The sequence below is a fragment of the Callorhinchus milii genome, unplaced genomic scaffold (genome assembly GCF_018977255.1).
Source record: "Callorhinchus milii isolate IMCB2004 unplaced genomic scaffold, IMCB_Cmil_1.0 Scaffold9, whole genome shotgun sequence".
Taxonomy (NCBI): Eukaryota; Metazoa; Chordata; class Chondrichthyes; order Chimaeriformes; family Callorhinchidae; genus Callorhinchus; species Callorhinchus milii.
Window position 1 is genome coordinate 5,394,331 of NW_024704750.1, and position 138,497 is coordinate 5,532,827.

The 138,497-nt window shown below is 40.2% G+C and overlaps 5 protein-coding genes and 1 non-coding gene across 7 annotated transcripts; 4 read left to right on the top strand and 2 right to left on the bottom strand.

Moving 5' to 3' along the window:
* Window positions 1-42,767: 42,767 nt before the first annotated feature.
* On the bottom strand, window positions 42,768-48,732 carry LOC103175384 (extracellular tyrosine-protein kinase PKDCC-like). Its single transcript, XM_042338107.1, has 7 exons — window positions 48,142-48,732; window positions 47,179-47,301; window positions 45,793-46,064; window positions 45,508-45,587; window positions 45,231-45,338; window positions 44,635-44,811; window positions 42,768-43,384 (listed from the first exon to the last, which is right to left on the bottom strand). The coding sequence occupies exons 1-7, from the start codon at window positions 48,730-48,732 to the stop codon at window positions 43,287-43,289; spliced, it is 1,449 nt and encodes a 482-aa protein (XP_042194041.1). The 3' UTR covers window positions 42,768-43,286.
* Window positions 48,733-51,284: 2,552 nt separating this feature from the next.
* Window positions 51,285-51,357, top strand: trnak-cuu. The gene has a single exon. It is a non-coding gene; the product is annotated as a tRNA-Lys (tRNA).
* A 603-nt stretch (window positions 51,358-51,960) lies between these two features.
* Window positions 51,961-66,869, top strand: znf839 (zinc finger protein 839). The gene is made up of 8 exons (XM_042338108.1): window positions 51,961-53,044; window positions 55,161-56,114; window positions 58,552-58,680; window positions 59,168-59,260; window positions 60,436-60,591; window positions 61,333-61,470; window positions 62,476-62,608; window positions 63,339-66,869. Exons 1-8 carry the CDS (start codon window positions 52,037-52,039, stop codon window positions 64,469-64,471), a joined length of 3,744 nt encoding a protein of 1,247 aa, XP_042194042.1. The 5' UTR covers window positions 51,961-52,036; the 3' UTR covers window positions 64,472-66,869.
* An 8-nt stretch (window positions 66,870-66,877) lies between these two features.
* LOC103175328 (cyclin-dependent kinase 2 interacting protein) lies at window positions 66,878-70,243 on the bottom strand. Its single transcript, XM_007888313.1, has 5 exons — window positions 70,130-70,243; window positions 69,330-69,504; window positions 68,930-69,062; window positions 67,775-67,904; window positions 66,878-67,325 (listed from the first exon to the last, which is right to left on the bottom strand). Exons 1-5 carry the CDS (start codon window positions 70,134-70,136, stop codon window positions 67,123-67,125), a joined length of 648 nt encoding a protein of 215 aa, XP_007886504.1. The 5' UTR covers window positions 70,137-70,243; the 3' UTR covers window positions 66,878-67,122.
* A 445-nt stretch (window positions 70,244-70,688) lies between these two features.
* Window positions 70,689-104,828, top strand: tecpr2 (tectonin beta-propeller repeat containing 2). 2 transcript variants are annotated; one of them, XM_007888311.2, is made up of 20 exons: window positions 70,689-70,732; window positions 73,019-73,253; window positions 73,828-73,956; window positions 74,610-74,741; window positions 75,250-75,407; window positions 75,790-76,108; window positions 76,235-76,376; window positions 77,107-77,583; window positions 78,173-79,239; window positions 80,309-80,495; window positions 80,861-81,034; window positions 84,394-84,574; window positions 86,749-86,890; window positions 89,724-89,964; window positions 90,597-90,686; window positions 92,169-92,402; window positions 96,003-96,151; window positions 100,257-100,398; window positions 100,659-100,808; window positions 101,598-104,828. In XM_007888311.2, exons 2-20 carry the CDS (start codon window positions 73,035-73,037, stop codon window positions 101,753-101,755), a joined length of 4,491 nt encoding a protein of 1,496 aa, XP_007886502.1. In that variant the 5' UTR covers window positions 70,689-70,732; window positions 73,019-73,034; the 3' UTR covers window positions 101,756-104,828. The 2 variants fall into 2 exon arrangements, with proteins under 2 accessions (XP_007886502.1, XP_042193986.1); XM_042338052.1 differs by having other exon boundaries at window positions 76,235-76,352.
* A 3,502-nt stretch (window positions 104,829-108,330) lies between these two features.
* Window positions 108,331-110,187, top strand: ankrd9 (ankyrin repeat domain 9). Its single transcript, XM_042338353.1, has 2 exons — window positions 108,331-109,303; window positions 109,790-110,187. The coding sequence occupies exons 1-2, from the start codon at window positions 108,705-108,707 to the stop codon at window positions 110,052-110,054; spliced, it is 864 nt and encodes a 287-aa protein (XP_042194287.1). The 5' UTR covers window positions 108,331-108,704; the 3' UTR covers window positions 110,055-110,187.
* Window positions 110,188-138,497: the final 28,310 nt, after the last annotated feature.

A 138,497-nucleotide genomic window follows, 5' to 3' on the forward strand; every position in this document is an offset into this window, starting at 1 on the left:
GCTATCACGGCTGTTTTAAGGTGTCTGCAAGATGTCTCTTTTGGACTTCAGTGTACATTTCAGCGTATTGTCTGACTAACGCACCACAAGAAATGCAGAGCTCCTCAAAAACATCTGTCTGTTCTATTCTAAATGTTTTATTTTGGTGGTTCAACCATCACAGTGAGTGTGAAATGAGATTGGCATCGTAGTAGTGGAGGCAGTGGTATCCTCTTGTATTAAACAGAAAGGACAGAGAGAGCTGGAATTGAAATGGTGAAGCTTGACGGACATGACTGCTGTCTTCCCTGGGCCATTCCAATTCTAGATCAGGAAGATAGGGATGCACAAGACTCCAGACAAACAATTTTGTGGCTGGTCACAAAATAAATAAATGAAATATGACCCCATCTCACACAGCCCCAATCAATGCCTTCACCAAATAACTATCCAATAATGTGCAATTTATATTGCGGCAAGCAAATCAACTGCATTTTTAGCAATAGATCAATGTGCATAGGAGAACTTTAATGATATCACTCATCCACATCACATTGGGATTGTTTAAAACAATGGCCCAATTTCATTGGAAGAAAACTATAGCCAAATGCAACTGTGTGCATATAGAAAAAGAAACCCTGTTTATTTTGGACCTGTCATTTGTAATGGGTTGTCGAGAAGCCTGTATTAGGAAGGGTTTAATGCAGCAAAGCACTCCATGGGAAAAATTTTGCTACTTGAATGAACAGAGAGAGCATTGTGTAATTGATTTAATTAGTCATTTTTTGGTTCAGCTCTTAAACCAAAATGCATCTTCAGGTGATCATTAAAGATCCAATGATACTATTTGAAAAGGGAAGAAAGATTCTTCCAGTATATCCTGGCCAACAATCCTCCAGATTAATTATTCTTCTGTAAATTATTCTGTAAATGACTAGTTATTTACTTCATGGCTGTTTGAGGGACCATACTGGCCCAGTGGCTCGCTCATTTGCTGACAAAAACAATCACCACAATTGACAACAATTATCTCTAAAGCATATTGAGACATTGACTGGATATAGGGTTATAAAAATATTTGGGGGGCTTCTGTCTTGAATTAAAATGTCCCATCCTCCTTTATTAGCAAACCAAACAAAGCGTAAGAAAGATGAAAGACTAATTATTAATTTGAAACTGTTAAAAGGATACTCCAGTAATAATAATAATCCTTGCATTTGATATAGAGCCTTATCACATCCTTGAGATGTCTCAAAGGGCTTCACATAAAATACTGTATATTTACTTATGGGCGAAACGCACAAAAAGCAAACCATGCGGAAAAGAAAACATTAAATCTACCATCTGAAGCCCTACCATCATGAATGTAAAATAAAAGTTCCCTGGCATTCGACCACAGAATCAAACTTCTCATCCTTACCAGCAATGGTCTGCTCCGTGCTAGAAACGTACACATTACAAGTAATTGGCGTGCAATTTAATTCGTGTCAGTCCTCACAATTACCTAGCTCTGCCATGTCAAACAGAAGTCTTGCTCCCGATCCCACACGTGCAATGCTGAATCACAGCCATTGTTTGTGTCTCTTTCCCTCCTTACATACCATCAGAAACAGCAGCCGCCTACATGGACCATCACCCTGTGCAACGCATGAAAGGAAATGATTCAGAAGATTCTCCCCTGTAGATCTAATTACTTCATGGTTTTTTTTAAATGCACTGCAATTCAATCAAAGCTGTAATGTTGGTTGTCTGGAATTTTCCCTTCAGAGCTATTCCCAGGAAGAATATAAATTCTGAACACTACTTACCCTTACTTTTTTTTGTAAATTATTATGAGCGTATTATTTTTCCCATGACTGCTAATCAATGTCATTCCTGAAGCCTGCCTGCCCTGATTTGTAGCTCAGCACTTAGGAACAAATTAAATCAACCTGTGAAGATGCCCCTCTTTCCACCAGCTTCATTATCCAGCACCTTGGGACGTCCTCTCGACGTGAAAGGCGCTGTACAAATGTAATCTTGTTGTTGTTATTGCTGCTTCTTTTATGATTTAATAATAATATAATAATCCTGGCATTCAATATTGTGCTTTATCACTGAGCGTTTAACAGGATTTCCATGAATGACTGTATATTATGGGCAAATGTGACAGCTACTTTGAACGGAACAATGTCCCACAAACAGTGATAAAGTAAATGATCAATTTTATCTGGGGGACTGTTGGCCAGAACAACATGATGGGACTCACATAGTGGGAGAGTGGGGTGGGGACATGTGGTATGTGGTAAGTATGAGTAGTATTGTATCATATCACATCTCTCCCCCCCCATTCCACCTCATTAAATCGAACTGTAACTTTTTGTTTCTTCTGATGTTAGACTTTGTCCTGTTACTGGAGATTGTAAAAGTGCCAAAGGGAGACAATAACTGAACAACCAAAAAGGTTTAAGACCGTACACCTTAACGAGGTAGATTGTTTGCATATAGCTTCTGGTAAACTATGATTACCTACAGATAAGTTAGCCCTGTATCATGCAGAGAGTAAGCCTTTGCTAACAACCACCTCGCCCCCTCCTTGCCTCCTTCAAGACCCGTCTCAAGACCCTCCTCTTCGAGCGTGCCTTCGATCACCCTCCTTCCCCCTCTTGCCCTCCACCCTGCCCGATCCTGACCCCCCAACTCGGATCCGAAACACCAATTGTCCAGCGCCTTGGGACGTCCTCTCGACGTGAAAGGCATTATACAAATGTAATTTTGTTGCTGTTGCTGCTGCTAGGTGGTAATCAACTTGTTCTGCAGATTGCTGTTTGAAAAGGCAATGTCTTTTTGTGCATAAATAAGCTGCTGAAGCGATTGCATTTACCCTTGCCTGATACACTCAGATCTCTGTCAAGCGTAAATAAGCTATGTGGCAGGAGCATCCCTCCTCACTATTTATAGCCTTTTTATATAAAGCCGAAGCTGCAATGACACGTGAATATATTTGCTGTTAGCATTTTGGTTTCTGGCACAATATCATATTCAGGAAACAACAGTAAACGTGAAGTTCAGCCACACTTTGAGGATTAACAGTGTGTCTAGCTGACCTCTCCAGAAAAGGAGAGAGGATAATTGTGGAAATGCCGAGAGGAGGCCTGAAGATCTCCGCATTCTTGAGAGAAAAGCAGAATTGATCATCTAAATACAGGATACAGTCTTCACTCAGCTGGTGCCCAGTAAAACAACATCAGATTCTGCTTCTGAGCTGATAAAGAAAATAATTTTGCTTCACATGGCCCTTGAACAAAGATAGTGGTCAAACTTGTTTCAAAAGCACCTACAAAGCAAACCGTTGTGCCAAGCTACGGGAGTGTTCAGTCCCCAAACCAGTCGATAATTATTGACTGAAGGTTAGCAGGTTCATAACAGATTTGATGTAATAATTATCACACTGAATGTGTTATGAAATGTCATACAGTTGCCCTTTTGTATGAATTAAGTGACTGCCATTCATTTGTAACTTGGTTGTTTATTACAGTGCAATGCTACCTGACTGATGGATTATGAGCGTTCACTCCAGGGGCAGAGAGTACCACAAAAGGCCAAAGTGCAACCATCCTTGGGTTCTTTTGGGGAATACAGGACCTCAAAGTAATAAAGCGCCCCGAGTTTTCAACCTTTACATTGATGCACCACGTCCACAATATAAATGCATAATCTTATGAACTGAAGCTCATACGTAAAATGGCCTTATGGCACATTTATTAGCTGTTCCTTTTGAACCCACATAATTAGCAAAAGTAGGTTAACGCATGCTTTCTCCTTTGAGATCACCAGTGATTTAAAGTGTTCGTAGTAGGATCAAACGCAATAGCTCACATCCTAGCATCAAAGAACATTTCTACAGGAAAGGCTTATTTGAGTATCACTGAGTAAAGCCCACTGTGGAGGAACATTAATAAGCATCCCCTGCACCTAAGATCTTCAAATGTTAAAGCTAAGAGATGATAAGTGTAAAATTTCTAATGAATCAAATGGATACATCACCACTCAGGACGATGCTCAGGACAACAGGGACACTATTGCGTCTTCTTTGGAGAAATTTGGAGGAATATGATAAAAATCCTTGCATTTGATATAGCAACATATATATATGTATATATATATATATTGCTTTATGTCACTCTCCCATCACGTAATGAAACTCCACAAGTCAGACTATTTCCTGAACAATGTTCAGGATTAAAATGAGCAGTTCTAGCATGTTGAACAATTCCCATTTTACTATAGAGTACTTCCCTATCCATGGAAAAATCCAGGAAAACATTCCTGCATTCCACTATTCTCATGCCAATGAGTCCAATCTGAGTGCCCAGAGATAATTTCTTCCATCCACTGCAAATCAGTTCTGGCAGATTTTAGTTTTCCTTCAAGGTATAAACTGTGTTAGGTCATCAACAAGAACTGATGATAAAAAATGAAAGATTCACTCTTGTAGAAAAGTGTTTGGCCATTTCACTTTTTTTTGGTCAATCCCTTAACGAAGGGGAATAGAAATTATATTGTCATGAAGCAAATTGGAATTTAACAATGGGGACAAAAACGTTCGGAAAAGACCCCTACAGACTTTAATTATTTAGATATTGACTATTTCCGTGAGGATTCTGTAGAATTTCCTGTAAAGGGTTAAATTTCTCATATTCAACCAAAATCCAAGATACAACCAGTCTTATGACAACTAATTCGCTGGAGGAACATTGAAGAATGGAGCTGTGTTGAGAATGTGGAACTCACTGCCAGAAAAAACACACTCTTCATAGGAAAACCACAGTTAACAGTAGATAGCTGGAGTCTTTAAAAAATTGTACCTGGCAGGAATGTTCCAATAATGATAAATGATAATTCTGAACACATTTTTCCTTGCAAAGCATATTATTTTGTAATAACTTCAGTGAAGGGTGCAGTGAAGGCTGGAGAAAATTCACCCACAAAATACACAGTCAATCCACTTTACAATATATTCTGTGAAGCACTTTGAGGTGTCTCAATGACGTGAGAAGGCATTATATCAAATGCATGGATTATATTGTTATTATGATGACCATCCATCAACCTTAAACCCAAACTGCACAACCGCAAGTGGACATTTGTTTAATCTACAAAAATACAGCACAAGGAAATATCCCAGCAATTACCATTTACAACACACTTCATCCCCACCCAAGTCAACACATGTTTTTGTTTCAGAAGAATGCTGTGGTCTTGCTGATAGTGCAATGTTCCCTGCAGTTATCTTTGTGTTTATGTTTCCTTTCAGTTATCCATGGCAATACCGTTCCATAGTAAAATTTGGGGAGTTCTGCAGGGTATAAGAAAAAAAACTATTGCCATGGATACATCTACAACAAACTCAGTGCTGAGAGCACGTTGAACAGAAACCCCAGCAGCTTGTGATTTCCCGTGTGCGACTCTAAATTTGGAACAATCCTAAATGCACAGTTTCTGAGTTCACAGCGTGACCGCAGAGTGGCTTAAGGTGACTTAAAATAGCCGTACTGACTACTATAGCACCTCTTCCATCTCCAGCAGAAACCCCAGGTTTGAAACACAGCACCACCCCAAATAAGGCGTAAATATTTGACTGTGTTTGAAGTACAGTGGCTCAGAAGGTCATTATGACCCTAACTCCTGTGCGGAATTGCAACCTATGTTTGATTACTGCCTGTAATCATAAGACAAAGAACCAATGCTGCTGAGGTGTAGAGTTGACCTAGACTAGCACTTCCATTCCTGAGGCTAATTATGCAACATGCCCAGAAATGTTTGCAAACAGCATGCAATTCATCAGCTTCTTTTAACCCACAGCAAACAACTCTCTTCTAAATCTAGCTTTGTGCCTTGTGACATTCCAGTCCTCTCAATTGATTACCACATTTCTGCCATGGGGCCATGTTGTTCTTTATTGCATTTAACTTCTTTACGCAGAGTGCTGCGTGAATGTGGAACTCACTGCCGGAAGATAAAAGTAGTTGAAGCAAAAAGCATCAACGTATTGAAGAGGAAACTTAATGAATATATGAAGTAGAAGGGAATAGGGGTGTAAAGGAGGGAGTATTGGGATGGGTAGAGTCAGGTATGGAGTATAAACACTGGCATGGACGAGTTGGGCTGAATAACCTGCTTCCATGCAGTATTATTTTATGTAATTCTATAGAATTTGAGGGTAAGTTTTTGGTTAAATGTTATGTTGAACATCAATGAGGTAACTTCACTCCATTGCCATCTCTATTCTCATTCTCTTTCCTTTCTCCTTGACTGCCCCCCAAGCCAGAGGTGAGGTAGTCCATGCACACTGACCTCCCTGGGCTATGTAATGGATGACAGGAGCTTTGCTTTGGGCGATGACATCTTTTTACCCATTTCCCTCTCCACCAGATATAAAACAGGCAGCTGAGAGCTGCTGCATCCAGCAGATGAGTCCATGGTTAACAAAATCTCCCCATGACAGATACCCAAATCTGGCTTCCATTTGATGAAAAACTTTAGTAAAGCAGAAGCACAAAATAATCACACTAATGTTACGCTGCAAAGTAGCACGCACATGTTAATCATGCTGGATGACTGACCAGCCAAAGAAAAAACATGTCCATTACCTCGGCCAAGCTAGGTTGTGTTAAATATGGTCAGGGACTGATAATACCCAAATTAAACGTCATTTAAACCTGGAGTCCCAGACAGCCTAAAACAGGAGCTGCAAGGCCACCCAATACATTTGTTCTCCAGTTAAAGCAATGTTTATTAATAAACAGGATTTAATAGAATTCAGCACATCTGTTCCATTAAATAATTGCCTTTGATTGTGGAGCTGAGACACTCAGCAACAAAGAACCATGTCTATAAGGGACTATTCTTCCTATAAATAAGCATTTCCAAAGATGTATTAGACTACAACAAAGCTGTGTTGGGACGAGAGCGCATCTGTTTCTGTCCTATTACAGTACTTTCATTTAGCGTATTTCAAGAGTCAGTCTTTTTATATTTATCATAAAATGCTTTCTCAAAAGGCCTGCATTTTTTTTTGAACATTTGCCTGAACAGCAGAAATAAGTCAATATGAAGTGAGCCAATTACTTACTGCTTACATTTGCATGACATGGGTGACTGCTAATTCATTTGGTTAAAATCCAGATGCCAATTATTTCTATCTGCTTTGCCCATTGTTTGGAAGTTGGCCTACTTTGGGGAGTTACAGAAAGCACAACCCAGCCACTGCTTCCGACTGAGACCTAAATAACTGCAAATGGCTGAACAGAAACTGAGGTTTGGTCCTGAATAATTGGTTTTTCACTACTGTGTATACATGAGAGACGTTAATCTGGTCTCTATGGAATTGTCTGAAGTAGTTCATAGTCTTCCAAACCTCCAATTATACTTGTAGTGCAATTGGAATCCCATCCAGATCAATGCTGTGTGATATAAGCGAATGCATTCTTCCAGTCCGTCCTTGACACCACTTGTGTATTAATAAGCTGACTGACACATCCGCTGACTCTGTAATCACCACAAAACAGTGAGAGATTTTGCACCAGGTGTTTCCAACAGTCTGAACGGTCTGACGCAAATCTCCTACTTCATAGCCTTAAGCTTCCTCCGGGTTCAAGGGGCAGGAGGTTTTAATCTGATTTAACACTGATTTGAACATTTGCTATGTTTCAGATGTAAATTCCCAATAAACGATAGATTTGCAATTCTAGTATTGACGAACCTCAGAAGCTACACGATTAAACTGCACCATGATGCAATATCAGAACCAAAGGAATATGGATCAAGAAAAGACATTTCAATCCATCAGCCCTACTCTTTCCAAAGGCCTGCCTAGGTCCATCCTGTTGTGAACTTCACCCCAACTCTCCCCCCGCCCCCAACCCATTCTATCTCCTGGGGGAAAAGTTCCACGTGGATGCTCCCGGCATCTCGAAGGAAATGAAGCAAAACTTCCAGACAGCATAATCCCCCATCACAGAGGCACCAACATCATTGTGTCTAATAGAGTATTTGTTCCCTTCAGTCTGCACATCTCCCAGATCCTCTAATACTGTTCTCGAGCAGAAACGTAATCAGTTCTTTTATTGAAGGAGATAATCGATGGGATTCTGCTCCACACATCGATCAGATCTGATTAATATTCAATATAGTTCTGAATTTTAAACAAAACCGACTTCAAAACGTGCACGGTTCAGTACAGTAAACAAGATGATCAGCTTGCATTAAAGCAATTTAAACATAGCAGGACAGTGGCAGCCGTGCCAATCCCTATTTATGAACATCAGTTAAAGCACTAATAGGATTACAACCTGCTCCAGATTTACACTATTATCTTTCAAACACATAATGCCAGCGCTTGGAGATTGCATTGAGGGGTGGGAAAAAATACACTTAAAAAGAGACAATCTAGTTTTTCTTAAGCTCGTAGAAATATTTTTGCATTTGAAATATTAAATAGTTTATGGATTTTAAGAAATATTTAATTTTGCCATTAATTTGACACTACATGATCAACGACTGAGTGAAAGTGATTTCACTTGTTCTTCAGTGTATGAAAGCTGAACACTGTCGAAACTACTTTACTTAGTTAGACCAACATTTTCATTCCTCCTCCAGTGGGAGCAAATGATTGAAACTTTAAAGCTTGCAAATCGGAATTGAGTGATAAGTGAATTGGTCAAATAAGAAGAGCCCATCTATTAAGTCACCAGTTATTATCTTTTGTTTTAGTGCACTGAATGTGATTACAATGGACAATTCTTCCAAAGCTTACATACAGAAAACAATCCCAAGATGTACGTTACGAAGTACCACAAATTTTAACCCCAGCATTTCTATAGATCTTACTTGGAGTTCAAAATCTGACTCACTCCGCTAGGACTTGGTAGACTAATAGAACATCAATGCTTTCAGCAGCCCAGCAGAAGATCCAAGCCTCGTTTTCTTGTTCCTTTTTTCGACACTTCAATATACTGTATATTTATCTACATTACATCACAAAAGCACAAAGTAGAGCTAAGTAATGGTAACCTGGGTTTGGCTCCTGAGCTGTCGAAGGATCAGCTTGAATCAGTTCTTCTGGTATAGGCTTCATATTCACCGCACCTTCATCAAGACCTGAAGGAGCTAAACTCATGGAATCTACCAAACTCTGCATAGGATTCCTTTCTGTCCACAATCTGTTTCAATCAACAGCCGGCTGCAGTGATGGTGCGCAATGCAATAACAGCACGCTCCCCATGTAATCTTCCTTTAAGCTACAGTATTAACATCTTGGTGATGTCATTAAGACCGGACTTAAGACATCTACAAATGAAACCTGTTCTGAAATCCAGTCTTTAAATCAATTCTACGGCTTAAGAGTCCTGGTAAGGCTAATGTCAAAGGCATTAAACGTCTTTTGATCACAGAAGGCAAAAATTGTATTTGTGGAATTGTTCCACTGTAAAACTTATCAAAAAGGGAAACAATGTCTTGAGTTGAGATAGCTACAAGACCAAAGCTAATAATGTGAACTGGTTTCTTGCTGTGTACTTACCGCCTGCTAGCAAAAACTGCTCTGCAATCAGCAAGGTCAAGGCTTTTAATTGGAAACGTATCAAAGAATCCGCACAATATGCCATTGTTTTTCTCTGTAATATTGAAACAGGGAGGTATTGTATTGTGTGTGCTTTATCTTCCTAGATCCTGCTGTCAGCTCAGCAGCTACAGCTCTGTCAATCGTATCCTGATACCCAATGTTCCTGTTTTTGTTGTTTTGCCACCAGCAAACAGAAAGTGATGCAACGGGGCTTGGATTAATTTGGACAAGATTTTGTTGGTGTGTTTGAGTGGATCTGCATGGGGGGAAACAACAACTTCATCAACAACTTGCATTTATATAGCGTACCTCACGTCCCAGAGCGCTGTTGTTTAGCAAGGTACCAGAGCAATGCAATGTGCTGCACTGTCCCTTAAATAATTCACATCAGATATTACTTCATGTATGGTATTTTGTGGACTTTTGTCAGCTTTGTAATTGAGATCAATACACAGACAGTCTGACAGCAGAAGGTTTGAATCTGATACATATGTACGTTTTTCATTTGGGTTCAATTTCATTTCCATTTTAATCAGCCTAACCAGTGGTACTAATACGTTTTATCTTATTTTATATACCATTGTATAATGACAGATGGAAATGCCGCATTAAATGTCTACTAACAAGCAGACGGCTGGGACAGTGTTTATATACAAGGCCATGAAGTTCAACTTTTTCATCTAAACCAATATTACAAAACCCTTTTATAATTCATGGCTGAATATTATTCTAAGTGTAACCTTCAGTACTCTATGTTCTTAGTTTCTTTATCTGTATCATTGGTTGACAAACGCTTAGGCTTTCTCCCAACTTTGACATTTGTCAAGAGTGTTCTAAAGTTGCTTCAAATAAGGACATACATTTAAAATAGAGTTAGTCACTTCATAGCTGTTTATGGGACATTGCTGTGCAGACACTTGCTGCTGCGTTCGGCTACAAGTTACTCAGTCACCACACTTTAGAGTATATCTGTGAAGCATTTTGAGACATTCTCCTGATGTGAAAGGCTCTACACTTATAATAAAATAATAATCCTTGCACTTGATATAGCGCCTTATCACGTCTTCGAGACGCTCTATACAAATGTAATTTTGTTGTCGTCTCAAAGCGCTTCAAAGAATATACTGTAAAGTGAATTGATTTTTTTTGTGGGCGAATTATACAGTCAATTTGCCAACAATTGCCAGAAAATGCCAAAGCAAAGCTTGTGCTGGCCTTTGAATGATGGAATAGAAGCCATTAATACAGTTCTGTACTATATCATTGCAATATCAATTCAGAGCAGTTGCTTCCTCAAGAGAAGTGCACTTGGGAATCCAGATAAATGGATGACTGCAGCCTATTACCCAGGTTCCCACCTCACAGAGCTCACTTTACACTAGGATTCTCAAAGTGAGGAACTGCTTTCAAAATAATTTTTGTGCTGCAATATTTATTTTGCTTTTTTTATTGATGCAATAGCCTGGTGAGGAACCTTATTCTGAGCCGCTGATATTCTGTTCAGCATATTGAATGTTTTACAATACCATCATTGAGAGAGAAGCAAACAGAAGGTTATGAGGGATGAATTAGGATATGTGGAGGGTTGTGTGCAGTATATACACTGGCACAGACTCGGTGAGCTGAATTGCCTGTTTCAATGCCTTAGATTTTGTTCAGACACTCGCTGCTGCATTCGGCTACAAGTTACTCAGTCACCACACTTCACTGCTCTATCCAGGCAAATGGTACTGGATTCCTGGGTCCAATTAATAATAATAATATACTTAATGAAATGTTAGCTGTGTTCTCTAATGACATACAGAATATTTACTTCAGTCACAGTTCAAAGTGAGCAATCTACAGCTTTATGTTCTGACTCTTTACTCTGCCTAATAGATTGCAGGTGTTTTCTGCACTCAAAAGATCTCAAATAAGCCCAAAAAGCATCTGGGAGGTTTCTGAACATGATGGCTGTCTCTCCCCACGTGTATGAATTTGCATGTGTAATTTTAAAAGGAACATCGATCAGCGTAAGGTTCAATTCAGAAAGAATTCAGTGTGAATTGCTGCTCGGGCAAAAAACAGTTATCCCAGCCCGGTGAGCGAGGCTGGGTGATATGCTGTGTTCATTGGGAACCTTCAATCACCCAAAGCCCAGGAATTCTCTGTAACATTTCCTTGAGAGTGAATGTGCATGTACTGTACTGCAACCCAGAGTGAAAGCATTTTCAGCAGATGTACTCATCTGCCCAATCCACACCACTGAGCTCGCTATCATTAATTACAGTAAACACCTGATAACTCGTCGCTACAAGGAAAAAGAACTCAGTGACTCAGTTATACGAAGTGGTGAGTTAGACCCATGTGTAGATACATAAATAAATGCGGTCGGGATATTGACGGCAATCGTGCCTTAAGTGGGAGTGATAAGCTAAGCCAGGGTCGAGTTATCAGGAGTTTACTGAAGCCCTGTCAACAGATGCCAAAGCACACACACAAAAAAAATCACTGTTTGCAGGCAAGAAAACTGCTCAGTTTCCTTAATGCCTTTCACTTGTACAAATCTCATGGTGACAGCTACAACATATCTGCAAACAAGTCGGTTGCATATGTATCATCTGAAGAGCTTATTTCACACTGTAAGTGGGCAGGCTGGCACTCTTGTTTGGATATAGCTTGATCAGGATTAAGACAGGAACACAGAGTAGATGTAAATATCACTGGAGATGCCTCACCAACAGCACGACATTGGTTAAACATTTTTTTCAGCTAAATACCTTTGCTCTGAAAATGAAAGTCCTCCTTTTTTTCCCCCCCAAAAGGTTCAGGCATCCTTATTTAAACACTTCCCTCAAGGCTAGACATGATATCATGGTGCAGGCACACATTTAAGACCTTATCTCATTGACTGTAAGTATTCCAAAACAGTAGACAGCGATTAAAACAAGTACAAGCCATGATTACCATTTATGTTCAAGAGCAGACATGAAGCACAGTCTTCGGGAGTGAATTAGGAACTCCACATCTGTGCAGATTGACTGAAATAATTACCAATAGATTTATCATATTACAAATAAATTTATCATAGTGGCTGCTGTCTTCTTTGGAGGAAAACTAGCAAAGGACAGTCTCTCTCTCTCTCTCTCTCTCCCCCCCCCCCCCCCCCCATAGTCCTTCATGGGAGGCTGACAGCAAATATGAGGATTCGCCACGCAATACTTCATGAGTCTGAAAACAGAGCTTCTTCCAGAAATTTCTGTAAAATCAAAAAATGTTCACACTCAATTTATTCGTTTGCTATATTTTGTGCAGGACTGGGCTATTTATGTTGTAAATGGCCTAATTTACACAATCAGGATTGCAAACACTGTGCAGTGGCTACTTATTGATATGCACAAACCAGGCTGAGGCCATTAATATAGTGTCAATCTACAGCAACGGGGAATACATAAATACAGAGCATTGGGAATCTGATCTCTCAGTCTTGAGAGTTTGATGAGACTGTGATTGCAGAATATGGCAGGAATCCATCAAAATGTAGTAACGTTCTATTTAAAGCGACACCACCCCACAGTAACAGTGACCAAGAACTCCAATGGTCACTTACTGTACTGTACAGTATTCTGTACTGCTGTTTGATTGTCTGCCTAACCACATGAGTAGGAATGGTACACAGGAGTTTACAGTTTTGCATGGCGTCTCCTCAAAATTCATTACGCACAACAGAACTGGCAGCCTCCGGTTATATAATAATAATAATCCTTGCATTTGATATAGCGCCTTAACATGTCTTTGAGACATCTCAAAGCGCTTCACAGAATATATTGTAAAGTGAATTGATTGTATGTTTTATGGGCGAAACCTGGTAGCCAATTGCGCACAGCAGTGTCCCACAAACAGTCATGGATTGAAATATTATGTATGCAAAATATTAGTTAATACAAAAATGTAAGTTCCATTCTACCATGTGATACAGTGGATTAAAAAAACGCTGCAGCCTCACCAAGGGATTCACTAACAGAGACTGAGAATCACTTAAAGGGAAACATGTCAATAACTAGGAAAACATTATGGCTAATTCACATGGGAACTCTGCCAGTTGTACAACCCCAATAAAAGCCAATTACCCAGATTGTGCATACATGGCTCACATAAATACATGCTGTAATGTATTAGAAACTCCACCATCCACAGCATCATTTCGTGCTCACCCACACAATATACAGTCCATTCACTTGCAGTATATTCTGTGAAGCGCTTTGTGCGCTGTATAATCGCGCTGTAGTTTCAGTGTTAGCTCTGTGATGCAGAGACAGATACTGATGGGTGTTATATAATAATAAATACCCCCTCATCGCGTAGATTTTTTAATTCATTAGGATCCTTTAGAAACAAGCTACAATAGAGCAGTGATATTATATACCAAGTCACAAAAAAACAACTCCACCATTGCAGTAATGAGCCCTTCTGCCCTGCGTGTGCCTACAAAACTATGCAACAAGCGAGGATTTCTGAAGCTCTATTGATAATCACACTGTGCAACTGTACTAATAAAAAGTTAAGCAGTGAAAGACCCACACCTACTCTGAAGACAAAAATACTTCTGATTTGTTCCATATGCACAAGGATGGATAATGCCACAGTCTATCACAATGGACTTCCTTCATAAGTCTCGGAACAGTAATTTGTTGTCATAGCACCAAAACTCCCAATGTTGACTACCATTGTTTAACCGATTGAAGAGACCTTTTAGGTTGTATTGTTTAGCCACCTGTGAGTCTCACCAGCTCAGTCAGGCATGTTAAGAAGCTGTTTTATTGCTACAGGAGTCTGCTATAAACTTCTTTAAATATAAGTGAGCTGCATTTTCCCAATCTAGTTTCAGGGTTGCTATTGAGACTATTCACACATGGATTTCCCAATCCCACTATTGTTATAAATGATCAGAAAGTAAAGCTCGATTCAAAGCTTGTACATGTTGTGACATTTTCTTAGGAGGTTAAGTTCTCAAAGGGATCTATATGGGAACCAACCTGTTGCACATATCACAAGAACACAAGGCTGGTCTGGATGAAGAAAGCTTTTCGGCCCATCTGATCTCATCCCTCCAGAACACCCATCCATCCTACCGTTTCCCCATCATTGCATCTAGCTGTTATTTCAATGAGTCTTGTGTCCTGGCCGCTACCACCTTTTCTGGCAACATGTTCCAGTCATTGATTACCCTCCGCTTAAAGAAATGAATAACTTGAAAACTGTTCAAATGCATCAGTAATGTTCTGCTGCACTGCACACAATGGGTCACCCCGACTCTATATGAAATGATTGAAGAGCATTATTTTAGGTGTTACTATGTAAAGCTTTTGTTCAAATCCGGTTTAGGTTTGTTCCATGTTTCTTTTTTTTTCACATGTGATTTTATAACAAACACACAAACAAAATAGGCATATTTACGCATAAACATGGAACAGAGTGTGAAATACATCCCTACAAAAGCAAATGCAGTCATAAATTAACCACGTGTTATGTTTCATGTTTCTGTCATGACTGCTGATAACTAAATCAATAATGGATTTGTGTTCACTCTTCCTCAACAATATGGACATGTTATTTCATTATAACGTAAATCATACTTATAATAAATGCAATCATAAAGATTGAAGAACAGCAAAGAACATGCTCTGTTTTAGTCTTTGAATAAAGTGCAACTTTTATTCCTTCTCTATAATATATCACATGATGAAAATGCTGCCCAGATCTTAAAAAAATATTTTTCATTTGATTTTGTTATCCTTCACACCCTCCTCCACTTTTCTCTCTTCTTCTCCTGACTCTTACTGGACTATAGTTCCAATAGAGCTTAAAGAGAGCCTAAGTAAATGTCTTTGCTTCACAGCATCCAAAATAAATTCGCAGCACAAGGATGAAAAGAGTAAACAGAGTGCAGCAAGATTCATAGGCCACCACTGCTGTGGTCACAGAGCAATATGTGAAAGTATTTACCTTGACAGGAAATAGTGCTCAGATATTGACTGACGGCCTAGTAGGTAAGTACACCGTGCGGTATGGCTCTGAGCCATACGGATCAGATAGGTTCCTATACAACACAATACAAAATAACATTTGTATAGCGGCTTTCATGTCGAGAGGACGTCCCACGGCCCTGGACAATCGGGGATACATTTGATTGCTGACATATATCTGTGATTGTGCTGTAATTGTCCCCAGCGCTCCTGAGCTAGGACTATGACACAATGGGATGCAAGAAGGAGAGGGGAGAAGAAAACAACTTAGCTGGAATCTTGCTCTTAATTGATAACTTGTAAAGATCCTCCCCTCCACTCGCTGGAAAATTGGAAGACTGTTTGCTTACTGGAACAAATAGTGTACGGATGGAAGATATAAATATAAAAGGCAGAGCGAAAAGTACTATAATGATGTAATTCCTTTTAGAACAACATAAAAAAGACATGCTCAGAACTATTTTTGATTTGTGTTGACCTGATCCATGTAATTACAGCAATGTGTACATTTGTACCAAATATATGCAGGACATCCAAAACTGTTCATAAAAGAAACACTGATTTTATAAACAAGTTGACAAAGATTACTGATATGGGACTGACTTGTTATCATACATTTCAGTTCAGCCTCTTATAAATCTCACCTGAACTCAGCTCTGCAGTTATTAAGATTTGCAACTCACTTGATATCTAGGTATTTTGCAAATGTTCTGCAGACCTATACACTCCAAAAAGCATCAGATGGAACCATTTACTATACATCTAAGTACGTATTTCAGAGGACTAAAATAAAACTGATCTTAACCCTAATGAGATGTGTTCCTGCTTTATGACAGGCCAGTACTGAAAACCTTTGCCGCAGACTGTAGTGCTGTTAAATCTGAACTGCGCTCTGCAATCTGAGAACTCAGGACATAGCAGTGAACTGAAGCTGGCACTTACCCAGAGCTATTCCCTCGCAGTCAGACATTGTACAGTGAAAAAGGTTTGTTTTCCACCCCTTTCCTTCTCACGTTGATTCCCGAACCACTGGAAAGCCTAAAGTTCAGGGATTTCTCTGCCACTATGTATGTGTGTGTGTGCGCTGTGGACAGTAATCGTCTCCAGCTGCAACTTCAGAGAGCTGGCCACTTCTGCTCATGGAAACAAACAGTCCAGCTTCTCATTATGGGACGTAAAGAATGCAATTCAGTGCCAGAACTCTCTGCTGCTATTGGTAGGTAAAATTATCTTTTTCCCACCCACTTCAGAACTCCCGCCCCAAGGTCACAAAGTCGGATGAGGTTGTTAAGTAGCCATTGAAATATTAATGCGGTATGAAAGTGGGCATCGTGCTCCTAGGGAAGAGCTTAAAAAGTCATATTTTTCAAAAATGGTGCTCTTTATCACCGCAGTTGATATCCTGACCGACAAAGGGATGGAGCTCCATTTGCTGTGGTTTACAGTCCAGTATATAAACACAGGCATCAGTGCGTCAGGCTGTAGGCGTGCACCAGGAAGAGACACAGCATTAAAAAGAAAAAGCTGTCATCTGAAACGAGAATGTGAATAGCACTCAATGTGCAATGGGAGGGGAACACTCCTTAAGGTTAAACTGACACAGTAATCCAGGATAGACATTGTTAATCGATAATCCTCCTGTCTGGCCCATCACTGAGACACGGCAATGTAGGCAGGTCCGCATCCTTGAGAGCTAAGGCCCCAATAGATAGGGTGAATTGACTGGATCTAGTATGTGAAACTTGTTAAGTCAGATGGTTACAGTTTCCTTCAATAATGAGTAAGAATGACTAAGCAATTCAAGTGGAGGAAGGAATGGAGGTCTGTAAGGACACAAGGCTCAGAATTTACATTGGTAGTTAACCAGAGAGCTGTCCTGCTATCTGGACACATCAGATGAAGTGACTGAGACTCACCTCATCAGGGAGGTTGGTCAAAGAGATTTGTTACCTGGCTCCCAAAGGCCTACTGAGACAGTCCACTAATTGGACCCATTGCACTTAATATTGCTAGCACTAGAACCTTCCAGAAAATTGCTGTTGTTGCAGTAGAATTAGCCTTTGGTCTTGCAGAATGCAAACTGTGACCATTGTGAATTATTTTACAGAAACTGGGGAATTCCATTGATTTACATCAGGTTCTAATGTTTCTAAAGACTGAAATATATCCAATTCCAATCTTCACTGAGTGGTCAAGGTAATGTTCCCAGGAGTCCCAGGAACACCATGCAGAAAGCCGGTGAAAGGACTAATTGCTGAAACAGGAACAGTTCCACTCTTTACACACAGGCTCGTTCAGTTAGTATACTTTCCACATCCATATAAAAGCTAATGAAAGATAAACCAGCAAATGGACAAGATTACCCTGCAAGCCAGTGACCCACTCAAGACAATAATACTGGATTCATCATTTGAATCAAGGGTATTGCACATTTCCGCAAGCTGTGATTATATTTTGATAAATGCATTGTGGATCAATGCCAATAAGTGCTTTCTTTATCTGTAGCATGCATTTCATCTGATAATCCAATTCTTTTGCAATTGACATGGCCTCTATTCTCCCCAGGTTTCTCATTATAAAAGGATTTTGGGGCGATTTATAATCAGAACTGTACAATATTTTGCTGGACGTTCTATGGTCATAGGACATTGCATGTTAACAACACACAATCCAGTGCAAATGTACCTTTCACGTCAGGCCGACGTCTCAATGTGCTTCACAGCAGCTTGATGGGGGACCCAAGCTGGGGAGAGTGAAGCCGTGAAAAGCGCTATATCAAATGCAAGGATTTTTAGTATTTTATTCTTTATGGTGCAAGATGTAATAGTCAACTAAGCTTCCCCTCCTTAATCTTTGTTTGTTCTTTTCAACATAAGGCACAAGGTTAGCGTTAGCACACCATATTTTCGTGGAGGGAAATTTAGAGGGGGGTTGGTTTTCATACATTTGTGGGATCAATCCATGTACAGCTACACTGACTGTCTTTTTAGTGTGACCTTCAACACAAGAAGCATTTTGGGAAAGATGCCAAATAATTGAAATATTACACCTGATTGCAGCCTCATCCTTTGACTTACCTATTTAAGTCTGTTTCCATGTCACTCTTTAACATTTACTCAGCAATCCCGGCATTTGTCATTGTAACTATGAATAAGATTATGGAGTCCAATTGCTAGCCTAGAAGAAGAATGGTTACTGTGCAGCTTACAAGTATTAGAGAAGAGTGAGGTATGTTTCATAGTAATTGCCCATCGGGGCTTTGACTTGTGCGGTTGAGGTTGCATTTACACTTCAAAGGCAAATTGACAGGTTTGTTAATCATCATCTCCCTTAGAGGTGTGTCTCTTCAGAAGTTCCACCTTGGAAATTTTCCTTCCCCAAAGAGGACATTCTTTTGCATCCTAAAACATGTGACAGTCAAAGGACCAAGCAGGACTTCTGTTGAGCTTAAATGCTGCAAAATAAAATAACTCAAGAAAGAGTTGAACGAAAGCAGGAAATTAACAAACAGCTTTAAATTTGGAATCAAGCACAGGTGTTCTGAAAAGCACCATAATGAAAGATTAACTAAACCTACCTGAACCGAGGTTACAAAGAGAGAGAGAGAGAGACAAAACATTAAGAAACGCTGTTTGGTTTATTATTAGAGTCTCATTGAAAATTAATTAAGTTACAAAGCGAGTGAATAATTCATTATTAGTGTAAGTGAGCTCAGAGCTGAGCTGTGAAACTTTGCTCCTGCCTATTTTATAGATCCTGGAGACACAATTAAGGTTTACTACTGTAGTTTCCTGAATGAATATCTTTGCTCTCGCGCATTTTGCAGACGCTTTCATCTCTAAGTGGTTTACTGATATGAGAGCATTGAGGTTTTACACTTTACACTAACTATTGGGGGGAGCCTCTCCTGGTCTTGCTGCATAGTGAAGAGAAATGAGAGAGCGAATAAGGAGTATCATTAACACCAGAGTGATCAAATGTTCTGTATCTTGGTTGGAACTGTTAACATCACTTTTTTGTTGCTCCAGTGAGGATTGAGCCACCAATGAAGCTAGGGCAAAGGTTTTGAGTGGCCAATAGTTCTCTTTTCCCAGATTTCTGACATGGTGATAAATATGTGGAGTTAGTTTAGCCCAGCTCCTGTGGTTGTGTGTTAGAGAGGATAGCTCATTGACTGTAATAACTGTGTCAGTTGTGTATTAACTCTCAATGTTTTTTATTGAGCTCCGATGCCAGTTCCCTTGTGTACAGGCCATTCACTCCACTGTGATGTAAGCATAATACTGACACGGACCCAAAACTCCTTCAAATATCATTGTTGCCCCATCAATGTTATTCCCTCACTGACTACAATACTGAGACCCTCTTGGAATGAACCACCAATGTGCTCTTTTTCTTCACCACCAGTAACTGCAATCAAACATGGGAAAGTACAATAGCCCCAAAACAGTTCTGAATTCTCTGGCTCCCATCAGTGTTTTAATTCCATTGATTTTCTTCCTTGCTTCTGTAAATTGCTGGATCGGGGAAAACTATGATATTGTCTACACTCAGCTTACTTGGTGCCATCATTATTCCATTGCAGAAAGTGAAGCAATTTCGCCTACTGTTGACCTGAGCTACCAGCTCAATACTTTTACAGTTTCAAAGAGTAGTGAGGGAGCAACAGCACCTAATGGTACGTAGACGGTAAGTTCAATCATTATATTCTTGCCTGCTTTTCAAGTTATTCTTGCATTTTCTGTTCTCTGGTTTGTCCCTTGCTTCTGAAATTGGATAATCGCACTTGTGACTGAATGCATTTTAGGGCCTTGTAAAGCTCTGTTACAGACTGGTAAACGTCTGGATCCATAATGCTATTCATAGTCCCTTTTAACCCATTTCACAGAGGTCCAGTCTCTCCTTATGTTAATCAATATGTTTGTTAATGGACAGTGTGATATTGGTTGTCAAGCATAATCCAGGCTCTCTTCCAAAGTTGTAGATAACAGATATTGCTATTACAGCAGATGCAGCCCGACTCTGCATTTAACTATCCCCCACATAGCAAAATTAAATGACTCCTGAAAAAATACCTGTCTACAGTATTTTAGATGCTGAATAATTAGAAATCAAAAGTTTGCAATCATTGGGAGCAAAATGCAACTGTTTGAGGTTAAACATTCACGTGACCCTCTACATTTTTTGCTCTACTCTCTGCCTGTCTTCAGGTGCACAATGCTATACAATAAGAGAAGTTAGTTTCCAGAAGCCATCAAGCCAACAATGAAAGTTTGTCCTTTCTCTCTCTCTTTAAACACTTACAGTCTTCAGAATGACCTGTGGCCATTGGTCTCGCATCTTTGAATCCTTGAAAGAACAGTAACTTCTCATTTCCCAGAGGAATGCAATAAAAACACTCCCCTAGCGAGCTATACAAATGTTAATAAAAATAAAACCATCATCAAAGTAACAGGGGTTTCCAATGTCAATTGCTCTGTATACTATAATAACCTCCTTGAACAGGACTGGAGATGAAAGAAAACACACAAAATACAGTTCGAGGACAAAGTGAAGTCAGCGATGACTCAAAGATTGATTTTTTTTCAAACTCAAAATTTCAAATTAACTTTTCATTTGAGACTCAAAAATATGCTGTAAAACTGCATCCTATTATTTTCCTAAGTTGCTTCCCCTCATATTTTTAAATCTCTTTTTCTCACTGAAACTATTGTGTCCTGTCCATCCCCGACCGTCCCCAAGACCAACACAAATGTTAACGATCCCATAGCAATATTCATAAAAGGGAAGACTCCTTGAGGCAAATTGGTCATTCATCCCACGAGTGTTTGTGGAACTCCGTTGTTTGCAAAATGCCTCCTGGGTTTGACTACAAAATATAGTACTACACTTGACAGTAATTACTGTGAAGCGCTTTGACATTATAGCGCTGTAAAAATGCAAGCTCTTGTTCTTCATTAGTAGTAGGTAATTTTCCTTCTGCCAGAGAGTAATTGGTTGGAGGGTCCCTCTGATGTAGCAAAGCTCGCCTGTAGAAAGAGATTGCTTAAGAATCCTAACACTCCTATGGGACCGCATCATTATAATTGTTAATGAATTGTGATACTTCTGTGAATCTCTTCCTTTTCATATGTAGCTTAATACAGGTGGAATATTTTTGACAAATCAGCCTTTTTACAGGGGAGGGAGACATAATGAAGCCCACTTCAAAATAGGTTCAATTTTACAGGCGTTTGTGATTTTAAAAAAATCCAAGATCATTACTGAGCTTAATTTACTTTGTTACGTCCCTAATGATCGGTTCTAATTAGTGATCTTCAACATGGCCAGTGTTTGGAAAAATGGTAATCCAAATTAAAGCAATTTAAGAATCTTCAACAATTCTGCACTGTCTTACATTTTTAAACAAAATGTCCTTACAGACTGAGGCTAGGTGGGAGTAGGAGCCTCAGTTGAGAGAGAGTAATGGAGCCTCCCGTGGTCGAATAGTCTGCAAATACTCATCGTCTAGGGTCACACGTGAAAATGGTAACTTAGTGTAGAGCATGTGGAGCTGTGGTACTTTCCCGGCACCTTGAGAAGAGGAGAGAAAATTGGAGAAGAATTAAAACAAAATGGCATCCAACTCTCATCTGAATACATGAAATCCACCAGGATAATTTACTCACATTTGTTTGTTCTGCTTCACCAATATGATTTTGCACAATATAATTTTAAAAGAGAGGGCAGGATTCTGTGATAAAGGTATTGGACTCCCACAGGTTTATGATCACTAAAGTGCAGTGTGAAATTGAATTTCTTCTCCAACAGCTCTTCACTGTGATGTGCAACACACCTTGCTTCCAGCTTACATACAGATAGAGAAACTTAGATGGAATCCTGTGTTTGTAAGAGCACTCGCGAGAGGACCCAGGTTCGATTCCTGGGTAGGGTGAAACTTGAGGCAAGTTTCCTTACTCCACAGAACTTCTGTTTACCAAGCAGGAAGAAGGAACCCGGTTGTTAATCAATTGGTAGAGCGAGTTGTAATCCTGTAAATGTAACTTTGCTAGGCTGTGTTCTTTATGACTCCACAAGCAGAAGGTCTGTTTTATTATAGTGCTGGAAGCTGAAGCAATCACGACTGGCCCGTCCGCTATGATTAAGCCGCTCTGCTTACAATCCCTCACTCAGCTGTTCTGCTCCTAGAATACACTGGGACATTGATGCGTCAAGACAGTTAGACACTGAACTACAGTTCGTTCCTTCTCTCTCCCCAACCACATCAACACCCCCTCCTTCCCCACACACACATACATATTTTAATACATTTATTTTAGTCTTTAATCATTTTCAGATGTTTGACACATTTCTTGTATCAAAACATCGTTCATCTGAGGGCGAGGGATTTTGATCAAAATCTCTAATTCTGTAACTATTTAAGCACCGACACACTATTAGAAATCCAGTCCAGGTTGTGAAGTAAATTGACTGCCAGTGGTTTCACTCGTGAATTTGGAATTTTTGTGCAGATGTTCAGGATTGCGCAGCATTGAGTAACATAAAATAACTTCTCTCACTTACATTTTCAATTCTTCCTGGGGTAGAGCTCTGCTGTTTTTTACTGACATTTAGAAAACCCATCCACGTTATGTAAAATTTACTTGTGTCCTGAGCAAAGCATAATGTTGTACCAGCATCGTAACAAAAAAAGTGTGAAGAGAACTGCTGCTGAGGACATTACCGTAAGGCTGATAGGTCTGAACTACATGCGAATCTTAGTGAAGTGTAACACACTAGTTCCCATTACAATAGATTTTCCCCAGTAAGACATTAGGAAAAATGGGTAATAGTGTATTTTTAGTTATTTTAGTAAATTATTGCAGTAACATTTTTAAAAGAAATCTTGTCTCAACTTGTAAAGATAACAAGTCTATAACATTTCAGCAGCTTCGAGGTTTACAGGGATTAAAATCATTCAGTATTTTGATATTGCTCGGTTCATTTTTCAAGGAAAATAAGCGTTGACATTTTATTCCTTCCCATAAGAAGTTACCATACTTTGTGTAATTTAACACAAGTATCTAACAGGATTCCTGACCATGATCCCAAGCTGGTTTGAAAGAATCAGATGATGACTACCTCTCTCGCTGGCTCGGCTGACAAATCCACTGTTGGTATGGAACTGAGGTCTGAGTCACGACCCTACGTGGGGTGCAATAATAATAATAATCCTTGCATTTGATATAGCGCTTTTCACGTCGGGAGGACGTCCCAAAGCGCTTCACAGAACACACTATAAAGTGAATTGACTGTATATTTGTGGGCGAACGCGGCAGCCATTTGCGCACAGCAATGTCCCACAAACAGTCGTAGATTGAAAATGCAACATATAAGTGCAAGTTGTCGTTGTTGAGCTATGCAGATCAAGAAGCTCCAAGGTCTGATCTGATGTCAGATCGGTGCTGAGTTAACATCCCTCTTCCTTCCCTTGGCTGTACTTCTTCAAGAATAAGGGAGAAATTAGTATCGCTAAAACAAACCAGATGTTCTGAACCATAGTTCCAAATCATTATATCAGGGTTTTGCTACAAATCCATTTTTTACAAGGATTAAGAGGTGTACTTGCTGCTTGTTAAGTTTTGAAACTGCACTGCTTGTCCACGCGTTTGCTATCATTCGCTTGACAAATCAAATCTTACACGAAAGGCCAGAAAAAATAACACGTAGAAGCTCAGTCCCATTGTTGTAGACAAGGAGACTTTTCTGTTTATGGGGGTGGGGGTTGCATTGTGTAAGGGGATAATTCTCTCCTCCCTTCATAATTATAACAATCCTTCCATTTGGTATTGGTTCTCATCATATCTTTGAGATGTCTCAAAGCGCTTCACAGAATATACTGTAAATTGTGTATTATGCCTCACCTGGTAGTGCTTCACAAAAGTTCACTGCCAAACAACAACATGTTACAATTCTCCAAATCCATTTTCTAAAATGGAGCATTTCTCTTCTCCACTGAATTAATTTTTTAACTGAATTTTCTGCTTAAACATTAAATAATTCAGCGTGTTGCAGAAATAGAACACTGCTGAGGCAGTCTGCACTACAGTTCCTCCCTATGAAATGAACGTATGGCACATACAGCATCACGAGAACATTTTGTGTTCCCTGCATCAAACTTCTGCCTTGATTCAATAATAATCCTTGCGTTTGATATTGCGCCTTATCGTGTTGTTGTGGCGTCTCAAAGTGCTTCACACAATATACTGCAAAGTGATTTGACTGTGTATTTTGTAGGCAGAACTTGGCAGCCAATTGCGCACAGCAGTGTCCCACAAACAGTCGTGGATTGAATGTGCAAATTTGTTTTCCTGAAGGTCTGGGTTCAGAATTTGTGATCTGATGTACTAGAAAGTCAACTGGTGGGCATATCTTACTCCCACCCCCCCACCACCACCGCAGTTAAACGTGTGATTTCTCTCGCGATCCTAATTGTCTCAAAACATCCCGAACAAAGTAACAATGGATACTTTATGCTGGTGCATCACATTTGTTTTTACTTTAGCATGAATTTACCAAGATAACATTCAGTCAAATAGAAAACTCCTGGATACACAGCCCATTCATCCAGCTTCTCAACCAGCAAAAAACACTCACTGACCCTAAACACTCACCCATACATTTGGGAGCTAAATATATCCTCATTTATAATCAGTACAGTCTTCCATATCATAAGAATTGTGAATCATTTTATAGCCTTAATATTTTTAGGACAGTTTCTAATTTTTGCATACAAATTAGCTTGGCGGGATATTGTTTAACCTTATGCTATTTATGGATGCCCGAAATGTCCTTACTCTCACTTGTCAGACTTTCAGTTTCTCCCAGTTTAAATTTTGCTGAGAGGAGGCGGGGATTTGTAATTTGATGTGCGCAAACATGACCTTGCTGTACGCAAATGGGCTGCCTTGTTCATCTGCAAATATAGTCACTCTGCTTTACAATAAATCCTGTGAAGTGCTTTGAGTCATCCTTCTGATGTGAAAGGCACTATACCAAATGCAAGGATTATTATTATTATTATAGTTATTATTATAATAATCGGAGCCCCTCTAAATTTTCCCAGTGAAATGATAAAGATACCGATAGAGAGAGGCAGGAGTGCAAACTCAAAGTAGGTGCACTGTGCCTAGTTTTAAACCTTAAATCAGTGTTAGATAAACATTTGAAATCTTAGTCACCACTTGGCAACTGGAACTTTTCTTTTAAACAGAAGCTACTTAAGTTAACGTTTGTTGCTCAAACATAACCAAAAAAGGAAAAAAAAAGGTTCACGATTGATATAGCTGGGGGGGGGTGTTGGGGGAGGAGTTACTGGGCTGCCATTGGACGCAAAATTCCGGAAAGTTCCACTTAATCTTAGGCTGTATAACCATTCCGCCTTCAAATTTGAGATCGCACCGAATTGTGGGAAATTGTTAAACTTTGTCGTTACTTGAAGCAGTTTATCCACAGTTCATTAGAAACAGCTTCCATTTAAGAGATTTCCACAATTGGGCTCTATCTTATATTTTCTGATAAGCCAAGATAGAACCATGGAAAGCTACAGCGCAGAAGGCAACCATTTGGCCCAACGTATCAATAAAAATAAGAATAATAAACCTTGCATTTTATATCATATCGTTGAGATGTCTTAAAGCGCTTCACAGGATATACTGTACAGTGGAATGACTTAAAAGTTGAGTGTATTTGGTGGGCGAAACATGGCAGTCAGTTAGCGCAAAGCAAAGTCCCACAAAACTCAGGCGTTTGGTGCCCTTGAAGAGTGACAACAAGTCCTAGGAGCTCATGGACTAAAAAAAAAGCAGAGAAAAAGGCGATCAGTGGATATTGCTTGGATGTCACCTCACCCAAAATGGGAAGAGTTTCACACCTGTCTAGTCGGGACTTCAATTTTGCACCACCGTTTTACTTTATACACAAAGCTGTAATAACACCGGTAATGCACACTGCTTTCCTCCTAACCATATTATATTTTACGAGTGTTTATCAATAGTCTTTTTCTGAGGAGGAAGAGAGCTCAAGAGATAGGAAAGAGCCCTCCACTGCTGTTTTCACCTCAAATTAGACCAATTAGGTAACTTTAACCCATCCTCGACCAACGAGAGTGGTCTGAGACATGGTAAGAATGATAGCAGTTCTCCTTTGCCTCCCCCTGGTGTCCATTGTAAGCCTAGACTGAATCTGTTAGCAGGTTATTTAACCAATCTGGAAAGGAGGGAGAGGGAAAGCAGAAGAAAACACTTCAGTTAAGCAAGTTGCACTCTGCCTCCACCCCTCCCTTGCCTCCTTCAAGACCCATCTCAGCATCCTCCTCTTCGACTGTGCCTTCGTTTACCCTCTTTCCCCCTGCTCTTCACCCCTCCCCCCGAACCCAACCCAACCCCCAGCTCGGGTCCGAAACACTGATTGTCCAGCAACTTGGGACGTCCTTCCGACGTGAAAGGCGCTATACAAATATAATGTTGTTGTTGTTCTGACTTCACTTTCCAGGCAAATTCCTGTGGAGTCCTGTAGCTCAGTGGTTAGAGCACTTGCTTTGCAAGCGAGAGACCTGGGTTCGATTCCCGGCAGGGTGAAACCTTGGGCAAGTTTCCTTAGTCCACACGCCTGATAATAATCCCACAAAAGACAATAATAAATTGGTCATTTCAATCCATGACTGTTGTGGGACACTGCTGTGTGTAATTGGCTGCCCCTTTTCAGCCACAAATGTACAGTCAATTCACTTTACAGTTTATTCTGTGAAGCGCTTTGAGACGTCTAGAAGATGTGAAAAGTGCTATATCAAATGCAAGGATTATTATATTATTATAAATTGCCAGGTGTTGAAACTCTGGCAAAATTTTCCCCTCCAAGGCGAGGAGGTGAGGGTAATGAGGCTAATTGTAGCATCCTTATAGCTATTCTGATATTGCACCACAATTTACTCCCTTTAAATTGATCCCGTTAAAGAGTAGGTCATGTTCAAATGCACCCTTAAGATACATGGCCATTAATGCAAATTGTTTGCACTCATTAACTTTTGAACTCACAGTCCAGACTAACACTAGACCGCAAGAACGGTTACTGCATCGAATGCAAGGGTTATTGTAGAGACCCAGTTCTTGCAATCCACCCAATACATAAACACACATGCAAACCACAAGTGACAGCTGTGGTTTGGTGTTATTTGAGAGTTGCTTTGCCCCCCAGTCTGCTCAAACCTCTTAAGCAAACAACTTGCCCAACATCACATCTCTAAGATGAGAATGGGGGGAGGGGAGGGGAGGGTAAAGGAAGCTAACAGTTTATTGTTGAACTGCCTGGAAGCAATAAAGAAAGACAATATATTTTACTATTCAATTGTCAATATCCGCTGTGTGATACAAATGATAATTTATGTCCCTTGTGGTGAAGACGATGTGTTTAAAACAATGGCACTCACTCTCCTGTTACACAAATGGCTGTGGAAACTTTGAGATATCTAGCAGAGGATGTTGTGAACCAGGCTACTGTTTCAAAGGTTGAGCCAAGACTCTTTTTTTGGTCATTTGAGACCTGTGGTGTCCGGTGGAACAATCAACGTCTCTGCTGTAGAAGTGTCTGTGACACTATAATAAAGGCCGTAGGCACTGAGTACAAGCTGCTTCAAAGATAATGTGCACTGCCACAGGAGATAGGTATACTGCTGTGTGTTGTGTATATCTATTGCCATGAAGCATTGAGGCAGCTATGGAGAAACATTGAGCAAAGCTAATACTGAGGAGTTTCCAGAATTACTCATTTAAAACTTGAAAGAACTAAATGTACCTTTCAATCAGGTTTTATTGAAAGGTACAAAAATGGACCTATGAATAATCATCCACCTTTCAATGAATTAGCACTTTATTGACTGCTAAAATTCAAGAGCAACAATAACAACAAAATTAAATTTGTATAGTGCCTTTCACATTGGGAGGATGTCCCAAGATGCTGGACAATTAGTGTTTCAGACCCAAGCTGGGGATCGGGGAGGGTGGAGGGCATTGAAAATGAGGACCAGGATCTTGAATTGGATCTTCTGGGTGATGGGAAGCCAGTGGAGTCAGGCGAGAGGGAGGTGATAAGGTCGTGGAGCCTGGTGCGGGAGAGGACACTGGATGATCTGCAGCCTGTGGAGGGAGGAGTTGGGGAGGCTGACAAGCAGGGAGTTTGCGTGGTCAAGCCTGGATATTATCAATGTGTGTATGAAGGTCTGGGCAGCCTTCGGTAGCAAGGATAGCATCTGTTCGGGTTTGTGACTGTCAAATATTTGATCAAAGAACTCCTGGTTCAGAAGCTTCAGAAGCATATGAATGGAAAATGTAGAAATAGTCCTAACAATGAATCCTCACTGGGATTCCAGAATACGTACAAAATATCCTCCATTAAACATGAAGATTCGGTCTAACTTGTGGCGTTTCTTGTGCAAATGGGGATTCCATCCATTAATAGTAAGTAAATCACGTTAAACCACAGGGACCCAGTTTTAGGGTGATTGACTCGAGAAACAGAGTTACCGCGGTTGACGGGAAACCAGTTCAGAAATGCTACAAATTAAACCGAGACAATGTTATCTCGTCTTCTCTTGCCAGCAGCAGCATTTGCTGTGGTACATGTGCTGATTGCTCTCTCCAGTATGCCATCGTAGTATCATATCCTAAGTGTAAGCCTGAAATGAGGGGGGGGGGCGGGAGGGAGAGAAGAGGTACCTGAGTTAAGCAAGATCTCAATCACACTCAATGCCCACTTCCTTAGCGAATCACCAAATGGTGAAAAGGAGCAGAAACTCTGGCAGAATTTTTCCTTCCTGGGCTAGGGGCATGAGGTCAATTGTAATACCCCTTGCCACTACTGTAATCAAGATTGTCATATTTCAGGAATAATTCAATGACATGCTAATCTGTCCTTTACATACTACTATGCAAGCTAAAGAAAATCGTAAGTACTTTTTGTAATGCAAATCTTAACAAACTTGCCCTCACCACAATAGATGCTTTATCTATTAAGAAAAATGTGCAGACAAAGCAGTTCTTGTTTGATGGGAAATGTTGGCAATGAAAACAATGTTGAAAGAACTCACAAGTGACATTTTAAAGACAATGTGAATTGCAATAGTTCAGTTTCCTAATATTGAATGACTCTGGGATTCTGAATGTTGTGTTACATTGAAGAATTTGTTACAGCCATGAATACCATCCTTTGGACAGACTGATGGGTGCAAAAGATCATTATTTTTGTGACACCTTTTTACACTTGGCAATAAGATGCTATTCAGAAGGTGACCTATTTATGCAGTTCCATTCTCACCTTCCATTTTCAATGTTAGCAACATGTTTGCTGTAATCTCAGCAAATCAATTCATACATCTCTTCTGGACAGTCATTTCCAGGTGCACGACATATTGATATCTAAATGAATGAACTTTGTATCAACAGTGTGAAGAGAAATCTATGCAACAACTTGGCTGGGAGCTCAAGCTCAGATTCCAATTAGAAACCCAGGGGATCTGTGTCAGAATCTATTGTGTCCAATCACTATAACAGGTTTGTGTGTGTAATTTGTTCCAGTTGCCCTGCTGACTCGTCTTCAATTTATGGGAGCCTTTCATTGACAGGAAACAGGGGACAGAGTAGTATTGACTTCTAAAGTTGTTCAATATTAGGAATATCAGCATATAAAAGCTACAAATCATACCTTGAGAAGATTTGGCTGTTGACATTGGGACCTTATAATGGGTAGATCAACACTTAAATTAAAAAATAAATTACCAGTTTGCCCACAAAATATACAGTCAATTCACTTTACAGTAATATTCTGTGAAGCGCTTTGAGACGTCTTGAAGATGCGATAAGGCGCTATATCAAATGCAAGGATTATTGTTATTATTATTAAATATAACATGGAAGATGTACAAACAAGTCTGGAGAGCTTAAGGTCATGTGTGCCATCTAAGTCTGAAAGCAGCATTATAAATACCCTGCACCCAAAACACTACAGAACTAAATGCAGACATCTACATTGCAGACATCAGGACACATTAATGAAGGTTTAGCTGTTTGCAGACTATTTCTAATACAGTGCTTTACTGGCAATGACTGTTCAATTAGTCATTTTAATAGCCTTGCAAAGCTTTTAATCAATAAAGTGCCTTCCCAGCAAAATACAAGGCAGAAGCAGATTCAACTCCAACTCCCCGTGAAACACTTATCCATCATGTACATAAAACCTGAAACTGCTGCGAGATAAAAAAAAGTTTTTTGCTTTTATTCCACTTCTAGATCGATGTAACAAAACAAAGGGAAAATAATGCAGTCAGCCTCATTGTGTGAAAGCTTTGCTGCTCAGACAGGCCAGACTGATGCTTTATCACATAGCTTTTGTCATTTGAGCGAGAGACAGTGTGAGACAGAGGGAAGGGACAGACACATACACACAATACACACATACACACACCCACACAGTGTAAGCAAACAAGTGAAATACCATTATCTAGATTTTCCTTTAAAAGCTGGCGTTTGGCCAGATTGAACCCAGTGCTTTGTGTCAAAACTGGGTTCTATTGGCAAAATGGCAATGATTCTGGTTTGAGAAGTTCCACTGGTGCAGTTAAGGTGCTCTTCCAAAGCTGGGGCTGAGGTCGATTTCTAGGGCAAAGCGGAAGGAGTGTTACTCTACATCTGACTCAACTGTTCCTGACACAAAGGAAGTGATTGATTATGGCACACAGTGCCTGGAAGGGGAAATACTGTATTTCTATTCTTCTTTAATAAAAAAAACTTTTAAATAAATGATCAGATCAATTTTTGGAAACAGAACTTGGATGATGAGACAAATGAAGTACGTTTGGTGAGGATTTGGTTGAGAATTACTTCCTTTGAGATGTTCTCCTGACATGAAAGGCGCTATATCAATTGTAAGGATTATTATCAGTGAAGTTAACATCTGCTGGATAGATTCTTACTGGAGACTAAACATTAAAACAGATGTAGCAAGTAAAATAATTTGGTTTAAGTATGGATAAGTCATGGCACTCTTATCATGATCTGTCGATTGACATCTCCATACCATTCAGCAACACCAGTGATTGTTAATGACAGGGTACAAGCACAAATCCTGGAGGACAGTGCCATCTGCTGTTCCTGACTCCTCCTGGCACTTCAGCAATTCATTGGCAAAAATCCTGATTGAAGAGTTTTGTTTAAAAAAAAATCAGTTTATAAAGAGGTAATTGATAATACAGGAGCCCAAGTGGAAGAGACTATTGAAACTTTTCCAAAATGCCTTTCTTCCAACCCCTGTGTTCCCACTGCCTCAAGAAATCCACATCGGGATGTCCTCCCTACACTAAAGGGTGCTATATAATTACAAATTGTCACTATTTATATAAAGACTTCTTATTAATGACTTTGGAATGGATGATATACATTTGGTGCCATAGGACATTCCTCTCCTCAAGATGTTCGAGTGTTAACTATTGTAGGGAACACTTTTTCTCCCTCTCCCTCCGCCAATGTTGTTAAACGTTAAATAATTTCACCAGAAATCAAAAGGCGCTGGCTCCAGAAAATGTTAAATCTGTTTCACTTCCAGTAATTCCTTCCTCAAAAGGAATCAAATCCAAATTGAGGTACAGTAGACGAAGAATTGATACAAGTCACGTCACAGCAAGTTGCAGTCACCAGAGGGAGTAACAGACCCATGGTATAGCCATCAGCACTGAGCAGTGGAGAAGATTTTCCAGATGGTGGATACAATATATTACAGTTTACATTTATATAGTGCCTTTTACATCGGGAGGTCCTCCCGAAGCTCATTCACTGTGTTTGAATGGGCACCCGAGCTGGGGGTGGGAGTTGGGAGGGGAAAGATGCTTGCTAGGTGAAGGGATGGCCGAGTCAGAAGGGTTGAAGGATGTTGCAGAGGTTGGGTGGAGGCGAGACCATGGAGGGATTTAAAGGTGAGAACAAGGATCTTGAACTTAATCCATTGGGAGATGGGAGCCATTGGCTTTCAGAGCCTAATGTCGGATAGCACACAAGCTGAAGAGTTTTGGAAACAACTGTAGATTGTTATAGTCCAGGGAAGAGAATTAAAGCACAGGCTGTGCTTGTAAATTGTTAATAATATAATAATAATACTTGCATTTGATATAACGTTTTCACGTATTCTAGACGATTCAAAGTAGTTTACAGAATATGCTGCAAAGTGAGTTGACTGTATATTTCTGGGCGAAACGTGGCAGCTAATTGCGCACAGCAGTGTCCCACAAACAGTCATGGATTGAGTGACCAAATTATTATTTTTTTTCTAAGGATTATTATCCCCGGAAAAGCGATCCGCAATCGACCAACAATTGGGTTCCTACTTACTACTAGGTAAACAGAGGCATGTGGAATAAGGAAAGTTGCCCAGCATTTCGCCCTGCAGTGAAACAAACCCAGGTTTCTCATTTGCGAGGCGAGTGTTCTAATTAAAGAGTTACAGGACTCTATTACAATTTAATGTATCGTTGAAACAAAAAAAATGTGTTTTGCGTTAAATTCAAATATCTCCACAACCATTGTTTAAACCATGTGCGTTTTTATCACTCAAGTGATGAGGCATTCCTGGTAATGCATTCAGAAACAAATATTTAGAGAGAGACATTATTCTAGGTTACGATTGTGAATAGTTTCATTTTCTTGTTATTTCGTCATTGTTATTTTGATCTGGTATCTAGTATCCTGCAGCAGTAGTTAGGGCTTTTGTTTTTTTGGACAGCCGAGGTATCTGACACATGCGGAAACCCATTGTCATGTTTAACAGTATCCAAACCAGACTGAGAGTTCCTCATGTGCATGCCATCTACACATGGAAAATTCCCTGTATCTGCACTGGGATATAAGCTCTCTCCCTGAAGGGACGCTCCCTGCTTAGCTGCTCAGCACTCCGAGACACTACCCCATGTAAAGGCGCTATATAAATGCAAGGTTCTATTACTGTTGTTGCTTAGTTCATTCCATAGCCTCACCCCTCAGGCCGCCATACCCTCGCCTATGCTTTCGACTACGGAAACTCCCTCCTTGTCGGCCTCCCAAACTCTTCCCGCCACAAGCTGCAGATCATCCAGAACTCTGCAGCTTGTGTCCTCTCCCGCACCAGGCTCCGTGACACCATCACCCCCACCCTCGCCCGACTCCACCGGCTCCCCATCCCTCAGAAGATAGAATTCAAAATCCTCGTCCTCACTTTCAAGGCCCTCCATGGCCTTGCCCCCTCCTATACCTCTGACCTGTTGACCCCCTATCAACCTGTCTGTTATCTCCGCTCAGCAGGCTCCGGCCTGCTCCAGGTCTCCCGCCCGACCCGCCCTACCATCATCGGCCGGGCTTTCAGCCTCATTGCCTCCACCCTTTGGAACTCCATCCCACAATCCCTTCGTCTTGCTCTCTCTCTCTTGCCTCCTTCAAGGCACAACTCAAGACCCTCCTTTTTTCGGCCACATCTTCAGCCGCCATCCTACCTCTCTGCCCTCCCTCATCCCAACCCTTCCCCTCACGCTTGGGTCCTGATCCCCGACTGTTCAGCACCTTGGGACGTCTTCCTGACGTGAAAGGCACTTTACAAATGTAATTTTGTTGTTGTTGTAGAATATTAGGAAAAGGTTGGCAAGAGCCAAGGTTTGGGGGACCCCAAAGTGTACAATGCTTAATACTGGAGTTTTACCAGCCCACAAACTACACAGTCAATCCACTTTAGAGTATATCCTGTGAAGCGCTTTGACACATCTCAACGATGTGATAAGGTGCTATATCAAATGCAATTATTATTATTAAAACCATGAATTGCCATAGAGAGCGCTGTCTGGTGAGCTTCCCACTGCTTGTCCAGCTCGGACTATTCTAGTTGTTTAGGTTTGATTGACTATATACCACCCCAGCTGTAATTTCTATAAATCTCTAGGAATATTTAAAAACAAGACTGTGATACAATATAGACAGAACTGCACCTCTGCTTGATCTTATAGAACCTGGTAATTATTCTCTTTTAATTTAGGTCTCATCCAGTTCCTTTGTGTTTTTTTTAGTATTTATAGTTTGGGAACAGAGATTTATACAGGCAAATACAATGCTATCTCAATTTACTTAAAGGAAATAAAAGCATTTACTCTGCAGAAGTTCAAAGGAAAGGCTTAAGTTGATCCCTACATTGAATTTCTCAGAACCTGGCGCCTGCACGATTTTTATGGATTCCTCAAAGATACAGATGTCCATGTCATATAAAATTAAAGGGTGTTTCAGAGAATGTGAGAATCAAATAGCATTTCAGTCACTTAAAGCTTTGGGCCATCTCTTGATATTCCTTTTTTCTCCGTTTGCGTTAGTTCGCTTTATATTCCTCTCCAGCTCGACTAACAAAAAGTTGGAATCATCTCATGAACTTTCAAACTAAAATGTGAATAAGGAAAGTCTTAAATAAACTTCAAAGGAATGGCTTGGTCCCCAGCCAACCCAGCAGAGGAGAATGGGGTATTTCATTCAGTCCCCAATGATTTGTGTTAATTTCATAACCTTTTTCTAGCTTATTTGTCCTCTGGCTTCTTGCAATACCTTGTTCCAACTGGTCTTCTGGCTTCTACACTGACTTCTTGATCATTTGAAAGTTATTGTATCTGCTACAGAAAAGCTTAACTACCTTGTTATAAATCTGGAAAGTTGATGTCACCTAAGTACTCCTGTTTGATCCAAATATAATATCTTTTGAAAACCAGATCCAGATTTCCTCTTGGTTCTTGTCCTGTTCTTGGTGGGCTGACCCAGATCTCTCACTAAAACGTTTTCCATTTGTCTTCTTTTAATATCTTGAAATGATAATCCATGAATACACGAGAAAAGGATTGACACGCAGTGAAAGTTAGAAGTCCAGGTCTCACTGACCTCTGTGGTGTAGTTCTACTTATTTACAACTTTCTTTGTAATAATAAATGATATAGAAGCACATAGAATGTTACAGAACAGGTCGTTCAGTTCTTCAAATCATATGCTGATGTTTACACAGACCCCTCTCCTTTCCCTTCTCCTCATGCATACATCAAGTTTTCTCTTAAATACATCAATGCTTTTTTGCTTCAACCACAGTGAATTCCACACTCTCACCACCTTCCAGGTAAAAATGTTTCCACTACTTACCGACATTTTTTAGTTACAAGTCAATGACCTCTTTGGAACTCAAAGAGGTCACATTTGCGCCCTTGAGATAGCATTGTTTAGTCTATTGTTCCCAAATGAATTGGTGAATTGGATTCGAAATGACAAGTCTATTGTGGAAACAAACACTGCTGTTTTTCCATCAACAACAATTCAATTTTCAAATCCCATTTGCGTCCATTGTCCACATTGTAGCGGTAACAGCAGTGCTCATCATACAGCCTGGAGCCATTTTGGCCACTTCCCCATTCACTGTATGGTCATCAGCAGTCCGAGCTGCTGTTCCACACATCTCTGGGGTCTCCACTAACAGTAGAACAGCAGAAACAGATAGGGCATGGAACCAGATAGCAGTGCTCAGCAGAAAGCTGGTGAGGAGTCTTAATTCAAAAGGAATATACTTCTGCTGAAAGCTGCTGGTAACACCAGTCATAAACCTATGAGATAAACAGTTCTGAGTTTAAAGCTTTTATCAACTATGGCAAGTTTATGACTCTGTTTCATATGCTATACTGAGGGGTGAAAATTAATTGCTTTCCCTTTGCATAACCGCTGCTTGGAAGTGAATGTTTGGACACAGCATCATAGCCAAGGCTGTCCTCAGCCTTTCTCAATAATAATAATCCTTGCATTTGATATAGCGCCTTATCACGTCTTCTAGATGTCTCAAAGCTCTTCACAGAATATACTGTAAAGTGAATTGACTGTATGTTTTGTGGACAAAGCACAGCAGTCAATTGAGTGTCCCACAAACAGTGTCCCACAAACAGCTGTGGATTGAGTGACAAAAATTATTATTATTTTGACAGTTACGGTTGACATTTACGGTCAGTGCTCAGATAGTAAGAACCGCTGCCTAGTTGAGGTTTCAGAAGACTAGTTCTTCAGAACCTTACCCAGGCTGAGGCAGTGCCTTCAGCAGAGGAGAGTAATAAAAAAAATCTATAATTTCTCTCCCATTGATTAAATTCTCATCGATATTTACGTTGCTTTTACATTACGAATTTGCTTCAAGAAGAACAGCTCTGCAAGCAACTCACGAAGGAAAACAATTGGAATTTCTACAGCCAAATTTTGAGTCTTCTTTTGGCTCGGCATAGAGATCGGACTTTGCATCAGTCACACCAGAAGATAATCTTTTTTTTCTGAATGGGCAGCGCTGTCAATGAACCAAATGCACCACAATTCTCAGAATATCTTGAAACATGTTTTCTCACACCTACCAGGCGCCTAATTCACATTGCACATTGGGGAGAACTTGCTTGATTCATTAATTTTCTGTGACCGCTACAGCCTCTGGTCACTCATTTCAGGAATGCATGGCATAATGAGAAACTCAGTAACATGTAAATTTCGCTTTTATCACCCAAACAAAACAAGCTCTGATGACTCCCTCTGGGAATCCTTTGCATTTGCCCGTTAATCTGATGTGCATACAATGTGAAGTAATTGGAACCCCAGTCTTTCCTCTAGAGGGTGAATGAAATGCTAAGTGCTCAAGGTCCAAGACTGTAGGGCTTTCGTTGTAGTGAATTGATTAGGGTTCTCCCGGGGTTCGAATGATATACATAATGTAGAAAGATAGAAATTTGAGAACTTCTAAGCAATCAATTCCATCCTCTTCACACCCAAACCGTTATATTGCCATTTCGGATTACTCCTTAGCACTCTTCATCTATGTGATTTGTGCATTTGTGTCACAAAGGTCTAATAATACCAGCAACTGCATGCAAATCTTTATATAGACCTTATTCCCTAGGTATAAACTGCCATCCTGCCCATATACATGATGACACAGGACGATTTGTGGCAATTCACAGAATGTTACAGCACAGAAATAAGGCTGCTCTGATTTTGGTTCAAATTTGCAGAAAATTGCAACTTGCCACACAAATATATATGAGATATCTTAGGGGACTCCAGTATTCTGGCCATTGGTTTGAGCTACAGAATTTCATGGAACTCACAGTATCACAAGCTCACATGCCTGGGAGCAAGATTGCTTGGCAGAGTATATTAAAGAAAGAGAATATGATAACTTGATGTACGGTGTAAGGTGGGCGGGAGCTAGAAAAACTTGACACAGGCTTCCCCTTTTATGTCTGCAGTAGTAAAGTAACTCCAAGTTACTCTGGGCAAGTTAATCAATCCGATCCTACTTCCTTTCAACAAGTGCTTCAAACTATACTTAAACCTCTGAGTTTTGCTGTGCATGCAGAGTTTGAGACCTGATGTCTCGTGTGGTTTTTTTTTGCCTGACACAAGCGGAAACCCATCACCATGTTTAAGAGGTTCTTTAAAGGCTCCCAAGTGAAAGAAAGTCAAGCTGCTTTCATCCAAGCCACAAGCCCACAACGTAACAATTTTATCAGCACTTCACAGAACAGTTGACATTCTCACAAAAACATTTCCTTTAATTCCTTTAATATTGCACTGCTGTTAGAGAATTTAAAGTGTTAGAACATCAAAGGCTAACTGTGAGGAAGCATAATGACAAACAAAACTAATGAAAGAATTGTTGAGATGGCAAATGTGTGGGAGTTGTACAGAAATACTGGCCCGGATCTTTGAAAGAGAATCTTTATTGTGTAACGTTTGCCAGCTTTCCTTCATATTTCTATTAAAAGCATTTTTCTTAACAGTCATCCTGGTTTATCAACGGACAACTTTTTGAAGTGGTCTGTTTCTGAGAACAGCTTGAAATGGAGCCCATCAAACACTGTCTTCGTGGAAAGCAATTCGTTTCCAGCTTAGACTCATTACTGCTGTATTGGGATTTGGAGAGTTTTTAAGCAGGAACATATTCGATAATAAAACCAATATGTGAAGGCACAAATACATTAATCTGAAATATTTCTAATGGTTGTAAGAAGCATCGTTGCCTTTAATATCACATTGTTATAACTCGTGCACAACTCCATCTTTGCATATATACAATATACAATTCACTATAGAGTATATTCTGTGAAGCACTTTGAGATGCTTCAAAGATGTGATAAGGTGCTATATTAAATGCAAAGCTTAATATGATTATAATTACAGGATTTCAAGTGTTATATTCAGGATATTTAACAGTAAACGTATGTACAATAGTTAACACAGTGGTTGTTCACCTCTGCACCTGATTGATCTATTTGATCAGCTTCTGGCTGGTTCGTTTATACAGCTATAGCTCCACACTGTTACTGTGCCAAAGCTTCATAGTGGCGACAGCTGTCCTAAAGGTGAGAGCCATGCAGGCTTTAGCATCAATACTCCGCTATTTCTGGAGATTAGAGAATTTCATCCACATTTACGCTCTGCAGTTACAAGGTGAATAATCATCTTCTAATAATGCAGCTAATCCATTGACATTTGAACATAAAACATTTACTCAAGGTTGAGAGCTTCTTACATGAGAATGAACCTAAAATGCATGTACCTTAGGCAGTGCGAATAAAAATGAACAGATGTGAAACAAACTCATGGACTCCCCAACTCCCCAACTATGCACAAGGAGCAAAGTAAAATGGTAAATATAAAACAGAAGATCCATGTCAGGGCAAAAGGGATTGAAATCAACTATGTGAAACACAGCTGTAGAGAACTAAGAGATTCAAGGAGGATCTTTTAATGTGTGTACGCAGCTCTAATCTTCTATCCCACTTAAAGCTTTGGAGCTGACAGGCAATAATTTGAAACTAGCCTCTAGAGCAGTGGCCACTGGCCAATGAGATATTTTACATTTGCTAATCCTTTAATCAACTTCAAAAAAATAAAAGGGAAAATCCTGTTCCTTAATTACTGGGATTTAGTTGAATATTTCTCAGTTCTAAATCTTTTGCTTTGAAAATGTAGCCTCCTTCCCCCCCCCAACCCCCAAAGGTTGATCTTTAAGCGCTCTGAGAAGCCATCTGGCGTGAATAGAATATGAAGGCAAGTTGTTGTTGACCTCCACTATAATTTCAGCAATTGAAATGTTTTTAAGTGCAGATGCATCTCGTACAAAGACCTGACACATTCATGGTCCATTATCATTTCGAAAAAAAAATCCTTTTTTTCTCTCTTGAAATAGCTAACTTTATAATACTACAGTCCCTCACAAAAACGATTGGTGCGGCATCTATTAAATAATTCAGCAAAGAATTAGGCCCTGTGGAGAATTCTTCATTTCATTCCCTTTATCTTTCAACATGGTGTGAAGGATTGAGGGAATGAAATGAAGAATTCTCCACAAGATCTGATAATTTCTGTGTTCTGGGTACCAGTGGATTGATGCCTGTCTTATGGTAATATCCCTTCAAAAAATAATAATAAAAATAATTTGGTCGCTCAATCCATATCTGTTTGTGGGACGTTGCTGTGTGCAATTGGCTGCCACATTTCACCCACAAAATGCACAGTCAATCCACTTTACAGTAGATTTGAGAAGCGTTTTGAGACAACTCAGTGATAAGGCACTATATCAAATGTAAAGATTATTATTATTCTGTAGAGGGAAGAGGATAGTGGAGATTTAAGTATAGAATGTTTATATCAGTTCCCTATAATATTCCAACATCTCAGAGAACCCTTTTTCAGAATAAGGATCATGAGGTGTGCCTGCAGGTCCTGCACCTTGTGAGTTGTATAAATTCTCCCAAAGCCATTATCATTCTTTTAATCGAGACTAAAAAGTCTTGGAACTGACAGCTAAAAAGTACCAGTCTGATGGATCTCAACTTTTCAAAGTAAAAGGATCCACTTGCTGGGGAGATTCAGTGGCTTAATGAGAGAAACCCCGCACACAACAGCATTAACCTGGTTCACTGTGAATGTTTCAGTTGTGATTAATTTTGTATTCTTCTAACCCTTAACCTTAAAGTGGTTAAACATTTCTAACATGTGTATACATTATGGGTAAAACCTTGGGATTAAATAATGTCAGACTATATAAACATTCAGCAAAAGCATGTTCTTTATAGTAATATAATGTTTATGCAATGTAGAATTAATTGATTTGACAGTAACATGACCTAGTGATTTCTCAATTGAAAGTTCTTTATAAAACTGATATAAAAGATTTCTGGAAAACTTCTTTGTAAAACTGATGTAATCCTTAGCAGCAACGCTTAGGGTTCCTTAACCAAGGAAAATTGATTAGTAGATGGGTAGTAATTACTAGATAATTAGTAAAAAGGAGTTTACTAGAATCTCCTATGACTATCTTTTTATGAGATGATCAAGAAAAGCAATGTTGTTTTTCTTATCCTATTCTACACAAATTAATTGTTCTGCTCCTTCAATGACTGATTGAGTTATCCTTTTGAACACCTGACCCATATAGAGCAGGAGAATCCCACTTTCAATCCTCAATTTGTGTTGAGTTCATTGGTCTCAACTCAGGTGGATTATGGTACAAGGGGTCTCAATGCCCTGAGCTAAAAAACATCAGCCACTGTTCCTGCTCAATTGCTATCCAGTGATAAATGTCGGGAACAAACCTATATAGATCTCAGCTGAGGACAAGCTCAGGTGTGATGCTCTGAGTAGATCGGAGACTTTCACCATCCAGGTGTACGCATAAAGAATGCTCTTGTTCCCTGGTTGAAACATAGTTAATACTTCCAGCAAAGGAGAGGGAAAAGCTGTGTGAAAAATACCTGTAACCGTTTGCAACGTGTAACAAAAATGGAAGTGAACAGTTAAAGAACATATAGTGTTAGAATCTAATTGTCACAATTTATACTGAGAACCACCTGGGTACAGGTATATACCATTGTGTAACTTTACAGAGTATTTGGAGGAAGATGAATGGGGCTTTGTGAAGGTATGTAATATCTTTAGATTGATAATTTGTAATGTTTACATTATACAGACCAATTGTCGCTCATTTTGAGTGCCAAAAAAATCACCTCTTGGCTTTCATTTTGACTTTGAAATTAATTCTGAGAGGCTGGTCTTAAAGCTCCCCATAACTGCTGTGAAACGTATCTAGCTCCTGCACAACACCAGGATGCACATGGTCAAAAGATTGCACAATTGTATCAGATGTAGTCCCAGCCTAAATCACTCCTGCCAGTTTGAGGAGATAAAGTGAGGGTGAAGGAAAGGAGGGAGAAATTCTTCCAAAGACACAGAAATAAGTTAAACATTGAACATTAAAAATATACTAAGTTTATGCCTCTGCAGTCATTTAGTGCCTGCCATAATAGCACACACTATACCTTGTAAATGTCAAAATATTGCCTGAAGCTGCAGTGTAACCAAGGCCATTTTGGCACCGTGGAAGAGGTAAGGCTTTGTTTTTTTCAGCTTCAGGGCATAAAGAAACTCGTTAACTCTGATTAATGCATTACCAGCCCACATTTAGACATCAACACACTTATCAGATGCCCTGGTGGCAGCCAATTGCGCACAGCAATGTCCCACAAACAGTCGTAGATTGAAAATGACCAATTTATTATTGTTTTTGGAGGGATTATTATTAGGCTCTGTGTGGAGTAAGGAAACTTGCCCAAGGTTTCGCCCTCTGCCTGGAATTGAACTCAGGTCTCTCGCTTGCAAAGTGAGTGCTCTAACCACTGAGCAACAGGACTGCACCTATAATTGTCATGGAGGCTTTTTTACATATCAAGATTATTTCACTGATTTGTCAATAGCATACAGAGATTAGATTTTAATTTTTTTTTATCTCAGACACCAATGAGTTAACTTATCAATGATATTAAATATATGTGTGGTAAACAGAAGATTGATGAAGCCTCATACATCATTTGTCCTACAGCAACATCCATACTGTTTCCACTTGGTTTAGGGTCTGGAATGAAAGAGGGCACATTGGCTCATTAAGCAACAACACTTCCGTTTCTGGGACCCACACAATTCTTTAACAGAAAAGGCTTTATTCTCAATCCTCATCTCTTCATTCCTACACAAAGAATAAATATGAAGATCTTAGAAATAAACATGGAAACTTCCTTTTTTCTCTGCATTGTAATTTTATTCTTTTTTTAAAAAAATGTTGATGTATTACATTCTTTCATTGAAAGTACAAGTGTAACCTACAAGGTCAGTACATTTTCAGTTATGTTTGCTACACAGTACCTATAAGAATTTCTCTTGTCCATCACTACTCCATGAGCAACATATAAAATCTCCTTAAATTACAGATACGGTGGTCCGCCCCCTCCACATATTAAGGAGTGCTTCTCTCCTGGAAAGCTTTTAAAGTTGCAAAATTCACAATACTACCATTACAAAATTGCAGAGTAAACCTACTTGAGGAATAACACTGAATATTTTGGCAAGCATCTCCTGACTGGTGATCCTTCCCTGGAAGAGATCCAATAATTCTATGTTCATATCTAATTCAAGAATCTGTGGTTTAGTTGCTGGCATATTAAACAAACAGTTGTAGTGCAAATAACTGAAATAGGATTTAATTCCTGAAGCCATAATTAAGTCTCAGATTTCTTTCTAGATAAGCTTTTCTTATGATCTGTTGCTTCTTCACAGAGGTGCCTTTAAGCTACTAGACTTCATGTAGACAGTTGAGTTAGTATCTTGTATCAGATTGATGCAGCTTTGGAACAATGTCAAGATTCGTCCTGTGGAAAATAATAGTTTTTTTTAGGTTGGATGTTCTTACCACCCATCATACATAAAGTTCCCTGAACATTAGCTAATGCCCCAGTTAAATTACATGTTTGGCACCAACCACTCTTGACTTTGACCAAAATGAATGCTCACCATTAGCAGAGAGATCACTGGGAAGCAATGTATTTAACCAATAGCACTAAGTATCGGCAGGAGAGTATTTCAGTCTTTGCACAATCCACATTTTTAAACTCCAAAATGTGGAGTTTCATAGTGGTTAGAGCACTCACCTCACAAGCAAGAGGACCCAGGTTCAATTCCCAGGCTGGGTGAAACCTTAGGCAAATTTCCTTACTCCACATACCCCAAATTAAAAAAAAAAATGCTTTCCTACCAATTGTCCACAGATGCAGTTAGTCTGTTCATGAAGAGCTAATTGTAAAATCTATCATTCTCTACAACTGTTTTGTGCTGTTTTGTGCATTGTCTTGGATACACTTTTGTTAAAATTGTGTGGAGCAGATACAAACCAACAACATCTACCTTTGCATATTGTATGTTATTTGCAACTCCATTATACCATACTAAAAATCAGTATCTTCACCAGACTAGCTCAATAAATCAAGAACTTCATTCGATGAAATGTATTATCTAGTTCTCTCCCCCACGATCACCAAATTATATCTGTTCTGCTGTCAAGTTATGAAAATCACCAGCACTTGCTAACACAATCCGAGTCAGTATTTAAACTGTTTGTGTCTCCCGAACATCTCTGGAGCAGTTTATTGGCTCTTGATATGATTTTACTTGCACTTCATTTCAAAGAAACAACTAGGTTATGATGTCCTTATGCATTATTTATGCATTCACTGATATAGCTGACAAGCCTTTATTGTAAGTATTTTATTGTATCCAATATGTGGTGACTGCAACAGTCCACTTCAGGCATTTATTCTTACCAACAGCAGCTGGTAGAATAGACTTCACACGTGGTTTGATGTGAGCCGAATAAGTTAATTTATAAAAAGTAGATGACTGAAAATTTGGATTAACTATGATTTAGAAAACAGATTGTTGCCACATGGTTAGATCACAAGGAAACTCTGACTTTTCTGCTGGCAATTCAGCACAATTTTAAATTCAACAGATCTTTCTGTGGCCATCAACAACCACTAGAGTCGGCTTTGTGAAACATCTGTCCTTCAGCTGCTCTGTGTTCTGCTACCCAACATAGCTACAGAGGAAGGAAAAGTAACTGTACCAGTCCATGTTGTCTGCTGAGTAATAACAAAACTTTGGCATTGTCGATGGGAATGGCAAATGGTTGCAGCCTCTTCTACATCGTGGGCTGACAGCAAACATCGCTGGTGGTTGTACGATGGCCAACATTTATAGTCACAGTTTCCTTGAACGTGAAATCCCTGAACTACTTTATAATCTGAAAGGACAAAAGTGAAAGGTTTATTGCTACACATTAGGTTGTGTAATTAGGTTTAAGGCACCTTGGTCCATTCAGATGTTCCAATTTTAGAGTCATTCTAATTGTACTTTCCTCTCCTGTAATTCCAAATATCAAAAAGCAACATTTGGCGCTACACAGCAGGATTGTTACTACAAGATTAACTCCAATGGGATACATTATCACTGGACAAAAAGCTTCATCTCTGGATATGAAAGGAAGGAAAGAGATCAGAATTCCAGGCAGGAATGGGATTATCTGTCAATTTACCTGTGGAGACCAACATCCCATTAAATCTGTTCTTCCAGCTAAAAGAGGAATAAAGACAATCTGTGTCATGGAAGAAAGATGAGAAGCGAAAGACAAAGAACAAAAATTTCAGCACAGGAGAACAGTACCTTTCAGATAGCTCTGAGAACGATTGATACGATACAGCCCAGATTTGTATATATCCAACACTTCTCCAAACATCTCTAGCGTTTTATTAATTCCATATCGGAGGTCTTCTGTAGAGAAGAAATGGCAGTTATAGTTAATGGTATAAACAACACTTTTGAACACAAATCACTTAGTATAGAAGAACTTGCATTTTTATAGCGCCTTACAACATTTGAACTCTTTCAAAGCGCTTTCAAACCAACACTGTTAAGAACTGATGCATTCAACTGTAACTACCTGTTGCATTCATAATGTCATTCAGAAGAGGTGTTAAGGCAGGCGGTGCACTGTGCGGCAGCAAGTACATGAAAAAGTATCTTTAAAAAGAAATAGAAAACATTAATGGGGAAAAAAATGCAAATAGAATTCAAGACTGGAAAGCTTGAATTAGTCCAATAATATAATTTAATTTATTTGGGAAGGAGATTAGAAATTCAATTTTAATGCCAAATTAAAAATCAATGTACTTTGACAGTTAAAACATTTAAATCCATTGTGTTCCCACTGTGGATCTAAAAGTACCTGAATGCATTATAAAGGTTTCTCTTTTCATTTATTCCTTGACATTTCTCCTCTGTTGAACATTGAAGGTTGAAGTTCCTGGTGGGGAATGCCAGTGTGCAATCACTATCTTCCTTACACGAAAGCTCTTCTGTACTGATGTCATCCAAGTCGGTCACTTTGAGCTCTCCATTCACAATGACAAACTGGCGAGGATGAAAATCCAGCAAAACCACTGATCCCAGAGGTGAGTGAGCCAAATAATGGAGCAAATTTATCAGATTCAAGCAAATCTGAAATCAATACAAATAGAGCTTTTCAGCAGGTCTTGAAAACTGATATAGTTTACTGGCACAAAACGAGAGTCCCGCAATCCACATAGCAACTGTAAACCATCACTCAGCAGTCGAAATGACCTGCCCAAGTTGTTGTTTTGCATATTTACCATTAAGGATGGAAAGTTGAAGTTATTATCTATTTTATATTCAAATAACATCTATAACAGTTCCCCATGTGCTCTTTCTGAGACTTCCTTTATGGTTTTAATAATATAAGAGTCCTTGCGTTTGATATAGCATCTAATCACATTAATGTAATCAATGTCCCACAAACAGTCATGAAGCGAGTGACCAATTTTTTTATTTGGGGAATTTGTTGGCGAGACCCCACCAGGAGAAACTGCCTCCTCTGTTAAGTGAGTAAATACAGATCTGAAGTGTGATACTGACCCATGAAGAAGATCTCAGTTTCTATCCTGGGTCAGTCATGCCAAGTTAGCTGAACTCAGCAGGGATAACAGTGGAGTTTCCACCACCAGTAGCTATCCACTAACCACTGCTAGGAAATAGGTACATCCAGCAGACACAGGACTGAGCTCCTCTGTGAGCTTTGGTTTACATATCTCTGCATAGAATCAGGAGGGAGGGATGGGGGAGAGAGAAGCACAACTCTTAACGTGTTGTGAACCTGCAGCGCTTTGCAAGATTTCATCACTTCACAACTGAATTTAACTGCAACTTTGTTATTCATTGCAGAAGTATTATTTCACGTGTTTTTTAAACTGCATTTAAACGTCTGTGTCATTATTCTGCATTCGTGGTCTTCACCTTCCTTGGCAGCTGAATGTCAGATTCCATCATTATTATGTTTAATCTAATAGAGATGACTGCAGTAACTTGCTTTTCCTGGTGAATCTGCCTCTGCCTCAGGTTGGGTCAGTGGTCGTGTTTCTTCAGAATATTAATTTCCTCATCGCATTTGTGCCATCTGCACCAGACGCCGATCAGAAGGGTTTGGAGAGGAACTTTTCTTTACAGAGATGTCAGCGCACAATCCACTTTGCAAAAGCTCTGGCGTTTCCAGATCGGCGCCGAGATTCACAGATTAAATTCTCTTTCGTTTTCTTACCCGAAAGCGCTCTTCCCAGGGTGTTTGCAAAAGCTGAATCATCTCGACAGGGGTTCCCAGCTCCAGAACTGCTGTAATCACAGCCACATCCTCCAATCTATCATTGTAACATTGCCCAAACCACTGGGTGAGGGGAATAATCAAAACAGACAGTGTAGTTACACTAAAGACAAAGTAGATACCAATACCGTATTGAAAAATGCTCGATTCACAAACTGCAAAACCACTTCTGATCTCTCACTGAGTTTATTTCTAAAACTCACATCACACAAACAGCCACTCACAAGTCCCTCATTGCAATGCGGCTCTGATCACATATTTTCTCACTGTCAAAAGTACTGTATAAACGAACGTGTTTGAGCACTGATAATGAAACAAGGCTTTAAATCCCATTCAATCGAACCCCAACCAATTAAACCCCAACCCAATGGATTTTTTAAAAAAAAACACACACACACACTGGGGATAAAAAGGTGAGAATGGGGGGAGGAGGGGGTGGGGGTGGAGGGGGGTCTGTGGGAATGGGGGTTAGAAGGGATTTGGTGTAGTTTCCATCTGGATCACTCCTCCCCAGTGGGGGGGGATGTCTAAAGGAGAGAAGCAGAGGACCAGGAGAGTCATCCTCCTCGACTGTAGGACAACTCGGTGGCCGGGTGGGGACCATGGCCAACACCGGGTCAGAGTCAGACACTCCGGGGACGTGTGTCCCAATTCTCGGCAACGATCCGACAAATCAAGTTAAGGACATCCCCAACCCAACCCGCGCTCCCGGAGCATCACCAGAGCCCGAAAGGGCACCAACTCCGCTTGGACCGCTCATCGGAAGATATCAAACTGGAAGGTCGACCACATCCACTGTGTGGATGGATCGATCAGTCAAATGGAGAGCCAAGCGATATTAATCGATTGATTGGCCCCCATCCCCACCCCCAGAGGTGTGTGTAAGTGACTGGCTGGGCTGACCTGGATGATGTTGGGATGCCGAAGCCTTTGGAGCAAAGCGATCTCTTTGACAATCTTGCAGGCGGCCAGAGAGTGACAGCCTCGGGTCAGTCCATATCGCCGGACACAACGCCCGACCTCCTCCCCTCGGCCGTTGACCGACTTCAGGGCGACGCCGGTGCCGTCCTCCAGTTCCCCTTTGGAGACGGTTTTGGTGTCACCGGAGCCCAGGAACCGGACCCCTGTCAGATGTCTCAGGTCGCTGCACCCGATGGTCCCCCGAGTCAGGTTCCCGACGGCTCTCTCCGCCGCGTCCCGCCACGCGCGGAGGGCAACGCCGCCATCAGCCCGAGAGCTTCCTCTCGGGGAGGGTTCCTCCTGCGGCTGATGGGCGGCCGCGGAGGGCGGGTGAGCTCCAGCCTCTCGGAGGCTGAGAATGTCCTCGACTCGTCCTGCGATCTCCCGCAGCAGCCGTTCGCGTTGGCGAGAGCTGAAGGTGGAGGAGTCACGTTGGGAAGTCCAACTCTTTCCGCCGGTGGAGAGCCTCCTCACCAGGAGGGCGGCAGCGCAAACCAGAGCGGTGGAAACAGACACCATGTGGACCTTCCTCATGATGGCCAACGCTGTGGCCGATTGGAATGACACGATCCGATCGCGGTCCTTCGCAGCAGAGACACCCCCCAAACAGCCCCACAGCGATCCGGGATCGGGCCGCGAAGCTCCATCTCATCTCTCTCTGTCTCTCCAATAACATCCCGGAGGTGTGTCCTCCATCTCCTGCTCACAGCCCTCCATCTCCTGCTCACAGCCCTCCATCTCCTGCTCACAGCCCCCCATCTCCTGCTCACAGCCCTCCATCTCCTGCTCACAGCCCTCCATCTCCTGCTCACAGCCCTCCATCTCCTGCTCACAGCCCTCCTTGATACCACTGCATTTATTCGTAAAAGTCTGGTCAAAGCCCATTATGCACCTTCCCAACTCCTCCCAAAAAAGCCCCATTAATTAACCATTGTTTCTGTGTAGCCACACAATGGATGATTGTTTATTAACCTGCAGGTGAAACCCATATGTCAGAAAACACTCACTTTGTGTGGTTCCTTGAAAGAGTGATCAGGTTTTAATAGCTTCAAACAGGGGAGATAATTGGGAGAGTACAGTGCTTTCAATGCTTTAGGACAACTAAGTGGCAAATAATCAACGAAACGCTGACTTCATTGGCGAATGCTGAATGCTGCAAATGATGAGAGCGAAGGTCATGTAGCATCTCCACTCCCTTGTCAATGCAACAATTAAAAGAGTGGCGTTCAATTAACATCGTTGCAGTGAAAACCAAGCACTCGGCGTAGCGTTATCTCGACACCATTCTTAAATCTATGCGAGAGGTACCCGAAAATATTTTCTGAATTCTGTGCGAATTGTGGATCTTAGAATGGATTGTGGATCCGATAACGGTAGAGTCCAGGCATTGTAACGCGAGGTCCCCGGTTAAACGGAACATTAAACGAGAATATGCAGAGGAAGAGCATTGGCGTGTGTGGGCAATTAACATTAGGATTGCTTCTCGGAGGAGCGGACACCTGCAGGNAAAAAAATGGATTTGGATGCCCTCCAACTGTGTCTTGCATTTCTATGACTTAGTGTCATGGTTCATATCTTAAAACCACAGGTTTACCCTCTCCAATAACTACCAGATACAAAATCAACCCTCTTGGATTTTCATGAAAATGTTGGGTACCAATTGTGTAAATGTTATCTGCATTTTTTGGAAAATAGAGAAAAAAACAGAATTTTGCAAACTTTGACTGAATAATTAATTACTTGATTGATTGATTGATTGATTAATTAAGGACCTCAGTTGTAAATTTCAACTCGAGTCTTAACGTGAGGATCCCCTCCTCATTCCGACCCAGAATCAAGATGCTTAGATATGAAGTATGTCACCAGGGTGAAATAACAGGGCGCGCGGACAACACCCATGGAGACAGACTCAAACATCAGTCAGGAAAAAACCCCAGAATGGATTGCAAGGATTATCATTTTACCAGAGTGAGAGGATGAATAAATAATGTACCTATTGGGTTAGGGTATTGCAACCTTACAGGTTGAAAATGGAAGGACAATGTGCTAAATCGCTGTGCCACACACCAGAGGAATACCCCAACCAAACCGGAGCCGGGTGGTCAAAAGGCAATCCCACTTCCCAGTGAGAGGGGCTTCCTGGGCCCAGGCCTTCTTGGATAGTAAATAGCACTGAGAAGATTTCGGTGCTACCAAAGATCCCACACGCGATGAGAATGATCTAAACCGATCTGCGTAATAACACTTATTATTATGCCGCTAATTATTATTATTATCCTCCTTCCGATTCGCGTAATACTGCTTATTATTAATACGTATTGTTACGCAGATTATTATCGCCCTCCTGATCTGCACATTGCGCTGATTTAATAACTTGCACTATCGCGACAAGCGTAACGACACCTTCCTTTTTTGACGCGGGACCTCATCACGCGAACCAATCTCGGAGGCAAAAACTGGACAACAGTGATGTTGGGAGTGTAGTGACTGTTACGTAGGCGATTTTTTTGGGGGGGGATGAACGTTGGGATCGACGAGAAATACCGTCTCCGGCGACGCTGAGCGGAAACGATGATCTTCGAAAATTTATTACACGCCCCAGAGGTGCCCCCCCCCCCAAAAAAAAATAACACCGGGTGAATCATTTGAAATTCTTGAACGCTCCGCAATGACTCGGTTGCAAAGTTATTCGGAGATCGCCTTCGGACAGTAAAATAAGAGCAAATAGAGTAAATGTCTTTACTTTACTCAGTCCTTTACTTTCTTAAAAGCGCGGCCCCGATAAGCCGTATTGCATAATTTCTGCTCGAAAATAATACATATATATAGATATATAGTTTGGGACACGACGTAATCATCATCATCATCATAATAATAATAATAATAATAATAATCCTTGCATTTGACGAGGCCCATCGTCAGGGCCGAAGAGGATTCGAACCCATGTGTTGATGGACTCGGGAGATCCCGTTGTGAACGCAGCAAAGACTCCACGAGTTAAAAAAATATATACACAGCAGTCGCGGCCTCCTCCACCACCAGCACCTTCTGACGATATAAAGACTAATATGACCGGCGCTCCCAGTGCCCGGCTAGCTCAGTCGGTAGAGCATGAGACTCTTAATCTCAGGGTCGTGGGTTCGAGCCCCACGTTGGGCGATGCCTTTTTTTTTCCTCCTCCTCTGCCCTCACATTAAATTAAATTAAAAACGCATTATTTTTACATTCTCCATTTATTTTTACATTTTTTTTAAAAAATTATTTTTTTTTAAACTCGACGTTGATGTTATATATATATATATACACATATAATAGAATACCTATATATGAAGTGTATTTTATATTAAGAGGTGGGGGGGGGGCGGTCACGTGCGCACCAAGGTCGGCTCCGCCTGCGAGGGCGGATGTTCTGCACTCGCTGAGCTGAAGGGGGCGCTGCAGGCGGTTCGGCTCGCTCCTCGCAAGCGTCAGTCGCTCCTTTGAGCCTCTCCGGCTCCCGTCCCCCCGCCATCTTGTGGCGACGCCGCGCGTGACGTCCTTCCAACGACTTTTTTTTAAAAAAAATGAGGGGGGGCGGAGGGGGAGGGGGAGCGGTCGGGACCCATTAAATCCTTTCAACCGGCATTTTAATCTTCCGCGAGACTGTCTCCTCGGCTCCGTTGCCCGGCGCCGCCTCAGTCAGCCCTGCGGGAAAAAAAAACCCGCCTCAGAAATTGTACCCCCCCCCCCACCCCACACCACGTTACCCGACTGCCTCCGCCTGAAAACACGGCCGCCAACATGGCGGAGGAGGAGGACGGCCTGACAGGCGAGGAGGTGGCCGTGAGCGGGGACCAGTATGGCGGCGGCCGACTACAAGCTCTCGGGCAGCAGCAACAACCAAGAACAAGTCCACCACCACCACCGACAAGAGATAGTGTTGGCGACGACCACTGCCGTTGCCACCACCGCCTCTGCCACTGACCGCCCCCATGTGCTCTCGAAACAATTCGCCGTCCACCTGCCCCAGGTGCTGCCCGAGTACGTGCGGGTGGCCGTGGAGGAAGCGGCCACCTTCTCGCTGACCGAGGAGCTGGAGGGCGTGGCCGCGGACGGAGCCCCCGGCACCATCATCTACGTGCAGCCCGACGGCACCTTCGTGGAGGGCACGGGCCTGACCCCCGAGGAGCAGCAGCAACTGGCCGAGCAGTTAGCCGAGCAGCAGGGGCTGGTGGAGGTCAGCCAGAGCCGGAGCCGAGCGGTCCACATGTCCGAGAGCCAGCCACACGCTCGGTTGGTGCAACACGCGGGGCTGACCGGTCCGCAGCCGGTCATCACCCGCGTTACTGAACCCCAGCAGCAGCAGCAGCAGCAGCAGGCGCCAGACCTCAGCGAGACCAACGTGCGTCTGAGCAACAACTCCCCCCGGCCTCCTGACAGCCAGGCTCCGCGGAAGAGCAGCTCGGCGCCGCCCTGCGCTCCTCTGGAAGCTCGAGCAGCTCCCGAGCCACACCATCCGCTGGTCCAAGCGCCCGTGTGCCCGACTGCGGAGCCGCGGGTGCCACCAGGTGGGGGGGATCATCCCGGGCCAACGGTCCAGCGGGTCCAAGCGTGCAGCCCCGCTCGAGTTCTTCAGCAAGTGAACATTGCATCGCAGGCGTCTGCAGTGAATCGGCTCAGCCCGCCTCGGATCCCGACTGCGGGGTGGCAGCAGCAGGCGGTCTTCAAGCCGCCGTTGACGATCATTCACAACGCAGCGCAACAGTTGCAGAACGCTGCTCACCAAGCAGTCCTTCAACAAAATCTACAGCAGTCTACGCACGCACAGCACCAGCTGGGACCTTTGCGAGTTTTACCTTCCACACAGGTATTGGTGAACACGTCTGTTTGCAATTTGAAAACGTAAACCAGGGTCACAGTTGTTTTAAATACTTTTTTTTACTGCTGCCGTATTGCGTGTTCGTGGTTGGCTCGGTTGGTGGCACTCTTAGCTCTTGCATCAGAAGGTTATTGGTCCAAGCCCTTTGGTTGACATTTCAGTGCAGTGTGGAATACACTGTACTGCAGTGCAGAATACACTTATTGTCAGAGATGTTGCCCTTCAGGTGAGATAATAATCCTTGCATTTTTTTTGATATAGGGCTTTTCACATCGGGAGGACGTCCCAAAGCGCTGCACAGAACACACTGTAAAGTGAATTGACTGTATATTTGTGGGCGAACGCGGCAGCCAATTGCACACAGCAATGTCCCACAAATGTAGGAAGGGGTAAGGCCGTGGAGGGCCTTGAAGGCGAATGATTGAAAATGACCAATTTATTATTGTTTTGTTTTTTTGGAGGGATTATTATTAGGCTCTGTGTGGAGTAAGGAAACTTGCCCAAGGTTTCACCCTCTGCTTGGAATTGAACTCAGGTCTCTCACTTGCAAAGCGAGTGCTCTAACCACTGAGCCACAGGACTCCACAAAGGTGGAGATGTTTAACAAAGGTTTTGTCTGACTGTTCAGGTGGACGTTAAAGATCCCGTGGCACAATTTGAAAAGGAGATTCTCCCAGGGTTTGTGCAACAATCCCCCAGATAAAATTGCTCATTCACTTCATGGCTGTTTGTAGGACACTGCTGTCCACAAAATGGCTGTGGCATGTACCTACAAAATACTGTCATTACACATTACAGTATATCATGTGAAGCACATTGAGACATCCTACTGACGTGAATCCCCAGGCACGGGGTTAACTTCCACATGCATGCGAATGACAACCAACTTTATCTCTCTGACTTCATCCTTGACTCCCGGACCACTGCTGTCCTGACATATTGTCTGTCATACATTAAGTCCTGGATGAGAGCCAATTTTCTCCAGTCGATTGTCGACAAGACTGAGGTTCTTCCGTTTGGATCTCGTCAGCACCTCCTTGCCTCAGGCACTGTCAGTATCACTATTCATGGATGCACTGTCCACCTCACTGAGCCAGTGTGGAAACGTGGTATCTTGTTTGACCCTCAACCTTCCTTTAAACCTACATCCGTGCCATGACCTTTCTGCCTTCCCCCACCTCCACAATATTTCCCGCTTTGTCACTAACTCACTGATTGACTCTCAACAAAAATGCTTTACAAATTTATATCTGTTATTACAAACAGTTCAAAATGTAATATCGATCAAAAGAGTGTTTTAAAATGGGTATTTCTCTCATCGCCATAGTACTGACATCCTTCAGAAATAGAATGATTGATTTGGTTTTTGAACTTCATGTGGGTGAGATATAGCAACTGGTAGCAGATGGAATCGATGCGTTGTTATAATTCACCAGCTTGAAAGACAGCCATGTTCTGCTCGTAATGCTGATTGGTGATTTACACTGAAATCCATACGCACAGTTCAGTGTTATTGGCTTAAGTATTTGCAAAATTAGGTCAAAACTAAATTGTACCCTTTTAAGTACTGTAATAATCTGCAAAATTGCCTTTTGAAATATTTTAACTGCTGCTCAAAAGTAATTTCATATTGATCTGAAAACTAAACGGGCTAACTGATTCAATTTTTGAAAATACCTTTTTAATGTGTAACTAAATTGCTATAAAATAACAATATAATAGTACAAAATTAGATTTGTATAGTGCCTTTCATGTTGGGAGGACGACCCAAGACGCTGGACAGTCAGGGATTTGGGGAGGGGCAGGGAGGATAGGAGGGTTGGCGAAGGCGGGCGGGGTGGTCTTGAGATGTGCCTTGAAGTAGTCAAGGGAGGGAACAAGGTGAAGGGAATGTGGGATGGAATTCCAAAGGGTGGGGCCGGAGAGGCTAAAGGGCGGGCCAGGCAGGGGACATGGAACAGGCTGGAACCTGCTGAACAGAGGGAGCGGACAGGTTAATAAGGCGTTATAGAGGTAGGAAGGGGGAAGGCCGTGGAGGGCCTTGAAGGTGAATGATAATGAACTTTAAATTTTTAAATAGAGTTATGTTTTTTTCCTTCTACAGCATCAGTTAGAAACTGTCCAGGTTCACATACGAACCGTGCAACCACAGAAGGAGAGGAAAGATAGGCCTATGCCACCTCTGGCAGTGGTTCAGCCCAAGACAGCAGCTTCTACTCAATTGGGAAACCAAAGCAACATTGTTTCAGGTGGAGTTAATATCTCTGGACCTCAAATCATTAGAATCCAGCCTCTCTCTGGATCTGGACCACAGCAGTATATTTTACACAGTTCTTCTGTACCCCCAATCCAGCTGCTTGTTCAGCGACAGCCTCCACCACTTGCACCTGTAAACTCTATTAATGTGCTTCCGGGAGTGAGCATCAGTGCACAATCTGGCATCTTCACAAACTCCATAGCTGCTAGTAAATCTGCTGTTACGGCAGTGGTAGCAAATTCCTGCACTAACGCTAAGAAGCACGAACTTAGTGAGAAATCGAAGCAGAAAAAACCTGTAAAAATCAAAACTCGATCTGGGCGGATATCACGACCGCCAAAATATAAGGTCAAAGATTATAAGTTTATAAAAACCGAAGACTTGGCAGAGGGCCATCAGTCAGATTCTGATGACTATTCTGAATACAGTTTGGAAGAAGAAGAAGCAAAGGCAAAAGAAGAAGACCGCAATCTTTCTTTGCCATGTTCTTTCAAGCCTAAGAAGTTTAAATGTGAAACCTGTGAAAAGTCCTATATTGGAAGAGGTGGATTAGCTCGGCACTACAGGCTTAATGCATCTCATGGGCAGCTGGTTTCTGCCCCTGAAGAACAGAGGACTTCTGTAAACAAACCCAATGGAAATGTGCTTGTTGGGGACAGTGGAAATGGTGGCGATGAAAATGGCAAATTAACTCCTGGACGAGTAGTACCATCTCCTGAACTAATGACACCCCCTCTAATCCATGCCACTGAATCAGTAACAGTGGATAGCACAACTGCATCTTCTCAGGGAGTCCAGCAGGTAAGTAGTAAAGCATTACATTCAGATAGTTTAATTCCAGTTTTGTCCCTTTCTTGAATGTACTCGCTGAGAGTAGAGGAATCAACTATCTCTGGATAAATTTGTCATTCACTTCATGGCTGTTTGTGAGATCAAATTAACTGTGCAGCACTTTGAGAAGTAATGTGTTCTGTATCAAATTCTAGGATTATTATCGTGTGTATAATAATAATCCTTGCATTTGATATAGCGATTTTCACGTCTTCTAGACGTGAATTGACTGTATATTTGTGGGCTTCATTGGCCTTCCCAACTCTTCCCTTCACAAGCTGCAGATCATCCAAAACTCTGCAGCTCGTGTATTCTCGCGCACCAGGCTCCTTGACCCCATCACTCCCACCCTCGCCCGACTCCACTGGTTTCCCATCCCCCAGAGGATTGAGTTCAAGATCCTCGTCCTCACTTTCAAGGCCATCCATGGTCTTGCCCCCTCCTACCTCTTTGACCTGCTGACTCCCTACCAATCTGCCCGCTCCCTCCGTTCAGCAGGCTCCAGTCTGCTCCATGTCTCCCGTCTGACCCGCCCTACCATCAGAGAGGCTTTCAGCCTCTCTGCCCCCACACTCTGAAACTCCATCCCGCATTCTCTTCGCCTCACTTCCTCCCTTGCCTCCTTCAAGGTCTCAAGACCCTTCTCTTCGACCAAGCTTTTGGTCGCCCTCCCACCTTCTGCCTTCTCTCATCCCTTCGCCACCCCTTCCCCATACTCGGGCCCCGACTGTTCAGAGCTATAAGGGGAGATGCATTTAGATCTTAATGGTGAGGATGATTATTAGCTTTACGAAATTGTGAACTAGGTGCTTGGAGGTAGAATGCAGCATGAATAGTGCAGAAACTTAATTACTTAGTTGCGTAAGCCATTGGACAAGGTGAAACAACTTCTACACTACAGAGGAGTCTTGGGCTGAGTCTCTAGCTGCTAGATGCTACAATTGGCCTCTACATTTTAGGTTAGCGTGGTTATAAATCAGTGACCTTTACTGGAAACTGCATTTTTAGGTAGGAAAGGCTCAGCAGTAATATTTTGTTTCTTTCTCTTTTTTATCCTTCCCCCTCACATGAAAAAAAACCTTCAATCATACTGTCCTAGGACCACATGTCAAGCAGGACTGCTTGAAGTACTAGAGAGCTGATGCTTGTGAAAATTCATTCCACTCTCAGGATAGAAGCAAAAAGTAGAATTGAAATTGTGGTTTTGGCAGTCAAATACATAACATGGTTTCCAGGCAGCATTGCTTTTTTAAAAGAAAGTACAGTACTTTTTGTCACTGTCCATTATTGCACTAATTTATGAGTACCTCTGAATCTAGCTTCTGATAGTCTCAGATATTCTGTGTTTATGTATAATTTAAAGAATGACTGTGCATTGTTTCTGTTTCATTGTGGTTTTTGTATGTATATGAATTTCTTTCCTGGTTACTGACCTGAACCATTCCTGTACTATGTGTAACTGAGTCACACCTAGTAGATATATTTAAAGCAATACAGGCCAGTGTCTTTTCCGACTGAGACATTATGGAATCAGGAACATAGGGGCTTTAATGGAAAAATCTATTTTGCAAGTTTAAGACTATACTATAATTTATTATTTTGTACAGAATTATATCTTTTCGCTTATGGACAGGGCACAGTTGAGCAATAAAGTGAATATAAAAGGTGCAGTGAAATTACTTTCATGTTGGAGTTTCATGTTGGCTCCTGTTGCACAGTATTTCTACAAATTCTCTAAATTGGCCATGGATTAATAAAAATTCATAGTGGATAGTCTCAAAATAGTTATTTGATTGATGTCCTACACCTTCTATTTATAAATATTCATGTGATGAACACAACTGTAAATTGTAATTTAACCTATATTTGTTTTAACAATTAATTTTGTAATGTAGTTTTTAAAAAATACGTTTTATATTGTCCTTGTTGACACATTGGGCAATGTCTTCACTGAGTGTAGAACTGAGCCCTTCAGAACACAAAGGGCGATGCTTGATCCTTGAGTGATGAAGCTAGAATCATCCCTAAGGTAGGAAAATTTCAACCAGTGTTTCCACTCCAGATTGTGTTTGAGACACTGCTGCTGGAACATAATTGTAGGGACAAGCTTGGATTGACTGTGATGTGCTCTCCAGTCTCATAAACTGCTGATGCTTGTGGTCTGGGCTCACACATGAATAATCGCGAGGGTGATCAATACCTATAGAACTGCGAATCAGCAGGTTTGGGATGGGACAAAGCTGAAGCTGTTGTTTAGTGCACAATGTTAAAGTGAAGTGTATTAAACTTTTGTATCATATAATATAGCTTTACAATGTTATTTCTGTTATTAATCTTACATATCTTAAATGTTGATAACATAATGTTTGAAGCATAGAATTAAAAGCTACACTTCCTTTTCTTGCAGCCTGTAAAGATTACATCAGCGCATAATTTTCCTGGGCATCGGCAAACAGTGCGGCGCGGGAGGCCTCCTAAACAGCACAACAACACTCCTCAAGATCAAGTCCTTAAGAGGAAGGCAAGGCTAAAAGAGGTAGGAGTTTCAACAAGTGACTTGGTTTAATTTGGATACAATTTATTTTATCATTTCCTTTTCTCCTCAATTTGTACACTAGATCAGAACTCAGATTTGCTTATTATCCATTTCAAAATTTGTTTCAGGCATTCTTTGTTTAACACATGGCTTTAATGTAAATTTATACAAATGTGAGCATATGTTTTATGGCCCAATTTATAAACCCTTTGGCACATGTAATCGGGGAATACATTCTTCCCTTATTTTTAATGCAGTGATCCATCTGCTTTGTTTTACGATCTTGGATATTGTGTGATCTAAGTGTAACAATCAAAGTATTAAAATATTCTGAGTTTAATAATTGACAAATCTAAAATTAATTTGCTGTCTACTTTCAATGATTTTATTTAAAGTATTATTATACACTATTTCCATTGCTGGTTACTATATTGTACATCTTGTTTTATATCCAACATAGAACTTAAGATTTTGTTTGGTTCACTAGTTCCTAAAGCAGTGTGATGATGAAGAACTAATGGAATTGGCTCTCCCCAGACTTACAAAAGTGATCACACTCTGGGAATTCCTGCTGATGAAGGTTAGAGAACTTGCGTATTATTACAGTATTGTACTAGAGCCTATGTAACTGTGTAGTATTTAGGATGAATTCCTGATATTTCATATACAAAAATATGAAAAATTCCAAAATACTGCAATGTATCAACCTCCAAGAGAATTGTTGACTGTGTGAGTTATGAAGCTGGCAATTGCACAAATTAATTTTTCAAAATAATCCATGTGCGTGCTGTTTTACACATTTCTGTTCTGATCGGTTGATAAAGAATCATTGACAAACTCCTAGCTCAGTGAAATTTTACTTACAACATGTAACATATATTGGTTTGTGATTGGCCAAGAAATATGGCTTTTTTGTGGTATAAAGAGCAATTTTTAAAATATTTCCTCCTGTTATTATTCAGAATTTCACTAATACTTGCAGTAGTGTGTAAAGCATGTAAAATCTTGGAATTGATGACTATGTGTTTTTGTTTATTTTTTTTTACAAAAATGGGTTGGCAGACTATAAAATTGTGGAATGGCATTTATGGCTTCTTAAAGTTGCTTTCCTTCCTGGTTCAGATTGAGATAGAGAAATTAAATATTGCATGATATTCCAGAGTTCCAGCCTCTGGAGAACTCTGAATATCTACTTAAAAGCCGCAAGTGTATGTGTATAATGCATATAATGTCCCTTAATTCACAAATCCACCATTTTGCAAGTCTTTCCATCCTTATCGCAAGCTGGAAATGACGTGGCGCCTGAAACAGAATCCTCGGTGAGAAATGTTAGCAGCACATCAGTCGTGATGGTTTCACGAATGCTGCCAACCTAATGGTGCTGTACTCAAAATGGTGGACCTGATGATTTTGAGGTGAGGAGTTTTCACTTATTAAAAAAAATTAACCCCTCTCTCCTCATCCCCCCCCGCTTTCCTCAGTCCAAAATACTCTGCCAAAGCAGAATAATACAGTTTTGATAACTGTAATCCCAGTGTACCATTAGGGGAGGACATCTTTTGGTTACAACATGTTAAAATTCTTGTTTTCCTCCATGCCCACTTAAACAAAGTGTTAAAAGTACAATTTTTCAGAGTGTACTGGTGCTTGTATGGTGTATACTGTAAGAATTGTATTGTTTTGCCTTTTTGATACAAAGGATAGGTTTGTTCCCTGACGCACTGGATTTTCATCCATTTACTGCTATACTCCCAGGTAGAAAGAGGAAGGCCTGCTAGACCACACTTCCCAGATGTGTATAAAGAGTTTGAAATGCTGCATAAGCACGTGAAGAAAATGGCCGAAGAGCAGTTAAGTAGTTCCTTCCGGGTGATAAGTCCTCAACAGCCCTTGCAAATCTCTTGTTTACAGGTAAATGTTTGTTTTGGAACTTAGAATGTATTTCTCATTTTTCCTAAGTTATTAAAAATGTATATGAATATAGTTCAATGCCACTATATCTGTCTCCTGCTGAGATAGAACTTTTCTGATATCTTTATTACATTTGTGTGCTCATAAAGGCGAGATTAATGCGAGATTGGGGAATAGGAAACACGTTTCCACTGTTTACATCCAGTCCGCATTGTGTCCTCGCATGTCAGGTTACATGCAGAGTAAATTATGTCAACATCAACTGCACTGGTGTGACATTTCCATTTTTACCAACTATTGTGGCCTTTTGAATGCCAAATTTAGATTTTTTTTTTGCCTGAATACCCATTATGAGCTGGGTGAAAACTGCACAAACGTCACATAGACCTTATAGTGAATAACAAATGAAGATTTTATTCTTATTAATTGAGTCCCAACGGTGAAAAGAAAATTGCAAATCTAGTGAGTTGCCCAGTTCTCCAAATGAGATTTTATTCCACTCAAATACATGCAATTCATATTGCATTCTTCAATTTATCATTTGCTCCTTTAAGTGAGTAGTTGCTGTAAAAGTACAGCACTAGGTTCAATGTTTAAAAATTGCATTTAATACAGTAATAATACAAGCAAGTACAAAAATTATTATTGTCATCAAAAATTTTCAAAGCATTTCACATGATTTTTCTGTAAAATGCGGTATTTATAGACTAGATAAATTTTCGCTTCCCTTCCATGGTTCAGGTGGCTGAATCATTAGGCATGACCGAGTTTATGAGCAAAGAAAAGCAGCAGAATGCAGACTTATCTCTGTCCTACAGTATAGTTACAGTGGGTGACAAGAACAACCTGAATTCATCTGGAGAAAAACATGCCTTAGAAGTGAGTATGAATTTTTTAAACTTTAAATGCATTGAATGCTGGATAAAATAAAAATGATTCTTTGCAATATGATGTTGCCTGACTTGCCCAAATAGATTTTCTTATAATTCTCTTTTAAAATATATATACTGTATATATAATGAATATAGATTTTCAGAAGAGCTAAGAGCTCAAATTAGGGTGTGTGGAATTGAAGGCAATAGTGTGATATGAATAGGATATTGATTAGAAGGCAGAGAGTTGGGATAAAAGGGACATTCTCTGATTAAATGGGGAGTGACAAGCATTCTCCAACCTGCAATTTGGCACATGCTTTAGCTTTTTATTTGCTTTCTGAATGCCTGTTACATTAGTGACTGCTTTACTGCAGCAAACAGGATCACGGGTCTTTAAACCAGAAGCTCATAGTCCCTGCCTGAAATGGGCAATCACGTAATCCTTGTCACACATCAGGAAGTGAGTGGAAGCACAGAGATATATCAAACATTTTATAGAAAGGATGGAAACCAACAATAAGAGCTTCAAGCATTAGTTATGTTTATAATATCTGGACTTGGAATCACATAATCCACTTCAATACATTGCTGGGGGAGTGTTGGATTGTCGGAAATGCTGTCCTTCGGATGAGATATTAAATTGAAGTATGCCTGCCTGTTCAGGTGGACGTTAAACACCCGACAACGACAAAATTACATTTGTGAAAGATTCCATAGTACTGTTCGAAAAGAGAAGAGAGTTTCTCCCTGTGTCCTGCCCAACAAATCTCCCAAATAATCTATTTTATAGTATATCCTGTGAAGCGCTTTGAGATGTCTTGACGATGTGATAAAGCGCGATGTCAAATGCAAGGATCATTATGTTTTTCTTACAAGTGCCACATATTTGTTAAAACTTGTACGATTAACCTAATATTCTACTTAACAATACTGGCGGCAGTTTGCAGCAAATATGTAATTTCTATCTTTCTCGTTCATTGTGTTCTAAAATTATTATCATCTTTTTCAGAAGGACTTTGGAGCCTTCCCACCTTCATCAAAACGAATGAGAATGGATATTACTGTGCAAACTGAAAGCAATGTCAATCAAAATGGAGTACAGAAAGTTGAAGACAATTTACAATGTTTAACTACTGAAGCAGGTAATATTACATATTCTCAATAAATGATTTAGGCAGTGGTTGAATCCAAGGAAACCACAGATTTATGGAGCTGCATCAGAGTGACAGGAGGCAACTAGTGAGGTGACGTAAAGATGCTTTATTGCTCCAATGATGTTTATTCTGAACATAAATGATTAGAAAGTGGTGATAAAATAATTATCTATATTTGCTAACAGTAAACTAGGGGCAAGTTGCAAATAATCAATGCCATGGGATCATGATCAACTGATGTGGACAAATATGAAATGGGGAAGGAAACTAAGACGTTGGAGCAGACAATAAATGCTATTAACTTTCAGAAGAGGAATTAGAGGATACAATGGGTTGCTAAAATGCTCAAATATTAATGCAATCAATGCACAGAGGCAGTAACCTGAGCAAATATGACTTTGAGGATGCTTTAAAGAAATAGACAAAAGATAATGTACTTGTATAGAACACCATAACCTCAACCTGAAGACTACAATTCTGGTTGCTATATATAATAATAATCCTTGCATTTGATATAGCGTTTTTCACATCTTCTAGATGTCTCAAAGCGCTTCGCAGAATAGACTAAAGTGAATTGACTGTATATTTGTGGGTGAAATATATACAGTAAGGCCAACTTGACATTCAGGAGAATGTCATGAAGGGCAATTAAATTGATAGCTTGAATTTTCTTCCTAGTTACATATTTAACCTTTACTCACATAACTGTTTTTTGTAGGCCAAAAGCCAACTGATTGTCCTGCGGTGAATACTTGCGATGCACCTACAACTTCACCTGGAACATTGGCTGCTGAGGTTGTGGATAAGCACAATGATGAGTTACTATCTGGGAATAACATGAAAAATTGTACAATGGGGCCAGGAGAAGAGCAATCTAATTCTGAGGATCTAGGTTTTCAGGTTGCTGAAGTAACTCTTTCAAGCTCCCAACTTCCTCTGCTGGAATCAGAAAACCAAGGCCTAAATAATTCTATTCAGGAGCAAGAAAGTGATTTTTTAACGATGGACACAGACGTTACAGCAGAAGAAATTGTTCAGGAGCAGTTGTCCAGCCGAAACCAGATACCAGATCATCTGAGTGACCCTGATCTAACCTCCCCTGTGCAATCTGATGATGAAATGACAAATCAGAATACGCTTCTTTCAAATATGATTAAGAATAACCGACAAGAAACCAGCAGTTGTGTTCAGGAACTGCAGCATGAGATTTCTAGCCAGGATCCACTTTGCAATCAGGAGCAATCTGAGCAGATAAATGACTCTGACATAGCAGATCAGATGCAGCAGCTTGAGAACGCTCTATCCCATGATGTGGAGCCCACAGAGCATATTTGTAGGACTGAAGTAAACAGCTTGCAGCAGCAGCAACAAATTGAAGAGACATTTGAAGCTGACATATCTGATCAAGTAGAACTCGATTGCCAGGTTACTTCGGAAGAGATAAATTTATTGGAAGTAGTTGATCCAAATAAAATAATGCATGTTGATGAACAGAATGCCGATCAGATTAATCGTGTGGTATCGGCGAATATTCTGGAGAGCACAGTGACGGAAGATGGAACACTACAGTTTCAGCTCCCTGATGGAAGTCAGGAATTTTTGGCTCAGGGACATGAACAGATCTTCATTCAGACTTCTGAGGGACTTCTTCTGTCTCATCAAGGAACTGCTGTGGTGTCTCATACTTCTGATGGCATTGTTATAGTAACCAATGCTGATGGTACCACAATGCACATACGAACACCAGATGGTGTTCCCATTGAAACTGTAGAAGCACTTCTCGCGATGGATTCAGAAGGGCAAAGTGAAACCTTGTTGGTTTCACAAACACAAACTGAAGTGGAGCAGTGAAAACTCGCTTTTCTTTCTCCACCTCCCATTTCAGCAAAAATACTAACTACAGCAGATGTTTTTTCAATGAACTGTTCAGACATACAATGAGGGCTGTTCAATTTTATAAATAATACTTAACTATTTCTATTTGATGTTATGTATTAAACTGAACATTTGTTGAGGTTATGTATTTTGTGTTAAACTTTACAGCTCTGCAAGCTAATAAATCTGCCTGGCATAAAAGTGGGGCTAAGATTTCAGTGGAAGTTCAACCCTGAATGTTGCAATAAGCCTCGCAAGGGTGTATGAAAAAGTGAATCCAGGTACATTTATTGAAGTTTATCCTCCTGAACAGAGATGCGGATCTGCAATAGACCAGAAAATGTGATGTTGCTGCACTGATTCAGAATGTTTTCTTTTTATTATGTTTTGCAACTTGACTGTCTGCTACTATTTGTTACTTATTGAGATGACAACATTGCCAAAATAGTATTTGTACATGTTCTGCCTATTTTTTAAATGGATTGCCCTTATAAGAATACTTGTACTTGTGGGGAAATTTTCATAATAAATCTAAATCTCATGACTTTGTTCTGTTAATGGAAAACGCTTCTTATATCAGCTAGTTAAGGTGCTGGTAATTCATCTCAGTTGCAATGGAAACAAAATGTGTGGTACTACAAGCATGCATTTAGATTGCCAAAATTAGTTATAAATTATTGAAATCTTTCAACTTAATTTCCATTTATAGACGGCATTATAAAAAGTCCATGTTGCATAGAAGTGCATATTGTGGTTTGTGTTTTAAAACACTGGATTTAAATTGCTTTTTTTGCAGTTTTTAAAATGTTTGGAGGACTCTGTATTTTGTTTAACAATTTATTTGATCTAGACCATTTATTTTATGGGAAAAAATACTTTGACAACCAAAGAAAATGAGAATTAAATCTCAGACAACTGAGAGAAGAGCACTTTAGTACTAGCCATGAATTGAATTTAGCCTGCTTGTTTATATTTTTTGAAATCTGCAGAAATGTTAATATACAAGAATTTTAGAAGGTAATGCCCAACTTAATGACTGCAGCAAAACTCAAACTTGATAACATCTTTACAGAATTGAGTATTACCAACCAACATATGGGCTATGTTTTTCTGGTATGTTCCACAATCACCTAATTGTATTCAATATAGAGTATAAATCTACCATCCCCCCTTCTCCCTATCAATTCACATTTGCACTACTCTCTTGTAGTGATCATGTAGATTGAAGAGTCTTCTACACTTCATTCTGTTACTAGGTTTAAGGAGACTAGCCATCTGTTAAAGAGGATCGGATTTCATCTGAGATGGGACAGATGTGTCAATAGGCTGCAGTAATGTTACTAGAATAATACAAACTTTCAGACCGAAGAAAGATCAAAGTTATTTTCTACAGTCATGGAAGTGTAAATAGGACTCGCTCCACCAGAATATTTCCAATGACCTGTGTCCCAAACACACATTCCTTTTTTTTTCCCTGCAGCCAACTGATTTTAAAAAAAACTTGATGTGTTTAATGTGAAGTTTAGTATTTATTTTCTGTAGGGTTGAGGGGATTGGAATTGGATTTAGTTCCATGCCTGTTATAGTATGTATAGATCACTAATTTCTTGTATAATTATTTTCATCCAATATGTATTGCAATTTCAGGAGTGTTGTGCATGTTTGGAAGTTTGGGGATTTCTCTAGTGTACAACAATACTTTGAACTGTATTAACTTGTTTGTAAATAATGAAACTATTTAAAGACTGAAAAAATCAGAAAAATTGAATTTATTTTCTTTTTATCTTTAATTATAGATATGAAGTATTTTGCTATATCTTGTGCTTAATAGTACATTGTAATCTGGACAGACAGCTTTTTTTTGGCCTTAATTTCAATTTGATGTTTTGAACTGAATCAATCTTTATGGTCATTTCAGTTAACTTTGCCTAAACACATTCTTTAAACATTGAATAATGTTTTGTATAACTTATTACAAAACAGAACTGCTTTCTGTCGAGGAGCAACTTTGTACGAGGCCAAAAGTTGGTTTAGTACATGGTATATACACATCTTTGTATAAATTTAAATATTTACTTTAATATTTCATATGCTGCGGTTTTTTTGTACTTTGGACTATACAAACAATGTGATTACTGTTTAAAATATGGTGTAAAGCTTATGGTTCTGACAATATATATCCAATGGAGCAGATAAAATAAGCCACTGAGACACATTTTGTAGCAGTTTTGATGATCTTTGTTTTCACATCTTTGCAAGACAAATATTTAACTTAAGTATCTTTCAGGACCATATTGAATAATTTCAATGAAATTATTTTTTTCACACAAGTGTTTCAATGAAGTTTCTAAAAAGGAAATAAATGAATATATTTTCTTTGCCTGCTGTCAAAATCATTTTTATTTTACAAACACATATCCTACCCCTCTGTCCATTTTGTTAGAAAATCTCATGCATTTTAGCTATTTAAAATCAGTATCCTCCCTCTTGCACCCCTCCATTGAATCAATCTCAGATTAGACCCTTAGACTTTTAATGATTCTTATGGATTTGAAAAAGTGCACAAATCTGAAAGGCAATACTAAGTAACTGGTGTGTTTGATTTGCAAATGACTTGTCAGTTTTGTTTATAGAGGCCTGTGTCCAGTTTCCAAGAGCATGCTCTCGACTAGAAGTTTGGCTTTCTCCTCTACATAGGGCTGGTATAGCCAAGCAGACAGTTGCATCAGCATCAGGTTACGGTCACTCGTGTGGGCAATCTCTTGAGCAATTAATTGTTTCAGTTGCATTTCTTTTCTGTACATTTCAGATAACTGTACCGAGACTTCATCTGAGACAAAAGTAGTTAGAAATGAAAGCATTAGTACCATCACTATTTCTGTTCAAAATGCTAAAATCAAAAGATCTGTTGAAATACCAGAGAGTGATTGCCTTTTTTGAACCATTAGTTATTTACCAGTGCAATTGACAACTAAGCTACAGGTTTCAAGCCCTTTGGGATATCCTCCCAAAGTGGAAAGTGCCATATATTTGTAAATTTTAGAATATTTATAAGGCTTATATATTTCTAGAGTACAAGGAGGAGTAAGAGCCCTTTTTAATAGTTCATTTTTAAATGCACATTATCATTCTCTGCCTTTTAAAAGACAAATTAGTTAAAATAAACTATGCTGTAAATTCTCCATGATTTCTCTTAAAATTGCAAAGCCATCTTCCTCTGAATTAGGTTGTTATTAAATTCATGCATGTTTGGTCAACTGCCACATAAGTTACCCTTACAGAAGTATTTTGTTGTCCATGTGTTAAAGAAAGGAGTTTCTCTTTCAGTTTCACCATGATAATAATGTTCAAGTTCACATATTCCCTTCATGGTTGAAGATAACCTTTCCATCTTTAATACCAACTTTGCCTGAAAGAAAAAATACACAATACTATGTAATAAAGTTCTAATACAACTTACACATATTGCTAGAATCTTTCATGTCAAGAGGATGTTCTAAAGTGTTTGAAAGTTGATTAACCTGCGGTTTGTGCCCTTCATCTGTACATGTGGTTTACAGTGTGTGTTGACTGAAAGAAATCCAGGTCATAAACATGACAGCCACATCGTAGAAAATAGCTGCATGCAGATACTTAATCACACAGCTGTTGTAAAATCAGATTTTATAATAAGATAATCCATCACTTTGTGCTGCATATTAGGCTTTTAGGTTGTTAGTTAATTGGTGGATCGCTTTCCAGGAGTAATAATCTCTGAAAAAAATTTGATCACTCAATCAATGACTGTTTGTGGGACACTACTGTGCTGCCACGTTTCATCCACAAAATACAGTCAATCCACTTTACAATATATTCTGTGAGGCGCCTTGAGACATCCCAATGACCTGATAAGACACCATACCGAATCAAGGATTATTATTATTATTCAGCGCCTTGGGATATCCTCCTGGCGTGAAAGGCGCTATACAAATGTAATCTTGTTGTGGTTTAATTCTACTCCTTCCTTTACTAGAAAAAGACCTAGAAAGTCAATCTGAAGTTATTGATTCAGGAGATGTGAAACCAACCTGAAAATGAAATTTTATTATAGACTTGCAGTTAAGAGCCTGGAAATGTGGCTTCTGAATAAACAAGATGAAAACATGTCAGGGTTTTCAAACATGTTCAGACCAAACTATGTAAATCAGTTCTACGTACGCGTGTGTGTGTGTGTGTATTAGTGGGAGAGAAAACACTCTTTACAACAACCTTCATTGGAATTTGCCATCTGCCACAGCAATTCAAATGATACAAATTCAACCTTGTGCCCACTATCAGGCAACTGGCCAGTGCTTTACTGCTAGATAAATTGAGCAACTTTATGCCCATGTTTTGATACTTTTATTCACTGTTGGGCCAAGTATGGTTACAATATGTTTCATTTAAAATTCTTACCATTTTGTCCAGAAGGTCCTGCAACTCTGTGCAACATTCTTCCAGTTCTTTGTTATATTGCACGTGGGCATTTCCACGGTGAGAGTCATTTCCATCCCCTTCCAATGTTTCCAACTTGTCTGGACTTTCAATCCTAAACAAATGTTGCATAGGAATACTGAAATCAATTTAAAAGTAACCAACGATGGAGGACAAAATATTACAACTTACTTGAGATGTTGTTACAGTTCTTAACCATTACCGAGCTGCAATATGTGATATTCAATTTAAAGTAAATACTATCTTATATTACCGTACTAACGAATAACAGGATCTAGCTTTATCTAGTGAACAAACAACTCATTGAGATAAGTTGTTTGTTTTAACGCCAAGACAAAACTTTAAAAATGTAACACTTTACCGGGTGCCAAGTTTAATGTTAACAATTCTATTTGCTATTGAGAAACCGGCATCATTAATATTTTCCCATTTCAGCATGAAGTTATGCCAGTCTGCTGCATTGTCCTTCAGTTTTCTGGCACTGTTGATCAAGTCTGCCTTTCTAGGAGTTATAGAGCCTGGACTCTTACATGTACCTGTTTGTAAACAAAAACAGTTTTAATTACAGTATTCTATTTACAGAGCACCAATTTTAAAAGGTTTGTTTAAAATCATTTTAAAGTATAACTTGGTACAGAAGTGCCATTACATTTTCTTATCAGAATACGCAACAAATGTTCAACAATAGTGCACAAAATAGCGTTGTTCCTGCATACTTAGCAGGCGAACCCAATAGCTAATTTGTGCACAGCAATGCTCCACAAACAGCCATGAATCGACTGACTAACGTTATCTTCTCTTTCTTGAATATGTCCACCTTGCAGGTCCACCCGGACGGGCAGGCGAAATCTCAGTTTGTAACCAGGAACTTGAACCCACAACCTCATGACTCAGGGGCGAGCGCAACAAATCGCGCTCGGCTTAGAATGCTAGAAATCCGCAACTTAAAATAGGGCCAATCACCTGCCAAAAGGTAAAGGCGAAACATCTCTGTTTCAGATGCTAATAATGGACCTCCTGCAACATTCAGTCCATGATTTAACCGGAGTTGAGGTGCAGATCAGTCGTGGTCTAATAGAATGGCGGAACAGGCTCGAAGGGCTGAATGGCCTCCTCCTCTTCCTATATTCCCAAATGTTCCATGTTTACAACAAAACATACCTGCCATGACCAGAGGGAGTCACATTGCAGCACATGCAGACACCACCGGCCTCTCTCTGCAGCTCAGGTGGCTGTTGGATACACATTGAGCTCACTTCCTGCTCCATGCATGACACCAGCAGATCTGATCGGGATTGGTGGACAGTCTGGAGGGCGGGGATTGGTGGACAGTCTGAGGGCGAGGATTGGTGGACAGTCAGGAGGCGGGGCTTGATGGACAGTCTGAGGGCGGGGATTGGTGGACAGTCAGTGGGCGGGGATTGGTGGACAGTCAGGGGGCGGGGATTGGTGGACAGTCAGGGGGCGGGGATTGGTGGACAGTCTGGGGCGAGGATTGGTGGACAGTCTGGGGACGGGGATTGGTGGACAGTTACAGCCCACACCCCATTCGTCACTAGACCCCACCCCCTTGACGCGGATGGGGTGCGGTCTAGTGACGAGTGGGGGCGGGTTTGCGGCTGTGATTGGTCGAGAGACCCTGAGTGACAGCGGCTGAGCTGACGTTCCAGCGCCTCAAACAACATGGCAGTCACTCGGTACAGGCGGCGCTGGTACCTGGAGACGGTCTGAGGCCCCGGAGAGTCGTAGGCGCTGGATTCCGGCGTAAGTAGCGAGTGGGTGGTGGGGACGGCAGCGAGGCCGGTGCCGTCACTCGGGGCCTGGGCCTGCGGGAGGCGTTGCAGGATGAGAGTTTCCTTAACGGTTGGATGTGGCTGCAGCCCGCGCGGCCTGGCCGGGCAGTCTGTCTGTCTGTCTGGCAGTCTGTGTCTATGTCTGGCCTGGCTGTCTATGTCTGGCCTGGCCGGGCAGTCTGTCTGGCTGTCTGTATGTCCTGTCTGGCTGGCTGTCTTGTTTGTCTGTCTGTCTGTCTGTCTGTCTGTCTGTCTGGCCTGTTTGTCTGGCCTGGCCGTCTGTCTGTGTCTGTTGTCTGTCTGGCTGGCTGTCTGTTTGTCTGTCTGTCTGTCTGTCTGTCTGGCCTGTTTGTCTGGCCTGGCTGTCTGTCTGTGTCTGTCTGTCTGTCTGTCTGTCTGTCTGTCTGTCTGTCTGTCTGTGTCTGTTTGTCTGGCTGTTTGTCTGGCCTGTCTGTCTGTTTGTCTGTCTGTCTGTCTGGTCTGTCTGTCTGTCTGTCTGTCTGTCTGTCTGTCTGTCTGTCTGTTTGTCTGGCCTGGCTGCCTGTCTGCCTGGCCTGGCTGTCTGGCTGTCTGTCTGTCTGTCTGGTTGTCTGTCTGGCCTGGATCTGTCACCATCATTCATTGCTGGTGATGGTGTCAATGCACTGTTGGAAAGTGCCCCCCCCCCCCCCTCCTGTGACCAGTGTTTATCTGATCTGCCACTCAGTCTCCTTTCCGAGCATCATAACCTGAGTCTGGCTCAGCCATGGTGATGGGTTACCGCAGGACCAGAAAAAAAACACAACAAAATATGGGTGGGGAAGACCCCCCTCTCTCCCCCGCGTTATCCGAAGGTCTAAATTATGTAATTTGGTCAGAAACTTAGTCTACAGTGTAATGTTGCGGATGCCAATAACCTCAGATTCTCTTGATTACTAATTATATTGCCAGTCACTACACCGTACAGTAAATCCTGTGAACTGTTCTCTCGGTCGGCAATATCTATTATGGATAAAGAGCAAATGCCAGAAAGGGGATCCTATGTAATTGCTTCTTCACAGAGAGTCGACTCAGACTGGAATGCTGAGTTAATGCAGAAGAGCTGACTTCAGTAACTCACTCAGACGTCTTACAGGAACTTTGAAGCAGATCAAAACATTGCGCCCATGAGAGTTTTAACCTCAAATGATATTTTGGAACAGATTGATTGTAAATATCACTGGATGTAAACAAGTTCGAGTTGCAGGTAAACTGAAACACTGTTTAGTTAGCCTTTCCATATTCACAAACTTGGCAGTATTTCTCGTAGCTGAAGTACAACATAGGAATACAGAAAATTCCGCATTTGAAGTCTTATTGAATTGACAAAGACTACTAATAATACTTGTTTTTCCTTAAAGAAGGGAGATGTAAGGCGGGGGAGGGAATCCAATATAAGAAAAGTGTTTTTGTCTCTAAATTAATAAAGCACTGAATAGTAAATTGCTCACAAAATTTGTTGAAGTAAATTTGTTGAATCATGATGTTGCAAATACTTTTCCCTCATCAACCATTTCTATACCTGAACAAGGATAAACACAATGTTTTAAAAAAAAGTTTTGTAACCATGAGTGTTTATGGTAGAAAGTGTCAGAAGTGGATGGGGTTAATGTATCTTTGTTTTGCTCATATTAACATTGTTTTGAAATGGCAGATTGTAGCTTTGTACTGTGCTTTGTACAAAGCTACAAATGTATTTAAGCTTTACAGAAATTTACAGCACAGTGAAATGGATTGAATGATACAACAGATACTCTGGTCCTATATGAATCACTTCAGTCAAATACCTGCTCCGTTTTCAACTCCACTCCGATCTAATGCTCATTTTACTGCAAGACTTTTTTTAACACCTATTCGCACACCTATTTGCTATTAAATCCTTCTCCCGGATTGTTCCTGTACCTAGCACAATCGTCATTTTTCTCTTTTATATGTAATTTTCTTTTATAAGCAATTCTTGTAATCAAAATGTGCTCTCGTCTGATGTAATTTCAGCTTCGCCCTCTGTTAATTTATTTGGCCATGTACAGCGTTTAACTAAACAGCATAACCATTTAGGGTAATATGGCTATTCAGATTGCATGAAAGTATGCTTTCAACTACACTTACTTTATTTCAATGTCATCTTATAGGGGAAGCTAACGTAAATCCCCTGGGAGATTTATGATGCTTACAAGCCTATTAAACAAAGCCTGGTTGCTTAGTGGTAATGATTGTCTTTTTCTTTCCCCACATACAGAGCCTTGTTGTCTGCCATGGCATCAGACGTGTGTTTTACTACTTTTAAGGAATTCAGTCCTTTATATTATCTGCTTAATGCCATCCCTAAAAAGATACAGAAAGGATTCCGGTCTATTCTTGTACATCTCACAGCACTTGATGCCAATAAAGACTACATTGCTGTGGGTACCAGTATTGGAATGCTCTATCTCTACTGCAGGCGGCTGAAAAAGATGAAAAAATATAATTTGGAGGTAAGTTTGAGTATGAGCCTGTTCTTGCAGTTATTTTAAAGTGCGCAGTCTGCACCCAGTCTGCCTAGTACATCATCTTCAGAGAGTAGCTTTTATTCAGGAATCTGTAAACTGACAGTAAACTGCTCAGCTTTTAATCTAAAATGCATTGATCTTTTTATACACTCTGACACCAAGCAGTAATCGTACATTACTCCTATACTTTATAGGAGAAATGCCAGGCAGAAATCTTTTAAACAACAAATTGATTTAATATCATACAGAAAAAAATGTTGATAATAACCACATGTTAAAATCCCAGTTATTCACAGAACATTGCAAGTCAGTGACTGATGTATGTCACAGACTCAAGAATATATGTCATGCCTGCTCACCGTTTTGGTATATTTCGAACCACTCAAAAGAGCTCTTTAAATTTTTTGACCAGATCAGTATTGTTAATATTTTTGTGGCTGGGTAAAGAAATGTGAAAAACATCAATGGTCCGTGGTAAGGATCTGAAAATGAGTTTAATTTCATCTGTGTTGTGAAACTTTGGTTTTGCTTTATATTTTTCCCCATTTTTTTCATTCAGGGTAAAACAGAAACCATTACAGTGGTTAAATTGTTGGCCTGCTTTGATGACCTTGTTGCTATTGGGACAGCGTCAGGAAGGGTGGCACTTTTCCAGCTGGTTTCTCCATTACCTGGGAGAAACAAACAGGTAAATCCCATTTATAAAGACAAAGGAATTGGCATATTTAGTTCAAGTAGCAACATTATGCCATTGACAAGTGGAATCCTCGCAAGAAAAAAATTGGTAACATGAAACCAGTCCTAACCAGGTTCTCTCTCACAGAACGGTTTGATATCAAGATCTTTACACTCATCTACGAATCCCTTCATGCCCTGTCACCTCCCCAGCTCTCCGACCTGCTTACTGCCCACTCCACCACCCGCAGCCTCCGCTTGTCCCGCGTCCCCTCCGCTCCATCATCGGAGGCTGTGGTTTCAGCCACTACTCGCTGAAACTTTGGAACTCTCCCTCAATACCTCCACCTTGCTCCTCCTTCCCCATTTTCAGATCCCACCTGAAGACCGTCCTCTTCGACCATTCTTACAAACACCTCCCCCCAGCTCAGCATCAGACTCTGCCACAGTTAAGCACTCCGAGACACCACCCTGCATGAAGAAGGGCATTATGTAAATGTAACTTATTCTCTGAAAGAATTCAGAAGAAAACTGAAGCAAAAATAGTTCCGTAAAGTAGAAAAATTTAATTTTTTTATTTAGAAACTGTTAGCATTTCAGTATTTGTTACATTGTTGCCTTATTTTGCTTCCTTTTGTTTGATTGTGTGCAATTCTTGCTTCACAGTTGCGTCGCTTTGATATTGTGGGAGTTCATAAAAATACCATTACAACACTAACATGGAGTACCAACGGAATGAAACTTTTCTCTGGGGATGACCAGGGCAAAGTGGCCTACATTAATGTGGACTTGGACCAGGTAATGTGCTTTGAGAGTGTTCAGAAGTCGTTGTAGCTATAACATTGCAGGTTGTGTATAATTATGTTGAGTGCAACTGCTCGAAAAAATCATAAAAGACCTCTAGAAATAGGTCTATACCAATTGAATCTGGATTTTTATCTTGAGTGTCTTGTTCATTTAATGGGGAGTAAGCATCTTTAAAGAAACAATGATACTAATCTATATAGAACAGTTTTAATACAGAACTGAATAAAACATTTTCTGGAGTGTTATGCTAATTTTATGCTCATGATTCTGTGGTTTGAAAATTGGTGTTATTGTGAAAAATAAACATAAGAATGAATTGATCAAGTTAGAACTCGTAAAGGATTATCTACCCTACTGGACAGTGTTTTAACAATCATTTTGCAGTCCTTTGTCTCAAAGAAAATTTTATTTCACTTCAAGGGAAAACGTTCTATTAATTGTTTGAGATCTATTTGATGCTGTGTGCATCCTTTTTAACTCTCTGCACTTTTTCTTACAGGGTGCTTGCAATTCTACTGTAATATTAGAAGACTCCACTCCCATTGTACAGTTGGATTACAATCAAAAAGTTCTGCTGGTTTCAACTTACCATCGTTCTCTCCTGATTTACACCGAGCAAAATATTATTAACCAGGTTGGAACACAGCCAAGAAAAAGGTAAACTCACCAACCAAAATTGTATTGTCGTCAAACATGGTTCATAATGTCTAAACACATTGAGTGTAAAGAAAAGTATGAAGCGTGAGAACTATCAAAACCCAGAATATCTGTGTGTTGGTGGCAATGTCTGGATCATAAAGGCCAAAATTGCTTACTGAAAATGTGATGGGATTGTCATCTAATAGTTCAATGCAGATATATATTGTTGTTCTACATGACTCTGAAAAATCTCTGGTCTGGTCAAGGGATAGTTGGAAAGCTACAAAACATTGCCTTCTCCTTACTAATGGGATAAAATTGAATTCTATTTAAAGATTAAGTTTTACAATGATTTACTTCTGCTCATGGAAAAAAATATTTTTGATTTCCCTATCTCTAGTGCTGGTAGATTTGGAGCTTGTTTCCTGCCAGGCCTCTGTAAACAGAGTGCTCTGACTTTGTATTCTTCAAGACCTGGGCTTCGCCTGTGGAAATCAGATATACAAGGAACTGTCCAGTCAACCCTTATATTAAAAGATGTATTTGCTAATGGAGTGAAGCCATTTGAACTGTTTCCTCGACTAAGTTCACCCACTGGGAGCAACGTTATTATAAAACCAACGAACAGAAACCTTGGGATATTGAAGTCCTTCTTACACGATGGGTGGTTGCTAAGCTGGAATGAGGAGAGTATTTATGTTGTGGATTCAGTCAACCAGGTACGCAAAGCAAGTTTAGCCAGCAATGTTTCGATCGCGCTGTTATCAATTTTTTTACACATCCCTGAGGGTTGGTGACAATAGGCTAATAGAATCTTAACACTTGTTAATTTGTGACATTTGCAGGCTTTGATAGGTGGTTTGGAAGGATCCAGTGCTATTGTGTCCGTTTCCTGTACGGAAGATGAGATTTTTGTATTGACCGGTGACCGTGATATAATTCGAATTTCCAACAGGCCAGAAGGTTGGATGGCAAGAGGCATGCCTGGTATTGTAACGCATCATTGTTTAATTTAATGATGTGGTTAAATGCACCACCATGGTGTGGGGTTGGGTCATTCAGAGCAAGAATATCCCAGGTTTGATCAATGTTTTGTCCTTGGTTAGATGATCTCATCTTGAGGTATCAATGGGGAACTGCAACTGGCTCTAGGTTAGAGAAAGGAAAGTCAGCCAGATATTCCCCTCCTGATTGTTCAGTGTATTTCTGATGGAAAGGGTACATGTCTGAATATCTACAAATTTCCATTGGAGATTTGTTCAAGGGCTTTTCCCTAGTGGGTGGTGGGGGGGAGGGGGACGGTGGGTGTTGGCAGTTCCAGTAAAACTTTGACGAGGTGAAATTTGCAAGCCACAAATTTGACTTGAGGTTAACTGCTGTGGAGGATTTCCTGGTACACTGGCTAAATGGCCAATCTGAGACCTTCCTATGATTCAGTATCACACTGTTAATGCTTTTATCAACTAAGCTGTCGAGGAAAGCCACAAGTCAAAAGTTTTTATAATTTAGTTTTCAATTACATCTGGTATATAGGCTATCCTATATACCCGAATGTTTTATGCAGCTTCTAAATCATATCACAGTACACTAAAATCTTTGGTACTGTTTCTTTTAGTAACTTTAAGACGAGTGAGACGGCTGTTCTTTGTTTATAATTAAACTGTATAGCAGCATCTGTTACGTTCATAACAGTAAGTCTTTTATCTGCCTGTTTTAGGGGTAAATTCACAGTTAAGTCCCCTATATACTTCGATGAAGACTACATTAGCCTCTGCTGAATCGCTTCATGCAATTCAACAAACAGAAATTTCAGTACAAGAAATGCAACATGAAAACAGCGCTTCAATATTTGATGCTTCCAAACTGCAACGTTCATTATCTGCACCATCTCCAGACCCCGACCAATTCCAAATTCTGAGTACCAGATATGACCTTGAAAGCGAAATGGGAGATGAGACAGGAGAACGATGTTGTTCATTGACAAGTGAGCCAAGAAGCAGAAGCAGCTCTGTAAACAGTAACGTTAGTACTTTTAGTCACATAACTACACCAGAACAGCACGTAGAAGGATTTCCCTCTGCAACATCAACCAAGACCCCAGGCTCTTCAGAAAGGTTTAGATCAATCAGTATGGAAGAATTCGACCAACAACTCATTGTCATTTCTTTAAAAAAGAAGAAAAAACGAAAGCAAGGTATTTTTTGCAGCCTTTTTAAAAAAATAATTTCAGTAAGGTAATAATATAGCACAAGTATTATTTGTCTTCACAATAAACCACTGGGTTGTAGGAAAAAGATGATTCACCATGGGTCATTGATTGTTCTGGAGCGGTTAGTGGTTGTCATTCAAATAGATAAATATCTTTTAAACAATCAAAAGTTTGTGTTAAATATTTGAGGTTGAAGCTACTACCTACTCTATTTTGGCAGAAAGAGTCTTTCCACAATACTCTCCTTGATTAATAAACATAATTAATGTACTTTAATGTCAAATGATTGTAATCCCAATCCCTGCGCCGTTTCCATACCTTTTTATATTGTCCTGGGAACTTTATTTTTAAAAGTGCAAGGCAGAGTTCTAGGTCTGTAATGGTCCCTTTATATCTCGAGGATTAACTTTTCTGATTACTTTTTAATGATCTAATATTTGTTCACAGCATAGCACAAGTATATAAATATGGTGCAATAAGTTTGGTGATAAATTTTCTAATAATTTGGTAATAGTTTAATATCTGTATCCCAAGTCAGTTTTTTTTATGAATTTGTGTATTCTGTGTTGTACAGCAAATTCTACATCAGAATCCAGTGTCGTAAAATCTGAAATGAATTGTTTCAATGAATCCCAAAGTTCAGAGGCAACATATTTAAGTGACTTTGTTATTGATGGCTCCCTTACCACAACCTGTGACTTCTCTGACCAGATAAGCTTAAGTAGCAGCCTGGATCGTTTGACCACAGATTCTCCTGACCAGGAGAGCCAGGTTAGTGCAGACCTGAACAATATTTTGCAGGAAGAAAACAATTACAACATTTCTGACATCGTGGTGGGTCCGGAATCTTTTCCGACATTACTGGAAGAACCCCTGTTCTTAGAAGACTTTTCATTAAAATCTTCAGTGAACGCCAGTTTAACAAATGAAGGATCTTCTTGCTCAAATATGAATTTTGCAAACTTTTCTGGTTTTGAATCATCCAATAAATCAGAAATTTTGGGCAGTTACAGTGACAAAATCGAAGATCGCAGGGACGAGGATCCATTGTTACATAATGTCCCTGATGGAGAAGTGGCAGAAGCAAATGAGAAGAGTTATGGATCAACATCTTGCTTACAGGACAGCTTAGATAATAATGTGGTCAACACAACTACTAACTGTCATTCTCCCAGAGTAAAGCCTGACGATCCGGGACATCTTATGTTATTTGTTTGTGATCGTGACAATGTGCAGGAAACTTTGAGTGAGAGCTCTGAGTGTTACTTGGATGAGCGACACACTCTGTTAATGAGAATTCTCTCACCAGATAAAATTCCAAATAACCAAAGCAAAGCATTTTCACAACTCCACATTGACGATGATGAACATCATTCATTAGTTGTGACTAAAACTGAAGACGACACAGAGACATTTGTCTATAATGCTGATGAGGAAACTGAGAAAAAACACACCCAAGCCCAGTTGTCTTCATCAAGTGATGATGAAGATATTTATGGCCATGGACAGCCGCAGTCATCATCTGAAACCAGCGTGACAGAACTCCATCGCAGTTATTGTGCTGAAGAAAGTCTAGGTACAGTTTTTCCAGATATGGCAAAGCCTGGCCAAGAAGAATTAGAGCATTTAAAATCTGATCAGGTAAACCACAAAACGGTCACTGTTTGAAATAAGCAACTATTGGTGAGATTTAATTCTTTACAATGTAATTTTTATTAATTTTTCATGATCATTAAATCTGCGCTTCAAATCTGCGATTAAATCTTTTATGAAACTGAGTTAATTTATAATTGGCAGTGAGCTATTAGACTAACTGAATTGAGCGGTTCTGACGATATTAAACATGACAGCGATGGTAAGCTGTTTCAGTGTGAGCATCTCGTGATCGATTCTTGATCTCAATTTTTCATTCTGGTGATTTATACTTTTTTCTATAATAAAACAGATAATTTTTCATTAGCTTGCAGATATAGCAGCTTGGCTTAGTTGGTAGCATCCTTGCCTCTTGAGTCTGAAGAACGTAGGTTCAAACCCCACTTTCGGACAATGAACTCATGTAATCTAGATTGACCCGCCAATTCAGTGCTGGTGGTACGCTGCATTGCTGGAGTTTCCGTTCTTCGGATGATATAGGTTCCTGTCTGTTCGCTCAGGAGATGTTAAAGATCCTGTTGTTGGTAGAAATCACAGCTCAGAAGACAGCAAGTTAGTTCATTGAGCCTTTTTTTCAGTGCTAGCTGAAATCCTTGCTTTTTCGCTGTACAATTTTTTAAAAATACTTGCATTTAATATAGAATTTTATCACTTCAGACTTTTTCTGTGAAGTGCAGTGACTGTGGATTCATAGGCAAATAGTGTTATAGTGATATACCAGGCAGATGCGAGTAAGGTTTAATAGGTTTAAAGGATGGCATCTCTGACAATGTAGTCCTCCACTGCACTCTGTAGGCCTTGAGTATGAGCTCAAAGTCCCTTTCTTCTTTGAATCCTTATTCAATTACTTTTCAATTATTGTTTTGGTCTTCGCTCACATTAGTCAGCTAATTACATTTCTCCACTGCAGTGTATTGCTGTCCAATAACAAAATGATCTATTGCTGAATGTGACATACATGTTGAGTGATGGAAACTTGGCTGATAAGAATTCTCTTAAACTCTAAGAACGAGGGGTTACGAACTTCATGAACTTGCTTCTGTTTACTTTGTTTTAGCAGTTTTCTGAGAGCTGGATGGGTTATTCTGGCCCTGGGTGCGGTATCCTCAGCCTGGTTGTCTCTGAAAAGCATATCTGGTGTTTAGATTACAAGGGCGTCCTATATTGCAGCCCTGTTCACAGTGGAAGTCTGCGGTGGCAGAAGTTTGAAGATTATGTCCAGCAGGTGTCAGTATCCCCATCAGGTCAGTGCGCAAACTTCAATGTCCATTGAGGTTCACTGTGTCCCACTAATTCATTCCGTAGTTTAATCCACTCCTATTAGCTCTCTTTGTTTGGCTCATTTTACTATATTTTTAATGTTCAATAAATTCAGTTGTTTAGCTTTTTGTCATATTCTCATTGATCAACCATTTGGTAAAACATAACGTGGGTTGGTGCAGATCTTGGAAGTGCCCTCCAGTGAGTGAAAATAACATTGACGACATTTTGTCTTTGTTCCTTATTTGGAAACCAGGAATATTTCAGAGTGAAACTTTTAAAACCTGTTCCAATTATGATTTGTAATGGAACCAGCCCTGGAAGTTTTTTTTTGCTTTTCAATCCACAGGCATATTGTTATGGAAGATTGATCAAAAATCAAGCAAAGCATTTGCTTGTGGCAAAGTGACAATGAAGGGAAAGAGACATTGGTATGAAGCTTTACCACAGGCTGTGTATGTTGCCTTGAGTGATGACACCGCTTGGATCATCCAAACCAATGGAGAATTATATTTGCAAACAGGTATTTGAGGAACATCTTTATTGTAATGTACTATACTTTGCTGAAGTAATCGGTGCTAATTTGGGTGTTTTATTTTAAAAAGTAAACAAAATAAAATGATTCTTTAACCTGAAATTCGGTTGCGCTCAAATGTGAATATGGTAAACCATCACAGTCATTAAAATCAAATAAAATTGTATTTAAAATGCGTAAACATTTTAGTTGGATAGTGAGGGAATTCAACATTGGTTTATGAAGAAAACCAGGGAAAGAGAAAAGCATCTTGTAAAATTTTCACTTTTTGTTACTTACACGCATTTCAAGAGTGGCATTTTATTGAAGGAAATTAGTTAAATTCATGTTTTATTTTTATAGTGCTAAGATAAGGTGTTTGCTGAAAATTGGAATATGTGATACACGGATAAAAATGTCAGATTCCAGATTAACTAAAATAAGGTTAAATTATATCCAGATTGGTTTTGTTAAATTCAGCATTGGATTTGCACTTTTCCTTCTGCTTCCCCCCCATCCCCCCAAAAAACCTTTACTTTTTGCAACATTCTTTAGTATTGCACATGCACAGAGACTGCACAAAATATAGAAGAGATGGATAAATGAATATTTACAAAATATAGTAGAGATGAATAAATGAATATTTAGGAGTTTTTTTGTTTCATTACCTTTTGGGGTTCACAGAACAGTTATTCAAAACTCTGTCCAGTAGCTGACGTTTATTGACTTTTTCTGAATAATACTTTACCTTTGGAACTCCCTCCCTGTGTAAAGTATTTAAAGATGTTACTCTACATGAATGGGGCTATATAACTGTTATTAGTTGTTGGGTTCAGACTCGTGTACATAGTACCCTTATAAACAGCCAATAGAAAGAAGAGTTTCCTCCTATCGATCCAATTTGGGTTCCAACCTGGTTCCAGCAGATAAAGATCTGTCCCACTGAATTACCAGGTCCCCATTTGGTTTATTTTGTAAACATTTAATGTACCCTTCCTCTCAAATTATAGGTGGTGGGATTATTAAACTGCTGACCTACTGCTAAATCAATATATTTTAAGAGAACAAGATTGAACAGCAATAATGTGGTATTGTTAACAGCAATTTCCTTTAGCCTGTCAAGTTGTGCCTCTGAAGTATATATTTATAAGTCAAAAAGCGAAGTGTGTTCATGTACCCTAGATTCATTTTTATAATTATAAAAGGAGATATCTGCACTTCTCTGTCTCTGTCTAGTCATTTCTCAATACTTTATTTTGTATCCTAAGCTTAGGACAGCCTGGGGATGGGCATTTTACGCTGCACCCCTGCGGTGACATCAGGCTTTAGGCAGTGAAACCCACAATGCACTGATCCTTTTGTCACTGGAATGAAACTTTATGGTGTAATAATGGGGGATGGGTGGACTGTATAAAAGCCTCCACAGTTCTGAAACATAAAACAGGGTAAAAGTGGTGACTGAGAGCCACAGGAACATGTACAGAGGCTCCCTTTAAAACATTTCCAATTACAGGACAATCTAGTAGACTTATGTTTCTCCTTTAATTAAAAACAGAGTATTTCTCTCGCTTCTCCACTGGGACATCTTTCAATAGGGGCAGGATAAATTGCAATTTCATGGTCCCACCCTCCTTATTCTGGCCCCATTTCCTAGGCAACATGTAGTACAGACTGAGATGTGATAGGTTTACAATAATGTCAGTCACTATTGCCTGGTCTAGAGAGAGAGAGAGAGACAGACAGGACTGGACATGCTGAGCATGTGCTGCACATTATTTCAAGAGAAAGAAGTTACCCCTTTTAAAGTTTAAACAGCTGGAGCTTTGTTTTGCCAATTGGCAAATTAAACTAGGATTTTGAGAAGGAAATTGTTGATGTTCATTTTTGATTTCAATATTTTCTTCCCTGCATTTTGCGAGAGATTTGCTCTTGTTCGCTCTCCACCTGCTACTTTTTTCAACAAGCAGGAATGAAAGCTTGTCTTGCCTACAGACCCTTCTGTGTCTGCTGTCGCTTCTTTGATCAGATAACTAATTGTGCATTTCTGCAAGACTTGACTGTTCCTACAAACTTGTTTTTCACTCTTTACTGTCGCTCTGTATCTCACTGAAGTCTGGGCATTGTTCAAGGAGAACTAGTTACAAACCCTGTTTCATCTTTCAATAGAATGATTTTTTTTCTAATCAGGGAAAACTTATCAACCTTATTATTCCATACTATCTTTTTGAATCTGTATATTCTGTTTTTTTTAACAGAATTTGACCCTTAGACAATATACCAGCTGCCCCGGCTTGTCAGTATTCTGACACCAACTATAACACTGGAAATAATACTGTTTCAATATTAATATAGTTAATAGTCGAATATTACTGAATTATAAAGCTACACACTTTTGGGAAATACATTTTTACTTATAAAATACATTTAAAATGCTTATTTCTGCTTGTCCATTTTAATTGTAATTAAAGTCTGTATGATATTTAAGATTTACGGGTTAACTGGGCCTGATTCACAGTTTCTACTTTATGTCAGACCAAAATTGTTTCTATTAAGTAATTTTCAAAGGCAAGTTTAAGCTGTTTTAACCTCATGCACCTATAATGTCATTTGGAATCACCAGGCCATCCCTTTGTAGATATAGAAAAAAATGGATAACTGACACGGATTTACCAGTAATTCAATCATAAACCGTTTTTAGGCTCAAGGTTTATCAACATCAAGGTAAAATTAGTGCATAAATCCTCACTGTCACTTACTGTTTTTGCATATTGATATTTTGTATATTGAGCGATATTTAATCTCGCCCATTTATTTATATGAGTAATATATTAACTGCCCTAGGAACCTATTGTAATGACTAATTGAGGCTTGTACAAGGCTTTTGTTTTTATTTGAACACATTTTACTTAAGTAGCATTTTGAATGCAAATAGCAGGATAAAGATGGTTATTTACCTTAGTGGCTTTGTAGATGCAGACTTTGCCCAGTGTGCGGCTGAGCTCTGAAGAATAGGTGAGTCCCAAGTTTCAGTCCTTGTTTGTGCTGTTTACTGATCTTGGCTGAAAAATGCAAGAGCTATAATTGTGATCAGCATCTCTGAGTTAGGGTTTGCAAAACACAATCCAATGGTTTCTGCTTGAAAATGCACGACCACCTCCATTCCCCCTCCTGCAACTTGGCTGTATAGCCTGCTGAAACTTACTCTTGGTTCGCAGATGAACGCTGCTTATGTGAGGTGCAGGAGGGGTCAGGACACTGGAATTTTTACCTGTAGGCCGATGTGTTGGATGGGTTGGAGAAGAGAAGCACATCCACATTCTGATATAATTAATCTGCTGTAAAGAGTTTCATTCTCTCATTGTCTTTAGGCCTCAGTGCAGATCGTCCTTGTGCCAGAGCAGTGAAGGTGGATTGCTCATACCCACTCGTGCAAATTACTTCAAGGGATAATGTGGTGTGGGCACTGACTGAGCAGAGAACGGTTCTCTTCAGACATGGCATAAGCAGCCTTTGTCCAGAGGGGGAGCAATGGCTGTGTGATATTGTAAGGTGGGCGCATTTATTTGTCAGTGTCAAATACTGTTTTAGATTATGTTTCATGTGTTTTTTTTTAAATATTTAAATCCATTCTGTCCCATTTCTGTGATTTGGTGTCCACCTTTTTAAATGCACTTATTGGGAATTACTCAAGAGATCCAGCTGTGGAGTAATATAACTTGTTTTCTGATATGAATTACTCGTAATCACCTTTTTTTCCAATCATTTGGTATTTCTTGTTGCTCCTTTTATTTCAAACCCCCACCCCACCCCCTCCCCCCTAAAAAAATCTATCTCCTGAAGATGCAGGCAATCCTGGGACCTAGTTTCATTGGTGCTTGAGACATTCAGTACCTTGCTGAAGTGACCATCCTTAAAGTAGATGCCAAGGCACTAAGTGCCTCGAATGAACTAATTTAGCGCAAGATAAGTTTTTTTATGGCTCAGTAATGTGATGGTGCATTTATCCACTGAGCCATCAGGGGAACTCACTAGCTATATTGAATTAAGTCTTGCTTAAAAAAATTGATGACATCTTGTTATATTTGTGATTGGTGGGGTCCTGTAGCTCAGTGGTTAGAGCACTTGCTTTGCAAGTGAGAGACCTGAGTTCAATTCCAGGCAGAGGGCGAAACCTTGGGCAAGTTTCCTTACTCCACACACCTAATAATAATCCCTCCAAAACCAAAAACAATAATTAATTGGTCATTTTTAATCTACGACTGTTTGTGGGACATTGCTGTGCGCAATTGGCTGCCGCGTTCGCCCACAAATATACAGTCAATTCACTTTACAGTGTGTTCTGTGAAGCGCTTTGGGACGTCCTCCCGACGTGAAAAGCACTATATCAAATGCAAGGATTATTATTATTATTATTATTTCCTTGGAAAAAGAGTGATTTTTGTAATTCCATGATCAACCAAAAAGGAAAAATACTTCTATCATCACATCCTGTGTTCTCCTCACACTTGGACTACATTTGAGCAGGTGGTAGACATGCACGATAAGCAGGTCAGAGGTTAATTTGCCTTGGTGCTCGTCCGAATTTCTACCTCCTTGACTGACACTGTAAATATATATATTTTTAAATTGTCATCTCTGTAAAGAATTAAAATGAGGAATTTGTCTCCAGCCAGCAGCTTGTGAGGTTTCATGCCAATACTGGAACAATTTACAATCTTGTTTAACATTTGGAGCATCAAGGAATTTTCCATTGATTGTTTTAATCACATGCTATGGATGTAAAATGCATTACAAGCTATGTTTGTTAACACTGAAAACAACTGGTTTTGAGCTATCACAATCCTGTGATTTTTATTATTAATTCCCATTAAAGCACATGCATATTTCAAGCAGATGCCACTCCATCATAGAGAAAGGAGCTCATGTGACGAGTTGAAATGTATTAAAACCCCTCTGGTACCTTTTGTCTTCATTAAAAATTGTTATACTTTATTTAAAACAGAATACTCAATGAGGAATTCTACTCATGAGGAAGAATGTTAGATCACTGGGGAGTTTCTCACAAATGAAATTTTCCATTCCAGTATTCACTGTAGATTCCTCACTGAACATTCAAAATCTCCCCCGAAACACTAAAACTGAAAGAATTGTGATATTTAAAGAGGAAATGTGTTCCAATGAACAGTCCTGTGATTCTAAATGAATATGTCTGATGCCACCGATGTCTCATTTGTTGCTCACTAACTTGTTGAGTTAGTTTTGTCCATTAAGATTACCACATTCTATGCAACATCAGATTCTACTCTCAAGTGTAACATCATGAATAAGAACGGTTGCTTGTGAACAGCATTTTCTATTCATGGTGCTTCTCGTGTAGAACATTGTGCAGCCAACTAAGAGGGAGAACCATATAAAAAATACTCTTCAACTGCCTCTAACCAGCAGTTCAACATGGTAAAGTGTATCTGAATAATACCAAAAGATATGCGTAAACCTCCATTTATAACATTGAAGGATTATAGTGCCGATCAAAAGAACATCCCTGAATTGTATGTTTCATTGATGGATAAGCTAGTCTGTCATCATCTTCATGATGCCACAATACTTTAAAATGATTTTAAAGGATTCAGATAGATGCAGTTTCTGAACTAACAAATTCTGTGCCAGAATAGTATTCAGGGAAATGTGGTATTTGTTCTTACATAAACCTTTTTGTTTTAAAGTGAAAGGCAGATGCTGGAACCAGTATGTATAGCACTGGGAGATCAGCAGACATCCTGGGCTTTAGACACAAATGGCAATCTCTGGTTCAGGAGTGGTGTCACCCCAAATAAACCTCAAGGTGAAGATGATCACTGGTGGCAGGTAAGGACTGAGTCAAATGGAAAATGCATTGAAGAGTTTTCTATTGTTTCATTTGATCAATGTCAAAATGATGATAAAACTGAACACTTTAAGTTCCATTGTGATTTATTAAAAATGCTGATTTTATATTTAGGAATTTAATATTGACCCTAAAACGAAAATTTCATGCAATACTATTAAACTCTTACTTGATTTAGCTGGTAAATTGAAAACGTGCTGTTAAGTATCAACAGCATATACACACACTCTGAGTCAATAATATTTCCTAATCATTCTCATCTGGACATCTAGAAGCAACAACAACTTGCATTTGTATAGCACCTTCAGGCAGGCAGCCTCGCAGATTCTTACGAAAAGGAGAAAGGAAGAGGACAAGTTTGGTGGGACTACTTTCAGTTCGAAGCAAAAAACATAGTCTCCAACCTTTTGAGAGGATGTTCCCCTCCCATGGCAGCCCCCCATCCGGAGTTTATTCAATGAGTTATCTTAAGAGACAGCCTACGTGCTTCAAGAATAGCTATATTTAATTAGATGGAAGTTAGTGCTTTGAACAGGCCTGGAGGCTGACACAGTAGCACCCAAGGAATTTAATACTGGTTAAGAACTGCTATGTATGTGCCTAGAACTAACATTTTCTGGCCCAGACACTTCTGGATGGATACAAAATATCCAGTCATTATGAGATAAGTAAAGTAAATACAAAATGCATTTTAAATAATTGTGATCTGAAAGAGTGTTTCAACTTATGTTTTCTTTAATCTTAAAGTTAATTGTGTGTATTACAAAATAAGTGTGACTGGTTTTGGCAATAGAAAACATTTGATTCTATCGACGTTAAATATAATTTTACAGTAGAACAAATAGGGAGGCAGTTGTCTTTAATTTAGGCAAGAGGTTATACGTAGCTATAAACTGGAGCACAAACAACTTAAATGTTTCTCTCCTTCCCAGGTAATTACTATTTGTGGAAGGCTAAGGTGTGATTTTCAATGTTAGGATGGATGGATTTTTTAAACCCACTGTTCTTGTATAGAGACATAATGTTTGGAAAGCTGATGGCAAAACAATGACTTGTTGGAGGACCAATAAATGTGCCCTTAAAGGAAAGTTATGTGTGTGAGTGTCAGTTCAGATTGCGATTTTTAACTCCAATTCAAACTAAACGATCTGGTACTGCAGCTTACCAGCCTGTCCAATCTGTTTATGAGCATAAACCAAGATTGTAACTATGGTGGTTGAAAACTAGAAATTGTTGTTTAGATGTTATTGAATTTAGCGAGATAATTGTCAACTCATATTGTAAGGAAGAGGTGAAGAAAGAAGAGGACAAGTTTGGTGGGACTACTTTCAGTACAAAGCAAAAACATAGTCTTTTGAGAGGATACTCCCTCCCATGGCAACCCCTGCATCTGGAGTACTTTGTTCATATGTTGTAAAAAAATTCCCATTGTGATTAACCATGATTAAAAGTCAAAGATTGATTTTTTTTTCCCTCGGAAATGTGATTTTTTTTCCCGAATTAGAATTCCCCCAAATCCAATTGTAATTCTCCTTCATAAGAAATATTTTAAACCGCAATGTTGCTGTTTAAAAGATTATCTATAGTTCTTTAAGGAACACTTCCATAATTGATAATCATCCTTTGTATGATTTTAAAAATTGCTGTTTTTTTGGTATTCGATAAATTGAAGAAAATATTGTGTTAGATGATGGATTATCCTTCTGTTTGCTTGTAAGAACCGCACTAGCATTCATTGACCAAGTACCTAGAAATGTTTCTATATTGTATAGGTTAGGAAAAATAAACAGGGTATTTATAATCAGGATTTCACACAGCAAATTACAGTATGAATGTTAGAATTCGGATAAAAGCCGTGTACCTTCTGAACTTTCCATTGCCATTATAGCTACGTCACTGAATTTAGGAGCCATAGTGTGCGTGACTGTGAGGTTGAAAAGATATATGGTGGGGGGGCGGGTGCTTTCTTTGGAACACACTTGTGTTCTTGTATCTGAAGGCCAATTTTTTTTTGGTGGTGGGCGGGGGGGAGGAGCAGATCAAAATTATCTTTCAGAGGATTGAGGCGAGAGAGAATTGGGATTTTAGCAAACACTTTATGAATGACCTCTTATTTACTGTTGCAATTTAATTAATCCTCCTTTTGTAGTCCTATCTGACATTGACATCTGTGCTGCTGAGAGGGAAGATGGGAGCTTGCTCTCAAACTTGTCTCTGTGAACAGGTGCTAATCCTCAATTTTGTGGGAGGGTTTCCCCCAATCTTATCTCTTGTTCCATGGTGTGCTGCTTAACACTAAAGGTTTGTTTTGTGAATTTAAACCCCCCTCCTTTTGCTCTATTAGGAAATTAGCTGAGTCACAGCTACATGGACTGGACCGTAATGGTTAATGGTAATAGCATTTCTAAATTTCCATTATATTTCCATCCAGCAATCTCGCTTGTATGAATTCCTCTGAAGGATAGATTAGTGCTGCTGGAGCACATTTCATTTGTAACCTTTTATCTACCCCAGGCCAATCAATAATTCTATTCAGTCCATGGTTTCGAACCGTGTTGCAATTCAGCATCAAGATTAGAAACATTTTTCAAAAGATGAGAAAACTTGTTTACACCAAAATGTAAAAGGAAATCTGGCAGAATAACAATTCAGTGTTGCTAATTCCTAATGCTTGATTTTGATTGTGATACTCTTTCAGAGATATTCTTCATGTGAAAATCAACTTAGTTTTCCCAAACTGTAACATATGCAATTTGAAAGTGAATGTGGAAATTGTATGTTTTTTCAAAGAAAAACACCTATTTCTATCCTAAGGTGAGCATTACGGATTATGTCGTCTTCGATCAGTGCAGCATCTTCCAGACGATAATCCACGCCACACAGACTGTAGCAAGTGTTGCTCAAGCTCCAGTGGAAAGAGTGGCAGACAAACTGCGGGGAGCATTCTGGTCACAACAGCCTCCGTCTCACCCAAGTCTCCTCAATGTCAACAGCAGTGGGGTGTGGATCACATCGGGGAAAAATGAATTTCACGTGGCAAAGGGCAATCTAATAGGTTGGTCAGTTTTATGTCTATCTTTACATGTATATGCTTGATTTTGATGTGAAAATTAGTGTTAATAACTTTCTGTTTACTGTGATTGACAAAAATGTTCTTTGGCAGATTTACCAACAACCAGTTCGGTTGTGATTTTTTTATATATCTTTTGATTACTTCATTTCTTTGTATAGCTAGTGGTGCTAGTTTTGATGGACCAGAGTTCCAACGTCTTAAATCATTTGGGTGAATAAATCGTAAGGCTATAATAATAGTATTTTTTGCTTTTGATAGAGCGTCATCACATCATAGAAATGTCTCAAAGCGCTTCACAGAACTCGTTGTTGCCATCAGAATATTCACTCACTCTTCGTTTGTGTTCAAATTAAAATACATTGGAAATTTGATCACTGTGACTTTAACTTAGAATAAAATGTTCCGCCTCTGTAAATTGCTTTACTCTGAACACTGAAGGAAAAGGATTTTAATTTGACTAGCGGAAATCATCTGAATATCTGCAGGGTTTTAGAGGTCCTTGAATACATCACAGCCACAGGCCATGTAATCATGTAGGAGATCACATTTTGCTTAGAATTACAAATGCAAACTGAATTTGACATTTAAGAAAAAGTCTAATTTGACTTTCATAGGGACATATTGGAAGACAGTTGTGCCTCGAGGAACAGTATCGGCTGCAAAATGGGCTTTCGTAATGGCTTCTGTTGCTCCTACTAAAAAAGGTAAGGAACTTTCACAACCTATGAATAAATGGTTTGCTTATATTCACCTTTGAAACTTTAAACTCCACAGATTTTTTGACACAGTAAAACTCGCATAAGTCTTCTCTTTAAAAAATCATATAATCACCCAAGTCATACATGTACCCGAGTCCTATTCAGTTTCCTTTTTTTTACCACTTAGCTTTCTTTGCACTAGTTGTATTAATCATCTCCTAACTCGTACTGTTGCTCCCCTGTCCTCCAATGCTCCTGCATTTACCGGCTGCATTAAATTGTGAGGAATGTAATCTTGATCTGTCAATGCATAGGCAGAAGAACTTCATAACATGTGATTCCGGTGTAACGTCGATTGTTGATTAAATCAGATTTTATACGACTTTGTGTAAGTCATAATAAATGTTATGGTCCTGACTGATACAACTTATGTGAGTATTTCTGTGTATTTATGCATGTGTGGTTAAGTGTTGAATTTTTGAATTCTCTGCAATTTTCGTCAAAAGTTAGGTGACGTACTAACACTTGTGTAAACTGCATCTTTGTAGAAGACTTGGATCATCTTTCCTATCGATTTTCATTTCTTCAGTTAAAAGCAGTTTAGTTCTCTGAGCCGTCTTCATATCTTAGAGTCAAATTTCCATTCCCAATATCCTTTAGTGGAGAGTGCACCCAAATCTACATGCAGAATCGTCTTATTAAATTCAATACCTCCTTACAAAGTTCTAGTAGATTTGTGAACCTTTTCCAAATTTACAATAAGGAACACAAAATTGTTCACATAATACTTTGTTATTCTGTTTTATTGTTCTTAATTGCGAGGAGATGATTCATACTTCAAATATTTGCTAAGAGCACAATGTTCTGCAGCTGGATTTTAACATTCTGTTTAGATCCTACAGCAGAATCCCAACGGCAAAGTTTGACAGCACTTGCGCTGGCTGGAGAAACTCCCAGATGTTGTTCTCATCTGGACCTTTGGCCATTGTCCATAAAAATTCAAGTGTAGTGAGATCCTGATAACTTGGTTGTCCTGTAAACCTTGTTCATTGCACATTCATGCAGTCAGCCCATTTAGTGTGCCTGCTGTCGACACGGAAGTCTGCCTTTTGTTTTCAGGTCACTGCGATGTCACTTCCCCCATTATGTATTCTTTTAGCACAAGAACGGTGCAGTTAAGATGACATTTGCACCTCACTGTAATGCTAGTTGGGATTTTATGGATACTGAGCACTATGTAACAACAAGGCTGCACTGTATTACGTTTTAAACTTTTACCATTTTTAAAATGGTAGACCAAATGGTGATCATTTTGCACAGTAGAACAAAGAATAAACTGATAATTAGTTCATACCTCTCCCTTTATTACTGACAAATCCATCTGTTACAGCTGCCAGTCTAAATTATTAATTGTCTAATTGCTTTTTCTCTGTACCTGTAGATAATGCTGCAGTAATAATGGCTCATGTAATATGATATATTCCACAGGAAGTTTTCTATGGCTGGGACAAAGCAATAAAGACCTCTTCTGTATCAATGATCAAAATTCTGAGTTTCGACCTTCTACGGTTCAGTTGCCTCCTGATTTAGAAATGGTCCTGATCTCTGCCTGCCCCGATGCAATCTGGGGTCTGGACTCTAAGGGGCAGATCCATATACGGACATTGTCAGAAAGCTGCCCAAGTGGCATGCACTGGACCAAACTCGATGTCACTCAGCTTGGTAAGGTTTCTTTTAATTGAATATAATTTAATTAGAAAAAGCTTTGCACTTTTATTTGGAAAAGATAACAAACTGTGTAGAGCTCCTCCTACATCTGCCTGTTCAGGTGGATGTTAAAGATCCCATGGCAGTATTTGAAAAGGGAAAGGAGTTTCTTCCAGTGTCCTTGCTGACAATCCCCCAGATAAAATTGGTCATCCACATCATGGCTGTTTGTGAGTCATTGCTGTGTGCAAATTGGCTGCTCAGTTTGCCTCTATATGCATAATCACTATACTTTACCATAATTCCTGTGAAGGGCTTTGAGACATCTTCCCGATGCGATAATATTATAATTAATATATATTAATATATTATAATTATATATTAAATGCAAGAATAATTATTATTTCAAATTTTAGTCTTACACAGTGCCCAAATCTACCTACTTATCTCCTTTTTCGGCTGCCCCCTTCCATAAGTACAAGCAAACAATGTAATCTTCAACACACTGACCCGTCTAAACATATGAACTTGAATCAAACCCAGATCCCATTGGCAAAAGGACAACATTCTAAAATACCATATTACCTACTATCTCCTAAGCTTATTTAGAAATCAAGATCATGATATAACATCACATGGAAAGACTCCCAACTTGGTTATCTGATAATTTCTTAGTAGTAATAGATATGGACACACCTGTCATAGTTTTAATATTTATGGTCTGTACTTACTATAGTACTACCAATGGGAAAAACATGTTTTCTTTTCAATTTAAAATGCCAATCTCCCCCGTCTCCTGCTCAATAATGTAAAAATTCAGTACTTTTGCAAACCATGGAATATGCTGTGTTTGTTGTTGGATTAGCAATCTAATTAATGAATGCTGAGAAAATTGAAATCAAGTGTTTTTTAAGTTATTGAAGACCTGTTGCTTGCTCTGTTAAGTTTTTGGGTTGTTTTTCCAATCAATCACAAGGAAGTAAGCCCAGTGCAATTTTTGTCCTTCATTGCCTCAAAACCACATCATTCTGATGATGTCAGAAGGGTTGTACCATGATTGGTTCTAGATTAGCTCCTGGTTATATTGCACCTTTCACAACAAACTACACTAAAATATGGACATAAATGTAGAATTATTAGTTTGAAAAATCCAATTCATATCGAACATCTATTCTTGAACAGTTTTCGCTATCTTTATTTGATTCCTGTTTGTTTTTCCAGTTTACTGTCTTTTATTGAGAACTTAGCTTTCAATTAAAGCTTTTATTAAGTGATCCATAAGCGATTCCATTGTATAACCCAAATCTCATCTTGAAAGACTAAGCTAAATCAGCTACGTGCCTCAGTTAGTATCCTTCGTATATTTAAAGGCAGCAAAATTACCTTCTTAAACTTGTAAATTGCTGGCCTAATCAGTCAAGTGAAGACTTGCCTTGACACTTTGCCATGACCTTTCTATACAAAACATGGAATTCAGAAATGAAACCGAAAAGGTGCCGTGAAGGTAATGATGGCCACTTGAGCATGTAAGCTAATTTAGGTGTCAGAACTTTTTTAGTGCTCGTCTAACGAGCAAGGTTACTAAATGTCAGAACATGCCTCCAATGTAAAAAAAACACAGCAATGCAGAGTAGGCGTTATCTGACCCTATGCTGCATTGCTTGATGACACTGTTTACAATCAAAAACATTTTAACAGCTGAAACATCATGTGATTTACCTAATGATGTCTAAAACATATGACACAGTGTGGCATTTTGATAAATGCTGATGCAGTAACATGGTATTTTAAAAAAAATACAGTCACCTGATCAGTTATTTGTTTGCATCCTTGATTTAAAGTTGGATTATTTTCTGCATTTTTCATAGGTTTCATAACTATTGAAATCTTCTTTGTCGGTTTGTTGCAATAATCTGGTTTAGTGAAAGCCCTACTCCTGGATTAGTCCAGGCATTTGGAAATTCTTGAAATGGATCTAAAATATCTGTCTGTAAATTTAACACATGTTAAATGTATCCGTATATCTAAACCGCCGACTTAAACACAATTAATGAATATTTTGTAAATCTATTTAGATATGACAGCTACATTATGAAGTGTGACAATCTCCCAATGTTTATTAATTGAGACTGATTGTAGAACTAATTTAAGTGTTCCATCCTGCATCAGCTATACCAATGTGATTACAAAATAGTTCTGAATGATGGTTGTCACTAAATATACTGCTAGCCTTTTATCTACATTCTATCTGTACAAATGAAGTACTTGGTGATTATGTCAAATTAAACCTGTCAGTGTACAATTATTTTTATACCGATCAGTTCAATCCACATGTTTGCAGAGTCGGCAAAACTAAGGCCCAGCATATTCTCTAAGCAGATGGAATAGCATTGTCAACACTGACGCACAGTGCTGATGATGGAATGTTAACCTTGAAATATTTAGCTCTATACACAGCATTGGGTACACTGCGGCTCCAGCTAAGCCATCTGGTGCAGCGATACCTATTTTAGGACCTGTACTACGAAGAATCTACCAGTAGAGCTAAGAACATGTTGTTATTTACGGTATTCTGTTATGATAGCAAGGATTACTGCTTGACGGTATGTATCAAAATGGATTTGGATCTATTTAAATAACGCTTTCTAAAATCGAACCAGTCTAGGAGGTCAAACAATATCTTTTGTAGGAACGTAGTGAATCAAAATGAAAATATTATTGTAACACTTTAAAAACCATTGCAAAACACGATTAATGTAACCTAATGTATCGCAGCCTGTTTTTATGAGTAAACACACTTAAAGCTAAATCATTATTCACCCATGTATGACAGTTACTTTTTCTTCCGTAAATTCAAGGCTGAAAGGCTTCTCTGTAATTATTTACACTTTCTAAAGTTCCATTCTATCATTGACTTCACTACATGAAGCAGATTATGCTGATGAGTCTTTCATGTTTATACGCTGTAAACTTGTCAAAGGCACATTTCTCAGTGTACGATAAGGTGGAAAAAGAATAAATTGAAAGATCTTTGTTTACGCTTGTTCCAGGATCATATTTCCACTGGTCAATGATTATCTAATTTAGGATCCATAATAGGATATCCAACTTGGCGTAATTTCACTCTAGATTCTGGGGTGCTACATCAATGTCAGGATGGCAACTGATGTAACATTGCAGGCTGAGCCTATTCGAGATCACTTATGGTGGAAAAGAACTCCAGGAATTACTATACGTAGATTAAGACAGTGCACCCAGTGCTAGCCTTGTAGTTCTGAAGCTTGGCTGATTGTAACCACAGCATAACATTTTAGTAGAATTAGGCTATTCCATATTGGTCTATTCCATATTGAGTTATGCGTTCACCTACAAATTCAGTCACTACACTTTACATTAATTCCTGTGAAACGCTTTGAGATGTCTCAACAATGTGATAATACCAAATTGAAGATTATAAAATTGTTATTTGACAAATATTTTTTATTGTAAATATAGCTTTCAATTGACTACAAACCAAGTTACTACACTCCATAAACTAGTTTATATTTCTAACTATACTGGGTACGTCTGATTTAGAACGGCAACGTAACAGTTTATTTGTACTGTTTTCTCCAGGAAATGTAAAACTCGCCAGTCTAACATGCGGAAGTCAGCATGTATGGGCTTGTGATGTTGATGGGATTGTTTACTTCCGTGTGGGGACACAACCACTCAATCCCAGTATGATGCTGCCGGCATGGATAGCCATTGAACCGCCAGAGCAGGTATTCACTTGAGATGTGTTTTGTTTTGAACTGATCCAAGATAAGAGAACAGTGCTTGAGGAATGAGGTATAGAAGAAATGCTTTCAAAGCAGTATACATGTTTTCCCCTCTCTAGCCAATATGCTGAGGCCAAAGCTAGCACCCAGCCTATATCAGGTTACGGATTAGATTCCTTACAAGTGACCTTCTTGACTTGTATGTTCCAGTTTCATAGGAAGTAGCTTTACTAACTGAGCCATTTTTATTAAACCAGTTTTTTTAAACACAGAATTTCTTTTTCTGGTGAAAAACTGATCACTTTTAATAGAAGTCTTACACAATTGTACTGTAATAAGTTATGCTGTTGATTATTCTATGAAACACCATTGAATTGAGAGAAAACGACAATTTGTGGACAATTTCAGATGTGTGAATTCACTTGTTTGTTTGTTCGTTTAAGTGAGCAGCATGGTTGGATCAGACCAAATTTTTTTTCCAATTTAAAAGGCTTTGAAAGAGGAACATTTGTATTCAAAATAATTAATGATGGTCACGTAGGTTTCGCTCACATTTTATGAATAGCAACACCAGACATTTTCACAAACTCTTGCCGCTTACATCCATGTTTACGTTTTCGAGGTAATCTTTGTCAGTAATTTGAAAACGTACTTTTCTGTGGGTGGAGATGCAGAATTTGGTGCAATTTGATGCTCCATTTATAAATGCGTTCAGTTCACCATAACTGTGACTAGTCTGCTTCACGTCCCATGCCCAATCCACTACACTATTAATGGGTGAACATTCAGGCACTGTTGCCCTGTTTTCTGGAAGTCCATCCCAGAGTCCCAGCTCCTCGCCTCCTCCCTGCCCACGTTTAATAGCACTTGCTTTGAATCAATGTTGAAACGTTATTACAAAATATACTCGCAGTTCTCCTCATCCGTGCCATTGTTTCTCTTGTGATCAGTATCATTGTCATACAAAAGTGCTAGCTCTAGATCATGCAGAAGTTTCTGTCCACATGCAGAGCATGAAGCCATTTCAGTAAGCATAAATATCACGTACAAAGTTCGAAATGTCACGTACTCAGAGCCTTGGGACGTCCTCCCGGCAAATTACAAATGTAATCTTGTTGCATTGTGTTGTATCTGTAACAAAACTTGGCACAAAGCATGAAGCAGGTACCAGCTATCCTTTATCAATCTAGCACATTGTGCTTAACCACACCTTGTGTGGGCCGATACCACATGCTGTACACACAAATGTGACTTGCAATCGCCATAGTAGATATTTAACTTTTGTTCTATGTTCCAAATTATTTATCAGTTTGATATATTACAAAAGATCCGCATGATTAATTGTATGTTGCTGTAAAATTCAGAATTTTTTTCATTTTAAAATTTTCACCTGCTATTTGGAAAATATCTAATTACAGCAACAGTGGTAATATTGTATTAACCATGCATTTGTGTACTCCAGTTATGTCCAAAATGGATTTTAAAAGTATCTAAATTAAAGATACACCATATGAATTGAGCACAAGCAATTAATATAAACCATACATGTTTGCTCTGTACTCAACTAATTGTCTGGCACTCAATCTATTAGTAGTGAAGAGATTCCTTGTGTTGTCGCACAGACATTGTCAAGACTTCCTTCCTTTCTATGCATACAGGGCCATTACGTGTTTGTTCTATTCAGTTATTGTATTGCGTATATTGGAGATTTGTTTCAAAAGAGATGATCCTGATTTGATATTTGTAGTCTCGAGGGGAGATGGGCAACTTGTTCTCAGACACTGGTAGAGACTTAATTCTGTAACTAGGAGGTGCCAGAGACTACCCGAAAATTACTACTCTCAAATTTTCCCAAATTCTCCCCAATAAATAACACTGAACCTTCTGTTCAGAGTGTTTTCGAGAGTTAAGTAGAATGGGATCTGAACATGTTCAGTGATATTGATTGTAACCACAATAAATGAAAGCACCAGTCTTTGTGATGTATTATTTTAACATATTATGCTGCTAACATCTCTCACAAACCATCAATTGAACTATTTCCAATTTATCATAAGGCTTTAATCTTTCAGAAATTCAATCTCTATTTCTTTTATTTAGAACTTGTATGCATCTCCCTTTCTCTCTGTAATTCCACACCACTGAAGCTCTATTCTACCAGTTCCCTGTTCTTGTGACTTCATAATGTCCATTTACTAGTGTCTTGTGCGTCTGATTGTAACACAGACGTCTATGTTGTAATCAGATCACCAACATACAGGCCCATTGCTCAGCAGGTTAAATATGCCTTCTTCTGTAACCACAGAAGTTTTACATTATTACTCATATCCCCTTTTATAGTTGTGTACCATTCCCTGGCTAAGGGAATGCATTCAAAACTAGGATATAAAAAAACTATTTTGATTATTTTTAAGCAATCTTCATGTTGTTTCATTTTATTGTAATGTGGGTTTGTTGACAGGAAAAATGATTAAGACCAAGAAACTATTTTCTTTCGGTCAACTGGCCAAATGTCTGACACATATGGTAACCCATCACCATGCTTCAGAGCATCCAAACCAGACTGAGGTCTACATATATATGCTGCCCATTCGAAGATATTTCTGTTTCTGCTCTCTCTGCAGAAATGCACCTAATTCTGGAGAGTATTAGGTACAGGTTGGTGAGAGCAAGGTCGGGGGTACTGCTGAATTGTATCCCGCAAAAACAGCATAGAGAACATTGTCTGGGAAGCTTTTTGATATTTGTCCACCATGCCTGTTTGGATCACCCTACCCATTAGGGCTGGCTCCCAGGGTTAACAGGAGGCCGAGTGCAAAGAATCCCTGCTCTCATTGAACAGCCTGCCTGCCCCCCTCCGATTCCTGCCAATGAAACAGTTAGCCTGGTCTGTCGTAGCAGTGCCGTAGGGTAATTCACTTGGCTCGAACACCTTGACAGAGGGTTGACTCAATTCCCACATTTAATGCCAGTGTCACCATGGAGCCTGCTCAGCTCGGAGGAGACCTCACTTGCTTCCCCGAAAGACACTGAACTCAATTAATGAAACAAAAACAGGACATCTGGTCATGGTCACGTGCAACCAAAACAAATCATCTGTTGCAATTTGATCATCAAAACAAATGCTGTGACTAATCTCTTGAATTGATCACTGTGTTCTGAAAGTTGACAAATGTGAACCCATTTCAGAACCTTACTGTCTAGTCTAAATTTGTTTTAATGTTGCAAAGTACTTCTCATGTCAAACCCATGATTCAGCAACCAGAAGAAGGAGATGTTACTTAACATGCTTTTCAAAATTTTGTGTGATCATTTGGCAACCTATTTATCTGTCCATAAACACCGTTTCTCGGTGATCTTTTTTTTAAACCTGACAGGACCATTTTCAGGTCGTAAGCACATTTGGATGTTTAGGATTGGCAAGCTTTTGTGATACTGAGGTTTGACAATTACGAACAGCCTTTTTAGTATTAACTGTATTTGTTTTTTAATAATGGAAAACTTCTGTTGGCTTCATTATCGTCCAAACAATCCAAGTGTATATTTTAGACGATCATAAGAAAGATACATATGACTTCAGGCTATTTGATCTCATTTACCACCCTACTGTTTTCCCTTTTGACACATTGCAGGCAACACTTTTGATCTTCTCGTTTCCTCCACTATATTTACCCCGCAGAGGGTTGATAAAGGTGGGGCGGGGGTGACCTAGAGAATGCACTTTCTGTTCAAAAAACTCCCCTTAGTTATAGATTTAAAAAATCTATTAAAACATAATTTAATAAGGAATCCTTGCTTTTCTCCTCTATTCTCATCAGGCTGTGTTACTGACATTTGTTATGAGGAAAGGTGCATGTTCAGAAGCAGCTTTTTTAAGCTTAATTGGGACGGTTTCTTTGGTCCAGCCTGGAAACTGCTCCAGTGCCAACTGATCCAAGAACATGCATCACTCATGTCCCTCAATGCTCACCAGTTCTAGGTGTTTCTACAGATGAGCTAATCCAAATTGGCTCTCGGGCATTATCAAAGCCTATTGTCCCCGTTATGTCAAAATACTGCTTTACGGTTTGATGTTGCAACAGTTAACAATCTGCTTTAATCATTACAGCCATTAAGAACACAGCTGATCAGCATTTATTCCAGTCCCAATGACCAGATGCTTTGGGCCATTGACAACAGAGGGAATGTCCATGTGCGCATTGGAATAACCGAGGCAATGCCTGTTGGCACTGACTGGGAACATGTACCTGGTAAGAGTGTTTTAAATCAGTGTATGTCAATGTTTTAACTATCGTTAAACAGGTCGAAGAATTAAATTCTACCTTTTGAGGTGTTAGTTGAGTGTCTGGGGATACGTGATTTTTTAAAAAATGCAACAAGAGGGAAGAAGAAAAGAATGATTTACTCCTCATGAAGATACTCCTTTTTTGTTTTAGTAAGAGTACATTAGAAACATTAGTTTTGCAACTTTTATGTTTCACATGGTAACTTATTAACATATAATTCACAGGTTTGCAGGCAAGTCAGTTAGCTGTGAGTACCAGAACAGTCTGGGTATGTTGCTCCAATGGCAATGTAGCACGTCGGTATGGGATAACAGAAAAAAATCCTACAGGTGATTATTGGAAGAAGATCCCTGGTAATGTGACATGTTTAACCGGTGAGTATCAGGCCCAAACGAGGATTACAAATGCATGCATCGTCTTAATCTCATTTCTAGTTGAAGTTTTGATGAAAATAAAAAACGTATTATTTGACAACTATAAGAAATTAAGGCTGCCCTGATAGATATAGCTTCAGCTTACAGACCAGGAGCTCACCAATTAGATTCCTGGTTCATGCTAGATTGGCTGGTTAAAATCGAGACTAAATTGGTCCCAACCTTCCCCAGGTTAGGGAGGATAAAATTAACTGTTTCCTGCTCCTAGTCCCTTTTCCGCACCCTCTACAGGATAGTGCGTATGATTTATTTATACATATAGATATATATATACCCATTACCCTCCACGCTGCTTGATTCCAACTCCCAGCTCGAGTGCAAACCCTTAATTGTCCAGCGTCTTGGGATATCCTTCCAACGTGAAAGTCGCTACAAAAATGCAATTTTTTTGCTGTTGTTGTTGTACGTGTGGCAGATGGGTGAGGAGAGGTAGGCTCGGCTGTGCCACAAAACAAATTTACGATAAAATAATTTTAGCTTTTGGAGAAATGGTTATCTGGTAAAATACGACTTGATGAACTCTTGACATTACGCATACAAAAAGCGGGAAAGCGTTGCGTCTTTCAGTTAGGGATACAACTTGAGGGATTCCCTGGAATTGCAGGTTACAAAAGTACTAAATATCATTGCTAAATGATTTGCTGCTTTGTTTTACATCAGGTCATTTGAGTTTGAATGTTCAGTGCTTTTTGGATTTTAATAATAGATATAATATTCCTTTCTGTACAGTGACTCCTCAAGATGAACTGTGGGCTATTAGTCCAGGAGGCTCTCTTCTACAGCGGCTTACTAAAGCATTTAGTCATTCCAATACTCTAGCTAAATCCAGCCGAAGCTCCCTGTTGTGCCAGTCGGAGGACTTTGATGATGAATGGGAGGTCATATGAAGATCAGAGGCACTGCATCTTGCATCACTAAGGACAGTGAACTAAAATATTTACTATTTATAGCTGTATAAACCCATAAGACTGAACTGTTGCATCCAACTTCCACGTCTGTACGAAATAATTCTCCATTTCTGCAATGCTATCAATGTACATGATTTAATTTCACACATCTTCATAGCTGTGCAAATATCACTACACAAATAGGCATTTTATTCAGCAGAGTAACTAAAGGTCTTGGTGTGTTGCCTTCTAATTGACAGGTATTGACTAAAAATGGTTGCTTTTCGACTGCAAAGTGTGACATTGGGCTGGCTTTCTACAGCAAATCATTTATTAATCCATGCGTCAGCCTTTGTTATTGAATTACTGCTTCTTGACTATTTTAGACTTTTGAGATTCTGACATTACCTCAAAAACTGACATGCTTCATTGGTTTACATAGTTTGGATTTTATAAGGCATCAAGCAACAAATTCACACATCAACTGCCATTGCAACAGAAAAAAATCACAATTTTTATAGGTGCAGAAAATGACTGCACTTCTTTTTTTTTCCCATCTGAAGTTTTGCTACTAACTGTCCTGTCATCACTTCTCGGTCCTCCTGGGAAAGCGAGGCAGTGTGGATAATAAAGGTTTAGCCACTGTCAACAGTCATATACATACGACGATAGCACTGATTTAATCAGCGAATCGACTAACCTGTCTGTTTCATTAGGGAGTCTCTATAGTTTGTAAGTGGAACTTGCCCTGCGATTGAGAGTAGACAACAAAAACATATAGTTCCACCAGTCTCAAGGAGGGGAGTTGAGGATGGATGAGTTGGGTACATTTGTTAATAATAATAATAAGCAGTAGATCAGTGTGTTAGTGTAGTGTGTTGATGCTTTAAAATTGGTTGTTTTGTTTCAGAGTGTATCTTTGTATAAAGGCATTGCTTTCTAACCAATAGTGACGAGGCTAAGAACTACATTAAATGCTGTCATTTAGTGTAGTTCTTGTTCACAATGGCAGCACGTAATTCAAAGGTTAGTTAATTGTTTTTGCCTCATTAAAGTCAATAGAAGCAGACAGCTGTAATTACAGGTTCTGGCAAATGGATTTTGGTTGTTATTTCCTCCATCTTGTGAAAGGACAAAAAACTCCAAATGTTTACACTTGGCTGATAGAATTTGTAGATATTAAGGTATAGATTATATACAGCTCATATAAAGTTTGAGTGTTTATTCTGTTGTATTTTGCACTTTGACAATTTGGAATGGGTGTGCTTTTTTTGTTTAAAGAGAACCATAAAAGCTACTTGCTGCGAACCAATATACGGTTTGCTATAAAACATTGTTTAACTATTTCGCCGCATTTTGTTTCAGAACCGAAAAGGTTTGGAACAGAAAGAATACAGAAAGAAACAGAAAGAATACAGCCGAGAAAAACACAATTTGCTTCTATTTTTTAAAATTAAAATTCCTAAATATCCTTGCATTTGATATAGCGACTTTCATGTCAGGAGGATATCTCAAAGTGCTTCACAGGATATATTGGAAAGTGTAGTGACTGTGCAATGTGAATTAAATTTAGTTGCCCTAGTATTTCTTTAATATGAAATTGCCAGAGTTTTTTGTTGGGTCTGCTCAGCTGGTCAGAATCGTCTAAACCATTTCTAAGATGTCCAGTTATGTAAGGGTGTGTGGCAAATGTCCAAGTAGTTGCGTGAAAGTTCAGTTAATGAAAGGCTATTGCATTTACACTGGTATTGATGCTGACAGCTTACGTGTTTGGAAAAGCATTAGGAGCCATGTGCCTTACTATTTAAGGGTGACTTGTAGAGTAGGAATTTGATATCTGGCAAACCTCCAAACATTTTTGTTAAACGAAGTTTGATAGAATTTTAAGCAGGTAACGTTGTTCAGAAAGGTAATTAAAATGCAATATTTACAGACTGTAGTTCAGTGGGTTGAATTGTTCAGTTACACATAATTCAGGTTCAGTACACATGACCAAGTTTGGTAATTTACTGACAAGTAAAGGATATCCTTTATATTGGTTAACATATTCCATTACTGTCTTCAAAGGCACATATACATGTCATCTGTAGGCTCTGGATGGCCACAGGTCTACAACCCAAGGTTTCCTATAATTCAGCATAAATTTGGACAAAACTGTCAGTCTCACTCAGAGAAACTGGCTATGGGAAATGGGAATTGCTCTCTGAAGGTTGGAACTGAAGTACAATGTTAAAATAGGGTAAAAAGAAGTGTTGCTCTGTATGTAGCCTGTGCTTTAACTGACCCAAGAACAGTTGATTCTGGCATTGGGTCCCAAAGAGCGGACGTCTTCCATTCTCCAGCATTGGCATCCCTCCATTGGAGAACAAACATTCACACTGAATTGTATACATTCAAAGAAAGAGATGAGGCGACACCCAGTGACTCCGGCTGGAAAGTCCATGTGTGGATGTTGAACAGCAACAGAGTTGGGCATTCCATAGTCGAATAGCCAGGCACTCATCCAGACTCGCTCATGAATAATGCCCATTGGTACCACAGAGCTGCTAATGCTGTGGAACGTTGTTAGATTGAGCCCTTTAATGAAGCAGAAAATCGCCAAAAGAAAAAAGTACTGAGTCTTGATGTGCATTTTATTTTTTTATATATATTTGTCTTTTTCAAGTTGAATTGCCCAATAAAGCTTTTCATTCCTTTAAAAAGCCCTTCTAATAGATGTTTGCTCTGAAATGTCTTTGAACTCAAGATTCGACTTTAGAAGGAATACATGCATGTGTGAGACTCTGCAGCTTTAACTTGATTGTGGCCTTTTGATGTCATTCCAAATCTACTCCAGCCTGAAAGACTTTATAGATATTAATGTGTAAATTGTAGGGTAACCACTTAATGAAGTGAAGAATTGTTAACAATGGCTTATATGAGTTCATTGGAAAATGCTCTAGTGGTATTTAAGCCATCCCATAATTAGGTAATGCTAACATGCATGTAGCTGTTTGTATATTTAAACTTATTTATAAAAATGTTCCTAATTATACATAACAGAAAACTTATTAAAATGTTTACAAGAACGGTTTACACTGTGTGCTTAGGTTGTTACTGTTTTAGTGACTACACGCGGTACTTGTATCCCGGTTGCATATCCAAATGCAATAAAGAAACTAAATATTTTCCACACACACACACACATATATTTTATAAAGCTACAGCTGTTTGGAATATTTTCCTCTAAGAATTTGTATTTGATGAAGAGTGACTTGGTAGTACAGTAAGAGTAAAGGCCCTTTTTGTGGATTTTATTTTGTTCTGTGAAATGGAGACCCACTCACAAGGTTTTCCTGTAAAATGTTGTGACAGTGTATTTGTAGACAAACACTTCAGTCAATTTGTACACATCAATATCCACGAAACCAGTTTTACCTGGAGAATTGTTGGCTAGCAAACCTTGAGAACCTCCCTTCTCTTTTGAAATAGTGCCAGAGGATCTTTTAACATCCACCTAAAACAGGTGATTTAATAATAATGCAATAAACTGAAAAAGCAACATCCATAATTTGAATATGGTATAAAATCGCAGATATTGTGATAATGCTGGTTGCTAAATGTGTATTCATCAACCCATGTTACATTATATTGTGGATAACTCACATAACTCCATTTGGGGCTTTGGACAAGTGAGATCTCTCTCCAACATTTTGCCTGAAGCAGTCACATGAATTCCCCCATTGATTGCTTTACTCCTGCTTGACTTCATTCTTATTTTTGTTACTATTTTTATTTAGTCAGATGATCCCTGTAGGATTAAATTTCTCTTCTGAAATATCGCTGACCACAGAGCATCATTATTAACATGTCTTAACTGTTTTATAAGATTAAAGCAAGCAAATAGAGCTTTTGATTTATGGTGCTGTATGAACTAATTACATCTGCAATCTCCTATATACAATAGCGTGCTCCTTTATTGAATGCCTTTTTTTAGCCCTTTCATTTAAATATTATAATATAATCTTTGTTACACTTACCACTGAATGCTGATTTCAAAAGCAATGCCATGTATTGGATATCTGCACTTAGCTATAAACCGCCTCTGCATTTTGAAAGAGGAATTCTAATCCATACACTACACACAAAAGATTTCATAGGCATAGAAATGTTTTGCACATTCAGCTCGTTCCTGTGTCACTGTTAGCTGTTTTTCTAAATTGGCCTTTTTTTATTAACCCCCTATCCCAGTTTATCGATATTTCATGCATGTGTGACCTGACCAGAGATCTCTTCAACATAAATTCTGGGGATAAGAACTCAGCTGATGTGGTAACGTAGCCTAACATCCTACTTACTGATTTGTTTTTATTTGCCTTACATTGTTTCGACGTGGTGAGCGATGTCAGTTTAATATACTGTATAGAGGTCTCTTTCAACATCCCCCTTAAGTTATGACACAGATATGGGAGAAGTGTAAGCCAAATTTTTCAATGTTTTGATACCGAGGCAGTATCAAAGCCCATCCAGTACAATTTCATATTTCATTGGAAGCTATCTTGCAAGAATAATTATTCAACTAATAACTCCCTCTTCCTTCTGAAGCAGGTTAGGTACGAGCTCAGAAATCAATCCAAGGTCTTTTCCTCTGGTATGTGATAAACTGCAGTACATTGAATTAAACTGGTATTCAAAAGAGCATTTTGATATCTTTTTACAATAGGTTGAACCATTAAGAAATAGCTAGGTGGCTCCATAACAATGGATGCTTAAAAATACTCATGACTAATCTGTAATTAAATTGAGTTTCTGTGGCCAGATTGTGAAACACTCCTATTAAGGAAATTAACTATTTTAATTCTAAAGTTGTAATGCATCATATAATATTAAGTCAGCGTGGAATCTCATACAGAGTACAATTAATTATACACATTAGACATGCTGCGACATCCAGTTGTTTTAATTAATTTAAAGAGAGGTTTCAACAAACAGACCCAAAGAGACTAACACTATTTTGCTGAGTCCATGTTACTGTTTGATGATCGTTCTCACCAACTTAGCTGGAAAAGCAATTTGTATTGAACTTACTGTTTTGCACAATTGCACCAAGATGTTTTGCTGAATCCATGTTTGTGACTAATACGCGACTGGCTCAACATTCATGTTATTTTTTGAATGTGTTTACAAGTGCAATATTTGACAGTGTATAGTTATAGTCAATTCACTTCACACCCATAACTATATTTTGTGGGCGAAGCAAGACAGCCAAATGCGCACAGCAGCGTCCCACAAACAGTATTGGATTGAGTGACCAAATTATTATTATTTTTGTTTTACTTGAAGGGATTAGTAGCCCCGGAAAAGTGATCCGCCAATCGACTAACAACCGGTTGCGTATTTACTGCTTGATAAACAGGCGTCTGTTTGGCAGGAAACTTGCCCAACCTTTCGACCTACACAGAAACGTAGATCGCATAAGGACGTGTAATTCTGTCTCGGTTGTATGCTCTTATGCGCGGTGATTGGTTTCCGCACGTCAGACACGGGCTAAACCAAAACAAAAAACGTTTTTAAAAACAGTACAGCATTCTAAAGGCAAATAGTTCACACAACGGAAATACTGTGGATATCTCAGTGAAGTTACTTTGACGTAAGGCAATGAGAGAGTCATTTTACAACAGCAACAAGATTGCATCTGTATAGCGCCTTTCACGTCGGGAGGACGTCCCGAGGCGCTGGACCGTGTACAGCATTTCAGACCCGAGCTGAGGTTGGCGGGATAAGGGACGGGAGGGGAAGGGGGGGTGGCTGATGGTATGGTCGAAGAGGAGGATCTTGAGGGGGGACTTGAAGGAGGCTAAGGAGGGGCCGAGGCGGAGTGACCGGGGGATGGAATTCCAGAGGTTGGGGGCAGAGTGGCTGAAGGCTCTCCCGCCAATGGTGGGGCGGGTGGGTCGGGGGGACGTGGAGCAGCCGGAGTCGGCTGAGCGGAGGGAGCGGGCGGGTTGGTAAGGGATTAGGAGGTCGCAGAGGTTGGGTGGGGCGAGGCCGTGGGGGGCTTTGTAGGTGAGGACCGGGATCTTGAACCGGATCCCCTGAAGGAGAGGGAGCCAGTGGAGTCGGGCGAGAATGGGGGTCGCGGAGTTTGGTGCGGGAGAGGACACGGGCTGCAGAGTCCTGGATTATCCGCGGCCGGTGGAGGGAGGAGGTGGGAAGGGGGACACGGGGGGCGATGGCACGGTCGAGCCGGGAGGCGGTGAAGGCACGAACGAGAGTTTCGCAGAGCGGGCGGGCGGGCGGGTCGGGGCTCGGGCGTGGCGGGGGGGGGGCGGGGGGGGAGAAAAGACAGTTGAGGGTCGAACAAGAGCGGGCGGCGGGGGGGTGGTGGGGGGCAGGAGTGAGTCCGAGCTTCAGGTGGGGGGTCACCCTGAGCGGTCAAGGCGGTTTGTCCGGTTGCGGAGTGAGCCGAACCCTCACGTTTGTATCACCCAACGAGAAGGGAGTCCCCTCCCCCTCACTCCTCCCTCACTCCTCCCTCTCCCTCACTCCTCCCTCACTCCCTCCCTCCCTCCCTCCACACAGGGGACGCGGGGAGGGAGGGGGGGGTGGGGGGCGGTGTTGGGGGCGCCACCAATGGCAGAGACGTCCAGCGGGAGCCCCCAGCGAAATAAAAGGGGGGGCACCGAGTGCCGGGAGCCCGGCCCCGGGGGGGGGCAGCACCGAGACCCCGGGCACCGCCGAGGGGAGTGAGTGAGTGAGTGTGTGAGGGGTCGAAGTCTCCGCCGCGGAGAAGGTGAGACAGACGCTGAGAGCCTCTGTTCTAACCCCTGTACACAGCGCGCACACACCGTGAGGGAGAGAGAGAGAGAGAGAGAGGAGGAGAGGTCCCTCGAGCGGTGTGTGTGTGAGAGAGAGAGGGACACAGATCACCGGAGGGTCCGCGGGCGGTCGGTCGGTCGGCGGTCGGACGATGCCTCGGGACCTGCACTCCCGCGACTACTACTCCCAGAAGCGCTGCAAGAAGTCCTCGTTCGCCTTCTACCTGGCGGTGCGGGAGCTGCTGCCGGTGTGGCTGCTGGAGGACATGCGGCGGATGGAGGTCTTCCACTGGGAGGAGAGCGGGCGGGTGAGCGCCTACTCGGCCTCGGAGGCGCTGCTCTACGCGCTGGTGCACGACCACCGGCCGTACGGGGCCCACCTGCTGACCGCAGACCCGCGCGCCGCCCTGGCCGCCCCCGGGGACAGCTTCGGCTGCTGCCGGGCCTCGGCCCCGCACCTGGCCATGGCCGTGCGGTACAACCGGGTGGCCATCCTGCGGGGCATCCTGCACACCCTGCGGGGCTTCCCCGCCGGCGAGCGCCGCCGCTACCTGAACCGGACCGGCTGCGCCCGGGTGGAGGGCGGGAAGACCCCGGTGCACGTGGCCTGTGAGCTGGGCCGCGCCGAGTGTCTGGCGCTGCTCTTGGCTCACGGCTCCGCGCCCGACATCGCCGACAGCCACGGCAACACCCCGCTGGACACCCTGCTCTGCCGCCTCAGCCACAGCCCCCCCCACAGCAACAGCCCCCACACCCCCACAACACCCCCCACACCCACAGCCCCCCCCACACCAGCCCCAACACCCCCCCCAACACCAGCCCCAACCACCCCCCAACACCCACAGCCCCCCCCACACCAGCCCCAACACCACCCCCCCCACCACCCACAGCCCCCCCACACCAGCCCCAACACCCCCCCCAGCAACAGCCCCCACACCCCCCCCCCACAGCCCCCACACCAGCCCCAACACCACCCCCAGCAACAGCCCCACACCCCCCCCCACCCCCCACACCCCCCCCACACCAGCCCCCACACCCCCCCCAACTCCACCCCCCACACCCCCCCAACACCAGCCCCCACACCCCCCCCAACACCAGCCCCACACCCCCCCAACTCCAGCCCCCACACCCCCCCAACTCCAGCCCCCACACCCCCCCAACTCCAACCCCCACACCCCCCCACCACCCCACACCCCCCCAACACCCCCTCCAGCCCCAACACCCCTGAGCTCCTGATGGTCTGCCTGGACAACCTGCTGCTCTTCACGCCCGTCCTGCGCTTCAGACTGCAGCCGGTGCTCCGAGCCGAAGTGACCCCCTGGCGGGTTCTGCTGGGGGACAGGACCTTCGACTGGCTGACCGGCCGGACCCCCCCACCGCTGTCGGTCACCGCCATGCAGACCGCCATCGGCTGCATCTCACCCGAGAAGCTCCCGGAGGGGCTGCGGGAGTTGCCGGTGCCTCAGCGGCTTCAGCCTCTGGACACGAGCCTCTGCACCTGAACACTGTCCTCCTGACCGCTCGCTCTCCTGGGGAAAGGCTTTCGAGCTGAGGTTCAGCTCCAGACTGAACTGTGGCAAACTTTTTTATATATATATATATAAAAAAAACTGATATAATGACATAGATATATATAGATAGATAGATATATATATTTTTTCAAAACTTTTTTTGTTGTTGTTGAGTTGGTCGCAGATTATGCCATCAAATCAAATCTTTTAATGTATAACGTAGATTGGGGGGTTTTGGGGGTAATTATTATTTCTGGTGCCTGTCAATCGAAATTTACTTGACTTGATAAATTTGACTTGGACATGATAAATCCCATTCGCTATATTTGCAAGTGAAACATCGGGAAGAAGCCTTGGGAGGTTCTCCCGACGTGAAAGGCGCTCTGTTACAAGTGTGATTTTTATTGTTGTAACGTTTTTATTTTATGTTTTTTTTTAAAAAAAAACCCAGAGCGACTCGTGCATCCACTTTGAACTCAGGTTAAAAATCAGGTGTTCAATAGAATTTTATTACTCTGCTCTCTGGTTGCATGCTATCTGATAATGTGATAATAATCCTCGCATTGGACACAGCGCCTTATCACGTCTTCGAGACGTCTCAAAGCGCTTCACAGCCTGTACTGTAAAGTGTGGTGACTGTGTGCTTTGTGGGCGAAATTTAACTCACTCAGATTGACTTGGACATGATAAGTCCGGTTCGTTATGATTTGTTTTATTTTTGGGAGTATGTGTGTGTCGTTACGTTCTTTTCTCTGTGTTCAAATTAATGGAGAGAAATCAATAAGTTTCTTTTTTGGGGGGAATAAATTACTTGGCAACTGCGAGAAGCAAATGGGTCTGTTGCAAACTCTATGCAAACTTTTTAAACTGACATTAATAAATGACGCCTTTTTTGAGCTGGTCGCCCACACCCACTCACACACATACTTTAACCTTGGACAGCACTGCATTGAACATTCATTGCTTGTTGCTTCTGGCAAAATGTTTTAGTTCACACCAATGACAAACAACAATGGCTGATGGTGGGGAAACATATTGGCATGTGCCACGTAGTTCTTTTTTCTATCGTTACGAAATGTATATTAAAGGTGAAAGAAAATAATGCTCGCTTGGCTTTTGTGTTGCTGCCCTTTGAGCTAAATCTCTGCCTCAGTCAGATTGCACAAGCCTCCAGTGGTAAAACTCGTCATTAATACTCCTCACATTGGCAATAAATGCTTGCGCAGTTCACACACATACACACCTATACATGCACACAAGGCTCAATTGCTATGGAAACAATTGCAAAAACACATGGTACCCACCACCCCCTAAAAGAAAATGTTGGACTGTCAGCAGAAATGATAAACTCTGCCTCTGGCTTCTATCAATCTGCAGCCATTGACCTACACGATTTAGATGGAAAAGCACTGTATTGTCAATATGAACAAAAGATAGTCCATTGTGCATGTTTCAGATAAAAGAGTACAAAATAATTTTCCAGGAATGCTATTATTTGAAGTAATGGAGGATTTTCATACTTCCAGCCAGAAGCAAAGTTTTAATAATCTTTGCATTTGATATAGCACCTTATTGTGTTGTTGAGATGTCTCAAAGTGCTTCAGAGAATATATTGTAAAGTGAATTGACTGTATATTTCTGGGTGAAATGTTGCCCATTATAATCAGAGAATATATTCTTTAAGTAAACTTATTTTATTAAACCTTTCAGAGTTTTTACTATTCTGTCTAATGTACATTCTACAAACAGGTAATTGTGCGTGTTTATCTTGCCCTATGGAGGAAGGTTTGCGCCAGTGTGACGTAATTTCCAATAAAACAAAGTTCATTTATGTTTCACATTTGTTAATGTTAATCATGGTATTTCAATACTTTCCTCTTTATTTACCCCTACACTCCCTAGCCTCCACCTCTCCTGATCCCAACCCGCTGTTTGGGTCCAAATCCTGAATGTCCAGCGCCTTGGGACATCCTCCCGACGTGAAATGTAATTTTTTGTTGTTGTTATTTCACCCTCTGAAATGGAACTTTCTTGAGATATTGTTGGTATCCCTTTCAATTTACATTTATACAGCATAGCGACTTTCATGTTCGATGGATAGGTCTCAGAGCATTTCATACTATTGGGTGGGGAGAGAGGGGGAAATGGCAGTTGAAGAGGGTGGGGAGGGAAAAGAGTCTGAAAGTGCAGTCAAAGAGATAAATCTTGAGGCGGGCTTTTAACATAGGAAGGGAGGAACAAGTCGTAGAGACTCATTATCTTGCTTGGCTGACTGGGGAAGAAACAGCTGCAATATTCCTTCTCCATGTACAATCCACTGCCAGGCCGCCTCCCATCATAACTGCAACAAAACCAATCTACCAACGTTCAAATAATGGCTCAGTTTATAACTGTTTATAACAGCAAAGTGGGGTAGAAACTTAGTGAGTTCTGAGCCATTACAGGTCCTATGAAAAGTCCGTTAGGAACCTTGGAGGTGAAACACATCACCAAATAAAAGATGTTGAGCAATAGAGTATGTCTGAATAGAATTGATACGGGATCCAATCACTTCATTGTCAATAAAAACTCCTTGTTCACGTGGTGTTTGCTTTAATGGAACGTGTTGTTTAGCAAAATTGAGCTGATTCCAAACATTGACTGCATGGACGAGTAAATAAATCCTGAAATCTTAGTTTACGGTCTTTGACAGGTTGTTTGATTCTTTGGTAATCTATCTGTCAACGGATCAAACTATTTATAAACTTTACATGGTAATCAGTTATTTCTGTGTGACTTGGTGTTTAGCATATTTTTAAGGTACCCAATAGATTTATCTTTCCAAATGTTTCTCTTCAATCTTCAATTTGTCTGAAATGTTATAAATATGTTTGTCTTTTCCTCCCAGAATACCAATCTTATCTTCCCGAAGGGCATCGGGCTGTTGCTTGACTGAGTCCAGTGGCGGTTTCAGCTAGCCTTTCTACTAACTGGTTCCAGTTGTTGAATTCACTCTCGTTCTGTTCTAAGATCGTGGTGAAATATTTTCATATCCAGCACTTATTATTTCAACTACCTTCAGTTGGTTCAGTTTGTCCTGTTCTCATGATACTTATACCTCCACGTCTAAACATTGCCTCTCGTTTCTATTTCAAGCTAAGAATTGGCCTGATTTCAGTACATGGTGTTTCTTGAACCAAATCACTCTGATTTGGATTTCCTGTTGGGTGATTTTGGATTACCTAGCAGTCCAAGGTACAAAGTATCCAAACCTAATATAATACATGATTTTTATTTGAGTGTCTCCGCTATCTGATGGAAACAGAAGAGTAGAAATTATTTTGTTAAAAAATATAGCCAAAGAGCTGGAAGTTCACAACAAGTCAGCCAACATGTCAGAGGAAAGATATATTAACGTTTTGGGATGTGAACCCTAATCACAACAGATATAGTGAGCTGGGGAGCTCAGATTTACGAAGGGGATGAAGTAAAAAAAGAGAGAGATTAGGAATAAACAAAAAATGATGACACAAAGAAGCATGTGACAGTTAATAATTCTTAAAATGCAAATTTTGGGAGCTTTATTTTAAAAAAACATGACTCCAGTCTAACTCCGTAATGCAAAAGTAAAGGGGGAAAGGGATGGATCCATGGGATGGAGGAGACTTCTAAGGTTTGAAGATTTTAATGTTGGTATTCGGGCCTGAGAGATGAAAACAATAAGCTTCGGAAGCTGGAGTGGGTTGAACCCGTGTGGAAAGTCAAACCTAGGTCAGAGTGAAGGGGAGTGAAGTGGTGAGTCACAGGGAGATCAGGGCCATGGTTATAACCAAGTGGAAATGTTTGAAAAAAAGCTCTTCCAAAATGGTACTGGTTTCACGGAAGAGCACAAAGGGTGAACGTTTCTTTAACAGACTTTTTTTCTAAAATTCAATGAGATTGTGTCTATTTCTAACCTGGTAGTCACGTTAGATGGTTCATGAGATCATCAAGTTGGCTTTGTTGGTTTATACTATGAGCAGCATTTCAACATGTCTTTAGTGTGTGACAGAATCCCATTACTAAAGAGAAAAAATGTGAAATTGATGACAAACCTTCCCCACTTTTGTTTGCAAATAGAGGCCCACAATGACCTAGTTTGAATAATTTTATCGCATGTCTGCTGGCAGGCTCTGTGACTTAGTGACCTCTGCTGATTTTGCCAGTATCAATTATGAAAGACCCAGCTGCTGCAAATCTCTCTGCACAGGAAAGCAAAACACAACAATGAACAGAATTTAACTTTCAACTTCCTAACAGCAATGAGATCTGCCTCTCCTCCACCCCTCTCTATCTTATCAGAACTTTAGTTTGCAAAAACCCGGTCGTGTTCAATGACAATATCACAGGTCCAGCAGCATCAGCAGGAAGAATGAATGCATCCACAGCATTGCAAGAGCAACTTCTAGATAAGGTGCGTTATGAAGATTTTACATTCGTGCTTCCAGTTTTTGTTTCCATTCTCCACTCTCTAGAGGAATTATGCGAGTGTACGGTACTATGGATGCTGACAGCACAGGTCGGTCTTATTCATGTGTGACCACCTACCAGCATACTATAATGATAATAATAATCATTGCATTTGATATAGCGCCTTATCATATCATCTCAAAGCACTTCACAGAATATACTGTAAAGTGAATTGACTGTATTTTGTGGGTGAAACTGAAGGGTACCACACTATTAAGCCTTTCTATCCAACAGTTTCCCAAATCCCATGTATGCAAAATGAGTTGGGAAGTTTAAAAAGGAGATGATATATACTTGGGAAGCAAGGGTATTAAGATTATGGAGAAAAGACAAGGAACGGAAATTAAAATATCTGCTATGATGTAATAAACTGGTGGATTAGGTGAATGGCTCCTGTTCCTATGGTTCCTAGTCAATTACATTATGTTTCTAAATGTAAATCTTATAATGGAATGATTCAGAAATTCTTTTTGCATGAAAAAAAAGTTTCCTTCGGAAAAATCAGCTGGGATGTGATAACATAATTATGTGTTGTTGTTAAACTGCAGCATTTCATTGGCCAGTTTTAGATCTGTATAAAATCATAACCGCTCAAGGTAATGTCACATCACGATTCACTGTGTCATTGTGGGTGATTGTGGGTGACGTCAGGGGAAAAAAAACACTACTAAAATGCGATTGGGGCAGGCGGTAATTCTATAATAAAAATAATCCTTGCATTTGACACAGCGCCTTATCACACCTTCGAGATGTCTAAAAGCGCTTCACTGTAAAGTGAATGGACTGTATATTTTGTGGGCGAAACACTCAATTCTGAGTGTTTAGTGGAGAGAGTTGCTGTTTATGAAGCGGGAGATTGCTGGTTTGAATCCCGGGCTGTGCTGTGTGTTTGCTGGTCTCAGGTAGGGTTGGGTGCGAAGGGTAAATTGGCTCTGACCTTCTAGGGTTATGGAGGGGAAAAACAGCCAAGAGTTTCTGCTCCCGGCTCCTCTACTGCACCCTCTATTGGTTGTGTAGGTGTGAGGCAGCCAGATGGGGAGAGGTCAGAGTCAGACTCCACTGTAAATCCCTCTACATTCATCGCCGAGGCTCACACATGAACAGTGGCTGTATAGAGGGTTACCAGAGGGCAACTAGGGTCCATGGAAATACACTCCAGCAAGAGGAGGCCTGACCAGGGGCAGAGCCAGGTACCATTGGGGAGAGAATTAGAAAAATATTTGGACACATTAACATTCTTTATTTAAAAGAAGAAGAAAATACAACCAGGGTGATCCCACACACTTTAACAGGCTGTTCCATTTTCTCCCATTGCAAAGAAGATATTTCTGCTTTTAATCGAGATGTCTTTGAGACAGTCATCTTTCACTAATCAAATAATACGTGACTGAACGTTCATTTATGGATGAGCTATTAGCAACACTATCTGAATGAAGCATATGAACCAATATTGTCTCTTTTTCCACTTACATATTAAACTGACTTTATGATTGTAACATTGCTATTTCTACATCATGTTTGACTCACTCGGAGAGCGCGTTATCATTTTTATTGTTTCTAGCAATTTGGTAGAATTAATGTAGTTTGACCACAGCTTAAATTGTTCTGAATAAATTCAATACATTTAACAATGGCTACATTGTAAACCATTATTTTTATGTGGGCATTCAGCAAATATTTGCCAGAGCAGCTTTGTACAAGGTAAAGAGGTGCTTTCCTTTCCCTGATTATTTTCCTTAACAATTAACAGTGTTTTTGCATGAAGCCCACCAACCAGCAATATCCTGCTTTTGTTTATCATGTGTGTGTGTGTGTGTATGGGTTGGGGGAGTTTGGGGGTCAAGAGAAAACATCAAATGAATGTTGGTCAATCAATGATATTTATACACTTGGGAACTTCATAAACAAGTATCCCAACACTGTCTCTTTTTTCCACTTACATATTAAATTGATTTTATTATTGTAACGTTGCTATTTCTTCATAACTTTTGACTCACACAGGGAACAAATTATCAATTTGATTGTCTCTAGCTTTTATACTAGAAGACTCATGGAGTCCTGTAGCTCAGTGGTTAGAGCACTCGCCTTGCAAGCGAGAGACCTGGGTTTGATTCCCGGCAGAGCGAAACACTGGGCAAGTTTCTTTACTCCACACGCCTCTGTTTACCTAACCAGTAGGTAGGAACCCAGTTGTTAGGCGATTCACAAATCGCTTTTCCGGGGATAATAATTCCTTAAAAAAATAATAAATTGGTCACTTCATGGGACACCACTGGTCCAATTGGCTGCTGCGTTTCGTCCACAAAATATATAGTCAATTCACTTTACAGTATATTTCTGTGAAGCACTTTCAGACATCTCGAAGACGTGATAAGGCGCTATATCAAATGCAAGGATTATTATTATACTATCGGATATCATCCCAGCCAACATACAGCAATACTGGAGTTTGAATCTGAAATAAGGGATTTAGTTGCCCATAGCACAATGTTCAAATTCCAGAACAAAATGATTCTAGGACATATCCAGAATATGAGAAGCGAAGATTCTTTTTGGGTCTGCCAATGTTTACCCGAAATGAAATATGTGATGTGTGAATTTCATTTGACCACCTTTTGGGTTAGAGCATGCAGTGTCCCATCCTCAGCTATTGGACTCTGCAGGTTCTGCTCTTTGCTGGTTTGGGTAATTCTGTCTCTTGTTCTAACATTTTAATAAATTAATTATTTTAAGTACCTTTTACAGAGTAAAAAGATAAACATGTGCTTTAAGTTTGGAAAGTAGAAAGCTCGGAAAGGGCTTGGCTGAATATTATTCCTTTTTTTTAAACTGTAATTTTTCCTGTGTGGAGTAATTTTTAAGCAGTAGACACTATTTCAGACGGAAATGCGGTATCTAATAAGGCCCTGATCATAATGTTGAACATCTATAAAGTGTGTCGCACTGATTTAAATGGAGGAGATTGCCCAGTATTGTGTGATAATGATATTCACTTCATTATCACACAAGGGCCTGGTGGTTACATAAATAGCATTGGGCGTTTTTAAAGGTAGAAATGGCTGTATGACCAGTGCTATTTAAGATTGCATTGGCCAGAATTGCAGAGTGAGCTAATTGTATCTTTGTGGTCCACCTGTCAGCATCCATTAGGAGACACTAACAAGTTCAATCTCCTACTTTTCTTAATTTAAATAAGGAAAATGCTACAGTAATTACATAACCGTTTGTCAACTTTGTTTATATTTAAAAACAGTGACCATTTGTCTTGACGGTGTTGTTGATTGAGTAATAAGTATGATTTTACTGCAGTTCTCTCAGCAGCGAAAGATAGGGTTTGAATTGTTTGGAGTGCAGGAGTTCTGCAGAAAGCAGCATTTCTCACTGTAACTGAACTAAACATGTCTAAATGAACTCACTCAGGGACCACCTTAGGCCTGAAGCTCCAATCCTATCCAGGCACAAGCAGGATTCTTGGAGGATCTAATTAATTAATGAGCAAGATAAATTAGTTACATTTAGTAAACCAACCTGGAAACAGCAATGCAAGCTTATAGTTACCCTAAAGATTTCTAAGCAACAGGGAATGTGAAGTGCAGTTGAATGCGGGCACCACAGGAAATGTTCGGCTAATTCATTTATTTGGCTTATTGCTGTGCTGACGTGCCGAAACAGAAGAGTACCAGGATGCACTTTACTGGGGAATGGAACATATTCTTTTGCTTGGCATTTAGCAGGCAATAACCCTACTTACCAATGCCCAGAAAATATTGGCATCGGTTTTCAGAAATTAAGTTGCGTTATTAAAAGAAGGGGATTTTTCTCCCAGTGTCCTCAGGCCAATAATGCCACAAATAAAATCGGCCGCTCACTTCACAACTGTTTGTGGGACATTGCTGTGTGAAAATTCCCTTCCGCCTAGCCCTATAAACACACAGTCACTACACTTTGCGGTAAATCCTGTGAAACATTTCAACGACGTGATGTATCAAATTAAAGCCACGAAAATTTCAGAATTTGCTTGTTTCACTTGTGATGCCACGAAATTACAAGTAAAAAGAAAATTGAATCGCATACAACATAAACATGAAATGCCTTTGTGGAACATTGCCGTAAATCATTTGTGGAATGTGCCTTCATTAGGTTGAAGCGTCTGCATTTCAAACCACTGAATATCTCTCAAGATATTCTTATGGTCTTGTCTTTGGTCTGAGTTACATTTGACCATTGAATGATTTTTAAATTCATTCACTATTGTCCATTCAGATTTTGCCAAAGTGAACACTAACGCCTCTCACTTTATCAAGCATCGTCAAAACACTTTATAAAGAACTCAGTAAACAGACTTGGATATTTGCCATGCCTGAATTTGTATTGCTCTATAGTATTAGCACTGCTGTCGATAAATCATCATAACAGAGCAACTGACGATATACATTCTACCCATAACTCTGTTTGGCTCTGCAAACGAGAGTGCTTCTTTCTTGTTCATTCATAGCTCTTTGCACAGTCAGTGTGCTTAAGTGCCTGGCAAAACATTGCTATCAACATTCAATAATATTAAGCACTTTCAGGTATCCCACTCTACTCAAAAATGAATGCTGTCTAAAAATACCAAAAGTAGAAATAAAACATAATGTTCAGAGTGCAAAACCATTGCATCAGCACTAAAGCAGCTCCATGTCAGCAAGATGAAATGGGTGTGCTTCATAGATAGGAAGCCTTCTAGCACTGCTAAAGACAAAAGAGGAAATATCCATATTCTTATCTAGATTCTTATGCAATTTGTGGAGTCCTGTAGCTTAGTGATTAGAGCACTTGCCTCAATAGACAGGGCGAAACGTTGGGCAAGTTTCCTCACTCCACACGCCTCTGTTGACCTAGCAGTGAGTAGGAACCCGGTTGTTAGTCGATTGGCGGATCGCTTTTCCGGGGCTAATAATCATTCAAAAAAATAAATAAAAAATAATAAATCTGTCACGCAATCCATGACTAAATTCACTTTACATTATATTCTGTGAAGCGGTTTGAGATGTCTCGAAGACGCGATAAGGCGCTACATCAAATGCAAGGATTATTATTATATTATAATAAATAAAGGATGTATTGAAAATAACCATTTAGGTCACTATCCTTTCCTCGTAGATCAAGAATGTATAAGTGAATTCAACACTGATGCCCAGAATTGTGGTGAGAAACTCGCTCCTGAACTAAATGTGACTAAAATAAACACAAATTGTAATTTTTGTCACTAACTGAAAATAGTATAGATGTTATGGTAAGTACCCTAAAATAGATAAGCAATGCTGGGAAGATTGAAAACGTTTATGCAGAAAAATTACCTTTGTAACAATAATCCATTGATGTCCTTTGATATGAATGACAAAACATAGTTCACAATCACAACAGGGCTTTGTCAGGAAACTCTCTTGTATACAAGTCACTGAAGCCTGGACGTCTGCTCTAGTGCATTGTGCAGGATAACTTCACTGTGTTATTGTATCAAATCTATACCTCTGTGTCCAGGTGCATATTTCAGATGAATTAACACATACTTTTTTTTAATTGCTTAATTTCTTGGAAACTCTTTTAATTTCAGAATGTAACTGTGGTAAGGAACCTATCACAAGGGGGGAAAGTTCATAGAAAATAGCACATTTATTACAACAGTCCTTGCATTATTTTTGCGTTTTCCACATTAGGTGGAAGTCTCAATGCATCCTACAGGACTTTAAAGTGTAGGGATTAGGTATTTTGTGTGCAAATGCAGCTCAAATGGAGCAGCGAATTTGCACACGGCGATAAATTTCCAAACGCATCCCAAAGGCAAAAACAATGGTGAACAGAGAGTGGTCCAGAAATGTCCTAGTTTGCTTTAGATATTTTTGGGTGTGTCAGGCATCTGGCTGACAAACGAAAGTACAGAGTTACACGCTTTGGATAACAGTTTGTTGCTAGGGGAGGCATGAAAATGGATCAGACCTAACTCACTCTCCTATAGGGAGGCAATTGGCTTCTGATAATCCCTATACAGTTGGAAATTAGGTTCTATGGCAATGCTTCTCAACAGCTCAGCCAATAAAAAATATTGTTTGACACGGAGCCAAACTGACAGATCAGGAAGGTCTCGGGTGTGATCCTAGGGTCTGTGCTGAGTTAACTCAGGGCTTATTTTGGGGGGGGCATGTCTGCTACCTCATCTCAGATATCTTTGGTCACTTCAACGCATGACTGTTTGTGGGATGCTGCTGTGCGCAATTGGCTGCCGAGTTTCACCCACAAAATATACAGTCAATTCACTTTGCGGTATATTCTGTGAGATGCCTCAAAGACATGATAAGGCGCTAAATCAAATGCAAGGATTGTTATTATCTTTCTTTATATAGGAATTGTTCTTATTGAAACTGAGCTCAGGTTGCATTTTGCTGGTTGATGATGGACTTTAAACGATGCCACTTTATTTTATTTATATCCTTCGAATAATTCAACTTTGTATATAAATAGCTCTGCAGATTTTTACTTTGTGGCAAACTATTAGAAGCATTGGAGGAAAGAAATCACTGACGTTAATTACTGTGTAACGATTTTATTTAATAAAACAAATCAGTCACTGTTATCCACTGTTTGATTAATAGAAGCAGAAGATGGCACGTATTTATGTTTCTTTGTAATGCTGATTTTGTTGCTCCAGCTTATATACATGACAGTGATTCCAAGGCAACGACTATGCTTTACTCAAGCTAAAAACAGAAAAACCTGCAGGGTAGAGCATTGTCTCCAGGCAATTACTGTATTATGAAAACGCTGACTGCAGCAAATTGGATTCCTCTGGTTTACTCTGAAAAAAGCAGTGGTTCCTGTTGCAATAAAAATGGAAGCTGTCTGAAAACTCAGTCTGCAAAATAGATGCTGACTGTACCTAAAAAAAAATCTACACTGCTTCAATGTGTACTTTATTTTCTTGACAAGGCAGAAAATGTCCTCGCCTATTAGGGTTGTCTGTCACTCTCAATCTGCCTGTTACTATTTGGGATGAGTTTCAGTTTTCCAGTGGAACACTAGATGGAGTTTCTCACAATTCTTCCCACCCACCACCTCCCTCCCATAAAAGATGGTTCCCTCCACCACAAGTTATTGCATGTATTACTTTAAAGAGTAGGGAATGCAATGAGCTGTTATATCTTCACTTTAAGTTGCAGGAGGAAGGTGGTTTGCGTCGAACGTTCAGGAGCATCTGGAGACCAAAATAGCATTGAAAACCATCTCTTTTGCCCTTCACTCAATCACTTCAAATAATAAATTGCAGGTTAACACTTCAACCATTATCAAGCCATTTGAGTTGCAGGCACTGCAACAAAATATTTGTTGCGAAATCAGCTCCTCCTGATTTTGACAACAATTTATAAAAAGGCGTAACGAGTGACAAATAAATGCTGCTATTTCCTACAATTGTTCAGACTCCTAATTACACTCGGGCCATTATTTCCAATGTAGCAATTGAAACCTGCCACAGAAAATGGTGCAATTTTCAAAGAAAAAGTCACAAAAAATCTGAAGTATATAAAATAATCACTTGCCCACTAAAGCATTCCATGTCATGAAGACAACTTTCAGCTGTACTGATGTCAGCTGAAGGAAAAGCTGGGAGGTTGGCATTAGCACTCATGAGGCTGGGAGTGTGAAAATCAGTCCATTACTGACCTCTACCCAGTGATTCCCTAATGGAAAACATTCTTGTGAGTATTGGGAAGACAGCAATAGGATATGGCTTGGTTGTGATACCCCTCCACACAAACAAACACACACATACGGGCCACACACATAAACAGAGTCAAATGTCAGATACATAGGAGTGTGCAGGCAACCATATCCCAGCTTGAGTCAGTATCTTCAGAAAAGGAAGAGAAAGGCAAATACAGATACTTTTCAAAAGACAAATCAGACTCTTTAAAGGTAAAGAAACATAAATTGAAAGGGACATGAGAGGAAACATTATGATTCAAATCGGGAGGTTCAGTCCTAATAAATTGATCAGAAATGGTAGGAAGCTAGTTACTGCGGATTCTCCTGCAAACAAATGCAATCCTGTGCAGAGACCTCAAACGTGTAATCTTTTGAGATAACTTGCAAACTGAGAAATGAAAATAATATACAAACAATACTATCAACTGTACAACTAATATGCAGTACTGCCCAATGCTGAGAAGCGTTTAAAAGTGTATTAGATAAATACTTGAAGAAAAAATATTATGAGTATGGGAAAAAGGCAGGGCATTGAGGGAATTAGCACCAGCAAAGTTACAATTGGACAAATGGTCTCCCGCATTATAAAAATTCTAAGATCACTAAAAATAACACTTTTCTCATTACACCTTCTTAATAGGAATTTCCATTTTAAAGACAGAGCAAAGAGATTGTTATTTTAAATGATCGACATCTGATAAAGCCCATCGATAGAAATTTACGGTGAAGCAAATATGTTTGCTTTAGGGATATTTAGCTTGATATTTATTTCACGTTCTATGATTCATTTAAAACTGTCTTGTGGGGTGACCTCTGTGTTAGCAGTTTGAGAAGCCTCAGTCTGATGTGAGTTTTATAAGTTCTCGGTGAAAAGGTGGTGTGGTGGTGCAGACAGATGATGTTTGCTATCTGTCTCCTGCCCTACCTGCTGGTGGCAGGGTTTTAAGCCATTCTCCCCTGCTCTCTGGAACTCCATCCTGGAATCCCTCCCACACCCACCCACCCACCCCTCTTTCAAGGTCCATCTCAAGATATACATCTGTTGGGCATTTTTCCCCTCTGCATTGCTTTCAGATCCCACCCCCAGTTAGGGTGCCCAGCCAGTAGTGTCAAGCACCCCGAGACGACCTCCTGACATGAAAGGCACTAAATAAATGCATATTGTATTGTATGGAGGAATAGTAGAATCTAGGTATGTGGAAGTGGCAGCCTGACAAATGGCAGATCACGGGCTGTGTCATCAGGGAAGGGCAACGGCAAACGGTTAAGTGCCTCTCCTTGATAAAGAGAGGGAAACAAAGGGGATAAATCGTTCCCTACAATTCAGATTCCTTGGATAAGGACCAAATCACTGTAAACAGCTGTGACGTTCTCATACAACACATTGTTTTAATTTCTGTGCCCAGTTCATGTCAATGTAAATGCTATTCTTTTTTGACAGGCTAATCCAGGAGAGGTTGACAAACCTCTGTTTGGTTACTTGTGTCAACTGACATAACTAAATCCATCAATAAACCAGTGTTAACCATGTATTAAACCATTGTCTCATGTTATCAGGGAGTGGAGTTTGTGTGAGGAGAAATGGAAAGAGGCTGTTTTGACTTTTGCTGTCCATTGTATCCAAGGGTTGTATCTGAAGGTTATCGGTGGTACTGCAGTGGTAAACTGGCATCAGCTACAGAACAGAAATGAATGGCAAGAGTACTTTCCAATTTAATTAGAATAGGAGCAGAATTATGTTTGGACCAGTGGCCAAGGTCAGTTAAACAGTGCCATTTTGCAGAAGAATAAGGAGACAGATTGCAGATCCATTGAGATGAATAGCTGGGTACTATTTACAGTGAGACAAATGGAAATGAGTTTTTTTTTAATTATCAGCAAGTCTCTTAACAATAGGTGAATTGACAGGTCTGTCAGGTATACATTTATCCAGTTTTAATCTAGTTCAGTAACTCCAATTTACTTCATTTTTAGCAAACACTCCCGGAAAGCTTCTAAGGCAAAGTGAAGAAACTCAAGGAAAAATGTAATGGACCTGGAAGGAAGATTTATAGAATTACCCACACGGCAATCTGAAGGTTTGAAAAAACAGCTCAAAACAAAATGAACATCAACTGCAGCCATTTTGGTAAAAAGGGTCAGTACATGAAGCAATTTAATTGAGAAACCTGAGTTTGTGGAAGTGCTAACATAAAGGTCACCCTGCAAGACAGTTTTAAATTAATCCTAGAATGTGAAGTAGATATCAAGATAAATATCCCTAAAGCAAATCTATTCACTTTACAATAAATTTCGATCACTTTATTCAATTTTCAGCAAAGATTTAATGAAGCTGCTGTCAATGGAAATAATATGTGAATCTTGCTGATTCTTGTGATTGACGTGCTATTCCAATATACCGTTTAAAAATAGTTCATTCAGGGAAGGTGATAGATTTAGATATTTGAGGAGATTGTGTGGCATTCTATCATACAGTTCCAATTATTAACAGAGCCACTTTCTGCAGTTATAATTTTATGATACGGAAATATTTCAAAATCTCTTAAGCACCAACTTCGTGTAACTTAGTCAACATTAAGAGAACCAAATTAATTACTGTACACATTCTATCAACAAACATAAAAATAATCAATGGCCAGACAGCCAGTATTGACTTTGTACTGTGCAGGATCACATATCGCATGTTGCCCTATAAAATATTTAATGTTCACCTGTGGCAATTACTGGTACATATCTTTGGCCTTTTGTTTATTCATTGCACAGATGAGATACACTTTCCACTCACAAAACATCCATAGTGTTGGGTACAATGGGTGTACAGTACAATCCTGCCAAAAAACAACAGATCAGACTGACTATACAGCTGCATATGATAGAACTATGTATAGTATATCAACACTGATTGGTGCACTTTACTCCTTATACAATTTACAGTACATCTATCTTGAGTTCCTTTATCCAGGTTTGCATCAGCATTGTATCGTTATAATTATCAATGNAAAAAATCCTCATTTCCTATTAGATGCAACAACAACTTGCATTTATATTGCGCCTTCACGTGGGGCAGCGTCTCGGAGCGCTTAACAGTGTCGCCAGGCTAGGAGGGAGGGGATGACCGTAAGCACAGTCGAAGAGGAAGGTCTTCAGGAAATAGTCATCGTGTGGGATTGTTGAGGACTTTGATGGGAATAGTTACAGATTTGGTGACAGATTTTCTGACTGAAGGTTGTAAGACCTTTAGAAATGCTGCTTGCTTTATTGTTTTGACAATCCATCTCCTTAACCACATTATTTTCTCAATGCCTCACAAGCACTGATTTCAGATTCAATTACAGACAAACCTCGTTATTGACAAACCCGGGGGATTTACTAAGTATCCTTTCATCAAGAGTTACCTGATTAAGGGTTGAACTTTTCTACTGAGTAGGATGGGGCTTCAGAAGCATGTATCGGCAGATTGACAACCTCAGATTTTGTTATAATATGGTTTAATTGCATATACGTGCAGCAATATTCATCATCAGACTCCAGTGATTCATTCCAGACCCAGCTTTATTCACTGCCCTACCCTTAACAGGTTTTAACAGACCCAGAAACGGAAATGTTAAACTCGCAATATCGAAATGAAACTATATAAATACATATTTTTACTTTCTTCCTCATTTGTTAAATAAATCACTTTATGGTTTTTTTGGGGGGATAGTGGGTGGGACTTTTGTCGCCCTCTTTTTCAGGAGCAAATTCTGAACAAAATGCAGATTGTTTCTCTGATTTATCCCAATATGCCTGATTGTGTTCTTTCTTACAGAAAAACAGTACAAATGTTTAAATTAATAAAGGTGCACCACCCAAGAATTTTCTCGCATGCAAACTCTCCAGAAGCTGGAGGAGGGAGGTCTCTGGTGTGCTTTGGTCAATGTTACCTTGGATTTGGTGTGAGAGTTTGGAAGGTTGCTGTGGCGTTCCCCTTTTCTGTGTCCTCTCTTTGCTCTGACGGTTGGGACTGGCTATCAGAACCTCACTGAGATTCCAGAGAAATTGGGATTTGAATCTGGGACTGAAATTTCCCATGATCTTACCCTTCGGACCATTGTCTTAAAATCTAACACCTTGCAGAATTATGGAAATTTCACAAGTTGAGTCTCACTATTAGACACCTGTTTTCCACTGTTTTAAAACCAGCTTCCAAATTAAGACTGAATTTAGGTATTTTCTGCAGGATCTTAAATAATAAATCAATGGCCTTCAGGCTAAGACCCTAATGAATTCTGCGCCTTTGGACTCTAGCTAAGCTGTGTAGACTTTATTGCAGTAATTTATTTATGCTCCTGAAAGCCCTACTCCTAAATCAGCCTCATCGCATAGCAATCATTGCCAGGAGAGTGGTCATTGGGAATTAAATACTGATGATCCCACAACCTGTATTTGTACCAGGAGTATACATAAAAAATAATAAACTCCTGAAAAAAGGGGTGAAAACTACAGACCAGTGTTAGATTAGACTGTACACAAACTCTCAATCATGTTTTCTTAATGTGAGATAATTAGTTGAACCTGTTTTGCTGATACTTATTATGTAGTTGTTGGAAGTGCAGAAAGAATCCGTTGCAAATGTTCTATCGTTCATTTTACATCCTCTACTTCGGTGTATAATAGGAAATAAAATGACACAACTAATTATAAGGAACTGCCTTATTGTTAAGAAAATTAATAATGTAGATTACTTGCATTTTGTTTTTGTATTTTGCTATCCTTTCTGAGATGCTCGGCAGCTCATTTTCTGTTCCCCCAGCTACTTGGTTTGAATAATACCTTCATTAAGTACCATCCCCTTAAAGGGGGTGATGATAGATCACATGTCTGAGCTTTCTTTCTCTTATACTACACTATTGTTGCCAAAACATAGCCACACAAATAAATGGTTGTGCAAATTATGTAATTGTATCAAAGGTCACCAACAACAACAATTTGCACAAATATAGCACTTTTCAGGAGATAGTCTCAAAGCGCTCAACACAGCTGACTGGGAGTTTGAGCTGGGGGTGGGGGGGGGGGGGGAGCTGAAGACTGGGGGGAGGTGGCTGAAAACACGGTTGGAAAAGCTGTTGAGTTTATTGGTGCAGTGACTTCACAAACTTGAATGTTCTTGCCTTTTAAAGAACAAAGCACAATGCAGTCATTTGCCGGCATGAATACAGGCAGTGGAAGGTCTAAATAGGAAGAAGTACTTATGTGAATGAAATGGAGGCTGGAGGCCCATAGTGCAATGAAGGATCGAACTTAGACAGAAGCAAATTGTGACAAGTCAGGATTCTTGCCTGTCCAGAATAGAATTGAATAGTATTTTGGTGTCATACACACCCAATCTTGTGTGTGGAGTTGCTTGCTATGTGCAAATTATGCTGATATATAATATATCAACCCAATCTGACAAGGAATGTACAATGGAAAGAAAAACGACAAAGTATGAAACTGTTTTAATTGAAACAATGTTTAAAATATCTTATAGAAAGACCACCTGTATCATTAGAAGCACATTTGATTATAATTATAACACCCAATCTGATGAAAAACGAGTCTGCTCATTAACTGTCAAAGTATTTCCTCGGTTGCAATCCTATATCTTCCAAGTTTTCTAACAGGTTTCTTTCCACGGCTGGACTAATGATCCCTTGTGATCCCACCTGCATTGCTTCCAGCAAGGTTCACGATTTCTCCATCCGCAGGTTCCTGAATAAAAGGATAAAAGTGGAACAAATTTGCCTGATATTCAGGTAATTACAAACTTTATTACTTACCGCAGAGATGCGAACTCCACTCAAGCAAATTGGGAGCCAAAACTCATGAGTGAGAGGAAAAAACAAAGCACATCTTGTGTGTTTTAAAGGCAGGACTAACTGAATTAATAAGGCAAGATTCCCCGGGAAGAACATTCTTTGAATCTACAATATATTGTGTGAAAGAGTATTGCCTTTTAGATTATGATGTAAATAATGTTAGTATCTTCATTTGTTCCGTACATTACAAACCTGTATTGGATGCATCCATTATTTGAAGATTGATTGATAGTGTAGCAAGTGAGAATGCAGAATCCAGTACTGTGCACAGAATAATTTGTGTGATGGTTAACCTCTTGGATACGTGCTCTGCAAGGACTGAAATAGGTTCCAACAGCTCAGGGGATAAGGATTATTATCCTTATAACATTTGGATTATAAGAACTGATGGTGCAGTATTCTGTTATGAGAAGTGATGGCACTGAAAATACGCTGATGAATTATAATAATAATAATCCTTGCATTTGATATAATAATAATAATCCTTGCATTTGATGTAGCGCCTTATCAAATGTCGACATGTCTCAAAGCGCTTCACGTGTACAGTGTATTTTGTGGGCAGAACACGGCAGCCAATTGCGCACAGCAATGTCCCACAAACAGCCGTGGAGTGAGTGACCAATTTTATTTGGGGATTGTTGGTCAGGACACTGGGAAAAACTCTTCTCTTTTTGAATAGAGCCACGGGATCTTTAACCACCTGAGCAGGCAGACGGGACCTTGCTTTAACGTCTCATCTGAAGGACAGTAAAACCAACAATGCAAATACCCCCAGCGCCACATTGGAGTGTCAGCTTAGACTGTGCGATATTAAGTCCCAGCAAGGGGTTGAACCCATAACCTTCTGACTCGGAGGTGAGAGAGCTACCACTGAGCCAGGCTAACACAATTGTAATACAGTAGATATACAAGGTGGAGCATGGATTGGATAGTTTAAGTATGAAGTTTAGCCTAGAGCTGTTTATGTACATGTGCTACTTGGACCTGGAATGAGCAAATATAACTGTAAGGGAGCTGGGCTGAGATGTGAACTTCATTTAATTCAATTTAAACGTTGGAAGCTAATATGTTTACTAAAATTAGTTATTCTTTTGCTTTTAACCCAGATTATATTTTATTGGTGGTCTATTATTAGCTTAGATTTCCCTAATTTCTTCTCCATCAACACAGTTTCAATCCTCACTTTTTTAGTGTGGAGATTTGCTGGTAAAGATGTATTTGCCAAATGATTCTAAGCAATTGCCAGCTTGTCCTTAGACATGACCTGATCATTATTCGAATTCCAGTGGATATCCTGACGTATCATTCATACAAGCTGCGATTTCTCTGAAACATTTTAGCTGAGTGTATTTGTTGTCAAATGAACTAATTGCACTGAGGGTCTATCACGAAACCTAATCACCTGTTCATTGCATGTTCATAATGGGAAATTCCATAAATGAAAAGTTAGTTAGCAATCAGCGAGTGATAGACCTTTACCCCTGTGCTATTCCTGTGCTCTGTGTATTGTGTGTATTTTCTTTTGATTGATATTGTTGCCTGGAACTGACTGAAAAGCGTCATGGTTGGATTGTACCACTGTCTGAAATTGCATTTTATCATTATTTTGCAGTCAAGCCACATACCCTAACCTTAACTCACACGCATTGCAACCCAAGCAATGTCCAAACTAGTTTAATGTGTGCCATGGAGCTTGGAGCTGTGTAGTAATAATAGTAATAATAATCTTTGAATTTGATATAGCGCCTTATCACATCGTTTATACTTCTCAAAGTGCTTTACAGAATGTACTGTAGAGTGAATTGGCTGTATTCTACGTGTGCAAAACTCGGCAGCCAATTATGCACAGCAGTGCCCCACAAACAGTCGTGTACATGGTCTACACAAGAGGTTACCATATACTCCTTACATTTTATCCACACCCATTGCCTTTTGTTCTGGAGTCACATGCATCTGCAACAATATGAGTTCTGCTTGTCTTGCATTAATAGTTCATACGAGTGCAGAACAATATTTACAATTCAGTGGGTTAGACACTTTGAATTAAAATTAAGGTGACAACTTCTTGGCGAGCATATCGCAACAGGAAGTTTATTTTTGGCATAAATAGTCCATTTTTGCTTTGTAAGTGCGACTCAAGCCGTCTAACGAAAGAGATTTGCGCATTTCAAAGCAAACGCACTTTCAGTTTATTTTCAAGATAAGAAGAGATAGCCTGGAAACATTTTGTTCGTTCAGCTGTTCAAGTTTATGATCTGTCTCAAATGCCTGGGGAGAGAGAAGGCTCCATTCATGTTTTTCGTTCCTTAATTGGGTTCCAGTAATAAATACTGTAGCTGAATTTGAATTGTAAATGAGAAGGTTTTAGAATCAGGACTGCTGTTCCACAGAGTGAGGGGAGAAAGTTCTGTAGCAGATAGAACACGCCTGATAAGCAGGACTACATCACTGCAGCAAGAAAGAGGATCACACCCATGTAGTGAATAGATAAATGGGATTGGAGTGTGAGCGAAGATTCAACAACAACAACAACAACAAGATTCCATTTATAGAGCGCCTTTCACGTCAGGAGGACGTCCCAAGGCGCTGCACAGTTGGGTCATGACCCGAGCAGGGGGGAAATGGTCAGGGTGAGGGGAGGGAAGGGAGGGAGAGAGGAGGGGGAAATGGTCAGGGTGAGGGGAGGGAAGGGAGGGAGCGAGGAGGAGGAAGAGAGTCGAGAGGGGAGCTGAAGGCACGGTCAAAGAGAAAGGTTTTGAGACCGGCCTTGAAGGAGGAAAGGGAGGAAGCAAGGCGAAGGCACTGGGGGATGGAGTTCCAGAGCCTCGGGGCTGAGAGGCTGAAGGCCCGACCACCGATAGTAGGGCGGTTGGGGCGGGGGACGTGGAGCAGACCGGAGCCAGAGGAACGGAGGGTACGGGCAGGTAGGTAGGGGGATAGTAGGTTGGAGAGGTAGGAGGGAGCAAGGCCGTGAATGGCCTTGTAGGTGAGGATGAGGATCTTGAAATCAATCCTCTGGGGGATGGGGAGCCAGTGGAGGCGAGCGAGGGTGGGAGTGATGTGGTCCCGAAGCCTGGTGCGGGACAGTACACGAGCTGCAGAGTTCTGAATGACCTGCAGCTTGTGGAGGGAGGTGGCGGGAAGGCCGGCGAGGAGAGAGTTCCCATAGTCCAGCCTTGAGGTGACAAAGGCGTGAACCAGGGTTTCAGCAGCGTGAGGGGTGAGGTAGTGCCGTAATCTGGCGATATTCCGGAGGTGATGGAAGGCGGTGCCAGTTGTGGTGCGGATGTGAGGGAGAAAGGACAGCTCAGGGTCGAACAAAACGCCGAGGTTCCTGACTGGCTTTGAGAGGTGGAGAGTGCAGCCTTGGATGCTGATGGTGTCAGCGCCTGAGGTGCGGAGGCGCTGACGTGAGCCAATCAGGAGGGCCTCGGTTTTTTGCACGTTGAGCTGAAGAAAGTTGTCTCTCGTCCAGGACTCGATGTCGGACAGGCAGGCTGTCAGGACATCGGTGGTCGTGGAGTTGAGAGTAGAGGAGGAAAGGTAGAGTTGGGTGTCATCCGCATACATGTGGAAGTTAACCCCATGTTTGCGGATGATGTCACCAAGGGGGAGCATATAGAGGGTGAAGAGGAGGGGACCGAGGACAGAGCCCTGAGGGACACCACATGAGACAGTACGGGGGGTGGAGGAGAAGCCATTCGTTGAGACGAAGTGAAGACGGTGAGAAAGGTACGACCTAAACCATTCAGGTGTTAGTAAAGCAGTGATCCTTTTGTATGTTCAGCCATTAGAACGGTGTGCATGTGCAAAAGGGTTTAAATAGTCCTTAGAACTATTTAAACCCAAGGCTTGGCTGAAAGCTTTTGTTCCTGTGCAGGTTTACTTAACAAAGTTGCTTTAAAGGATAACGCAATTGCTTTAGAGCTTTGTGGTGGGATTATTAAAATTCAGTCCAGATGATGGCATTGTTGCAGCCAATTCCTCTTCATGTTCGGTAAGTCAAAACAAGATTTCAAAACAAAAGTGGCTGATTCAAACACAAAAACATCAATTCTAAATTGTTCCTGTCAGTTACGTGTGTGTGTTGGGGGTGGTGGTCAGGGGCATTTAATTTCACTGGTAATAATTATCACATCAGAAAGCACATTTTCCTCCCCTACATTCCTAAACAGATTAAATAAATAAATAAATTAACAAATAATACATACAAAAATGAATGTGAGTTGTAATTGTTTATGTTAGAATTCTGCTTTGTCGCAATGTCCCTGACCTATACAGGACCTTGCAGATATTTCTCCCTGTAGTTGCTGAAAACCATAAGCACCCCAGCTTCTGATAGTACTATGTGTTTCTGTCATCTCCCATCATCTTCCTTCCTTCCTTCTCCCACCACCCATGTAAAACCGGCCCATTTTGCACCACTAAAAAGTTGCACCATTGTCAAATGGGAAGGGAGAGAAGGTGACAGATTAACAGTGTCATCGCAAAACCTGTTTATAAAGTTTTTTTGGTATCTGACACTTTACAACATTATCTCCTTGTTCCTGTGTAATGTATTCTAAAAGTCCATTGCAACATCAACAATATGCCACTTTATATTTGGAAATTCTGCTTTGTCTGGAAATGGAATGCCTATTCGATTCTCGAAGGAATGCAGTCTGCTAATCTAATTCTGGAGAGTATTAGGCACAGATTGGCAAGATTCAAGGCATGGGGACTCCAGAGTGTGCGTTGGGATATTTCTGGAGTCTAACCAACTCGAACCGCACAACTGGCCATTAGAAGCACTGTCTGGCAAGCTTTCCGCTGCTTGTCTAACTAGGTACACCTTACCCATTAGATTTGGCTTTCAGGGTGAGTAGGAGCTGAGTGGGAATAATCCCCATTCTCAGTGTTTAGAAAGTACAAAGTGCTCACCTGTCTAAAAATAAACCACTATTTATGAGTGTTCATCAGCACAGGAACATCTCCCAGTCCACCCATGGGAGATATCAGAATTTATCTGGAGTTGAGCTTAACAGCTCAATGTATGTAAAACAAGGGTAACCCACTGGCTTGGATGGCACTTTGCAACGTTACCTCATTTTCCCTGCATAACGTATTATGAAAGTGCATTGCAACATCCCTGATGACTCAACAGGCACACACACGTATGGGTTGGTGCAGTAATCAGGGAAAGTTCCAGGTTCAACGCACTGAGCTAATCATAGCTGGGGATGGGCAGAATGACAGTTTGCCTCTGTATTCTTGGGCTTGTGTGAGGGAAACCAGTCACAGCTCTCACCGCTAATCTGTACCACATGGTCCTCATTGGAAAGCGCATATGTTGGTTGATATTAGTTAAGGACAGAAATGGGCTCATCACAGCCTTCCTCATCTCCCAATGGTTGAATAACGTGCTAGCAATTACAATGTTAGGTTGATACTCCAATACAGTGCTGAATGTACTAGCACACGTGATACATACTTGGTAATAGTTTTTGCAAGGCTTTTGCATGGAATTTGAATGCATTTTCTAGTTATTTGTCTAAGATGCCAGATATAGAGGCTTCCATGTTTGAAAGATACCATATGTGATACATAATTCACTGCCCTCTTAATTCGCATCAAGTAATCTGTTTATCCAAACTTATATTTACATACTCACTTAAATAGGCAAATTTTACTTTTCTTTGCTGCATTTTGTTTGCTGCAAGGCTATTATGTAAGGATGGACCGTTTTTAAAGGGGGCATCAATTAATTATATTTTTGACTCAGGAGTTGCGTGGCCTAGTTTTCTTCATTGGGCTACGATACAAATTTTATTTATGCTTCTCAGCGGACTCTGGCCTACTTCATGTCCCAGGTGCTGCTCGCCCCACCATCGGCGGTCAGGCCTTCAGCCTTTCTGCCCCCACCCTTTGGAACTCCATCCCACAGTCCTTTCACCTCACCCTTCCTTTGCCTCCTTCACGGCCATCTCAAGATCCTCTTCTTCGACCGCGCCTTCGGTCATCCTCCTACCCCTACCCTCCTTGCCCTCCACTCCTCCTGATCCGAACCCCCAGCTCGGATGCAAATCCTTGCCTGTCCAATGCCTTGGGACGTCCTCCCGACTATACTATGTAATTTGTTGTTGTTTTTCTCGGTTGTGGACCAGTTAGTAAAACCACCCACCTTGTGAAACTGAACCACGTGAGATGGAAAAGTCCCGGGATTGATCCCCAGAATGAGCCGGATGAGCCAATCTCAACCAGAGCCACATCAGAGGTGCTGCAAGGCCTCAGCACCAGTGGGTTAGGGAATGAATATATCAGTTGCCACGAGTCTGGCTTCTTTCTGATTAATGTCTAGAGATTCCTTGATCCTGGATCGGAGCCTGTACAGTGACAGACAGCGAGACATACAAGAGAATCACATGCTATCCAACACATTCAATATTACTGGATAGCAATTAGGATCAGAGCCCTCACTGATATTTCCTCTTCTCCCGAGCCCAGGGACATTTACAGTGCACAGCACTGAAGATGAGCTAACTCAGCACAGAATAGGAACTGCACCTTCGCTTCAACTAAGCAGTGCCTTTACTTACTAAGCCATTTGGGCAGCCAATTAGGGGAAATGTTTGGGTACATTTGGTTTTTGAAAGGGTGATTCAAAAGGCCTAGCCCATAAAATGGGAAGAATAGTTTGTTTTCTGAGCTGGTGGAAAGTGGTTAAACAGATGGTTGATCGGTTGGTGGGGGAGGGGTGGTAATGACTTCTGAGATCCTGTCAGAAAGATAACACCTGCAGGCTCTCTGTATTGTATAGCTTGCCTACCATGGAAGTCCTTTCTGTAGCTGCATGGCTGTCAATTATAGAATAAATGGAAAAAAAGCTCTTGACTTTTAGCTTACTGGCACCTAGTGTACAACAGAGCACCTCGACTTAAGCCACAAAATAGCTGAAACAAGCATCACCTCTAGCTTTATATGCAATTCCAAAGGTATATAATGCCACAGCTTTTGTAAATGAAGCCAAGAAAAAAAAGCAATCAGTTTTTTTCCCCCTCTTCACTGTTGCTGTGGCAACATTTTCAGCTTCATTCTCCTGTTATACTGTTATTGCTGGAGATTTGTTTGAATCTTTCTGCAATACCAGGCCTCCAGTTCATTTTATTGATTTGGTTTTACTGTGGCTTGATTTTTTTTACGGTTATGCCCACAATTCTGCTGCTATTTCCATGCATTAGCCAACGCATGTGGCGAATTTGAGAGGTGTTCTATACAGTAAGCTCATTTGACTGTAAAATTGCCAGTAATAACAGACAGGTGAATCATATGAACAGGGCAAATAATATTCAGGAAGAACTTGATCAAATAATTAGATGTGTGAACTGCTGGTAGGTGGAATTCGCTATGAATAAATACAAGGTTTAACAAGAAACAATAATCGTGTAATATAATAAAAGGGTGTTTGTTAGCAGAGGTGGAGAAAGGTATTTGAGTGTAATTATGAATTTTTCAGCGAAGGTTTTCAGTTCAGGTGAAGCTTTTGTCAATATATCTAATGAATGTTAGGTTCCATCGAAAGAACAACCATCGATAGGTCACGAGTGGGACCATTATTGGAAAATTGTGTGCAGTCTTAGGAACTTACCTTCAGAAAAATATTGAATTGTTGGAGAAGGTGTAAAGAGGAGCAACAAAGATGATTGTGGCTGCATATTTGTAAATTATGAGGAGAGCCTCACAGAGGTGAACTTGTTTTCATTAGAAAAATATAACTGATTGAGGAGAGGGGGATTTAAGGTAGGAAAGGGCAATTTCAGGAGATATACTAGAAACTATTTCTTTACCTCATGCACTGCATTGGAGTGTCCAAACGAAAGTGATTACTAACAGATTGGATTGATACAAGAGCTTTGTTTCCAGGCAATGCCTTGGGTGAATTCAAAGTTTTGAGTGGGGCTTGAACCCACAGCTTCTGACTCAGAGGTTAAAGTGCTATAAACTGATTCTTGATGATAGAGTGCAAGGTCCAAGACAGAGTAGGTTTTGTGCGACTGTGGAAGGAACCAGCTTGAAGCCCCCGATATATTTTTTAATAGCTCAATTCTTTGTGATGTTAACTCCAAAACAAAATATCCACGAGTTCTTCCAACATAATGCTGGTGATTTCCAGGGGGTAACGAGAACAGCAGGGGGCGTTACCTCACTACCCGGAGCTGGTGTTCTGTTCCTCGTGATTGATTGCAGCTGCAAGGAATTTAAATCAAGCAAAAAAAAAAGTTGCAGCAACATTTGTGAACACTTTAAGACACTGGCTACTATTCTCCTTGAACCACGGTGTCATTTATAGAGCGGGGAAAGTCCTATCCGATTGTTGAATCTTGAAACTGTATTTTAAGTAGATGTCAAAGAATAAGGTGTGTCATAGTCCTGCACACTCTTCCTCCTCCCTGCATACTCATTGTAATGAAATCCAAACTCATTGCATTGACTCCTACTCTGACTCATTCTTTCCCCTGCTGTTCCAGACCTACCTCCCTCAGTCTTCCTTCCTCCTGCAACGTGCAGGCTTTTGAAAAGCTGAATTTGGTGTCACTTATAACCATCCATGTGTTTGTTTTTTCACTCTTCTCAATCATAGTCGTGTCATGCAATAAGGGCCTCAGTCTGTCACCGAGGTCTCTTGATAAAATTAATACTTGGAACCTTTTGAAGTAATGTGCCAATACTCCAGGCTAAATGCTTAATTTTTAAAAAAATTTGACAAGCAGCCCAACCATTGCTGTTCCAGAGGGACTGTAAAACACCGAGGGTAATCACTGGGGACTGCTGCCAAAAAGAGAGTGATTACTAGCAGACTGGATTGAGACACAGGCTTTGTTTCCAAGCAATGCCTTATGGAAGAAACACAGATATAATCAAAGATGCAGTTTCAAACTCCAAATTCCTTTCTCTTTCAGACACACTGTAGTGTCCAAGATTTGACCACTTCACCTTCCAGCAGCTCACAGGAAGGTCCTGTCCCCTGGGGAAAATGGAAGAATACAGTTCTGTTTTTTTCTGTAGCTGCTGTACAGATGGGTAGATGCCTGGCAATGATTTAGCATGTACTGTGTACGGATTGTTATTTCATTCAAATTGCTTTGTTAGTGATACATACAGAGTGGAGGCTGCAGAAACTAGGCTAATTAAGTACACTATAAGACTGCTTTCAGCAAGGTGTGTTGAGCTGATCTGTAGCACAGTGGCCTTGGCTATATTGAGGGATACCCTGCTTTTCTTATGTATTGATAAACCACTTTTTGATGCAACTTTTCCATTCAACTTGGTAATAAGAAGGGGTCAAAGTTCTGTATAACAGAGGGTTGCAAGAAGCATACATGTAAACATTAACATCCTATGTAGTTCAGTTACTTGAGCACTGCAGGAAGAGAGGAACAGATGCACTAGAGAGACACGGTGGCAGTGCATTGCAATCCATTACATTGGTGACAATGGAACCTGTTTCTAGTTTGATTACGAAAATATTTAGTCACCGAAAAAGTATTTCCTAGTTTATAGCCAAACAACTTGTTGCATTATTAAAAGGCGAGGGAGGTGCACACGGAAAATGAACCAAGAACTTAGCCCATAGCTGGGGAAATGACTGGAGATGTGTATCCTTGTGCTAATATTCCAGGCTACGTTTAAAAAAAACTTTTAAAAATCTAAATCTGAATGCCTCTCCCAACAAATAGCACACCTAAGATGCTGGTTCACTCTGTAGGAGCAAAAATGAAACAAAACACATTCGAGAATCCTTTTTAACTCAGCTGGTGAACTACTTAATTATAGTTATACAGTATTTGCCTTTTAATTTAATGGACTGCTCCTTTTAAGGCATGGCACATAAATCAATCAATAAAGATACACCAATTAGTTATTATTTTCTGATAGTCCAGGGTGCAGGTTATTACCTCGTGGCAGATTTGGAGTTTGTGAAATTAATCCTATATTTATATTTTAACCAGTACCTTGTGTTCATCGCTTTATAAAATTAGAGGCTGGGCATGTTCAGAAACAATGTAGAAACATTTAACTGCAGTATCTATTTTCAATTGTTAATCAGTCATCAGTTATCTTTTGCCTACAAATACATAATCACTACACTTTGCAATGAATGCTTTAAGACACATCCTCCGTGAAACGGAATGATATGTAAAATTTATATATCAAAGAATTATTATTATTATTATTATTATTTATTTTTATTGGTGTGTGATCTTGCCCACAAATCATTTGAGCACCACCTGAATGTGTCTCCATTTAATGAAGCACCCAGTGCAGCTAATGATCATAATGCTGAAGTCTCGATCAAAGAAAAGAACAAGATTGTGACATTCTCTTGTATTTC

Coding starts and splice junctions, on each gene's coding strand:
- LOC103175384 (XM_042338107.1), bottom strand. CDS start 48,732: ATGAGGAAGGTCCACATGGTGTCTGTTTCCACCGCTCTGGTTTGCGCT. Junction 47,302..48,141: donor GGCATCCCAACATCATCCAG/GTCAGCCCAGCC, acceptor CCCCTCACCCAG/TGGTTTGGGCAATGTTACAA. Junction 45,588..45,792: donor AACCTTTATAATGCATTCAG/GTACTTTTAGAT, acceptor TTCTTTTTAAAG/ATACTTTTTCATGTACTTGC.
- znf839 (XM_042338108.1), top strand. CDS start 52,037: ATGGCGGCGGCCGACTACAAGCTCTCGGGCAGCAGCAACAACCAAGAA. Junction 60,592..61,332: donor TGCAAATCTCTTGTTTACAG/GTAAATGTTTGT, acceptor TCCATGGTTCAG/GTGGCTGAATCATTAGGCAT. Junction 61,471..62,475: donor GAGAAAAACATGCCTTAGAA/GTGAGTATGAAT, acceptor CATCTTTTTCAG/AAGGACTTTGGAGCCTTCCC.
- LOC103175328 (XM_007888313.1), bottom strand. Junction 67,905..68,929: donor AGGACCTTCTGGACAAAATG/GTAAGAATTTTA, acceptor TTTTTCTTTCAG/GCAAAGTTGGTATTAAAGAT. Junction 67,326..67,774: donor ATGGACAACAAAATACTTCT/GTAAGGGTAACT, acceptor CTTTTGTCTCAG/ATGAAGTCTCGGTACAGTTA.
- tecpr2 (XM_007888311.2), top strand. CDS start 73,035: ATGGCATCAGACGTGTGTTTTACTACTTTTAAGGAATTCAGTCCTTTA. Junction 89,965..90,596: donor GGCAAAGGGCAATCTAATAG/GTTGGTCAGTTT, acceptor TGACTTTCATAG/GGACATATTGGAAGACAGTT. Junction 100,809..101,597: donor TAATGTGACATGTTTAACCG/GTGAGTATCAGG, acceptor CTTTCTGTACAG/TGACTCCTCAAGATGAACTG.
- ankrd9 (XM_042338353.1), top strand. CDS start 108,705: ATGCCTCGGGACCTGCACTCCCGCGACTACTACTCCCAGAAGCGCTGC. Junction 109,304..109,789: donor CCCCACAGCAACAGCCCCCA/CACCCCCACAAC, acceptor TGAGCTCCTGAT/GGTCTGCCTGGACAACCTGC.